Source organism: Aotus nancymaae, unplaced genomic scaffold (assembly GCF_030222135.1).
Source record: "Aotus nancymaae isolate 86718 unplaced genomic scaffold, 86718_ANA_hifiasm-v0.15.2.pri h1tg000059l, whole genome shotgun sequence".
Classification (NCBI taxonomy): Eukaryota; Metazoa; Chordata; class Mammalia; order Primates; family Aotidae; genus Aotus; species Aotus nancymaae.
The window spans coordinates 10,207,114-10,329,009 of NW_026988473.1; the positions used below are offsets into that span (position 1 = coordinate 10,207,114).

General features: G+C 36.8%; 5 protein-coding genes across 5 annotated transcripts; 3 read left to right on the top strand and 2 right to left on the bottom strand.

Moving 5' to 3' along the window:
* Nucleotides 1–3,290: 3,290 nt before the first annotated feature.
* Nucleotides 3,291–4,232, bottom strand: LOC135270169 (olfactory receptor 8K3-like). Its single transcript, XM_064365494.1, has one exon. The coding sequence runs from the start codon at nt 4,230–4,232 to the stop codon at nt 3,291–3,293; it is 942 nt and encodes a 313-aa protein (XP_064221564.1).
* A 13,981-nt stretch (nt 4,233–18,213) lies between these two features.
* LOC135270170 (olfactory receptor 8H1-like) lies at nt 18,214–19,152 on the top strand. The gene has a single exon (XM_064365495.1). The coding sequence runs from the start codon at nt 18,214–18,216 to the stop codon at nt 19,150–19,152; it is 939 nt and encodes a 312-aa protein (XP_064221565.1).
* A 12,210-nt stretch (nt 19,153–31,362) lies between these two features.
* On the bottom strand, nt 31,363–32,319 carry LOC135270171 (olfactory receptor 5T2). The gene has a single exon (XM_064365496.1). It carries the CDS (start codon nt 32,317–32,319, stop codon nt 31,363–31,365), a length of 957 nt encoding a protein of 318 aa, XP_064221566.1.
* A 28,715-nt stretch (nt 32,320–61,034) lies between these two features.
* Nucleotides 61,035–85,402, top strand: LOC105718592 (membrane-spanning 4-domains subfamily A member 4A-like). The gene is made up of 7 exons (XM_064364855.1): nt 61,035–61,221; nt 70,579–70,738; nt 75,285–75,413; nt 78,445–78,501; nt 79,646–79,804; nt 83,117–83,218; nt 85,048–85,402. The coding sequence occupies exons 2-7, from the start codon at nt 70,595–70,597 to the stop codon at nt 85,117–85,119; spliced, it is 663 nt and encodes a 220-aa protein (XP_064220925.1). The 5' UTR covers nt 61,035–61,221; nt 70,579–70,594; the 3' UTR covers nt 85,120–85,402.
* A 17,145-nt stretch (nt 85,403–102,547) lies between these two features.
* On the top strand, nt 102,548–116,690 carry LOC105718528 (membrane-spanning 4-domains subfamily A member 6A-like). The gene is given in 8 exon segments (XM_064364856.1): nt 102,548–103,073; nt 103,076–103,091; nt 104,481–104,641; nt 106,336–106,470; nt 109,055–109,111; nt 111,729–111,932; nt 114,229–114,330; nt 116,091–116,690. Coding segments are annotated over 8 exon segments (861 nt in total). The 5' UTR covers nt 102,548–102,983; the 3' UTR covers nt 116,187–116,690.
* Nucleotides 116,691–121,896: the final 5,206 nt, after the last annotated feature.

Consider the following 121,896-nt stretch of genomic DNA (forward strand, 5'->3'; position numbering starts at 1 on the left):
GCAGGAAACGAAGGATGTCCTAGCTTAAGCAGGGAGTGAACTCACCCTTTCTCTTTTTGTTCTATTGAAGGCCTCAATTGATTGCAGTGATACCCACCTATATTGGTGAGGATGATCATTACTCTGCCTACCTATTCTCCTTCTTCCAGGAGCGTCCTCACAGGGACACCCAGAAATAATGTTTACCAGCTATCAGGGCATCATATAGCCTAGTTAAGTCAACACCTTAACCATCAGTATTCCATCCTCTGTCAACTTAGCAAACATAAGCATGTACTTAAACCACACTTAGTCTCTAAACACAGACAATAACAAAGTCATAGTTGTGCTCTACATGACACAACTATCCTGCATATAAATAATAACTCACTAATCCCTTATTCCAAAGAGCAAATATATTCTTTAAGTGGTATTGACTCTTCTCCTGCTGTTCTTAGAGTAAAATTCTGTAATGTAAAATTAACAATATTTAAATATTGATATAAAGTTTACATATTTTATTTATATAATAAGGGAATAAAAGAGGGAATAAAGTATCTTTACTTAATAAATATGTACACATATTTATAATAAAATAAGGTTGGAATTCTCATTACAATTACAGACCTCATTTCTGTAACTGGCCACATGATTATAGCTGCTATTTATAACCGTCTTCTAGCCATACTGTGTTCCCTGTCTTTAGCAAGCATCTTAGCTGCTCATGGGTTTCTTCCTTGTGACGTGACCCAAACCCTTATTCCTGAAGAGTTTAGGCAATTAGCAGTTCTGGGTTTGGGCTATTACAGTTTTCCATTAATAAGAAATTCCCTAAGGGATGTCTCATATTCCAGACTTATTCTTCCTTGTATTAGGAAGTAATTGCCCAATTTTCCCTGGAAATTCAGGATCAATTATAATAACTTCCTGCTTTGTCTATTGATTCAGTAGCATGAGGAGCTCAAAATGGCTGGGTAAAAGTCTAAACTTCCAATTCTATAGAATTATTACTATGTCTCTAGTTGGAAGCATTCATTCCTCTGTAACTAAGACCTGTAGGCCAGCAAAGTTTAAAGTCAATGGAGCCAAAAGCAGAAATTTTGAGAGTGGGTCACTAGGGTTAACAGTGAGTGGTGTCACTCTCATTTCCGTCTCTTTATTCCTAGACTCCTAAATTCAGACTATGGCAAAAACACAACAATATACGGAGACTAATTCAAAGTATATGTACCTTTGTCGGGAACTTTTCCCAGCTCTTCAAGTTATTGCCATCTATTTGGATTGTAATTAAATTTTCAAAGCCAGTTTCTTAGGAATGATGGGCAGCATGGTAAGACTAGTGAATTCCATGATCATAAACGCATTGCTACACTTCTTTATCTGTGAAGTGAATTTCTTGATTATATGTAATGCTGTGTGGAATATCATGATGGCACATAAGGCGTTCTCTAACTTGGAAAGTAGTTATGGAAGAATTGCTTGCAGAGAATGACAATCTGTATACAGAATAAGTATATCTTGCAGTAAGAACAAAATGCCCCTCTCAAATGGTGGAAAGAGTCCAATGTAACCAAACACCTGCTAGGTAGCTGGCTGCTACCACTGGGTAATGGTGCCATATTAGTGGATATGTATTGTTCTCTGCTGCTGGCAGATTGGACACTCAGCAGTGACTATGGCCAGGTTGGCCCTCATGAGCAGAAGTCTATGTTGCTGTGAGACCACACATAACCTGTGTCCCTGCCACCATGTACATGTTTTTTGTGAGCCCATTGGGAGATGACAGGGTGCCTGAGGGAAAAGGTTGACCAGTATCCACAGAATGGGTCGTACTATTGACTTGACCTAAAATATAGTACTCAGTAAGTGTGAAATATTATTATTGCCTGGTAGTTTCTATGACTATCCTAAAGATTCATTTTTAGCACATCAACAACAGTAGTACTATTTTTCCTTATATGACAACGTTTAAAGTATTCCAATGAAATATATTCATTCAAGTTTCTTTGGCTGCACATGGGGGTTTACTTTATGATGGTGAACTAAGGAAATATTGTAGACTCTGATACTTTCAATAAAATCTTAGGTGTATTAAAAAGAATAAAGGAAATCAAAATACATAAGAAAGTTAAGGAAAGCAACGTGTTCAAAAGGCAAGGTAATGATATCATTGCATGCAGATCAGACCTCATTGCATGGTGAAGGTCTGTAACTGTCAAAGGACATCTGTAACTGCCAGCAGATAACTACAGTATAGTACAGTGTGTTTAATTACTGTTATTTGCTTTGTACAAGTAGAACAATCAACTGATGCGATCAAATAGTGAAATCAATGAAAATATACTGCATTCAATATAGTGTATATAGATAAAAATCATGAATTGTCAACTCAGTGAGAAACAGACTACAAAGTTAATTCATCATAGAGTAGTCTTCTTACTCAAAGATGTGAAAACAACCTGAAAACAAATTTTAACCACAGGTTGTTACTTTTTTAGATAAATAAGGGAAAATTCATGAAAATGGCATTTATTAAACAAGAGCAACTAGAGGAAAGGTATAAACCTGATAGTTTCTACCAATGTCTTCTAAACTTAATCATAATTTATATATCTACTTATGTAAAAAGAATGGACTGACAGAAACAAATTGAGGTGCTAATCAGAATTTACAGATTATTGAGCTACAAAGGATGTTCAACTAACAGACTTACATGTGTAAATAAAGGCACTGATAAAGAATGAGTGGGATCCTAATATTTGGAATAGTTATTATTCAAGCACATTCATAAGACTTAAAATCATCACATACATATCATGTAAAAAACCAGTATTAAATGCAATGTCAAAATATACAAGTAAAAATATGAAGGCTAAAACAGAAGGAAAGTGCCAACATACACAAACACACAAAACAGAAACATACAGAAACACACACTGCAAATGAATTACAATAGCTGATAAAAACACTAGTATCCTTGCCCCTCCCTCCTGTAATTGCCGCTGTTCCCTACTCAAACCAAGCATAATAGCTTTCCTTGTCTCCCTTTCTTCTTTGTCTATATCCATCTAGCACATTCTACTGTTATGTAAGATGGGCTTACTGTGAATATAATTCACCTATCATCAAGGAAGGCAAATATTTATACTGTTATGTTTATTAATCTACTTATAGCAATTAGAAGAGTCTATCATGTTTAATACATATGTAAATATATGTTGAATCAGTTACACTTACTATGTTTTCTAGAAGTATACAGAGCAAAAATTGATGCCGATAACCTAATTTATAGGCACCATATTGTACAAAGTTTAAATAATAATATTACATAAGTTATTCCATGTCCTTTGTAGGGCATATTTTACATCTTTGTTCCTTAAACTATAAATCAAGGGATTCAACATGGGGATAACCAGGGTGTAAAATATGGAAGCCACTTTATCAGTGTCGGAGGATTGACTAGACTTGGGCTGCACATACAGGAAAAGCAAAGTCCCATAGAACACTAGGACCACTGTCAGGTGAGCTCCACAGGTGGAAAATGCCTTGTGTCTGCCCTCAGCAGAATTCATCCTAAGAATGGCTACAAGGATGAGCAGGTAAGACACAAGGACTATCAGAAGAGATGAAATTAAATCAAAAGCTGCAAAGATCAGAATTATCAATTCAATTTCATGAGTATTTGAACAAAGTAAAGGTAATAAGGGGAGACCGTCACAGTAGAAATGACTAATGACATTGTAGCCACAGAAGGATAGAGTAAAAAGCTTTATGGTGACTAGAAGAGAAATGAATGTGCAGTAGAGATAGGGGATTACCACAAGCATCTGACATACCCTTTCTGACATGATTACCATGTATAGCAGAGGGTTACAGATGGCCACATAGCGGTCATAGGACATCACTGAGAGAATAAAAAGTTCACTACTAATGAACACAATAAAGAAAGCCAGCTGTGTTGCACAAAAATAATAGGATATTGTATTCTTATCCACAACAAAATTTACTAACATTTTGGGTCCCACGGTTGTTGAATAACCAAGATCCGTGACAGCCAGGTGTCTGAGAAAAAAGTACATAGGGGTTTGCAGCCTGGAGTCCAACTTGGTGAGGATGATCATGCCCAAATTGCCCATCACTGAGATCACATAGATCATGAGGAACAATGCAAATAATGGTGCCTGCAGCTCAGGAATATCCGTGATTCCCATGAGAATGAATTCATTCACCACTGTTAGATTGTGGTTTTCCATCCAGGTTCATCAGAAAACCTATTCTGGATAGAGACATCAACATAGTCAGCAGCTTTTCTCTATTATCACCTAAGAAATTTTTTAGTATGTAAAGCTAACGTAAGTAAGATATATCTAAATGTCACAATTTTCGACGTTTAAAAACAAACATATCTCTCACAAATAAAAACGTTTAAATATAATTCAAGATAGAGATGTCAGTAGTCTTCAGTTAGTTTCGATTTTACTCAACCAACAACATTTTCCAATGTGTAGAGACAATTTCTTTATCACAATTTGGAGGTGGGCTACTGTTGCATCTTACGGCTACAAGCCAGTATGCTGATAAACATTCTACTATAATCAATATTGAGCCCATCCCAATAACCAGCCCTAAATATCAGTAGTGTTAAGGTTGAGAAACTCTGATGAGATACATGAATAGATAGATGATAGAGATGGATAGATACATAGAAGATGGATAGATAGATAGATAATAACAGATAGATTCATATGAGAGAGATAAAGAGATATAGATAGATATTCTTACCTGTATAGATATATAAAGAAAATTTTTAAAGTTAAAAGTATTGTTAATATTGTGGATATTTGATATATGAACAATTATTGTACTATGTTGTTAGAGTTTGGTTATATTTATAGATTACAGTTACTATCATGACATAATACAATTTTAGTTATATAAAAATTTCTGTCACAAATTCCAAAAATGCATAAAACCACCTGCTTCAAAATATCATCCCATGAAAACCCTTATTCCTTTCAGTGGTTCAGCTGAGATTTTACCATAGTTGACAGATATTAGGCATATGAATAAGAGCAGCATACAGATGACAGTGGCAATATTTGTATTTACATAGCAAAAAAATCATGAAATATATGGATACAGATATATTCTACACTATATCTCAATTTATGTCATATTTGAAACTTTATTTTAGGCAAATAGTGTTAAGTTATCTAAAAATAGTTGTTCTTATATCCAAAACCAACATGTCATTGCAGAATTGTTGGGAAAGATGAATGAAGGTTAAATGATTCATTGTGTCTGTGCTGCCTAGAAGTCATTCTAAAATATCAAGTTCATTGTGAGATTTCTTCTTCTTGTTACTCGTTTTAATTGTGAGAGTGCCTTACTTGAAAAGAGCTTTTCTTTACATATGTACACGTAAATTATTCTGATTTAACTCCTTTGCTAGAACCATAATGATGCCTATATGATGCCCATAATGATGTGAGTTACAGGTCAAGTAGGATGTAATACTTGCAACTTAAGCCAGTTCCTCTCTCCCCCAATTCGGGACTAAACATGGGCAATCAGTATGCTATTGTTTTGGATTACTTATATAATTTTCACCACTATTTTAATAACATGTTAAATAAATGATTTTGACATAAACTTTATTAAAACATTAATCTTCCCATAGTTTTATTACCTTTATAATTGAGAAACACTCACATGAATGTGAATGTTAATTTTATCATACAAAATCTTAGGGGAGTTTGATGAAATCTGAACAAACTGGGAGAAAATGTTTTTCTTCATATTGGTTTCGTATAATTAAAGAAGATATTTTATTAGAGAAAATAAATGATTAAAGTAACTTGGTAACACAGTAACATAGAGACAACACGTTAAACAGGAGATATACATGGATTTCTGGTGTGTTTTAAAATCCTTCTGGGCTTGCAGGCCACAGAAACTTGGAAATTTGGTATAGCACATAATGTAAATAAGCATATGTATAATCAAATATATATGTATCTAAATATCACCAATAGCTCACAGATTTAAAATATACTACAGTAGGAGATAGAGGGCATGATAATATCAGATAATTATTATTGGTTAAAAAAACTGTAAGCCTCAATGTTTCTTGAAAAAAAATAAAGAAATAAAATAGTGTTTACAGTAAAGATTATGGTAACAGCAATCTCAGAGTGAGCTATGAAAAATAAAGACATGCAATTTTGTCACATTAAATATAAAGATGATTACATTTTATTTGAACTTAAATCATTTAATTTTTTAATAAAATTATGGCCTCCTCCTATCTTACCCTGACTCAATGAACACATCTTTCTTATATTAGATATTTGGTAATGTGTGCCAGTAGATAGAAATGTTAGAGAAATATCTTTAGTAAATACTATGATAAGCAACATAAATCTTGTATTTTGTTTGCTAGGTTTGTAAAGCTTGGCAATTTAGAAAGGCAAAAAAGAAATAATATCATCATTGATAAGTACCTATTTTCCTATTAGTCAAGAAAATATAAATGAGCTTATTCTCACCAGCTTTGGAGTTCTGTGGAAAGAACCAGATTGCTTTTTTCATATATTGCTATCTTTCTTGAATATCAGTTGTAATTTTCAAAGCTACAATCTTTGAGAAAATCATACCTGCTTTTTTAACTCAGTGGAAATTGAAGTACATTCTGAAAATTGTATTGTGCCATAAAACTGGTTACTTAAAAGCCTCCTAATTTTATTTTCTTATATTTTAAAATAATTTTTTCTGTGCCTTTACTTACCCAAAAAACCTCATACTAATTTTAATAATACTTTTCACATTTGAATGTAAGGTAGAAACCCCCTTTTTGTCGCATCAGTAAGTGAGAAAAGAATAATATTTACACATTTATTTAAATAATCATCAAGTGTTAAATTATTGTTAAGGGATCGAAGAGCCTACAGCATCTGAATAACAAGTATTTGGAAGGACATGAACATGAGTGACTAAATAGTTGCAGCTTCTTCATTCTTTGATTAAAAATATATTTATCTTCTTGTAGTTGTCCTTTACTTTCTCCAAGTTTTTACCTCAATTAGAGAAAAACAATTTATGTAAAATGAACAATTTAGAAACAATATGATGGTGCTTCAAAGATGCTTATGAACAGTCAGCCTGTTAAGCCATGTAAAATACTTACAAAATTATATGATAAAATGGAGCACTGTTATTTCAGCTCAGGCATTATTGAGTAAAAGAAATCCTAGAGAAATGAATCAGAGATTGTCACACTTTACTATTGTTATGTCATCAAATTAAAATGGCAGTTTGCCAATGTCACTGAAGCATTGTGGATATCTTTAACATAAACATTCTTACTTGTTTTTACCTGTAATTAAGCCTCTGTCTTGACTCTTTCACGTGTCTCTAACATGGGACAGTGAGAACAATTTATCCATTTTTTAATCTTTTGAGACTCTCTCTGAGGAGATGGAAGGCAATTTGTTGATAATCCCTAAAGCATATGAGAGCTTAACAAAATGTTTCCAGGCTGCCCATTAGTTGTAGAAGACAATTTGTATTCACTGGTGCATCAGAGTTCTCCAGAAAAACAGACAAGAGGAGATATTTAGATGACAGATAGATAGATAGATAGATAGATAGATAGATAGATAGATAGATACACAGACAGACAGATAGATAGATGATAGAGATTTATTATGAGAAATTGCTTTACACAGTTAAGTAGACAGGATTCCTGTGGTTTTCTGTCTGCAAGTTCCAAGAAAGCATGTGATATACATTCAGTTAGAACTTGAAATATTGGGGAGCCAAGGGTGTAGGTCATAGTCTGAATGCAAAGTCTCTAAAATCTTGGATGTTAATGTCTGATGGCAGGAAACAAAGGAGGTCCTAGCTTAAGCAGGGAGTGAACTCACTCTTGCTCTGTTTATTTTTTTCTATCCAAGGCCTCTGATCCCCACCTATATTGATGAGGATGATCATTACTCTGCCTACCAATTGTAGTCTCTTCCAGGAACATCCTCACAAGGACACCACATCCAGAAATAATGTTTACCAGCTATCAGGGCATCATACAGCCTAGTTAAGTCAACACCTTAACTATCATTTCTCCATCTCTTGTCAACTTGGCAAACATAAGCATGTACTTAAACCATACTTAGTCTCTAAACATAGACAATAACAAGGTCATAGTTGTGCTTTACGTGACACAACTATTCTGCATTTAAGTTAAAACTCACTAATCCCTTATTGCAAAAAAGAAATATATTCTTTGAGTTATATTGACTCTTCTCCTGATTTTCTCAGACTAAAATTCTATAATGTAAAACTAACAATATTTAAACATTGCTGTAAAGTCCATGTATCTTATTGATATAATAAGGGAATCAAAGAGGGAATAAAGGTTCTTCACTTAATAAATACACATATTTCTAATAAAATTAGGATGGAATTCTCATTACAATTACAGGCCTCATTTCTGTAACTGGCCACATGATTATAGATGGTATTTATAACTGTCTTCTATCCATAATGTATTCCCTTTGTCTTTAGCAAGCACCTTAGCTGACCATGATTTTGTTCCTTGTGAAGTGACCCAAACCTTGATTCCTGAAGAGTTTGGGCCATTAGTCGTTCTGGCTAGTTTGGGCTATTACATGCATAGCACTTAAGAGATGTCCCGTACTCCAGACTTATTCTTCCTTGAATTGTGAAGGAATAGCCCTATTTCCCCTGGAAAGTCAAGATCAGTTATGGTAACTTCCTGCCTTGTCTAATGATTCAGTAGCATTAGGAGCTGAAAATGGCTGGGTAAAAGTCTTAACTTCCAATTCAATAGAATTATTGTTGTATCTCTAGGTGGAAGCATTTATTCTTCTGTGACTAAGACCTATGGGCCAGTAAAGCTTAAAGTCAATGAAACAGGAAGAAGAAATTTTGAGAGTGGGTCACTAGAGTTAACAGTGTGTGGTATCACTCCCATTTCCATCTCTTCATTCCTAAACTCCTAAATCCAGACTTTGGCAAAAACAACACAATATACAGCAGACTAATCCAAAGTATATATCGCTTTCTTGGGAACTTTTCCCCAACTATTCAAGTCATTGCCATCTATTTGGATTGTAATTAAATTTTCAAAGCCAGCTTCTTTGAGGTGATGGGCAGCATGGTAAGACTAGTGAATTCCATGATCATGGACACATTGCTGCACTTCCTTATCTGTCAAGTGAGTTTCTTGATTATGTGTAATGCCGTGTGATATACCCTAATGGTGCATAAGGCATTCTATAACTTGGAAGGTAGTTTAGGCAGAATTGCTTGAAGAGAAGGATAATCTGTATCCAGAGTAAATATACATTGCAGTAAGAACAAAATACTACTCTTAGATGATGGAAACAGTCCAATATAAACAAACTCCTGACAAGTACCTGGTTACTCCCACTGGGTAATAGTTCTCTATTAGTGACTTCATGTTGTTCTCTGCTGCTGGCAGATTGGACACTCAGCAATGACTATGGCCAGGTTGGGCCTAGTTAATTGCATTCAATTTTCTTTCCTAAATGAACTTTATATTTTTTCTAAGAGTATCATATAGTTAATTTCATTAGCAAATTGCTGAGTATCATACAATTGATTTCATTGTATAATTTGCCAATTAATTTCATTAAATAAATTACTGTCTTCATTAGATAAAATTAATTTTGTTGGATAAGTTGGTATATTCATTAGATAAAATTAGTTTCATTAGATAAATTGCTATATTCATTAGATACAATTATTTTCATTAAATTACAAGACCTGATGATAGACTGGGGCAGAGAATGGTACAACTCAGGAGGAATGTTTCCTCCTAGGCATCCTTCCACACACATGTTTTTTAGTCCCCAAAATTGTTAACGTGAGTTTTTTTTTTATTAATGTCTGTCAGTTAGTAAAAAAAAAAATTATGCATAAATCCCCAACTAACTTGAAATCACTAAATTTTACTTCCCATTTGTAACCCTCTCATTGTTGGAGTCTGAGTCAACTCTGATTATAGGCCTTTAGATTTGAATCTGTCTCTCACTTTCATTATTATTATTCAGCAGGTAAGTCAAAGGCCTGAGTTGATATAAAAGGCTGGGAACAATTTCACTGAGGTGACTGTCTTCATTCTCTGGATTTACAAATCACCAAGAATTACAAGGCAGTCTTCTCTTGCTATTTCTCTTCATTTATCTATTTACTATTTTGGGAAACCTGGAACTGATCATGTTAATCAGAATTGATTCTCAGCTCCATACCCTAGGTACTTTTCCCGAGCAGTTTATTGACATATTTTTATAAATTCACTGACTTATTTTACTCCCCTACTGTATCCAATCAGAGATCCATCTCCTTTTGGCTGCTTTGTTCAAATGCACTTTTTTGTTGGGTTGGTGTGTAGTGAGTGTTTTCTTCTGGAATCAATGGCCTATGATCATTGTGTAGCAATCTACAATCCTTTGTTTCAGTAGTCACGTCTTAGAAAGCATGCAACTGGTAGGGAGTCGTGCGATATGTGACTGGCAGGTCACATATTCTCTGATATCTGCCTGTGTGATAAACAGTTTGGCATTCTGTGATTCCAGCATCAATAATTTTTTCTGTGACACACAGCTCTTTTGGCACTGGCCTGTAGAGTTCCAAATGGTGATCATTGTCTTAGACAAATGGTGATCTTAGAAATGGTGATCTTTGTCTTAGCTGGATTCACTCTTCTTAGCTCTTTCCTTGTCATCATGGTCACTTATATCACCATCACCTCAGCCATCCTGAGTATCCAGTTGGCAGCAGGCAGGCAGAAGGCCTTCTCCACCTGCGCATCCTACCTCATGGATGTAACTATCTTCTATGGGTCCCTGATTTTTCACCTAGTTGCATCCTAATAACACATCATCACTGATCCACACACAGTGGCATTTGTGTTCTATACAATTGTCATTTCCATGCTGAATCTACTCATCTACAATCTAAGAAACAAATGTGTGAAAAATGCTCTTCTTAGAGTCATGCATAGAAAACTTTTTCCATGAAAAATTTATGTACATTACAATTAAAACAAACCTGGATGGCTTCAGGAATTCAATTATGCCAATAACAAGGAAAATAGTAGAGTAACCTCAAAAAGCATAACACAAACTAAATGAGGACTGAGAGTGTTGAAGTTTGTGAATTGAGTCAGTATATTATTTGTTTATATGGAACACTGACTCACTAGATTTGGAGGTCAATTGAGCATATAAATTATTCAGACATAGACGTGTACAAGGAAATAAGAGGTCTCTAAACACCATATGTGACCATGCCATCACACTGAAACATGTTCAAAATTATTAAATTGAGAACATGCAGTTTTTGTCATTCTGTGCCTAGCTTATATCATGTAACTGGATTGTTTGTATTAGAATGGTACAAAAGTGATTGTGTTTTTCTCATTTTTTAAAAATGGCAAAAACCACAATTACTTTTGCATTAACAAATGGATAAGTGCTTAAGAAGAAGGATAAACCGTTCCCCACGATGTGCTTATTTCACATTGCATGCCTGTATCAGAACATCACATGTACCCCATAAATATACACATTTACAATAACTCCATAAAAATTAAAAATTAATTTAAAAAACTAAAAAAAATTAAATTGACAATATAATTTGGCATTGTGTTTTCTCAGCTATTAGCAACTTAAGAGTAAGAAAGCGGAAGATTAAGGCATAAGAACAGTTAGATTTTACTAAAAATATTAAAAGGTGATCATCTTAAAGCAAAGAGTACAGGACTAAATAAACAAACAAAACACAAAAATAACAAGGCAAATATTAGCCACAGGGAAAAATAAGAGATTGAAATAATTGCAGTGCAATCACTAATGGAACAACAAACATCAGGCGGTATAGACAAATCTCTTGATAATATGGAGGCATTTGAACCTCATGGTTAAGTTCTTGATCCTGTATCTATGAACACAATTTTAGATTACATAGAAAAATGCTCTGTTTATGGTGTATATTTTCTATTAAAAAGAGTTTAATTTCTCATTAACTATATAATGTCTCTTTAGTGGTAGCATAATTTCTAGAATACTTCGGGCATATACAGAGATTCTTGCATCTTCAAATCAAATGGAAATTCTTTATTAATTCTTCAGTATTAAAGGAAGAAAATGTGTGTGTATTGTTTGTGTGTGCGGGGTTGGAGAGGTGGTACTTTTCTTGAAAAGAGACTTAAAGCTGATTTTATAAACGCTTCCAGGTGTTGTTAGAAGATAACCATTGAAAAAGTTTTATCAGTACTGACTTAAATGTCTATGAATCAATGAATAATGATCAGAGTTGGGCTATGATATTTAAAATGTATGTTGAGGGAATTGAAGATTAATTTGATGAGGCTCCTTTAAAAGTAAATGTATGTGCTTATACTATTTCTCTCCAGCAAGATTGTAAAGTCTTTACTAGACCAGTTTGCCTATTTATATTTGCGCACTTCATAACAACTAGCAAATGTATCAGTATGAAATATTTAAGTAAATATTTTCTTTGGTTTTTCTTTGTGTGTGGAAGCACAGTTTTGAATTCATTAAGGCCAAGAGGACTGTCTTACTCAAATGTATATATTTCTTTGTTGTTTGGACAGTTTTGTATATAATCTCATTCAAATAATGTTAGTACAGTTAGAAATTCTATCTCTAGAATTCTTTCTCAAACATTTCTTATTTATATATTAAACATGGCATAGTGATTTGTATTTCTCCCAAAATGACTTTCCGAATGGCTAGAATATGGAACTAAGTATACACAAAGTTATGTGTTGTACATATAAATTTAAATAATAGAATACAATGATTATGAATTCTCAGTTCTCCATATATCACAAACCATCCTTCTGTAAAGAGAATGTCAGTGTTCAGTCTTGGGAGTCTCTAAGGATAGTTCATGTGAATGGATCTGAGTGTGTACATCCTTGGGTCTCCAAAAATGATATTGCAAAGAATGATGCTTTGGCATACTGATCACTTTGAAATAAGAGTTTACAAAACCTTAGAAGCTGCCTCAGAGCCAAAGAGTTGCCCACCCTCTCCCTTTCCCTCCCACCAAGCACAGAGAGGGACAGGCTCTGGAATTTTCTTATCTGTCTTTTCAGAAGAAGGAAATATCTTCTGAAAAGAAATGCAATTGTCTTAAACTCCTTCTCTAGGTATCTCATTGACTAGGAAAGATTAACCACTGAAGAAGAGACTAAAAGTTGCCACCATACCTACACATACTTTGCAGCTCCAAGAGATGATCAGAGAATTTTATCTGCATAATAGATGGCCTTTGTTCACTATGCAGTTCTATCCCTACCCTTAAACGGCTGGTTACATTCAGTTTCCTACTAGAATCATTTGCAAACACACTGTCTATGCTTTGGGCTCATTCATTTCTCCCCCATGAAAAGTGTATTTATGCCTCAAGCATCTAACACTTCTTTGAATCTCATATTTTGAGTGGCTCCTGTGCTTATGCAGACTAGTAAATTTGCATACATTTTCTCCTGTTTATCTACTGTCAGTTCATTTCAGCAGACTTGAAACTTCAGAGGGGAAAAGAAATTCACTTTAGCACTACACATTGATACATTCTAAATTAAATGATCATTTTTATAAGTGAATAAAACATCATAACTTTTCTATTATAGTACATTTTTCCTGATTCGAATGTATGTATTTTTACATTGTATTGAATACATATTTTCTGTAGATAATGGCATATTCTTATTTACTTAGCATTAATGAAATTATATGTCAAATTTCTCTTTTTACATTATTAATGTTTTATTGCTAGTGTTTCTAGGAACAAAACCATAGTCTACTTTTTTTGTAACACATAGTAATATGTTTTATGTGCCCCAAATTATGTCTAAATGTCCCTATATACTCTTCTCAATATGCTTCTCTCAATTTCCCCTGGCATATTATATCTCCCATCATTGTCTCTTCTAGCTGCTCTGTGTGCAACTTCCCTCTAGATCTTGTAACACAGGTCTTTCCAGAATAAGCCTTGCCTTTTCTCCACTCATTCCTTCTACCTCACTCTCCTAGCACTCTTGATCTTTCCCACATCAGATGATTAATTATAGTCTTTGAAACTGAGTTTCTGGCAGTAACCTACTGTGTGAAATAGCCCAGGTATCTTCGTCCTTTTTTAATGTGCTGAGCAAAGACACTCAATTTAAAATATGTTCACTGTATCAGGTTTCAAAATAAAGATACTGAGTTTTGGTTCTGTCTGTTTAATGAGTGGTAACTTTGTAATGTTTCTGTTAACCATTTGTATTCCTTGAGTTTATGTTCTATTTCACCAACTATAAGACAACTTTTTGCATTAAAAGTTATAAAAATATTATTTTATAAATGATTTATTTCAAAAATATTTCAACAAATTCTGAAGAAACAAATCAGTGAAAATAAATTCAATAAAATTGATTTTTGATATCATAGGGATTCTGACTCTCTCATAGCTATGTATTAAAAGTCCATTTAAAAAGCATTTAAAGTTTATCTGTTACTTGAAGTAACTAATTGTAGCATGGCTTGGATTTTGCACAGTTGTTTTTTAAAATAGGGGATGAGCAGGATGGGTAGAAAAGCTATCTAAAATAATAGCTAAAGACAACATATACAAAAGAAAAATGCATTTTAGGAAAGAATGTATAGAAATATTAATATTATAAAATATAAATATAATAGGTAACTGCATGACTAATTTTATATTTATTCATGGCAATAAATGCATCTAAAAAACCAAAGATTATCAGAGTGAATCAAAATACAAAATCCAGTATATTATTTTGCTTACATAATTTTTACTAAAATAAAGCGATATAAGACAGCAGGACAAAGTAACTAATTTTATAGAACATTGTTTTCACTCTTTCATTTCTCTGAATCTCATTTTCTCCTAGTATTTTTATGGCTCTCTATTTTACTTATTTCAGTATGGCCCTCTCACTGAAGACTTCCTTAAAAATTATTTTTTCGGAGAGAAAGCTCAAAAGTGTCCATGCACTATCTGTACTTTGTTTTTCTTCACAATGCTCTTACCACATAGTCATCCTTGTCATTCTTCCAACTTTCTGGACATCCTCTGCACAGGCCTTCACTCTGATATGCCCCCTGCCCTGGTGTGGAACACTTTCCTATGATGTACCTACATGACTAACTCTTCCCTTCGTCAAGTCTTGGCTTAGCTGTCACTTTTTATTGAGATCTACTTTGACCTCCCTTTTGGTTGCTTCCTCATGTCCCTGCTTCTGAATGATCCACCACTTCCATGTCCTACTCTGTCTTACATTTCCTTTGTTTTATTTATAGTGCATTTGAACTTCTAATATGTTGTATCATTGATTCTTGTATTTATTTCTGTTTCCACCTGTTGATAATTTAAAATCTATGAATACTGTAACAGAAAAAAACAGACTTAGATATTGACATTTGAATCTTTCTTTCCCAGAATCCATGAGAAATTTATACTAGTTGAATAAAAGTAATTCATAAATTTACAAAGCAAGCAGTCATGACCCCAGTGCAATGCAATTTAAAAATAAATACCGGGTGCGGTGGTTCATACCTGCAATCTCACACTTGGGAGGCCAAGGTAGGGAGATTACTTGAAGTCAGGAGTTTGAGACCAGCCTGGCTAACGTTGTGAAACCCCGTCTCTACCAAAAAGATATAAAACTTAGCCAGACGTGGTGGCACACACCTGTAGTCCTAGCTACTAGGGAGGCTGAGGGAGGAGAATCTCTTGAACCCAGGAGGCAGAGGCTGCAGTGAGCCAAGACCATGCCACTGCACTCCAGCCTGGGCAACAGAGTGACGCTCCATCTCTAAAAGTAAATAAATAAATAAACATCAATCAATTAATCAATCAAAATTTATAACATAAAAATAATTTTCACTAAAAATTTTTAAATGAGTTCTAGATTATGAGCATGCTTCCTTCTAGACTCACGTTTACATTTACATGAAAATTGATTTCATTTTAATGACAACACAAAATTCACATTAATATTTTACTCTGATTCACATTGCGTTTTATTGCAGACTCTTCCTTTGCTTCCTCAAATTGGGCAAATAGTACTCAGTACAATATTTCAGCTATATTTCTATATTTTAATTTTTAACTTATATTTAACAAAAAAATGACCTGATTATATATGGAGGAAGTAAGTTTTGAGCAACTAAATTAATTATAAAACATTTACTAGTCTCAGGGCTGATTTTGTCTTTCTGCCCTCACTTTTATTTCATAAAATTTTTTAAAATATATGAAAATAGCAAAAATTTGCACAAATATTGCATGTAGATGAATTAGTCGACACTGACAAATTACAATAATAATCTGTACTCTTTTTTTGTAATGCTTCAAAATGTCTATTTATCAGCTGGAGAACACTTAGTTAACTTAGTAAGTTATGAGGCATCAGCCAATAGATGAACCATAGAATTGTGGGGTTTATAAAAGTTTAACATAGTTCATGGTATAGCATAAAATTTTGGTTATTAAATGATGAAAATGCACTGAATATATAGTATAATTATTATACAACATATACATTCATGTACAAGTAAACATTGAGTACACAAAGGAAAAAAATAGAAAAAATTTTAATGTTGACAAAATGTTAACAACAGTTTTGACTTTATTCTCTTTTTTGGATTTTGTTATATTCTGATTCTTCTCTAATTAACATGCTTTATTTCTATAGTAGTATCATACTTTTAAATATACAAAATTTTAATTATAAAAACTGTATTATTCCATCTTTGGTGGTGTCAGTCATAGAGTAACTGTTTTTCTGGAAATGGCTTCTCCACCACCCCAGAAAAAATTGAGAACATCACAAGAAAAGGCCAATCCATAATTTTCTTCATTTATGTGGCTTCTAAGGTAAAAAGGGAAACCTTTGTGCAATATTTAACATGGCTGCATTTAGTCCTTGAACTTTTGTCCTTGGAAACATGCCAAGCAATCTTCCTTGGCAAATGATCCCCAGGTATTACCAAAAGGTTCATTACCATCAGCCTCTAATATATGAGGTCCTCTGGAATTATCAGAGTGAGGGAAAGAATAATCTCCTTACAGTCACAGTGGCTGCCAGGATGCCTTAACAGGTAACTTATTGGTAATCTTTCCATTTGACCAGGACCTAAACAAAGTTTATAGGTTGGTTTATCTTAGAATAAAATGTAATGAATGCACAAAAATGTAAAAACAACTTATCTCAAGGAAAACAAGTATTATAGAAAATGTCATCTCCTTAGTTTTCATATTTTATTTATAACAAAAATTTGAGGTTAACGAATTTTCAGACAGATAATATAAGAAAGCTTTTTCATCAATTTTGACTTACACACAGTAAGTATTATTCTCAAAATTGGAAGATTTGAGTAATGCCAGGGCTTGTGAAACAAATGTACAGTTGATAGAATCAGAGTCTAAGAGCAAAGTACATATGTTAAAAATAAAATTTTTGGAAGAAATTAGATTTTGATTAGTTAAGTCAAGAAAATGTCACATTTTTATAAATTAATACTTACACATCATCTATAATTTAAAGTAGTCTACTAAAATCCCCAAGGGTGAAATTTGTTGAAAATTAATATTAAATAATATTGGAAACAAAAGGGCAGTAAATAGTATAATAAAACTGTTTACTCTCATTTTTTATTACACGTCTCTCTCCTTTCTCAACTTCCTGAAATTATTTATAAACAAGAGTGTAGAATTATAAGCCTTATCACTGAAGTTAACATATCTTGGTAGATTCAGCATCAAAATGTAATTGATCTGACTTGGATACATTACTCAAAGCTTCTACACTCTTTTTTCCTCATCTAAAATTTGTGGATAATAATAGTATCTATGGTATGATATTTTCATATGGATAAAATGTGTTAATAAAAGAAGGCATTCAGAACAATGTCAGGTTCATTCGAATTATGCAGTATCTTACATTTTTCTTATATGCAAGTGTTAATTTCTACTTATATCTATATTGGCAATAAAATTAGTTTCTTTAGTCATATTCTGTAAATTTATTGTCAAATTATAGAACACTAAACTAATAATTAAATGCTAGGTCATTCCTATAGACAGAAACCCTTTAAAGTCATTCCTGTTAAGTATCAACTTTGGTTTCTCAGCAGTTTAAAACAGTTGAACATGATGAGTAGAAGGAATAACACGAATGTGCCTGACTTCATCCTAATGGGACTGACGGATTCTGAAGAGATCCAGCTGACTCTCTTTATAGTATTCCTCCTGATATATTTAATTACTTTGCTGGGGAATGTGGGGATGATATTGATAATCCACCTGGACCTCCAGCTTCACACTCCCATGTATTTCTTCCTCACTCACCTGTCATTTATTGACCTCAGTTACTCAACTGTCATCACACCTAAAACCTTAGCAAACTTACTGACTTCCAACTATATTTCCTTCAGGGACTGCTTTACCCAGATGTTCTTTTTTGTCTTCTTGGGAGCTGCAGAATGTTTTCTTCTCTCCTCAATGGCCTGTGATCGCTATGTAGCTATCTGCTGTCCTCTACACTACCCAGTTATTATGTCCAAAAGGCTCTGCCACGCTCTTGTCACTGGGCCCTATATGATTGGCTTTATCAACTCCTTTGTCAACGTGGTTTGCATGAGCAGACTGCATTTCTGTGAATCAAATGTAGTTCATCACTTTTTCTGCGACACGTCCCCAATTTTAGCTTTGTCCTGCACGGACACATACGACATTGAAATCATGATACACATTTTAGCTGGTTTCACCCTGATGGCATCCCTTATCACAATATCTGCATCCTATGTGTCCATTCTCTCTACTATCCTGAAATTTAATTCCACTTCAGGAAAACAGAAAGCTTTCTCTACTTGTGCCTCTCATCTCTTGGGAGTCACCATCTTTTATGGAACTATGATTTTTACTTATTTAAAACCAAGAAAGTCTTCTTCCTTGGGAAGAAATCAAGTGGCTTCTGTGTTTTATACTATTGTGATTCCCATGCTGAATCCACTCATTTATAGTCTTAGAAACAAAGAAGTGAAAAACGCTCTTATTAGAGTCGTGCAGAGAAGAGAGTACTCCAGGTAATTAAAATAGCAGGAATGCTGATCATTTAACTCATGTGTTCTTTCTTTCATATTCGGTATTTTCTTGGTCTGTCTAGCAACACAATTGAATCCTTTATTTTTTTTCATTTCTGTTATGCTACCCTTTGCTTGACTAAACATGAACATTTCAAGGCGTATGTTTTTAGAAATCAAAATTGTAATTAGAAATCATAATATGTGTGTCATATTCACAGTCTATATATATGTTTTTAAAAGCAACTGATGTAAGAAATAAGAAAATATGGTTGTCCTTTAAAATTATATAACACAAATTCCTATGCATACTTCAGTTGGAAGTAAACTTATTATGGAAAAGAACTATTTGGGGACAATAATAACAGTTCCAGAAGTTATTTCATTTATTATATGGGGAAGACTTCTAACAGAGGCTTTAAGAGTACTATTTTGAAATAAAGTTTTCCAAGAGTTAGATCCTAAGTATGCTACATTTTTAGCTACATAACCCAGAATATGTAACCAAAATTTAAGACTTCATTTACTTAAGCGAACAAGATAAATAAAAACTACAAATTTGATCGGAGGGTAGTTGTAAAGTATTTAAGGTGACAATAACCAATGCTGCCCATTATCATTAGAAGATTTACATTCCTGCCCAATGCCTTTTTCGAAGAATATTTGTTTGTGCCTTACACATTACTTTTGGTTAGTTTAATTGACAGACACACAAGCAACTAAAAAGGAAAACAATGTTAGCAGTTCACAATTTGGGATTTAGGAAGTAAAATATTTCAATAAAATTAAAACAGCATATATTATAGAAAAATAGCGTATATTATGTTAGAGAAAAGTTTAAAAATATTATAAAGAATTAAGTAAAATAGAAACCCTCAAAATATTGAGTTTTGGCTGTTCTTTTTATGGAATAGCCATTCTTTTGTTTCTTTATTTTTCTAATAAATTTTCAGTTTAAGGAAAACAAATATTGAGTGTTGTACAGGTTCTTCTAGATCAATAGTTTTGAATATGTGAATATATGAAATATATGTAAACAAAATTTCTTTAACTTTCTATGTACTGATTTTCAGCTTTCTGTATCCATTTACAAATTTAACACTGGATAACCTCTTTGTCATCAACAACACTGATATAAATCTTTTCTTGGCACATGAGCAAAATCAAGACCCATTTCACAATGTTTAGGACTTGAAATATAAACTCACCAAGTTCAAAATCTACATGCAATGATATCTCTTTTGCATGCTAAACATTTGAAAACTTGATTTTTTTTAATGTGTCAAAAGTTTCTTGTTAAACTTCTGTGTGTTTTTAAAAATCATTGACTCATGATTTCTACAGGTTTATTTTAGTTTTAAAAATAAATTCTTTAATTAAATGCTTTATTCATTTATTTTACATTTCTGAATACAGAAAAGTTGTAAAGCAAAGAATTGAGGTTGCATTCAGATGTTGTAACATCCCATAAACTTTAGTCAGGCACAGTACTAAAATATCTTTTATTTTTTAATTTTTTTTTACACATTCTGGAATCACAGTATTGTTTTGCTCTGCTATTTATTTATTTATCTTAATTTGTTTATTATACTTTAAGTTATGGGGTTCATGTGCAGAACGTGCAGGTTTGTTACATAGGTATATGCGTGCCATGGTGGTTTGCTGCATCCATCCCCCCATCATCTACATTAGGTATTTCTCCTAATGTTATCCCTCCTCAATCCCCCCACCCCCTGTTATCTTTCCCCTAGTCCCCCCACCCCCCGACAGGCCCCAGTGTGTGATGTTCCCCTCCCTGTGTCCATGTGTTCTCATTGTTCAACACCCCCTTATGATGAGAATATGTGTTGTTTGGTTTTTCTGTTCTTGTGTCAGTTTGTTGAGAATGATGGTTTCCAGCTTCATCCATGTCACTGCAAAGGACATGAACTCATCCTTTTTTATAGCTGTATAGTATTTGTGGTGTATATGTGCCATATTTTCTTTATCCAGTCTATAATTGATGGGCATTTAGGTTGGTTCCAAGTCTTTGCTATTGTGAACAGTGCCACAATAAACATACATGTGCATGTGTCTTTATAATAGAATAACTTATAATCCTTTGGGTATATACCCAGTAATAAGATTGTTGGGTCAAATGGTATTTCTATTTCTAGATCCTTGAGGAATCACCACACTGTCTTCCACAATAGTTGAACTAATTTGTACTATCACCAACAGTGTAAAAGTGTTCCTGTTTCTCCACATCCTCTCCAGCATCTGTTGTCTACTGACTTTTTAATGATCACCAGTCTAACTAGTGTGAGATGATATCTCAATGTGGTTTTGATTTGCATTTCTCTAATGACCAGTGATAATAAGCTTTTTAAAATGTTTGTTGGTTGCATTAATGTCTTCTTTTGAGAAGTGTCTGTTCACATTCTTTGCCCACTTTTTGATGGGTTTTTTTTTTCTTGTAAATTTTTTTAAGTTGTTTATAGATTCTATAATCTACAAAGAATCAACTCATCTGTCAGATGGGTAGATTGCAAACAATTTTTCCCATGCTGTTGGTTGCCTGTTCACTTTGATAGTTTCTTTTGCTGTGCAGAAGCTCTGGAGTTTAATCAGATTCCATTTGTCTATTTTGGCTTTTGTTGCCATTGCTTTGGTGTTTTAGTCATGAAGTCCTTCCCCATGCCTATCTCTTGAATGGTGTGGCCCAAGTTTTCTTCTAGGGTTTTTATGGTGTTAGGTCTTATATTATTTTAGAAGCTATTTTCCATTTTCCAAGTATTTGACTATTTTAATTTAAACTTTTGTAACAGTTACTAGACAGATTTTCATCCAAGCAATATTTTTTTATCTTTTGTAATTTGTTTTATTTATAAAATTGTATTTGATTTTTAAAGTGCTTTATTAATGTTAAAAATAGAGTGTAACCTCCATTTTAAGGGTTAATATTTTGATACTTTTTCACTCATTCAAACTGTCAACTAATTTATTCAGATCTTTTTTATATATATCATTTCCTCTACTTTCTTAATTTATTTCAAAACTACAACTTATCAAATATAATGCTAGGTAAAATTACTGTGATTTAACTTTTTATTTGAGATCCATATTGTCCAGAATATGTGTTTATAATTTCTCCTATTTGTTTTCATTTGCAATTAGAAATAAGTATTTAGTAGACATTTATTGTTTAATAATACTAAATGCATGATATAATTTCATATATTTACAGAATCTTTTTATTTTTCTAGTCATTTTTATAAGCTATGGTTTTATCTTGCTTTCCTTTAGGTCTGCTTCTATAATTTAGGAAATGGATTCTGTCAATTTGTGTTGCAAAGTTGGTCTACAGAATGCGTAACTTTGTAGACAACACTTATGCTGAGAAACTGCTTAAATTATAATTTAATTAGGACTACCCTATCTTCTTCATCATATAGGCTAAAATGTATTCACACAATATTATAGAAAAGTGTACAATAATCTATGTGCAATATGAAAGATTTAGACTGTTCATATTTGACCTATACTTTTCCAATTATATTGGTGTAAAGTATATTTTATGTAAGATACTATCTAAGATACAGTCCTCTGATTCATAGTGTCATGCCAAAATGCCATAAAACATAGATATGAAAAAACCCATAAATCACCATAGCAAAATAGGAACAGCTATTTTTGCTTCCAAATAATTATGACTAGATGAAAATACTAATAAAATATTTTTCTGAGCATTTATCATGTTCAGACAATATTCAATGGGCTTTACATATATAATTAACATACTTTGTCATTATAATTTAACTGCCAGGTCAGTACTAGGAATATGTAAATTTTAATCACACATTAATGGAAAACCCCCTTTACTTGTTCAAGCAAAGACTTAGGACTTATCTTGGGCTGATGTGATTATTATGTATTGTCTGCCTGTATCAAATTATCTCATATACTCTATAAATATGTCTTATGTACTTACACAAAATGACAAATTAAGAATTTTTTTAAAAATAAATAAACACAGAGGAGCTTCAGAACTGGGTAAACGTAGGCTCTAGCTTGAGCTGAAAGAAGCATTCAAGCCCGCAATGGGTGGGCCTGAGGCCTTTACTTGGCTTAATGTGAGGACAGTGCTCCCTCTCCTGAGGACTCATTTGTACACTCAGCTGATATTATTATGTAATGCTTGTCACCTTTCATTAACTTCTCTTGCAAGCTTAACCACCTAACTTTTTTTTCAACTCTACGTGGGCAGGAGAGGCTTTCTGGAACTATCTCAGATATAGACACACATCTTAGGGAGAACAATCTGTGAGTGACACCTTTCTCAGCCACAAGTCAGAGAAGTGGAGAAATCTTTTTGAATTCTGGGCATCCAATCACATATTCAGAAAAGGACACTTTTTCCTTTGAAAGTTGCACAGTAAATGGAAGTTCAGCCTGGGAAGCAAATTACTTCTGATTATTTAAACTGAAGTTCTAGAGAGGATGAGACTGTCAGTAGTTTCAACAACTTCAATGAGGGAATTTCAGACAAATGCAGAAAAGAAATGCAAAGTAATATCAAAGTATTATATAAAGTATTATATTTATAAAATACTTTATATTATATAAAGTATTATATTTATAAGAAGTATATATACTTTATATAATATAAAGTATATATAAAATATAAAGTATAATATAAAATATATTATATAAAGTAGTATATTATATAAAGTATAATATGAAGTATTTTATAAATATAATAAAATACTTTATATTATATAAAGTATATATAGCTGATAGATACATATCAGAATCTTATTAATGCATTACATCTTGGAAAGTGTTTCTCTCTACATAGATATATTATAATATTCTGCAATATTTTATCCACTAAATAAAATGTTGAAATATTTTATCCACTGATTGATTGATGGATATTTGGGATCCTTTTCTTAACAACAATAATCCTTACACCCTATTAAAGGCATTTACAAAATAACAGAGGTTATTAAAAGGTATATGCTGCTGACAGACATTCTCTAGGGCTGTTGATGAAGGACAGTGCAATTTTGGCAGTACTAGCTAAATCTCAAATGTATAGGTACAGCCCTATTTACAGAAAAAGCACTCAATAAAGGAAAGAATAGTTTATCAGATGATGGAATGATGCTGGGGAGAGAATTTGTGTTTAATCAGGATTCAGCCTTTTTTGATGTTAAAGGAAAAAAAAATAAAGAATTCAGAAATACAGTGGCCCAACAACAAGGTATTCTTAAATGTAACCTGCAGAGTTTTCTGTGTTTTATTCTTATTACTCTTGACCTGACTAGACTTTGTGGGGAGCTGTTTTTCACAAGGCAATCCTAGGACACAGATTCTTCTATGTTATTGCTCTATCATCTCCCTGATGTTTCCTTCTATGTGTTTGAAGAGGGTTAATCTAATACTTTGTTCACATTGCAGTCTGAGAGAAAGGCAAGATTTTTTGACACTAGGAAGATAATTCCAAAGTTTTTCTTCATATGGATGGTTTTTAGGAACATATTAATTTATTAAGTAGACATAAGACTACCCTGGTTACTCATTTCTTCTGATGTAAGCCTCTTTAGAGAATGGTACTTTTTATTTAATTATCAATTTTATTAACAAAATGTTGTTTATAATATTCTTATTTTCCTTTTCATATTTGTGGAGACCAGAGTAAAATATCTTATTTCATTCCTGATATTGGTTATATTTATCTTTTCTCTTCTTGGTGTTGACCCTGGATTATAAAACACGTTTTATATATTATAGTTTACCTAAAATAATCTATATCACAACTTTTCATGTAAGACCCTTAGGGTAGTGTAAAATCAGATCTCTCCCATTCATTTTGCTGTATTTGTCATAAATTTTACATTTATGTATAGTCTAAACCCCAAACACACCAGCATAATTTCACTTGATATTTATTTCTTAAAGCAACTAAACTGTCAAGTATTTGTCATTTTTTATTTTCAGTTATACATTTTTGGTGCTATTTCTTTATTTATGTGAAGCCATGTTTCTTTCTGTTAGAGTACAAGTCTGCTGATTATCAGTTATTTCAGCATAAGTGTGAACTGGGCATGTGTGTTTGTATGAGTATGTATGTTTATTTTCCTAAAAATAGGCTTCATTTAGTTTTACTTTTTGTGTCTATCCTTACTGGGATCCTCTGACATTTTTGGACCAGTAATTTGATGGATTCCTTACTTTTGCAAAATTATTCAACATTGTATCTTCAAATGCTTCTTAAGCTTCATTTCTTCTTCATTATTCTTTTGTATGTTATTAGACTACTTGACATTGCCATGCAGTTCTTGTGTACTTTTGTTCCAACTTTTTTCTTTAACTTTCTTTCTGTTTGATTAACTTCTATTGGTTAATCTCCCAGTTCACAAATTGTTTCCCGATCTTTATTAACAGACTGATAAGTCTGTTGAATAAATGCTTTGTCTCCAGTATTGTGCATATGTGGGGAGTTTGGGGATTTGGATGGGTGGTCCAACATTTCACTGGACACTTTCTGTAGAGTCTGTCTGAGGAAATTTCTGGCATATTTATGCATGTTCTTTACTCTCTCCACTATAACTTTTATTCCTTTAGTTTTCAGTGCTCTAAGTCAACACCAATCAAGAATACCTGTAATTTAAAAATTGATGTTATTAGTAAATCTCATAAACACTTGGTAGGGCAAGGAGAGAAAACTTTAATAGTGAATAGAAATCCTTCCAATCTAGAACTTTTTGATGTTCTCAATAGCACACACTTGGCTTTAAGTTTGTTTGTTTGTTTTTTAATTTAGCTGATTTATTCCTACTTGCCTATATGATGGCCACATTTTTCCCTCATCCTACGCCAAAAGTGAAACAGTTCGTGTGTCTTACTTCCTCTTGGAGGGGACTTATCTCTGCTTAGAGTTGATATTATTTAGATGAATGCAGCCTCAGCTCCAAGACAGATTCATACAAATTATGATTTTATAGATTAACTGGATTGTTTTAAATAGGGTGCAAGCAACATTCTTTGTAACTTTCTACATCCTATGTGGAAATAAAAGTTCTATATATCCTTTAAATCCTCTTCATTGCTATGCCTTAAATCCACTTACCCATGTAATATCTCATTCTGCACCTTGAAATTGTAATGGAATCTCATAATTGGTCCAGATATAACTGATCATATCTACTGTGTTCTTACATTGTTTATTTATTTGCCTCTGCTTTTTTCCCCTTTTTCCCCCTTTTTTCTCTCTCTCCTTCCTTTCTTCCCTTTTCTCTTTTTCTTATTGATCACTGAAACCCAAAACCACTTCACATCCCAATGAAAAGAATAAATTAGCAAGTTCAGTAAACCAGTCTCCAATATTTTTAAGTGCATTCTTTTTCTCTTATTTCTGTCATTGGCTGTATGAAAACTGTTAATGTTTCCTAATGTGTTGTCTAGAGGCAGAAAAATAAGTTGGTAAAGTGAAAAGATCAGTCAATTCTTTCAACGCATATATAACAAGCTTTAAAAAGCTGTAGCTAGGCAAATTAGGCTTGAGTCCTCACATCATTCTTAAGGGCCACATGGAATTGAGCAAATTATTTATAGTTTAGGTGCACTGTTTCTTCATCTGTGATAAAAGGTAATACTACAACAACTTGGAGTAGTTATGAGCATTACATGAGTTAATAATTGTAAAACATTTATATGAGTGTCCATTGCCTAATAAGCAGCACATAAGTATTACTGTTGAAAGGGAGGAAGCTTTCCTCTACTATTCTAGAGTCCCTGGCTAAGTCTGAAAATAAAACTGACAAAGACAGATTAACAGGAGAGAGAATACAAATTTATTTAATAAAATTTTATGTGAAAGGGAGCCTGCAGAAATGACAATCCAGAAATATAGGGAAAATTGTCTAGTTTTATACATAGATTCAGTGAAGAACAGACAGCTATGTAGAAATGGGACTGGATAAAAGGACATAATCTGATGGCAAAAGACTGTGGGAGGACAGTAACCTAGCAAGCCCTGTGTTCAGATTCTTCTTTGCTTATCTATGTAGCATTCCCTTTCCTTAGGTATAGGACAGGACCCTTCTGGAATGTGGGTCTATGACCAACTTTCAGATAACACAGATCAGATAATTTCTTTTCAATGAGCTCCTACACTGAAATCAAGATCAGAGTGATTTTTTTTTTTTTTTTTTTTTTTTTTTGGCTTACTTTGGAGACAGGAATTCTATTTTCTATGACTCACCTTGTGGAAGAGAAACTCCAGTTTTTAAGGCCTGTCTTGGGAGAAAAGGGGAAACAGAAGAAAGGAAGGTAGAAGAAAGTCAAAAAACCTAAATTCTGAAGCCTTTTCAGTCTTATTTGGTTCAAAGCACTCAGCATCCAAGGTACCATACTTCAAGGTATGGTGTTCTGAGCCCCAACATTTCCCCCATCTGAAACTTTATTGAAAATTTTAAAACTTCAGAGCTGAGCTAGTGGTTGTGGAGAAGAGAATCAAGTTGGAATATGAGTAGCAAAGCATCTGCAAAAAGGCAAAAGATATACACTGTAACGATAATAGACAGAAAAGAACAAATCTAAGAGCACTGAACACTCTAAGCACATAAGAACACATCTAACTCATTCTTTAACTCATCATTAAGTCAATAAATATTTTTTGTCAATAAACTACTTTTTCTAGGTGCTCTTTTATATTTTGGAGATATAATTCTGATGTCAAACAGACACAATACCTGTCTTTATAAAAGATAAAATATCAGCATAGTGGTAGATCTAAATACAAACCATTAAGTGGTAAGAAAAAGAGGCCCCATGGGAATAGAGTAAGTCAAAAGGATATTTTTTGAGAGAAAAGTAATTGAACTGAGGTATACCAAGTAAAGTTTTATTAAATTGAGAGTTAAATGTGCCACTCTACCATATTAGTCTAAACATATAGAAGATTGTGGGAGATTTTATTCCCACTATCAGGTTTCAGCAATACTAGGATAGCAACCAGACCTAATAGACATCTACAGAACTCTCCACCCTAAATCCACAGAATATACACTTTTCTCAGCACCACATTGCACTTACTCTAAAATTGACCACATAATTAGAAGTAAATCACTCCTCAGCAAATGCAAAAGAACAGAAATCATAACAACTAGTCTCTCAAACCACAGTGCAATCAAATTAGAAGTCAGGATTAAGAAACTCACTCAAAACCGCACAACAACATGGAAACTGAACAAACTGCTTCTGAATGGCCACTGGATAAATAATGAAACAGCAATAAAATTGTTCTTTGAAACCAATGAGATGAAGACGCAACTTACCAGAATCTCTGGGACAGATTTAAGGCAGTGTCTAGTGGGAAATTTATAGCAATAAATGCCCACGTGAGAAGTGAGGAAAGATGTAAAATCGACACCCTATCATCAAAATTAAAAGAGCTAGAGGAACAAGACTGAACAAATTCAAAAGCTAGCGGAAGACAAGAAATAACTAAAATCAGAGCAGAACTGAAGGAGATAGAGGGGCCCCAAAACCCTTCAAAAAATTAATAAATCCAGGAGCTGGTTTTTGAAAAGTTCAACAAAATAGATAGACCGCTAGCCAGACTAATAAAAAAGAAAAGAGAGAAGAATCAAATAGATGCAATAAAAAATAATGATGGTGATATCACCACCAATTCCACAGAAATACAAACTACCATCAAAGATTACTACAAACAACTTTATGCACATAAACCAGTAAATCTAGAAAAAATGAATAAATGCCTGGTCACTTACACCTTCCCAAGACTAAACCAGAAAGAAGTTGAATCTCTGAATAGACCAATAACAAGGTCTAAAGTAGAGGCAGCAATTAATTGCCTACCAACCAAAAAAATCCAGGTCCAGATGGATTCACAGCCGAATTCTACCAGACATACAAAGAGGAGCTGGTACCATTCCTTCTGAAATGATTCCAAACAATACAAAAAGAGGGAATCCTCCCTAACTCATTTTATGAAGCAAACATCATCCTGATACCAAAACCCGGTAGAGACACACTAAAAAAGAAAATTTCAAGCCAATATCCATGATGATCATTAATGCCAAAACCTTCAATAAAATACTGGCAAACCAAATCCAACAGCACATCAAAAAGCTTATCCATCACAATCAAGTTGGCTTCATCCCTGGGATGCAAGGCTGGTTCAACATACACAAATCTATAAACATAATCCATCACATAAATAGAACCAAAGACAAAAACCACATGATTATCTCAATAGATGCAGAGAAGGCCTTTGACAAAATTCAACAGCCCTTTATGCTAAAAACTCTTAATAAACTAGGTATCGATGGAACCTATCTCAAAATAATAAAAGCTATTTACAACAAACCCACAGCCAATATCATACTGAATGGGCAAAAACTAGAAGCATTCCCTTTGAAAACTGGCACTAGACAAAGGTGCCCTCTCTCACCATTCCAATTCAACATAATATTGGAAGTTCTAGCCAGAACAATCAGGCAAGAAAAAGAAATAAAGGGTATTCAAGTAAAAAAAGAGGAAGTCAAATTGTCTCTACAGATGACATGATTGTGTATTTAGAAGACCCCACTGTCTCAGCCCAAAATCTCCTTAAGATGATAAGCAACTTCAGCAAAGTCTCAGAATAAAAAAAACAATGTGCAAAAATTGCGAGCATTTCTATACACCAATAACAGACAGAGAACCAAATCATGAGTGAACTCCCATTCACAATTGCTACAAAAGGAATAAAATACCTAGGAATATAACTAACAAAGGACATGAAGGACCTCTTCAAGGAGAACTACAAACCACTGCTCAAGGACATAAAAGGGCACAAACAGATAGAAAAACATTTCATGCTCATGGTTAGGAAGAATCAATATACTGAAAATGGCCATACTGCCCAAAGTAATTTATAGATTCAATGCTATCCCCATCAAGCTACCATTGACCTCCATCACAGAACTGGAAAAAACCACCTCAAACTTCATATGGAACCAAAAAAGAGCCCGTATAGCCAAGACAATCCTAAGCAAAAAGAATAAAGCTGGAGGCATCACACTACCTGACTTCAAACAAGGATACAGTAATCAAAACAGCATGGTACTGGTACCAAAACAGAGACATAGACCAATGGAACAGAACAGAGGCCTCAGAAGCAACACCACACATAAACATAGTAAAAAGAAAACAGATGACACAGATTTTTCTGCATGTTAGAACAGCATAGGTATATGGCCAACTATGACCTTTATTTTAAAACATCCAAGAAAAACAGAATTACACTAATAAATTAGAATTATTGTCTAGGGATAACTCTTACTAACCAGGCTTTTCCTCAACTGTCATACCACAATAATCATCAACACAGAAGAATTCTGTGACCCAATGTGTGGGGATTTCTTCCTCCCACACCATGCAGCAGACATCAACTTGGTATCCTCTAATTCAGTTGCAACAGTGTCTACCCAGAGATAGTGTCAGATTCCATAGGTTGAGGATTCAGTTCCCCAAACCTAGCCCCCCAACAACACTTGAAGTAGAAGCTGATTTGTGTGAGTGTCAGAACGAGAAATAGCAAGGAAAGGAGGGGTATCAGAAGTCCGGATCTCTGAAATTTCTGGCCAACCAGCTTCAAGTTGGAGTTCCCATGACCACTCTTTGGGTTTCATTAAATTACTGAAGCAGCTCACAAAACTCAGGGAAACATATTACTGGCTTATGATAAAGGGTATTGCAAAGGATACAGGGGAAGGCATGTGTAGAGCAAGGTAGAAGGAAAGGGGTGCAAAGCTTCCATACCCTCCGTGACCTTGCCACCCTCTAGGAAGGAATTTCCACCTGTTCTGCTAACCAGAAGCTCAATGAAACCTTTCCTCCTAGGTTTTATGGAAGCTTCAAGGTATCAACATTCTTTCCGCCAGGGCGTAGGGTGTTACTCTCTCATGGGAGAGTCATAAGACTCACAATCAGTAAGGCAAACATTGGAATCCTGCCCTGGGGCAAGTGAATGGATGGCAGGAGAAGGTAAAAGGCCTGCCCCTGAGGTCTAAAACATCCAACATAATAACAAAAGACTGTAACAAAGGCTATGGGAGTTATTAGCCAGGAACCCTAGATGAAAACCAACATACATCATAACATCACAATGACACACTCTTGATATTGTGGTAAAGAGTTTCAATCACTCTTAACTTTTTAAAATCTATTTTTTAGTATGAAAATATACTTTATTGATAACCTGGTTTTTTCCAAACATTTGTTTCATTGCCTCTTTTACATCTTTGTTCCTCAAACTGTAGATGATGGGATTCAGCATAGGAATCACAATGGTATAAAATATCGACACTATCATGTCATGCTCCAAAACATAGCTGGAACTTGGTCTCACATACATGAAGAGGATTGTCCCATGATAAATTGACACTCCAGTTAGGTGAGCCCCACAGGTGGAGAAGACTTTTCTCCTCCCTTCAGCAGAATGCAACTTCAGAATGGCCAACAGAATGAAAAAATAGGAGATCAGGACAATCAGGATAGTGACTATCTCAATAGAGCCCACAAAGTAGACGAGTAGAAGCTGGTTTGTGTGCGTGTCAGAACAAGAAATAGCCAGGAGAGGAGGGATATCACAGAAAACATGCCGAATTTCATTGGATCCACAGAAGGACAGGCTAAATGTAGCCACCGTATGTATAGTAGCATGCAGAATGCCAGCAATGTAGGAAGCAGTGATGAGTGGCACGTAGACTCTGGGTGACATGTTCACTGAATACAGGAGCGGGTTGTAGATGGCTACATAGCGATCATAAGCCATTGCAGCCAAGAGAAAGCATTCTGTGGTTCCAAAAGCACAAACGAGAAACATCTGTGTTGCACATCCAAGGAATGAAATGACTTTATTCTTTGACATAAAATCTACTAACATATTTGGGATAATAAATGAGGAACAGCAGGCATCCACAGAAGACAATACACTTAGAAAATAATACATGGGTTTCTGGAGATGGGAATCCCCAATGACCAGTACAATCAGTCCTAAATTTCCCATGAGAGTTAAGAGGTAGATTGCTAGAAACAGGAAGAAGAAGATGATCTGTAGTTCAAGATTGTCTGTGAAGCCCTTCAGTACAAATATGTCAACTAGAGTGACATTCTTCATGTTGAAATCTAGAACATAGTTGAAGATATTAACAAAATTACAGTTCATATTATGACAAAAAGAATGAACAAAACCATAACTCAAAGGATAACTGTGCCCTTGTATATACTGTGCAATATATTTTCAGCAGTGCATAATTTTCTAGTAGTGAATCAAAGGAAAGTGACAGACTGGTCAGTCATATGTTCATGCCACTCACTGCAGAATCAAAGGGAAGAAATGGACGTTCATTAGTTGGCTGGACTTACTCTGTTTCTAAAATCATCAGGTCTACTGGTTAACATACCATTGAATTGCATTAGCTGTTTTCATATTAAATAATATTAAAATACACAAAAAAGAGTGGCTTAAAAATACTCCCAAAGGATTATAAATCATTCTATTATAAAGACACATGCAAGTGTATGTTCATTGTAGCACTGTTTATAACAGCAAAGACCTGGAATCAGATAGATTGGACAAAGAAAATGTGGCACATATACACCATGGAATACTATGCAGCCATAAAAAGGAATGAGTTCATGTGCTTTGCAGGGATATGGATGAAGCTGGAAACCATCATTCTCAGCAAACTGGCACAAGAACAGAAAGTCAAACATGGCATGTTCTCACTCATAGGCAGGTGTTGAACAATGAGAACACATGGACACAAGGAGGGGAGCATCACACACTGCAGGGGGAGGAACAGCAGGGGGTGGGGACGTTGGGGAGGGGTAACATGGGGAGAAATGTCAGATATAGGTGACAGGGGGATGGAGATAGCAAACCACCTTGCCATGTACGTACCTATGCAACAATCCTGCATGATCTGCACACATACCCCAGAGCCTAAAGTACAATAAAAAAAAATCCTCTGGCATCCAAACACACAAGATAGTGTATCAAGGGACAGAGCATTGCAATACAATGCCAGAATTTTAGAACTTTTAGTAATTGTGAAAAATGATTGCTATAGTCTATTTATGTATAGAATGAGAATATTAATAGTTATTTTACAAGACTGGAGTAAATGTTGAAGGAAAAGTACATTAATAAAATTGAATATGTAAAATAACTTTGATTATAGAATAGGCTGATTTAGGTTGGTTGTACAGAGTATTCTATCAAGATTTTAAATCCAATGAACAATTACGATTTCTTTCATCTGCTCACTCAAATATCTCTGAATTATTCTTTGGAGAATGAAGAAGTTTTGTGAATTATTTGATCATTTTATGTCAAAAATAAACATTCAAATTACCACGATCCCATTTCCTGCATTGCAGTTGTCTTAATTTTGCTTTGTTCAAATAAGATAACGTCAACTAACTTTCTCTTGAGACAGGTATTTCTACTAGATGTCAAAAGAAGTTATATTGGGTAAAAACTAAGTTAATATTAGCACAGAGTCAAAGATTCAGAGTTACAAAGAGAATATGACTATGATTCTTGAAGATTTAATAATATAGAATCAACTTTTAAAATTAATGTAAGTCTATTTCTATGAATCAAATTTTAATGGAAGGCAGAAAACTTCAAATATCATGAATGTAATGATGAAACACTAAGTTTGCTAAATAATAGTCATTTATTTAGCACTTGCTGCAAGAACAGAGTTTTTGTGCACATTACCTATTTCACCTTTATAGCAACTTTCATAGCTAATAATTTCCAGAGCCAAGATTCAATCCCACGTTTCTCTCATTACACATGAAAGTTTTACATTTTTTCATGGCCTCAAATTATACATGGCTTCATTCTGCAACTGGAACATTCTTCTTCCTACCCTTCTGCTGACCTCAGGGAAATAAAGATAAAGCAAAACATGATTCTCGATGTATTTGTATTTTTTAAACCATTAAATCTAGAGAAACATAAAATAAGTAATAATCTGAAATGACTTCTAGATGAAACTTCAGAAAACAAATTTAAAATAATTATTGATTGTTTTCCTTATTACCTCAAAATATAAGACCCCACATAAATGAATATGTCCAATGTTTTGTCCTTTATTGATATTTATTGATAAATTCATGATCTTACTTTGAACTATCTTTATCTATCAGAAAAATTAAAGCATACATTCTATTAGGAGCTCTGTTATTTACCTCTACAAGTACAAACTCAATATTTTCTATTTTTTCTTGTTTTCTAGTAAGTGTTGGTTTTTAATTCTTAGACATAAAAATTTTTAACAAATATGTTTTGAGGGATGTAAGTCAAAAAAGATGATTAGAATTATAAAATACTTGAATGAATCAACATTAACAAAAGCATGCTTTGTAAGAATCCTGGTACATTGACAACAATTGACCATATATTAATTCCAAATAAAACTTTACTAAATTAAAACAAAAAATCCAGGCCATGTTAACTATTCAATAAAACAAAAAATTTGTATTACTTACAATACAAATATTTTTACAATATAAAAATATTTTATAATACAAAAATATTTGTATTGTAAATGATACAAATATTTGTTACCAAAATAAGATTAATTTCAAGCCCAATGAATATATATAGGTTTTTAATTGTTAATAACCAGATTAAAAGCCTAAAGTGAATATATCTTGTTCATATTAAGACAAAAATATAAAGTATTCAGTAATTCACTTAAGTGGAAACATGAAGAATTTTATGAGAAAAGATACATGTTTTTATTTAGAAACATAGAGACTTGACTGTATTGACATATTTCTGGTTGTCAGCTATTCCAAATTTTTTTCAGATGTAATATAATATACTTTCAAATAAATCTCTTGTGGAAAAATGACTTAATGTTTTGATGTTCATATGGACTGAGTATGACGAGCCAAAAGTATTTTAATAAAGACCAATGTTGAAGTAAAGACAGTACCATCAGAAATAAAAATGGAGGGTACAATAACTAATACAACTGACATGTTACTTGTGTTGAAATAGACTGAATGGCAAGAAAATGAGAATAGAAAGCCCAGACAGTAATCATAGAAAAAATAAAAATGGATTAAGTGCATGACCAGACATTTTAACTAAAAAAAAAATAGACATGGCCACGCATTTATGCATGAAAAAATGGATTTGAAAGCAAATAATTTGTATAATGAAATAAACAAAAAGTGATGTGTCTTGAAATGAAAAAAAAAAAAAGTGGTTGGTGGAGAAAAGCTCTGAGATTACTGCTAGAGGAACAACTAAGATATGAAAGTTCCTGGGAAAGGGGAAGCTGGGACAGGACACACACTGCAGTTTTCAAGGATCAGCGTGAAGAGTATTAGAGTTCAAGTTCCCAGGGACATGAGTTCAGTAAGGCTCTGTGATAGCTGTTATGCAGTCTTTTAGGGGCTGGCGGTGAAATGCAAGCCCTGCTGTCTTCTGATTGTGTCCAGTCAGAGTGCACAACAATTATGGTGGTGGTGTGGCATTGGTATATTTCCTTCAGGGCTGGAGAGACAGTCAAGTGAGGAAGACTGAAGTTGAAGACTGAACATCAAAGTTGTATCTCTTGACATCCTTTGTCCTTACTTATGTTTTAAAAACCCAGGCCCAGATAACTCCAACACAAAGTTTCACCTGTACCTGGCATTTGGAATCTTGTATTATTGCTTCAAAGGAAGTACTGAGGAGGCCTAAGTGCATAGGTCTGGGACTGATCCTGTAACAAAGGTGATCAGATGACACTCAGGCCCAACTGGTCTCAGTCAGTGACTCAGGGTTGAAACTAAATATGGAAAACCAGAGAATCAGGACTATAGCTGCCTACCATGCCCTGAATAACTCAGTTAGATGGATTGTATCCGGTAGAAATCCTATGCAGTGAATGTTAATGTCATCCTATGTGGAGTCTCTTGATTTGATCTTTAATCACTTAATCTTTTCATCAAGAACTTAGTTGCTGATTCTATTTGCAAATGATCTAAAACCAAGATGCATAATTTATAAAATGAGAGTGTCAAGATGGAAAATACAACCCAAAAGTCTGGAACGTGAGCATTGAAATACAGATCAAATTTAATCGGATAAAATTAAAGTCCAAAACTTACATTTAAAAATAAAATCACCTGCACAAACCTGAGATGGAACTAGAACTTGCTTAACAGAAGTTAATGTGAGAAAGGCCTGGGCCTTTTAACTAGTTGGCTGAAAGGATGGAGACAGAAGCAAAAGGCTCATCCAGAAGTCTGCCTTTGCCTCTAGAGCAATGGATCTCAATCTTGTCTGAGCATTGGGATAACTGAGGAAACTTTAACACATACTAACACATGAGCCCCATGACCAGGTATTCTGATTTAATTAATATGGATTATGGCTGGAGAGACAAAATTTTTTATAGCTCTTCAGCTGATTCTACCATATAATAGAGTCAATATTGCCAATTAACTGCAGTAAGTCTGTAGATGTCAAACTTGAGTGTGTATCAAAATAATCTGGAGGGCTTGTTAAAACACATTGCACACCCAGAGTGCCTGATTCAATAGGTGTGGGGTTAGGGTATTTGCATCTCAATCACAGTGTCAAGTGATACTGATGCTACTAGTCTGGGAACCACACTTGAAGAACTACTGCTCCAGACAAACCTGGAGTTCTCCAGATGCAACCAAAGACTCTTTAATTCTACTGTTGGTATTGAGCCAGGAAGCATAGAACCTGGCTCTGTGCCTATCTTCTCTTCTGAGTTGTATTTATTCCATAAGCTCTGGCCTTCTCTTTACATCTTCACATTTGTGTCTGGTGGGCAGGGCCAAGTTGGACTTGGGGATACTAAACTGATACCTTTTATTGTAAGGACAGAGAGCAGAATGTGATGTCATGATGCTGCTTCAGGTTACTAGAGGAGACAATGACCTCAGTTCAGAACCAAGCTTAAAGTTATAAATCTCTCAGGGATTAATTGTCCCCGGAATGCAAGCTAGAATTTTCTTTGCAATCTTTCCCCAATTTCTTCCCCCAAAAGTAATGCATCTTCAGGAATCAATTAGGATAAATGAGCAACGGAAACCTCAAATTCTGGCATCAGAAACATTCTCCTAGCACTCGTGGCGTGGCCTGTTCACCATTGACCACAAAGACGTGTAGAACGTGGTGCACAGTTTCGAGGAGTCCAGAAATCCAAAGTTTCTCTTAATACTTGCTCTGTAATCCCAATTGTTGTCATCTCCTTCCCTCCTTCCATTATCCTCCCTACCCAAATGTCTTCCCACAAAACTCCTAGCCCTGGATTAGCTTTTTCCTATACCTTCAGAACCATCACCCCAAGTTCTCTCATCTTCAATGTGCTTGTGAATTCTGTTATTTTTGTTATTGTTGTTTTATTTCTTACACATGGCATTCTCCAGTCAGTTTCTTTTGGGTTGCCTTTCTGTACACTTGGAAATAATCATCATCTTTACGTTACTAAGAACCTTCTTAGGACACACACTAATCCTTACCATTCTGAAATTTAATTATTGTTAAGTCAATTACATACGACACAAAACAGTTTACATGATTCACATCCATGAAGTGTTTTAACATGAAACAAAGGCGGGGGGGGGTCAAATAAATGCCAGTGTTTTAAGTTATTTTTAATATGTGTCTATGCTACTGGTAAGGTGCTCTCTGTGGCACATTTCACTAGACAATCACAGCTCCTTTTGTGCCCTCTTCCTTCCTTTGGCATCTTCATTTCTAAGTTTATTCAATCTGCTGTAGATATGCGTGAAAGGAATATGCTTTATCTTGAAGCCAGGGAACTTAGGCTCTAATCCTGTATCCTGCACATCCTGGCCCTTTGACCAAGTGGCCTGAGGTTGAGCAGTGTCCTGAATCGCCCTGGGTTACCTTCCTGTGAGTGTGTGACTCATGGGATGAACTCAGCCCTGAAAACGCCACTTCGTTCTTTGTACTACAGCAGTGTTAAAGTCAATGAGACTCTCACTGAAAAGTTTCTCAAATAAAACAAACACACGTGTGCACGTGCACACATACAAGCACTTAGTTCTTACAATATAGGGATGCTGTGCTTGGACAGGGCTGTACCTAAGAGACTTGATTTACATCTTATAAAAATAGAACATCAGAGTTAGAAGAGACGTGGAAATCTTCCCACACTGAAATATGAGAAGACTGTGGCCCAGGGAAAGAAAGTGATTCACATGAGTCATGAAGGTAATGAAGGTATAACCCAGTTTTTCTGTTTTTCTTATTACCCCCTTCATTTTGACATTGAAGTGTCATATTTAATTGAACCACAAGAGGGAGGCAGTGGACAAGAAAATGTGCTCTGAATTCCTACCTAATCTGGTGTCTTCTGGGAGGACCTTACGAAAAGCCAACTCTCAGCTCCGGTCTTGTGTACTAGCTCTGGGTTGGGTCCTTTTTCTATCCCATATTCTCTGGGAATCTAGGGATACAGTAAGTCATCCCTCTGACTCTCAGCTTTTTCATCTGCTAAATGTAGATATTAATTAGATATTATCCTTATATTGAAAGGTGTTTGTAAGGATAGTTGAGAATGAACATTAAAAACATCACAAGTTGATTCTCAAGATAATGTTAAAGTGCTTTAATTTCAAATGGTGTTTTCTGTGCCATCCTAACTTTACACCACTTTTTTTATCCACCCCTACCCCATTCTCTGCACTCTGAGTGAACTGAAAGATATAGTTTAGATTTTGTCAAATTGTTATGTACTCTAGTTCTTCTCCCTTCTCCTGTCTTTCCCTACATTCTGGAAAATGTGAGCACATGCAGGATGGAGGAGGGTGTGGATAGAGCTGCAGGGAGAGGTGAGATGACACATCTCACCTGGTCTCATATTCTGAAAGATCTGGGTTAGGAACAGGACAACCAGAGACATTGCCATGTCCTCCTTTCTGTTTTTTGGAACATGGCTCTTATTGCAGAAGATGAGAGTTTGGGAAGGCTTCAGGTGGCACCATCTGTGCCTGGCTTCTTCTCATCTTGGCCTCTCATACAGGAAATAACCTGAACCAGACCGACCCTGTGAGCCTCTTGTATGGTGTTGAACGTATAGATCACAAATTAAGAAAACATGTCAATGAGAGATTTTAGAATGACTCATATGGTTTCATGGATCTGGAATTGACTTTGAAGGTGAATGAGAATGAGCTAACCTAGTCATTTCTAGTGAAGCTGACTGATGGGAATGAACCACGCATTTAGTTTCCAGTGCCAAAGAGTAGGTTAGTGAAAGCTGGGTGGAAAGAGAATTAAAAAAAAGCGGAGACCAGGCATGGTGGCTCACACCTATAATCCCAGCACTTTGGGAGGCTGAGGTGGGCAGATCACCTGATGTCAGGAGTTTGAGACTAGCCTGAATGACATGGAGAAACCTCATCTCTACTAAAAATGCAAAAATTAGCCAGAAGTGGTGGCATATGCCTGTAATTCCAGCTACTCGGGAGGCTGAGGCAGGAGAATTGCTTGAACCCGGGAAGCGGAGGTTGCGGTGAGCCAAGATCACCCCATTGCACTCCAGCCTGGGCAACAAGAGTGAAATTCTGTCTCAAAAAAACAAAAAGTGGAATAAAGTTAAGACTTCTGAACATTTCTCTAATACCCATTCTCATCATGGCTGGGCCATTACCATTTCTGGAGTGTTTATTTCTCTTTCCCTCTATTTTACACAGTATAGAACTTCACTGACTACTCCTTAGATTTTTCCTGTCCTGCCTCCCAGCGGAACTTTACTCACATTCCTTTTCATGCCAGTAACCCCCTGGTGTTGCTTGAGCACTTCCTAGTGTTCTCACTCTTTACTCAAAATGGATAATAGAGAAATTTTCTCAAAAGCAATTTAGGTGAAAAAATTTAACAATATGGGTGAACTATTATTCTGACCTCATAATGCTGAGATATTTAGTGGAACCTGTGGGGGTTCAGCCAGGATGGTGAGAGAAATTGTAAAGTCATAGGAAATAGTCACAAGCCTTCTTGGAAGGCCGGGGTCAGGGGTTGTATAGTTTCAGTAAAAGGTCTGGCTAAAGGCAGCCTAATCCTCTTTACCTTAATTATGTTTAGATGATTGTTTAGATCCTGTCTAAACAATTAGTTAATAGCAGAAAAGAAAATAACAAGGGAATGTAGAAGAGTTTATCCAAATAGCTTGTTTACTCATGTGGTCATAAAAGTAACCTTTAATCATTCACAGGCAGGATGGCTCTCTTGGGAGTGGGGTCAGCAATGTTAATGACCTTTGTCATTTAATCTGTACTAAATAAATATGAACTTCACTGGCTGATAGAGGCAATGCTACAGACTGAGGCAGCAGAGCCCCTATTCATCTGTCACGCAAGCCAGGGTCTATGGGATGGACCGTGGAAGGAACCAAGTATTTATTTTCTTGAACCTGAAAATACACATCCCTGGCAGTTATCTGGACCAACAACTGGTAAGAGAAGAGCTCTTGAGGTGAGCATGTTCCTGTGCTTCAGAGGAAGCTGTGTGTCTGGAGACACATTGAGACTGGGATAGGGAGAGGAGAAGGCAATGTTGTCTGAGGTTTGTGGGGGCCAGAATTATAAAAGGACTTGAGGCTTATTAAGGACATAAGGTTTATTCTGAGTGAGATAGGAGGCATTGGAAGATTAAGGAAGACAGGATATAACTTGCATCTTAACAGGATCACTCTGGCTGCCTGTCACAGTAAGAAGAGACTGAAGGGAGGTGAGAAAAGATGTGGGAAGAATAGTGAGGAGACTCTGGCAGTTGTCCAAGAAAGAGGATGGTGGGTTGGGTTGTTGGGACACAGAGTTGCTGCTCATTCAGATCCTGGGAGGTGGGTGCCTACAATTCTCTTTCTTTCGCTCCCCACAGTCCGTCATTTTGAAGGCTCATGTATCAGTAAAGGTCTCCCCAAGAAACATAATTTGTCCTATGTGGCCTATTTAAGGAATTTTTATGAAGACCTCACAGAATTTGGGCACAGTTAAGGAACAAAGAAGAAAAGGGAGGGCACTACAGACAAGAAAAGCAGGAAGGGTTTGAAAGAGCTCATAGTATCATGGGAGACCAATAAAGAGCAGAAGTCTTGTAAGAAGAGTTGCTTTGTGGTATAGTTGTGGAAGAAGTAGCTACTTTCAGAGGCTGTGTCAATGCAGAGAGAACAGGAGAAGCAATGCTTTGTCCTTTCTCTCCTTAGAGCCTGTAATTCTCCAAACAAGCCTGAATGGTTTCCTTTATTATCACAAATTTATAATGGATTTGAGGAGATTTTCCCAGAGTCACACAATTGGCAAATGGCTGAATTGTCTTGAGGTCAGACCTGCTGATTCTTAGCCCTGTGGTCTTTCCATTACACTACATGGTGTCCCTCTGGAGAGAAACAATTACATGAGACTTGGCTTTGACTCACAGAGATAACAAATAGGGAAAGTTGGAAGTATAACTGGGTGAGAATATATATTGTCTGCTCATTCCCGTTTTTCCCTCCCAAAGAGAAATAAGAGCCGGCAATGGATATAAATTTCAACCATGGATTAAAATGTTCTCTTTTGCTGATAGTTTTCCATTGCTCTTCCTGATGCTTTATGTAGTTTTCTTTAAAAAAAAAAAAAAAAAAAAAAAAAAAAAAAACAACTTTCATTTTACGTTCAAGGTACAAGGATAGTTTTAAAATAAATATCTGTACACCAAACCCCTGTGACATGCAATTTGAAAGACAAGTGTAGGCACCAACCTCCCAGGATTTCAGTGAGCAGCGATGCTGCATCTCAAAAACCCAACCCACCATCCTCTCTCTTGGACTACTGTCAGAGCCTCCTCACTATTCTCCCCTTGTCTTCCCTCATCTCCCTTCAGTCTGTTCTTATCATGGTAGGCAGCCAGAGCGACCCTGTTGAGACACAAGTCAGATCCTGTGTTCCTTTTGCTGAAAATCTTCCAGTGCCTCCTATTTTACTTAGAATAAATCTCAAGTCCTTTGTAAGACCTCAAGTTCCTTTATAATTCAGCCCCCAGGCACCTCAGACAACATTGCCTTCTCCTCTACATATCCTGGTCTCAATGTGTCTCCACACTCACAGCCTCCTCAGAAGCACACAAAATGCTCATCTCAAGAGATTTGCACTTGCCACTTCTTTGGTCCAAACAACTGCCAGTGAGCTCTAAGGATTTGTATTATGAGGTTCAAGAAGATAAATGCTTACATGTCACATAGTTTGGTGTACAAATTATTCTATTTCCCTGGTAATAAGCATACTACTCAATAGGTAGTTTTTTAATCCTTAGCCTCTTCTCACTCTCTACCCTCCAGTAGGAACCCATGTCTGTTTTTCCCTTCTTTGTGACCATGTGTACTCAATGTTTAGCTGTCACTTATAAGTGACATGGAATAGTTTTCTGTTTCTGCATGAGTGTGCTTAGGATAAAGGAATCCAGCTACAACCATGTTGCTACAAAGAACATGATCTCATTCTTTTTTATAGCTGTGTAGTTTTCCATAGTGTGTATGTACCAATTTTTTTCCAGTCTACCATTGATGGGCATTCAGTTTGATTTTATGTCTCTGCTATGAACATATGTGGACATGTGTCTTTATGATAGAATAATTTATATTCCTTTGGGTATTTACTTAATAATGGGATAGCTGGGTTGAATGGAACATCTGTTTTAAGTTCTTTGAGAAATTGCCACACTACTTTCCATAAGGCTGAACTAACTTACATTCTCACAAGCAGTGTTTGTGTTCTTTTTTCTCCACAACCTTATCAGTATCTGTTATTTTTTGACATCTTAACAATAGCCACTCTGAGTGACATGAGATGGTATCTCATTACAGTTTTGATTTACAATTCTCTAATGATTAGTGATGTTGGGTATTTTTTTTTTTAAATATACTTGTTGGCTGCATGTATGTCTCCTTTTAAAAAGTTTCTGTTCATGCCCTTTGCCCACTTTTTAGTGGGTTGTTTTTCATTTGTTAATTTCCTTACAGATTTTCGATAATAGACCTTTGCCAGATGCATAGTTTGCAAATACTTTCTCCCGTTCTGAGATTGTCTGTTCATTATGTTGATAGTTTATTTTTCTGTGCAGAAGCTCTTCATTTTAATTAGGTCCCACTTGTCAATTTTTTTTTTGTTTTGATATTTTGTGATCGCTTTTGACATCTTTGACATGAAATCTTTGATGTTTTTTGTAATTGCTTTTGACATCTTTGACATGAAATCTTTTCCAGGGCCTATGTCCAGAATGGTATTTCCTATGTTATCTTTCAGGGGTTTTGTAGGTTTAGGTTTTACATTTAAATCTTTAATCTATCATTAGTTGATTTTTGTATATGGTGTAAGGTAGGGATCCAGCTTCAATCTTCTGTATATGGCTAGTCAGTTATTCCTTTACCATTTATTAAATAGGGTTCCTTTCCACAATGCTTGTTTTTGCTGACTTTGTCAAGTATCAGATGATAGTAGGCATATCACTTTCTTTCTGGGCTCTATATTCTGTTCCATTGGTCAATGTGTCTGTTTTTGTACCCTTACCATGCTGTTTTAGTTACAGTAGCTTTGTAGTACAGTTTCAAGTCAGCTATCATGATGCCTCCAGCTTTGTTCTTTTTGCTTAGGATTTCTATGGCCATTCAGGCTCTTTTTTGGTTCCATATGAATTATAAAATAGTTTTTTTTTCCTAATTCTGTGAAGAATGTCATTGGTAGTTTGATAGGAATAGCATTAAATCTGTAGATTGCTTTCAGCTGTATGGCCATTTCAATAATATTGATTCTTCCTACCCATGAGCATGGAATTTTTTTATTTGTCTATGTCATCTTTAATTACTTTGAGCACTGTTTTCTAATCCTTGTTGTACAGATCTGTCACCTCTCTGGTTAACTGTATTCCTAGATATATTATCTTTTTATTTATTTAGCCTATTGTGAATGATTTGGCTCTCAGCTGGATGTTGTTGGTGTATACAAATGCTACTGATTTGCAGACATTAATTTTGTATACTGAAACTTTGCTGAAGTTATCTATCAGATGTAAGAGGTTTTGGGTAAAGACTATGGGGTTTTCCAGGTTTAGAATCATATCGTTTGCAATCAGAAAAAGTTTGACTTCTTTTTTTTTCTGTTTGGATGCATTTTATTTCTTTCTCTTGCCCAATTGTTTTGTTTATAACTTCCAGTACTATGAAAAGGAGTGGTAAGAGTGGGCATCCTTGTCTGTGCTGGCTGTTGGTTTGTTATAGATGGCTCTTATTATGTTATTATTTTGAGGTGTATTTCTTCAATGGATACTTTGTTGAGGGTTTTAACATGAAGACATGTATAAATTTATCAAAATCCCTTTCTGCATCTATTGAGATAATCATTGTTTTAGTTCTGTTTAAGTGGTTAATTACATTTATTGATTCACCTTATGTTAAACAACCTTGCATCCAAGAGATAAAGCCTACTTGATCATGGTGGATTAGATTTTTGATGTGCTGCTGGCTTTGGTTTGCTAGTTTTTTTTTTGAGAGTTTTTGAATCTCTGTTCATCAACGATACTGGCCTAAAGTTTTCTTTCTTTTTTTTTTTTTTTATTGCATTTTAGGTTTTGGGGTACATGTGAAAAACCTGCAAGGTTGTTTCATAGGTGCATACGTGGCAGTGTGATTTGCTGCCTCCCTCCCCTTCACCTATATCTGGCATTTCTCCCCATGCTATCTCTCCCCAACTCCCCACCCCCCCGCTGTCCCCCCTACTCCCCCCCTACTCCCCCCAACAGACCCCCGTGTATAGTGCTCCCCTCCCTGTGTCCATGTGTTCTCCTTGTTCAACACCCGCCTATGAGTGAGAACATGTGGTGTTTGATTTTGTGTTCTTGTGTCAGTTTGCTGAGAATGATGGTTTCCAGGTTCATCCATGTCCCTACAAAGGACGCGAACTACTCGTTTTTTATGGCTGCATAATATTCCATGGTGTATATGTGCCACATTTTTCCTGTCCAGTCTATCATCGATGGGCATTTGGGTTGGTTCCAGGTCTTTGCTATTATAAACTGTGCTGCAATGAACATTCGTGTGCATGTGTCCTTATAGTAGAACGATTTATAATCCTTTGGATATATGCCCAGTAATGGGATTGCTTGGTCAAATGGAATTTCTATTTCTAGGTCCTTGAGGAATCGCCACACTGTTTTCCACAGTGGTTGAACTAATTTACACTCCCACCAACAGTGTAAAAGTGTTCCTATTTCTCCACATCCTCTCCAGCATCTGTTGTCTCCAGTTTTTTTAATGATCACCATTCTAACTGGCGTGAGATGGTATCTCAATGTAGTTTTGATTTGCATTTCTCTAATGACCAGTGATGATGAGCATTTTTTCATATGTTTGTTGGCCTCATGTATGTCTTCTTTTGTAAAGTATCTGTTCATATCCTTTGCCCATTTTTGAATGGGCTTGTTTTTTTCTTGTATATCTTTTTTAGCTTGTTGTAAATTCTGGATATCAGCCCTTTGTCAGACGGGTAGGCTGCAAAAATTTTTTCCCATTCTGTTGGTTGCCGATTCACTCTATTGACTGTTTCTTTTGCCATGCAGAAGCTGTGGAGTTTGATTAGGTCCCATTTGTCTATTTTGGCTTTTGTTGCCAATGCTTTTGGTGCTTTGGTCATAAAGTCCTTGCCTACGCCTATGTCCTGAATGGTTTTGCCTAGGTTTCCTTCTAGTGTTTTTATGGTGTTAGGTCTTATGTTTAAGTCTTTAATCCATCTGGAGTCAATTTTAGTGTAAGGTGTCAGGAAGGGGTTGAACTTCTGCTTTCTGCATATGGCTAGCCAGTTTTCCCAACACCACTTATTAAACAGGGAATCCTTTCCCCATTGCTTGTTTTTTTCAGGTTTGTCAAAGATTGGATGGTTGTAGATATGAGTTCAGCTACTGCAGACTTAAAATTACCAAAATCAGAAAGACAGCAACTACAAAGTCGATAGGTGGATAAATCCAAAAAGATGGGAAGAAACCAGCGCAAAAAGAATGAAAACACCCAAAACTGGAACACTTCTCCTCCTACAAGGGAGCACAACTCCTCACCAGCAAGGGAACAAGACTGGATGGAGAATGAGTGTGATGAAATGACAGAATCAGCTTTCAGAAAGTGGATAATAAGAAACTTCTGTGAGCTAAAAGAACATGTTCTAACCCAATGCAAAGAAACTAAGAGCCTTGAAAAAAGACTTGACGAAATGTTAACGAGAATGGACAACTTAGAGAGGAATATGAGCGAATTGATGGAGCTGAAAAACACAACACGAGAACTTCATGAAGCATGCACAAGTTTCAACAGCCGAATTGACCAAGCAGAAGAAAGGATATCAGAGTTCGTAAGATCAACTCAATGAAATAAAACGAGAAGGCAAGATTAGAGAAAACAGGGTAAAAAGAAATGAACAGAGTCAACAAGAAATATGGGACTATGTGAAAAGACCTAATCTACGTTTGATAGGTGTACTTGAATGTGAAAAAGAGAATGAATCCAAGCTGGAAAATACTCTTCAGGATATTATCCAGGAAAACTTCCCCAACCTAGCAAGGCAGGCCAATATTCAAGTCCAGGAAATACAGAGAACACCACAAAGATATTCCTCTAGAAGAGCAACCCCAAGGCACATAATCGTCAGATTTGCCAGGGTTGAAATGAAGGAGAAAATACTAAGGGCAGCCAGAGAGAAAGGTCGGGTTACCCACAAAGGGAAGCCCATCAGACTCACAGCAGATCTCTCAGCAGAAACCCTACAGGCCAGAAGGGAGCAGGGGCCGATATTCAACATCCTTAAAGAAAAGAACTTTCAACCCAGAATTTCATATCCAGCCAAACTAAGCTTCATAAGGGAAGGAAAAATAAAATCCTTTGTGAACAAGCAAGTACTCAGAGATTTCATCACCACCAAACCGGCTTTACAAGAGCTCCTGACGGAGGCACTACACATAGAAAAGAACAACCAGTACCAGCCACTCCAAAAACGCATGAAATGGTAAAGAGCATCAACACAATGAAGAATCTGCATCAACCAATGGGAAAAACAGCCAGCTAGCATCAAAATGACAGGATCAAATTCACACATAACATTATTAACCCTAAATGTAAACGGACTAAATGTCCCAATCAAAAGACACAGATTGGCAAATTGGATAAAAAGCCAAAACCCATCAGTGTGCTGTATCCAGGAAACCCACCTCACATGCAAGGATACACAAAGGCTCAAAATAAAGGGATGGACGAAGATTTACCAAGCAAATGGAGAGCAAAAAAAAAGCAGGAGTTGCAATTCTCATCTCTGATAAAATAGACTTTAAAGCAACAAAGATCAAAAGAGACAAAGTTTTCTTTTGTATGTGTGTATTTCTGCCAGGTTTTGGTATCATAATGATCCTGGCCTCATAGAATGAGTTAGGAAGGATTCCTTCCTCCTCAATTTTTTGGAATAGTTTTAGTAGGATGCTATCAACTCTTCTTTATACATCTGGTAGAACTGAGCTATGAATCCTTCTGGTCCAGAGCATTTTTTCGTTGGTAGGCTTTTTGTTATAACTCAATTTCAGAACTTGTTATTGGTTTCAGTTTCAAGGTTTCAGTTTCTTTCTGGTTCACTCTTGGGAGGTTGTATGTTTCCAGGAATTTATCTATTTCTTCTAGGTTTTCTAGTTTGTGTTCATAGAGGTGTTCATAGTTGTCTCTGAACATTTTTTGCATTTCTGTGGGATTAGTGATAATGTTGCCTTTTTGCTTCTGATTGTGATTTGGATCTTCTCTCTTTTTTTCTTTGTTAGTCTAGCTACTGGTCTATCAATATTATTTCTTCTTTCAAGGAATGTCCTCCTAGATTTTTTAATGTTTTTTATGGTTTTTCACATTTCAATTTTGTTTACTTTAGCTCTGATACTGGTTATTTCTTGTCTCTGCTAGCTTTGGGCTTTGTTAGCTCTTGTTTCTCTAGTTTCTCTGTGTGTAGTGTTAGGCTATTAATTTGAGATCTTTCTAACTTTTTGATATGGGTATTTAGCACTGTACATTTTCTTCTTAATACTGCTTTAGCTAAGTCCCAGAGATTCTTGTATATTATATCTTTGTTATCATTAGTTTCAAAGAATTTCTTGATTTCTGGCTGAATTTCATTGTTTACCCAAAAGTCATTCAGGAACAGATTGTTTAATTTCCATTTAATTGTATAGTTTTGAAAGATCTTCTTGGTATTTATTTAAATTTTTATTGCACTGTGTTCTGGTAATATGTTTGGTATGTTTTTTTAATTGCTGAGGATTATTTTATGCCTGGTTGTGTGGTTGATTTTAGAGTACATACCATGTGCATACGAGAAGAATGTATATTCTGCTGTTTGGGGGTGGAGAGTTCTGTAGTAGTCTGTTAAACCCATTTGGTAAAATATTGAGTTCAGATCCTGAACATCTATTAGTTTTCTGCCTCCATGATCTGTCTAATACTGCCAGTGGGGTGTCAAAGTCTCCTGCTATTACTGTATGGTTATCTAAATCTCTTCATATGTATCTAAGAATTTCCTTTATGAATCTGGGTGCTCCAGGTTTTGAGGCATATATATTTAGGGAAGTTAGGTCTTCTTGTTGAATTGAACCTTTACCATTATATAATGCCCGTCTCTGTCTTTTAAAATCATTGTTAACATCCGTTTTGTTTGAAATTAGGATAGCAACTGTTTCATTTTTCTGTTTTCTTTTGCTTGGCAGATTTTTCTCCATCCCTTTACTTTGAGCCAATGGGTTTCATTTCATGTGAAATGGATCTCTTGTGGACAGTGTAGAGTTGGGTCTTGCTTCTTTATCCAATTTGCCACTCTGTGCCTTTTAATTGGTGCATTTAATCCATCCAATTCATAGTCAAGGTTAATATTGATGTGCGCAGGTTTGAGCTTGCCATCTTCTTGTCAGCTGGTTATTATGCAGACTTGATTTTTTGTCCCAAAATTTGTACATGCAGGCCTAAACAGAGTTTCCCAGCTTACCAGGAGCAGAAGCACAATAGGAACGCATCAATTATAACTGACCAACTGCTGGATGCTCAATGTGGACTAACTTGGGAGTTGAAAACTCCATGAGGCCCAGTCTTGGGGAAGAGCTCAAACACTTGCATGGCTTTTACCTCAAAGTGTCCTACCAGGTACTTAGTGTAAAGAATAGAGAAAAATCTTCTTGTGTTTCTGGTTGGGGAAGGTAATAGAACCATTTCTGAAATACTCCAGGGCATTCTGTTGTCTTTAACCAAAACATCTGCCTTCTAGGGAACCATTTTTTTTTCAGATTCTGATTGATTTGGATAATATCAAAACATAACCAGTCTTGGAAAAGGTAAATACACTACTACACCTCCTCTAGCCTTCCATGTGGGGTAATTGAATATTCAGCTACATCTCTCTCTAATATCCTGCCTGACCTAAGTTCAAGTGGGGGCTAAGGAGCACTTGTGAACTTGGTAGCTGAGGAGCACAAGTTGCTAAAGGGCTGAGATCTAATTGTGGCACTAGAGAATGTTTCCCCTCACTCCACTCTACCATTACATTAATCAGAATCCTGTATGATAACAGGAGATTACAGTGAATGAACTGTAAACTTCAGATCCTATTTAAGAAGTGGTGTCTAGGGATACCCCACAATAATAGGGGAGACCAAAACAAGGACACTAGAGTAAATTTCAGCCTTTGACACAAATAGCTACAGCAAACAGTAAATGCAGCCTAACCTCTAGCCAGTAAACATAATACCTTACATAAAAAGGCTTATTTACTTCAGTTTCTTTTATGTCCAGCTATCAAGAAAAAATTACAATGTATGTTATAAGGTAAAAGACAAAGTGTGAAGATACAAAGCAAACAACAAAACAAGATACAAATGTGGCAGAGATTTCATAATTATCAGATTAGAAATTCAAAATAACTATGATTAACATTATAAGGACTCTAACAGGAAAAGTGTACAACATGCAAGAATAAATGGATATGATAAGCAGAGAGAAGGAATTTCTAGGAAAGAATAAAAAGGTAATGCTAGAAATATAAAATAGTGTAATAGAAATTTTAAAAAGTCTTTGATTTTTCTCATCAGTATACCAGATGTGGCAGAGGAAAGAGTCAGTGAGCTTGAAGATATGTCAACATAAATTTCCCAAACTGAAGAGCAAAGGAAAAAAAAATTTAAAAAAAGAATAGAATATTCCCAAAGTGCAAGACAACTACAAAAGGCATGACATTCCACATAATGGAAATACCATAAAAAGAAGCAAGAGAGAAAGGAAGAGAATAAATATTCGAAGTTTAAATAATGACTGAGATTTTTCCAAAATTAGTAACCAATACCAAATCACAGATCCAGGAAGCTTAGCAAATACCATCCATAGTAAATAGTAAAACATCTATACATGAGTATATCATATTCAAACTGCAGAAAATCAATGACAAAGAGAAAATTTTGAAAGAAGCAATAAAGGAGAAAAGGAAATTTAACTAGAGAGGAACAAGGACGAGGATTACATTAAGCTTCTTTTCAGAAACTATGCAACAAGAAGGGAGTGAAATGAAGCATTTGAAATGTTGGAGAATAAAGGCTTAGGCACCATTCACCCTTCCTTGTTGCAGTAGACACTGGTTGAGATGTTAGGTCTTTCAGCCCTGGAGTTCTGCCTATATGTGCTGCTATGTTGTAGACAGGTCAACTCAAACTCTTCCATTTTAAGAGTGTCAGCATGTTCCGTAGAGCTCAGTATGCCTCAAGGCCTGAGATTTGTGAATTAATATCCTCATATTAGAATAAAAATAGTCATGAGATATGGTGGTGATGAGATACATATTGTAGGCAGTATTTATGGCAAGGGTGGTGCTCAAAAGAGCTGGTTCATAATGGCAATGAGGTAATCAGATAGGAAGAACTAACCAGGTGTAGAGTCACTGGAGATCAGGCCAGCTGGTCCTTAAAACTTACCTATTCTGGGCCGGGCGCGGTGGCTCAAGCCTGTAATCCCAGCACTTTGGGAGGCCGAGGCGGGTGGATCACGAGGTCAAGAGATCGAGACCATCCTGGTCAACATGGTGAAACCCCGTCTCTACTAATACAAAAAATTAGCTGGGCACGGTGGCGCGTGCCTGTAATCCCAGCTACTCAGGAGGCTGAGGCAGGAGAATTGCCTGAACCCAGGAGGCGGAGATTGCGGTGAGCCGAGATCGCGCCATTGCGCTCCAGCCTGGGTATCAAGAGCGAAACTCCGTCTCAAAAAAAAAAAAAAAAAAAAAAAAACTTACCTATTCTGACTCTTGAGGATGGATAAACAAAATATTACTCTACATCACATTGAGTTTAGTTTCCAAGTTGAGATTAAAATTTGGATAATCTCACTCCCAGCAATGTACCTCACTGTCTTCAGCCACTTTCTTTCCCAGACATTCTTCATAGCAAATATTTCTTGCAAATGTGAGGAGACTTCACAGATTCTCTGTGTCCTGGTTTTCCCTTAGTATCATCGATAATCTGTACTCCCTCTTAGCTCTTAATCTTATGGTTTTAATGCCTTTTCCTAGAAACCATAAGAAGAGCCATAATCTTGTTGAATCAAAGTCTGTTGGCCTATCAAAATGTTTATAACATAGTTTTAATTCATCCACTGTTTTATTAAAGCAAATTATAATGAGTTGCTGTTGGAGAATAGTGTTTGCTTTGCTTGGATTTCTGAACATAGTATAGGTAGCCTGGAATAGCTGAGTAATCTGTGTTCATAATTCAAAGGAGATACTGTAAAAAATATATCAAAACACTAAAGTTGGATTTGAATAACTACTGGCATTTTATTTAGCTTTTCGTGGATTTTTAAAAATCTGCCTCAAATTCACAAGATAAAATCCAGTGTATTAGAAACATGACTTTAGGAAACTTGATAAAATAAAAATGTTGGGGAAATTACTTGCCAAAGATAGTTGGTGATTATCAGCCTCTGTGAAACTCAATGTTGAAGAGAAGCAAGATTAGATATCTGTGTAATTGTAGGCCTTTAGAAGGCATGTGACAAAATAAAAAAAAAAAGAAAGCTTTTGTTTCCTTTGATAACTTACATATTTGTTCAATTTGAGTGACCTGATTGGCTTATAAATCGTTTTCTAAGAGTTTCAGATAAATACTTAATTTCTTTAGTTGGCAAAAATGGTTGCAGAACAGTAAATTGGTCAGAACTAAGAGGTCTCATAATGGTAAAGAAGATAAGAATGTGATGAGTATACATTACTTTGGTGTCAGCATAGACGAATTGGGTTAAACAGACCCTGTCATTAGGGGACACTGGCATTTATTTTGCATATTAACATACATAGGCACCAGTACCTGAGATTAAGCATTAAGAATTTTAAGTGTTTTCTTAAGAATAATACCTTTATTTGCTATATATGTACTATTCAAAGAACCATTTCTTAAGCACAAAGGAAACCCACATAGAAAAAAAATATTCTGTGCTTTTAATTTAGACTTATATAGGCATTGGAAAATATTTTTATTAAAAGAAAACCATAATTTTTTAGATTTAAAAGAAGGAAGTACAGTGCTTAGATCTAGCACCTCAACTTTATGTTTCTAATATATTTGTTTTCTAATATATTGCTACTTTCTAATATATTTGTTTTCACATTTTTTCTCTGTTCTAATCTTTTATTCCAGACATCTCTAAGGCTTTTACCATCTTTTTAGCTGAGATTGGAATATAATTTTCTCTGATACTGTATCTCAGCTCACTGCTGACTGATGTGCCACCTACATCCATTCTCTCCATATATTCTATTTTACCCACCCAATAGCATTCAAAAGAAATGTTCCTACCTGGTATCAGACATTGAGAAATGCTGAAATCAAAAAATAAATAAATAAGATACATTATCTGTCCTCAGAGATACAATGAGCTGGTAAGAAAAACACATAAAAAGTATAATTTTCAACTAATGGCTAATCTTGGTGGATTAAACACATTTATTTCCTCATGAAAGCCAACTAACCCAACTAAATGGCTATAAAAGGTAGGGAGAAAGTCATAAATCCAAAAATTCCCAAAGAATATGAGAGAAATGGCATCTCTTTTTTTAAATGTTAGGAAGCAGCTAGACAAGTAATAAGTGACTTAGCAGCCTCCAGAAAGTGAAAACCTGATTGATGGAGTTGGAAGCCTAGAAAAAAAAATTGATTCTCTTTGCAGAACCCGAGTAAGTCTCTAGAATTACAAATGCTTTCAGCTGGATATGTCTGGGTACAAAGGAATGAGTTGCAACTGTCTGAGAAGGTAGTTGTATTAGTCTGTTCTCACACTGCTATTAAAGAAATAACCAAGACTGGGTAATTTATGAAGAAAAAGAGGTTTAATGGACTCATAGTTCCACGTGGCTGGGGAGGCCTCACAATCATGGTGGAAGGCAAAATGCACATCTTACATGGTGGCAGGCAAGAGAGAATAAGAGTCAAGCAAAAGGGAAAACCACTTATAAAATCATCAGATCTAGTGAGACTTGCTACCGTGAGAAGAGTATGGGAGAAACCACCCCCATGATTCAATTATATCCCACTGGTGCCCTCCTACAACATGTGGGAATTATGGGAGCTATAATTCAAGATGCGATTTGGGTGGGGACACTGCCAAACCATGTCAATAGTGAATATTGAAGTAAGTGAACTCACTAAAAATAGTGAAGTAAAATCCCTGAAGTCCTAACTGAAATAGGAGAATATAATGCTTCGGGAAAGGAGAATGTCTCCAGAAAAATATGAATGAAACAGATCAATTACCCTGTTGGTCTGTGGACAGTGAGATTTACATTTATGGTGGAGTATTTAAAACAACTTATTTTTAGGTATGCAGAAAAAAGCATACAAAACATGAAGCAGTTATTAACTTCAGAGAAGAAAAACAGTCAAAAGGAAGCATAATCATAACATTCATAATTAATTAGCCATTAATGATTTAAATACTATAAATTGAGTTAACCAAAAATCATGATAAAACTATATTGGGAGAATAAGGGAAAAGGAAGTGCTATGGTGGGGAGGTGTGCTCAGGGTAAAAATGAAGGCTACAGGGCTTAGTTGATTGCCTTCAGTAATAGGAAGTTAGTAGATAATATATAAAACCAAAAATTAGAACAGTATTTAAAATCATTCACATAGAAATATGGAAGTCAACACAAAAATAAACAATTAAAAATAAGCAATTTATTTATATTATCTAATATAACCCTTTCAACAACACTATGCCATAATGGTGACATGGCCATATTGGTGAATCATATCTGTATTAAAAATACAAAAGTTAGCCAGGTGTGGTGGCACATACCTGTAGTCCCAGCTACTCAGGAGGCTGAGGCAGGAGAATTGCCCAAACCCAGGAGGCAGAGGTTGCAGTGAGCTGAGATCGCACCACTGCTCTCCAGCATGGGTGACAGAGCGAGACTCAGTCTCAAAAACAAAAACCCCAAAACCAAAACCAAAACCCAATTCAGTATGATTTCAGAGTCTGCACGCATGATTAGTATTTCTATTGGCCTTTCTCTTTCTTTGAAAATAATTTTACTTTCAAAACTGCAATGCGAATAAATTTCAAATATTATTTAAGAAATACCTCTAACCCAGTTTCTGTCTGTTTCATCTACTTGGTCCACACACATTGCATGCATCAGTGTAGTTCACTCCACTCCTCAGCTTTCTCTGTCATGGGCAACAGCTACAATAGGACCTCCCACCCTCAGACTTCTTCATGGAGAGTCAGGCAAGAGTCTCTAAGCCATCCCCAACACCAGGGATCACGTGCCAGCAAACACCAGAGACTTGCTTGGGTCTTGTGTTGGTGGCAGATTGGGGCTTGTTCTGGTTTTCTGGAGCTCAGTTAGTAAAATTCCAAACCCCCTGAGTTATCCTTTCTTGCATTGCTATAAAGAAATACCCAAGAATGGGTAATTTAGGAAGAAAAGAGGTTTAATTGACTCACAGTTCTGCAGGCTGTAGAGGAAGCATGGCACTGGCATGTGCTCAGCTCCTGGGGAGGCCTCAGGGAGTTTTTACTCATGGCAGAAGGCAAAAGCAGGAGCAGGGACATCACATGGCCAGAGCAGGAGCAAGGGAGATGGAGAGGTGCCACACTTTCCAACAACCAGATCCTGTGACAACTTACTATAGCAAGGATGGCACCAAGCAATGAGGAGTCGTCCCCTATGACCCAAACACCTCCCACCAGACCCCATCTCCAACACTGGAGATTACATTTTGACATGAGATTTGAGTGGGGACATATATCCAAATGATATTACCCCTGTTCTGACACCCGCCCCCTAAATTTCCAAAGAGTTCCTTTATTGCCCATGCACCTGTCTACGTGTGAAGGCCAATGTGGGAAATGCCAAAAAGGTCTCTACTACTAAAAATTCCCTTTAAATAAATCCCCCTTTTTGATGATTAGTCGCTTGGTTGTTCACAAACGACCTGTTGGGTATGATTAATTAATCAGTTTTGCTAATTATTTTATGAGTTTTTGAGAGACACATGTGACAGATCTCTAATTTGGGAGTACTTATTAGCTATTGTTTTCTGATTTGTGCTTTATATAAAATTCATAACTGATCAAAGGTGCTCCAGGTCATTTAAAGGATAAGATTAAAACCTAGTTCTGTCTGATCCTAGAATTTTCATTCATGAGACAAATGTATATTTGCTTTAGACTGATGAGTTTCTAGTGCCTCCTAAATTAATGGTCCATGAGAGCTACTCACTCCGTTTTTGCCCCTCAAAGCATCTAAGAGAACTAGGGTTCAACTGAAACACTTTGGGAAATAACAATATAACCCACTTTGGAAACAGGAGATAATAGTAGAGGTGATTTCTGGCATTTGGTCAGGCTTTGCCAGTGGCAGGAACTGGAGAGTAGGAGGAGAGAGAGGTCAGAGGATTTATATAGGCAGGGGTGATTCACCGTCCTATAGGATTTCCCTTTAGTGATTAAAAGAAGAAGTACATGTCCTATGCCCATTTTTAATGGGGTGGGTTGTTTGTTTTTTCCTGTTAATTTGTTTTAAGTTTCTTATAGATTCTGGATATTAGACTTATCAGATGAATAGCTTGTGTATATTTTCTCCCATTCTATAGGTTGTCTGTTTACTCGGTTGATAGTATCCTTTGCTGTAAAAAAGCCCTTTTGTTTAACTAGGTCCTGTTTGTAAAGTTTTTTTTTTTATTGCATTTTAGGTTTTGGGATACATGTGTAAAGCTTTGTTTTTGTTGCAGTTCTCAAAAGAGGACATACATGCAGCCAACAAGCATATGATAAAAATGCTCAACATCACCATCATTAGAGAAATACAAATCCACAATGAGATCCCATCGCATACCAGTCAGAATGACTCTTATTAAAAAGTGAAAAAATAACATGCTGGTCGGGTTTGCAGAAAAAAATAGACCACTTATACACTCCTGATGGGAATGTAAAATAGTTCAGCCACTGTGGAAAGTGGTTTCAAAATTTCTCAAAGATCTTAGAAAAGGAACTACCATTTGATGCAAGAATCCCATTACTGGGTATAAACCCTCCAAAATATAAATTGTTCTACCATAAAGATGCATACATGAATATGCTCATTGCAGAACTATTCACAATAGCAAATACATGGAATCAACCTAAATGCTCATCAACAGTGGGCTGGATAAAGAAAATGTGGTACATACACACCATGAAATGCCACAAAACCATAAAAAAGAATGAGATCATGTTCTTTGCAGCAACATGGATGAAGCTGAAAGCCATTATCCTAAGTGAACTAACACAGAAACAGAGAATAATATACCACTTGTTCTTACTTAGAAGTAGGAGCTATACAATGGGTACACATAGACAGAAATAAAAAACAATAGACATTAGGGCCTACTTGAGGGTGGAGGGTGAAAAAAGTGTGATGATAAAAAAACTACCTATTGTATATTATGCTTATTACTTGGGTGATGAAAAAATGTGTACATCAAACCTTCACAGCATTCAATTTACTCATATAACAAACCTGCACATGCACTTCCTGAACCGAAAATAAAAGTTGGAAAGAAAAATAAAACAATAAGTAAACTCAGAGAAGTGAATCCAGAATTCGTGATGCTTTTATTAAAGAGCATTTTCTGATTCTGGTAGATGTACCGTGGTATCTAATTGTGGTTTCAATTTTCATTTTCTTAATTACTATTAAGGTTAAATAAAAGATGTTTTCAAATATTCAAATATTTCAAAAATATGTATTAAAATATAATCTAAAACTCTGTGGGTAGTGAATTTTTACTTTATATATATAGAGGGTCTATCATTAGATATATATACACTTAAAATGATTATATCTTCCTAAAAATTGAACTATTTTTATAATTAAGAAATAATTCTTGTGTTGATCAGTAACATTTTTTGCTCTAACTTCAGCTTTGATAAGTTTTTTGGTTTGGGGTTTGCTTGATACATTGTTTCTCATCCTTTAACTTTATACTTTCTGTATGCATTAAAATATACTTCTTTCATAAAGTAGTTCAGTTTTGAGTTTTTAAGATTTTGTCTGAAATATTTGTACTTTATTACATATAGATATTCATATAGTTGGGATTAAATCTACCATCACACTATTGACTTTCCTGGAGGAAATAAAAGTTCTAATTCTTATTAAAAATTGATAAATCAAATGCACATGCTTTAATTTTAAGATTACAAGAAAACACATAGTAAAAGACTTTATAACTATTAAATTAATTGGAGGGAGAAATAATGCAATAAAGGGAAGATAAGGGTATAAAGAACCATTGACCAAAAAATAGATAACATTTTTTGTTTGTTCATTTGTTTGTTGTATTTGGTTTTTCTATTTTACGTTATTGGTTTCCTCAAAAATTCAGTGTCATTTTACACTTTCATTTGGTAATTTCTCTTATCATATCAGGGAATGTAGGTCCAGCTTCCATAGCCTACATCTGGTGACTGAGGGACAGGAGTGGGCATGAAGCCAGGTTATACATACAGACAATGACTGTGATGTAGGTGGGAGAAAGCCCCCTGCTTCTCCAGACTAAGGTGACCTCTCTGTCTCCATGATCAGAATCCCAGCTCCAGAGAGTGAACTTGGGACTTTCATTTAGGGATCAATTCCATAATAATCTTCTCTGCTTTTTTCTTTTTCTTTATACCCTGTTAATTGAAGTTTAGATGTTATTCTTTTCTCTTTCCTGTTTTTTTACACAGAGCTGGCACTCACATTCTGTATACTTATCTAGAGAAGAACCATAATTTTGCTCATAAAACAGTTCTCATATTTAGTTTTGGGAATAAACACTTTGTTATGTGATGCCATGTGAGAGAAAGAGGAACAATTGACCCAGCTTTTCCAATATAATTTTAAAAAGCAACTACCTTAACAACTGCTCTGGGCTCCAACCTATTCCCCTGCTTCTTGTAGTTTTGACACTGAACTTGAGCTCCTTCTGATTTGCTCTTATTTCTATAGTAGTTAGTTTTGTTAGATGTTTACTTAGAGGTAGGGTGATTCTATAAGATATATATTTCTCTGTCAAATTTCATGTTATTGTTCTCTTGAAATTGTTGTCTGCTAATAAGCTAATAATGTCCCATTTCACACCACACGGAGTGGGAGGAGACATTGATATTGTCCTTAGTGCAGAATTTCAAGCTCTCTTGTATCCTTGTCTTCTGCAACACCACATTTTCCGAGTTTGCCTGCTACCTTCCTTACTCTCTTTTTCATAATCCTCTGGGAACTCTTATTGCTGATTACACTGGTTCTATCCTCCAGCAAAAAAGGGTTTGACATTTTCTGCCTCCACCCACAAGCCTGGGTGACCTCATCCCTCTGGGTGAAGAGTGGTTGGGTTTACCTCTACAGCCATGATCTCATTCCCTAGCTCCCGCCAGTTATCCACTTCTTGTCAACTTTATTTGAAGGTCTCTACACAACTCTGATTAAATGTGTTCAAAATTTTACTCTTTGTTCCTGCAGTTCCGTCCCAGTCCATGTCTATTGCCTTACTGAATGGCTGTAGCACTCATTCAGTTTCCTAACCCAGAATCTGAGTGTCATCCTTTCCTGTTATCTCTCCTGATTTACACATTCATTCTACCAACAAATACTGTCATTTCTCATTCCTAAACCTCTTTCAAATTCATTCATTCTCTCCAACTTCACTAGCATCACAGGTAGTTCAGGTAACCATCATCCCTTCCCGAGAGAACTGCCCCTTCCTTGAGCCTAACTTTCTTATTTTATTATTATTTATTCCTGTTGTTTCTTTACATGAAATCAGGACAGTATTTCTGAAATATAATCTATTTTAATTCTGATAATTCTAATTTTAGATTATAGACCACATAGTTTTTGGAAAAGAGCAAAACTGGATTTCAATCTCTTCTATGCCAGCTATAGGACTATCTCTGATTTTTCAGTTTCTTCTTCTGAAAAATATAATGTTACCTTTCGTCATTCTCCATCCATTAATGTATCTTTTGCTCATTCATCAGGTCTCCAATTATATAACCCCTTGTCTAGGACATCTCCTCTGTCTACCCAATGTTGGGTTCATTGATTCTCCCATGAGCTCTCTTACGATACTCTACCGTACCTTGCAGATCACTGTTTATAATGGGTTGTAATGATTTATTTACTCATCTGTATTGCCACTTTACCTTGCAGATAACTGATTAAATGGGTTGTAGTGATTTATTTACTGATCTGTTTTTCCAAGTAGTCTATAAACTCCTTGAGTGAAAATTACTTTTTTACCATTTCAGAAGCACATGGCACACTGTTTGGCTTATAGTAGTTTTTCTTTTTTTGAGATGGAGTTTTACTCTTGTCCAGGCTGGAGTGCAGTGGCATGATCTCAGCTCCGCCTCCTGGGTTCAAGCAATTCTTCTGCCTCAGTCTTCCAAGTAATTTTGTATTTTTAGTAGAGACAGGGTTTCTCCATGTTGGTCAGGCTGGTATCGAATTCCCAGCCTCAGGTGATCTGCCTGCCTCGGCTTCCATAAGTGCTGGGATTACAGGCATGAGCCACCATGTCTTTAGTAGTTTTTCTAAAGAAAATGCTGAATGAATGAAAACTGCCCACCACTTTGCTTTCCTCCTCCATGTAAAGTAAGGATTATTTTATCTTACAAATGAATCTTAGGTTCAGGGTAGAAACAAGGTCATGCAATAAATGATTGCCATTGATTTTATCTTAATCAAAGACCAGCTCGTTTTATAATACCAGCTGCTTCCCTCACTTAGAAAGGTGTTGTTTTATTGCCATACAACCAGCTTGTTGCCATTTTATGGCTACTCATGATGAATCTCTAAAGGTGGGATTTCATGTAAACAAAACATTTAAGTTGTGTATATTAAGGTTGATGCAAAGGTAATTGTGATTTTGGTCATGAAATAATGGCGAAAACGACAATTACTTTTGCATCAGCCTAATAAAAGTAATAGTAGTTCTCCAGAAAGACAAGAGTACTGTGGAAATGTGTGAAACTGTGAAGGGGGGCATTTACAAAATACCATTTACTTAGCTCATGTATATAATGACCTTTGAGCAGAGGCTGGCATACAGTAGATCCTCCACCACTGATATCCACAGTAATTAGCACTATTATTTTCATAGGAAAGACTATATCAGGCAGTCACTGCTTTTTCAGCAAATTTCAAAATAGACATCCACACCCATATTGGGAACACAAAATCAGTTAATGCTTCCGATATAAAAGAGGAACTAGCTGTGCTTCTCAAAAATTCTCAACACAGCCTTTAAGTTTCCAAACATCTGCTAGAAGAGGAATGCAGATTTAAACTGAGTGAGGTGTGGAGTGGGGGAAGTTCACTGGGTCTAGACCAAAGAACTCTGTGGAACTTGCCCAGAGCACTGCACGCATCAGACCTACGGTGAATATTGCAGGCCTGAAGAAAGGTAGGTCCAGGGACTTGTCTTCCTAGACTTTTGGGCTGATGGTTTATTTCCTGGGTTTAGGCTTTTTGGGAGCAGAGTGAGAAAAAAATGAGTCCACTTCCCATGACGGAAGCTGGTATTCAGGATTGGGGTGGGCTGGGTGCACCTTTAAATGTGCATTTGGTGGGGGGATGAGGAACAGTCCTTGCTACAGTCTATGGGAGTTAGAAAAGTGTCCTAAACACTGAAGTTGGAGGCTGGATAAGGTTGTTTTAGTTACTTTTGTTCCCCAAGTCCTCAGAATATCAAAACACAGAAAGCAGTATTTTAAACTTTTGATTAATTACCTCATCTACTGTTAATGTCCTTCTTCCACTGTCTTTATTCTGTCCCTGACTGGTTATTTTTATAATTTAAGATTTAAGAAAATATATATCACGTGCAATGTCCTTCTTCCACTGTCTTTATTCTGTCCCTGACTGGTTATTTTTATAATTTAAGATTTAAGAAAATATCTATCACGTGCAGAATTTGGTGTACATGGAGCAGGGCACTGGCAGGGTCACCAGCCTTGTACATTGGGCTGTGACTTTATCTAGTTCTCCAGTGGTCTTTGGCACTATTCATGGGGCACCCAGGCAGTAAACTGACGCTGCTCATGAGAAAATTTGCTAATGAAAAACACCTTGCAGACTTTTAGCATTCTTGGGATAAGAAACAAGCTTGCATGTAGTCATAGCCATTGTAATCTTTCCCCAGATGAAGTAAATGAAACCCAGAAAAGGGAAATAATGGACCCAGAATCATACAAGTTAATAAAAGTGCTGGAAGCAAAAAACCCGGCATTCTTGTTTCCTAGTCCAGGCCTTTTCCCTCTCTGTGCCGGCATTTCTGCATCCCCATCATCCTCCCAAAAACCATCCAGGTTCAGGCCTCATTTTGAGTTTCTAGTCTATTTAATAACTTTGCCAAGATAAAAAAAAAAAAAAAAAAGAAAGAGGCCATTTGTTCCACTCTCCTCATGTTCTCTTTTTGCAATTGTGACCCATGAGGAGGGTGGTGACATAAAAATGCGAAAACAAGAGACTGGTGGTGCTGCTGATCCACAAGGAGATTGGAGCCAATAGAAGAGGGAATGTCTTCCCCCCACCTCTCTATCCAGTGGGGGTGGGGGGAAGACATTGTTATTGTCAAGAGCCTGACGCATACAGGTGGTGTGACAAAACCAAGGTTTAGATTCTTCTCATACCCAGAAGAAATGTCCCTCCTATGTATCCAATATTCTCAGCAGTTTAAAACAGTTTTTTGAATAGACAGATGTCAAGCCCTGGATGGTTAACACATGTTTTTGTCCTTGGGGACTTTATCTGCTATAAATAACTAACATATGGATTTGAATTTCTGTGGTGTAAAAATAGGAAGCAGTTATATGAGTTTATGGCCAGAGTTTCTTAGAATGAAAGGCACCAGCCTTGAATGACCAGAACCTGACCTATGTCACCAAAGAATCATGGAAAAGCTTAAGAGTCAGTTATAAGTTTTATTTTGATATAATGGCTCTGCCCTCGGGAAGCTTACAGTCTTAACAGAGAGACACTAAACACAGAGGGAGAACCACCAGTGTATTTGATAAGACAGACCCAACATTTTCTAAATTCTCAGTCTGAAGTTGTGTCTAAGAGATTGAGACAGAGGTTCCTTTACATTAAAGAAGAATAAAGTACACATTTAGATGGACGAAGAAGAATCATCTTTAGTTACTTTCCAAATAACTTTGACTTCTGTGATGTAAAAGGGAAATAACATAGATTGCTTAAACCCTTAGTTACCATCATAGGTTGATTAATCCACGTGTGGGCAATGGTGGGGAAGGGGGAGAGTAGTGTCTGAGAGAAGACAGAGACCATGCAATGATGTTAGTGTGTGAGAAGATTAGATGATGTGGTGGGTTTGTTTTTGTTCTTACAAGGTGGCCACGGGGAGGGGTGGAACATTTCTGCAAATGGGTTCAATATATGCAAATGTCTCAATATAGAAATAAAATTACCTCTTTGGAACAACTTAAATAAGTCAGATATACTTGGGACTTTAAAAATGAAAAAGAGAGACATTCGAGTTAAGTCTATGACAATAGATTTGTGCTGAAGTAGCAGAGTTTTTATCAACATTAAAAATTTTAACTTTATGCTAAGGGTGATGAAATGCAAAGCAAGGCTTTTAAAGGGCAGGGTGACCCGATTGTTTTTGTATTTGATCATTCTGGTTACAAAGTCAGTGGTGGATTGACTACCGAAAGCCACAAATGGACACAGGGAACATTCAGAGGCTATAACGAATACTTCTGACAAATATAGGATAATGGCTTGCCTTGAGAAGATGGGAGAAATACACAGAGAGAAATACACAGAAATAAATTTAAAAATGGTTCTGTAGGATTAGAATGAGATTGATTGAGCATAGAGGGTAGACAATAGAAGGCATCAATGACAAACTACCAGATATTTTGAAACAGAGTCTCACTGTGTTGCCCAGGCTGGAGTATACAGGTGCCATCATGGCTTACTGCAGCCTCCAGCCTCCACCTCAGCCTCCTGAGTGGCTGGGATTACAGGTGCCCATGATCACACCCAGCTCTTTTTGTATTTTGTGTAAAGATGGGGTTTTGCCATGTTCTGCAGTCTGATCTTGAACTTCTGGGCTCCAGAGATCCTCCCACCTTGGCCTCTCAAAGTGAGCCACAATGCCCAACTTTAAGCTTCCAGATCTTTAACATGGACAATGAAGTTAATTTCTGGGCCTTCCACCAAAAAAGGACATTTGCAGTCCCATACGTCTCTTAGGGTTCCTGTTACATTTAACTCTTGCCACTCTTGATTAGGGACTACTTGTAGGGCTCTGAAATCAACTCCACTTACTATTCCTTGCACCACCTTATTTTTTTGAAAGAGAAATTTTGAGGAAGACTGGATATCTTCTATTGAGGTCTTCTAAGCTTGAAATAAAAATTACCTCTTCTCTCTTCTAGAACAAGTAAGTAAATTGTCAATTTATGGGCTTTATTATAATGATTTTAAGTTAGCCCAGAGAGGGACAATTCCCCCAAGTGTAATAAAATTTGAGGATGTGGATTAAATGTAAGACAAAAAATAAGACCTCCTATTTTATTTTAGTCATTTACTCCAAATCTAAATTTTGTGTTCTGCCCAGGGGATGCTAAGGTGTACATATAGGTCTAAATATACCTACTCTATAGCATGTAAATGTACCCACCTCACAAATTCCATTATCATTGGAACAGAGACTGAAAGAGGAAAAGGAGGGCCTCTTGGCCCACCTCTGCATAGTCTTGTATCTAACTTATTCCAAATTGGGTGGTTTCCACCTTTTGGCTGTTATAGATGATACCGCTAAGAAAATTCACTGTACAAATTTTTGTGCAAACAAAAGAGATCTTCTATTCACCAGACTAGTGTAGTGGATCCTCTTAAGCAAAGGAGTTCTGGAATTCCATCACCTGGATTTAAATTTTGGCTCTGCCACTCTTTATTCAAGTTACTTAATCTTCTGTTTCTGTAATTCTGTCCTGTGAATAATAGAGTATATCTCTTAGGGGAAATTAATGATGAAATAACATACATAAAACATTTAAACCAGTACATATTATTTAATAAATGCTAAGTACATATTAAATACTTTTATTGGTGTTCCTACTATCACTTACTCATTTTTGGCTTGAAGTATAAAACATAAACTTCCTCTAACACTTCCTGCCACTCAATGAAATGCTGGAGAGGACTTTATTTCTAGCATGCCCCTGCTTCAACCTGCTCCGGTCTTGGGAGAAGTGGAAAAGCAGAGGAGAGGGGTCTATATAATTGGTGAGAGCATGTTATTCATGATACCGTGTTGTCAGAGGTTGGCTCTTCCTCTTTTTTGCAGTTTGTCTCAAAGATTGGTCAGAAGAGTCAGGATTGTCCTCTTTTTTTGCTCTCATGGAATAAGTTAGATACAAGACTATGCAGAGGTGGGGCAAGAGGCCCTCCTCTTCCTCTTGCAGTCTCTGTTCCAATGATAATGGAGTTTATGAGGTGGGTAACATTTACATGCTATTGAGTAGATATATTCAGACATACTTGCACACTTTAGCAACCCCTGAGCAGAACACAAAATTTAGATATGGAGCAAAGGGATAAAATAAAATAGCAGGACTTATGTTTGGTCTTAAATTTAATTCATACTCTCACATTTTGTTAAACTTGGGAGAATTGTCCCCCTCTGGGCTTAATGTCATTATAATAAAGCCCATAAATTGACAATTTACCAACTGTCCCAGAAGGGAGAAGAGGTGATTTTTATTTCAAACATTAGAAGATCTAAATAGAAGATATCCAGTATTCCTCAAAAGTTCTCTTTCAAAAAAGTAAGGTGGTGCAAGGATAGTATGTGGAAATTATTTCAGAACCTTACAAGCAGTCCCTAAATTTTTGATATTTTTTTCCTGCTACTGTAAAAGACCATTGAAGACTGGGAAACTTATTTTAAAATTTTATTTGGCTTATAGTTCTAGAGGCTGGGAAGTCTAAGGCAATGCATAGTGTGAACCTCTGGTGAGGGTAATCCCATGAAGGAAGGTGGAAGTGAGGGCACAAAGCAGAGAGAGAGATGTGACCAAATGTATCATTTTATCAGAAGTCCACTCCTGTGATAACTAACCATGTCCAATGATGAGGACATTCATCCATTCATGCGGGTAGAGGTCTCCTGATGTAATTACCTCTTGAAGGTCCCACCTCTTAATACTGTTACAATGGCAATTCGGTTTCCACATGAGTTTTAGAGGAGACATTGAAACCATAGCATTTCATCCACAACCCTCCCAAACTCAACTTCTTCTCACATATAAAATACAATAATTCTATCTCAATAGCCTCAAAATTTTTACCCATTCCAGCATCAACTCTAACATTCTAAGTCTAGAGTCACATCAGAAGCAGATAAGGATGAAACTCGAGGTATGATTTATCTGGAGGCAAATGTTTCCAGTTGTGAGACTGTGAAATCAAAACAAATGATTTGTTTTCAAAACATAATGGTGGGACAGGTACAGAATAGACTCTCTCAGTTCAAAAGAAAGAACTAGGCAAGAAAAAGGCCTAACTGGTTTCAAGTGAGTCCAAAACCCAGCCGAGAAAACAGCATTAAACTTTAAATCTGGAGAATAATTTCCTTTGACTCCATGTCCTGAATCCTGGGGACACTGATTGGGGACCCTCAGAGAGCCCTACACCCATGTCTCTGCTGGACTCAGTCTGTGCTTCAGCTCTGTTAGGTTGGAGTTGTGTGCTAGTGGTCCTGTAGTTCTGAGATCTCAAAGGTAGCCTCACTCCCATGGCTTCACTAGGCATATCCCTAACTGGGACTCTCTGTGTTGGCTCTGACCCCATATTCCCACTCAGCATTGCTCTGATAGAGGCTTTTTGAAATGGCTCCACTCCCAGAGCTATTTTGACATCCTTTGAAACTAGGTGGGGAAAGCCATGCCCCTGTAGCTCGTGCAGTCTGTGAGCCTGTAGAGTTAACACCACATGGTTGCCATCGAGGTTGACAGCTTGTACTTTTTAGGCACAAATATTATAGTGGCTCTGGAGCTGGGGTCCTAGGCTCAGGATCTTGTAAAACTACTGTGGCACAGGTTTACTCACCGAGACATGGCTGAATGCAGATTACCCACAACGATGAGGCTGTGTCTCTGAGGCATACCTCAGTAACTCAAGCCCATAGGGAAGGGATGGAATAGTTACTGATTCTGGGGTCAGTGTACAACATCAGCATGGCTCCAGGGAAAGAGGCGTGCTTTGGAGGCTTCAGCTCTGGGGAGCAAATTACAGTTGAAATTTGGGTTCCAGAGCCAATCGGACACAGCAGCAATTCCAACTCTGGGGGATGGAGTGCCACAGAGTGGTAACTCTAGACCCTGGGATAGGAGGGCATGGCAATATCCCAGGCTCTGTAAGGTTGAATGTAGCAACAGCAAGGCCTGAGGAATGACTAGGTCTGTCTGTGGCTTGGTCATCAGGTTTCTTAGAAATGACCCCCACCCCGGGGAGCCAGGGTTTCTCAGAAGCTTGGACTCCAAGGGACTAGTTAGTTCCAGGGAGGTGAGGGCACTGCAGCTATTTTGCCTGGATGTTTGGGTGACAGCTCAATCAAAGCTATGTGTCCCCAGAGAGTGGTACACAGTATCAGCTTGAGTTTGGAGGGCCAGGGTGCACCAGCGACTAAGATGGGGGCATGAAGCAGTTCCATGGCAGCCTGACCTCAGAAGGTAGAGAGTAGATGGCAGCAGTTTGACTCAGGCATGGCTACCAGGTATGCGTGTTATAGTGGTGGTTAAGCCTCAGAGATGGAGGAGTGCAGTGGCTACTCCTGAAGCAGAATGCACTCTAGCAGTGATCCAGTTCCAAGAAGGGGCAGCACAGTAGCAGCTCAGGAGTATGGAGGTCAGGGCACAGTGTCAGCACCTCCTCTGTGATAGGACAGACATGTGGACTTCAGGTAGCTCTGTCAGCAGAGCTCAGAGCCTGTGAATACTCTGAGTGTCTCCAGTAGTAAGACTGCAGGTGTCCATGGTGGTGATGGGAGCTGCTGGGTCCTCTCACTTACCTATTCCCTGCAGGAAGAAGGACCTGCTGAACCAGAGCTGGCTCTAATTGGGGGTAGGGGTGGTGTAAGAAACATGCTTTCTCTCCTTCTTCATGCAGCCATCCTGGGTTTCAGTGCTCCACAAGATTTCTGCTACTCCTTTGCTGTTTTCCGGTGCTCTTCTTCAGTTATTTTGGTTGGAATATAGTTTATTCATTTTTTGGTGTGTATGTGTGTGTGTGTGTGTGTGCGCGCGCGTGCATGCGCACGTGCGCGTTGATGGTGATGAGGGTCAGTAACTTGTAGTTGGCCATCTTGGTGATGTTCTCTAGAATTCTAATCAGACATATTCTAGACCTTTTAATTCTACACTTCTAATATTTTCAACTCTCTTCTATTATGACCATTTTCTTGTTTCTCTATAGAACTCTTGGTGATTTCTTGAAATTTTTCTTCCAGTTGACTAACTCTATTTATAGCTATTCCTTGTTATTTAATACATTGGCCATTTTTTTTTGGTCAACATTATATTATATTTGAAATTTGTTTGAGACCATGTTGCAAATATGTTGTGTCACTTTCTGCACTTTATCTTTGACTTTTCATTTTTGTGATTTCATTTTTATTTGAATAAGTTATCCGTACTCTTTACATATTCTATAGATATATACACACAGATGCTCCTAATCTGTGGGACTTCTTGGAGTGTTGTATCAAGAATATCTACTTTATAGAATCCAGTGTAAGACTTATTTGGAGACTGATTGCTTTCTAAACATGTGGCTTTTCAGTGTAATTTCTCCTTTACTGCTGACTTTGATGATTCTCAGAACTATACTTTTCCAGGGAAGTGATAGTTATCAACTTATGTATTTAATTCTCAGGATTATAGACAATAATTTATGTTGTATACCTCAGGGAGCCTCTCATCTTTGATAAGTATACTCTGAAATCTCTGGCCATGGTGTCCTGTTTCTTTCATACTCTCTCTACACTTCCCCCCAAATTTATCCTCATGTAATCTTTCTTTTTAACACTCATTTTGCCTGAGTTATAGAAATGTTAGTTGTTTCCCACTTTCATAACAAAATGGAGTTCTAATTCTGTTTGTCCAAGTTGTTTTCTGAACTTTTCTAAAAGTGTTAACATAAACTTTTTGGTTACATTCTTATACTTAATTCCTTAACTACTTCAGTCATATTTACATTTTTTATTTACTATATTTGTCTTTTTTTTATTATTGCATTTGGGCTCTAGGGTACATGTGCACGTCCTGCATCCTCCCCCACCCCCGTCGCCTACGTCAGGCATTTCTCCCAGTGTTATTCATCCCCATCCTCCCCCAACACTGTCCCTCCTCTCCCATCCCCTCCCCGCCTCCACCTAGCCCTGTGAGCATTGTTCCCTTCCCTGTGCCCAAGTGTTCTCATTATTCATCACCCGCCTATGAGTGAAAACATGCAGTGTTTGGTTTTCTGTTCTTGTGTGAGTTTGCTGAGAATGATGGTTTCTAGGTTCATCCATGTCCCTACAAAGGACACGAACTCATCGTTTTTGATGGCTGCATAATATTCCATGGTATATATGTGCCACATTTTTTTTTGTCCAGTCTATCATCGATGGGCATTTGGGTAGGTTCCAGGTCTTTGCTATTGTAAACTGTGCTGCAATGAACATTCGTGTGTATGTGTCTTTATAATACAATGATTTATGATCCTTTGGGTATATACTCAGTAATGGGATTGCTGGGTCAAATGGAATTTCTATTTCTAGATCCTTGAGGAATCGCCACACTGTCTTCCATAATGGTTGAACTCATTTACACTCCCACCAACAGTGTAAAAGTGTTCCTTTTTCTCCATATCCTCTCCAGCATCTGTTGTCTCATTTTAACTTTTCTATCTTTCTCTGAAATTCACCCTCTTCCTTCTGACTTTAATCAGTTTTATTGTTAGATAGCTAATAATTTATTTCCATTGATGTATCAAAAAAATACAGGATGATAATTTTTTTCAAATAAATCTTAATTTTTTCTCAACATAGCAAATTTGAAGTACAATAACACTTTTTTTTTTTCGTTTATGTTACCAATAAGAGGGCAGACATCTCCAAATGTGAGACTTTCATAGGGTTTCAGTGGAGCATAAATAGTATCAAAATTAACTATTACTTGAAGGACATTAGCAAGCTTCATTTCCCTAAGAATTTATGGAAGTGAGTCATGAAACACTTCAATAATATTTTCAGCCCTGTGAATTTAATTGTACTCTGATTAGAGAAGGGGGAACCATACAATACTATACAATAAATTGGAAGACAGATGATTTTGTGTAGCTTATTACTATTATAAAAGCAATCCTTCATGGGGAAGTGGCTATAACCAAGGGACTAGGCAGTAAGAGGGACAGAAATAAAATCTGAACAGATTTGGAATTTGAACTTAAAGAAATTTCTTTAATTTTGAAGGTCCAACATGTTTACCTCACTTCTGTCAACATGTCCCCCTCTTCAGGACTTTCTAACACCTTGATATCATAGGACATGCAGCTTCTCCCTCTCTCCCCCGACCCTTACTGTGTTGCCTAGTCCACTTCCCAGGCTCTAACAGCTATTATGATATAGGAGGGGAATGTAGACCCGATTTTGTCCTTAGGGAGGAACCTGCCCCAAAGTGTCATGTCCTTCCTTGGTCATTTCCAGGACCTCATCCTAAATCACATTTCTTTCTTATCGTAGCACCTTTTCTGCTGCCATGACAACCATGCAAGGAATGGAACAGGCCATGCCAGGGGCTGGCCCTGGTGTGCCCCAGCTGGGAAATGTGGCTGTCTTACATTCATATCTGTGGAAAGGGTTGCGAGAGAAGTTTTTGAAGGGGGAACCCAAAGTCCTTGGGGTAAGTCACTTGCAAATCTAGGAGAAGACCACTAGTGTTGTAAACTCATATTTCATAAGACCTAATGCCAAATACACCGTCCTACCAGCCTCAGAATACAACAGCCAGCCCTCCAAACATCAGTATTTACTTTTCAGGCCCTTCATCTGAAAAACTATATTCTATCACAACATGCTTCCCTTGAGTTATATTTGAAATATATTGGCTTCAGATCTATTCCAGGGTTGTGGGTCATCCATGATAATTGTATTTAAACTCAGCATGGAAGAGCAGCAAAAGAAAAGGCCACCTAGGCCCTCCTAGCTGACACTCCCTTCACAGGCCTTCCTGATAGCTGAAACTGAGCTCTCGTCACAGGCCTTCCTGATAGCTGAAACAGATACATATTGCTACTGTTTCTTTCTGGCACCTTTTCTTAACCTGCCTACTTCTCAGAGAATGAAAAAATCTATTTTCTGAGCATTTCTATCTGGAATCTCAGTTGAACATGCTTAAAAGAAATAAAGGATTTAAAAAATGACAGAATAGGGCAGGTGAAAGGATATTAAATATAGGTTTATCACTAGCCCAATCTTCAAACCACTGGGAAAATATCATTGTAAATATTTTGGATCCTTTTTTCATATTATTTATTTTTTTGGGGGGATATAGTTATTTTTCATAAAATATGTTACTTATGTTGGCACATACTAGGTTTATTTTTTAATGTATGAATAATTATTTTCAAATATACTCTATGTTTTAGAGCAATTTTAGCCTTAAAGAAAAATTGAGAGCAAAGTACAGGTGTATCCCATCTGCCCCTTGCCCTCACACATACATAGCTTTTTAATTATCAACCTCCCCACCGGAGTGGTACCTTTGTCCCAATTGATGAACCTGCACTGACAGATCATTCCTCAAAGTACATGAATCACAATGGGGTTCATTCTCTGTGTTGTGTGTTCTATGGGTTTTAACAAGGGTATAGTGATATATATCTACCTTTATAGTATCATACAAAGTAGTTTCACTGTCCTAAACACTCTCTGTGCCCTGCCTATTCATCCTTTCCTCCCACCAATCCCTGGCAACCTCTAATCTTTTATTGTCTTCATAGTTTGTTTGCCTTTTCCAGAAAGTCATACAGTTGGAATTGTACAATAGGTAGGTTTTTTTAGATTGTGTTCCATCACCTAATAACATGCATTTAAATTTCCTCCATGTTTTCTTATGGCTTGTAGCTCATTTATTTTTAGTACTGAATAATATTCCATTGTCTAGATATACCACAGTTTATGCATTCACCTACCGAAGGACATCTTGATGGCTTCCAAACTTTGGCAATTATGAGTAAGTTGCTATAAATATCCATGTGCACATTATGTGTGGACATAAGTTTTCAACTCATTTGGGTAAGTATGATTGTTATATTGTAGGTAAGAGTATGTTTAGTTTTGCAAGAAACCACCATACTGTCTTCCATGTGACTTTGTCATTTTGAAGAATTTCAACCAACAGTGAATCAGTTCCCGCTGTTTTACGTAATCTCCGGCAATTCGTAGTGTCAGTGTTCTAGATTTTTACCATTCTAACAGGTACTAGTGGACTCTCATCATTTTAATTTGCATTTCTCTTGAGACACAAGATGTGGAGCATCTTTTCATGCATTTCTTTACCATCTCTATATCTTCTTTTGTAAGATGTTTTCTTAAATTCTTTGGCACAGTTTTAAAAGAGGACGTTTATGTTCTTACTGTTGAGTTTTAAGTTTTTTGTGTATTTTGGATAACGATCCTTTGATATCTTCTCCCAGTCTGTGGTTTGTCTTTTCATCTCTTGACGATCTCTTCTGCAGAGCAGAATTTTTTAATTTTATGAAAATTAAGATGATTAATTCTGTAATTCATGGGTTGTGCCTTTGGTATTATATTGACAAATTCATCACCAAACCCAAGATCATCTAGATTTTGGCCTATGTTACCTGTTAGGAGTTTTATAGCTTTTAGTTTAACATTTGTGTCTGTGATTCATACTGAGTTAATTTTTGTGAAGGATATGAGGTATGTGTCTAAGTTTTATTTTTACTTATGGATATCAAGTTTTTTAAGTACTTTTTTTTTTTTGAGATAGAGTCTCACTCTTGTTGCTCTGGCTAAAGTGCAACGGCCTGATCTCGGCTCACCGCAACCACCGCCTCTCAGGTACAAGTGATTCTTTTGTCTCAATCTCCCAAGTAGCTCAGAATACAGATATGTGTCACCATGCCAAGTTATTTGTGTTACCATGCCAAGCTATTTTTTTAAATTTGTATTTAGTATAGACAGGTTTCACCATGTTAGTTAGGCTGGTCGTGAACTCCTGACCTCGTGATCCACCCGCCTCGGCCTCCCAAAGTGCTGGGATTACAGGCATGCCTTAATGCACCTGGCCTAGTGCTATTTTTAAAAAAGACTGTCTTTTTTTTCTTATTGTATTACCTTAGTTCACTACCAAAGATCACTTGACTATATTTGTGTGACTATCTCTAGGCTTTCTATTCTATTCCATTGATCTGTTTGTCTATTTCTTTGCTAATACCGCACAGTCCTGATTACTATTACTTTATAGTATGTCCTAAAATTGGGTAGTGTTGGTCCTACAACTCCTTCTTATTCTTCTTCAATATTGTGTTTGCTATTCTAAGTCTTTTCCCTTTCCCTATAAATTTTTGAGTCTGTTTATCAATATACACAAAATAACTTGCTGAGATTTTAATGGAGATTGCATTAAATCTACTAATCAAGTTGGGAAGAACTGACATCTTGACAATGTTTTGTCTTCCTATCCATGGACATGGAATATCTCTCCCTTTATTTAGTTGTTTAATTTATTTTATCAAAGCTAGTAGTTTCTTATAGATTTTGTACATTTTTTTTAGATTTATACCTAACAAATACCAAATACCAATACCTAAATATTTCACTTTTAGGGGTGCTAATTTAAATGGTATTATGTTTTTAATTCTAAATTTTACTTATTGATTATACGTACATAATAAAGTAATTGACTCGTGTATTAACCTTGTATCGTACAAACCTAATATAATTGTTGGTTAGTTCCAGGTTTCTCCACTAAGTATGAAGTTAGCTGTAGGTTTTTAATAAATATTCTTTATCAACCAGAAGAAGTTCTCCTCTATAATAGTTTTTCAAGAGTTTTTATAATAAACAGTCATTGGATTTTGTTCAATATTTTTTCTGCATCTGTTAATATAATCATTTGATTTTTCTTCTTTAGACTGTTGATTTCATGAATTGCATTAATCAATTTTTTAATGTCTAGTCAGTTTTGCATACCCGGGATAAATCCCATGTAGTCATGGTGCATAATTTTTTAAATACATTGTTAGATTTCATTTGCAAATATTTGTAGATGATTTTTGCACCTTTGTTCATCAGAGATGTTGATCTATAGTTTTCTTTTCTTGTAATGTTTTTTCATGGTTTTTGGTAGATGATTGTGCTAGCTCCATAGAATGTTGGGGGTATTTCCTCTGTTTCTATTTTCTGTTAATAATTGGCATAATTTCTTTCTTAAGTGTTTGGTAGAATTCACCACTGAGCCCTTCTAGGTCTGATGCTTTCTGTTTTGGAAATTTATTAATTATTGATTCAATTTATTTAATAATTAAAGGCATATTCAGAGTGTCTATTTCTTCTTGTGTGAGTTTTGACAAACTGTCTTTAAGGAGTTATCCATTTTATCAAGGCCATCAAACTGTGGGCATAGAATTGTTCATAGCATCATTTTATTGTCCTTTTAATTTCTATGGGAATTGTAGTGATGTTCCTTCTTTCATTTATATTAGTAATTTGTGTCCTCTCTCTTTTTCTTAGCGTGGCTAGAGGCTTTATTTTATTTATACATATATTTCTAAAAACTGCTTTGGATTTTATTGATTTTGTCTATTCATTCAATTTCATGATTTCTGCTCTAATTTCTATTATAGTTTTTCTTCTGCCTATTTGGAGTTTAATTTGCTCTTCTCTTCCTAGTTTCTTAAGGTAGACTCTCAGGTGATTGATTTTAGAACATTATTTTCTAATATATTCATTCAATGCTATAAATTTTCCTCTAAGCATTGCTTTCACTACATTCCACAAATTGTGATATGTTGTTTAAGTGTTTTTGAACCTTTTGAATGCCGTGGGATAACGGGACTCTTCCTCTGCTATTTTTAGTTCCCTGTGTACTCGTTCTCATGACCTCATACCCTAGACCTTAAGGAAATATATTTGCTCTTCTTTTTTTCTTACCCTGTATACACTCTCCTTTCTTCAGGTTACTTCCCCTTGCCACAATAACTGCTTTCTGATTCCTAGGCCACTTCTCTGAGCGAGCTGTGGTAGAAGCAGCACCATAGGTATCAGAAAAGCACCTCTGGGCTGGTTCTGGCATACTCTCTTAACCTTGAAATTATTGGTAATGGTAGACATCCTGAGAGGTAATATTGATATTACCTCTGGTGGTGGAAGCACCAATTTTGTGGTGGATAATCAGTTTTTACTTTCTTCATCATTTCTAGGTTGTGCAGATTCTGATTGCTCTGATGAACCTTAGCATGGGAATAACAATGATGTGTACTGCATTTAACACTTATGGACCTCGCCCTATTACTGTGTATATTGGGTACACAATTTGGGGGTCAGTGATGGTAAGTAGAGTATATTTTGATATAATTGAAGATAACATAAAGTATTTGTCAATACCCTGATCTTTGGAATCCTAGTCTAACTGTATCTTATAATTCTGTAAATTTGAGAGTGGTGTCTAACCATTTTTCATTCCATTTTATCATATTTAAAGTGGTAATAATAATATAGTATTATATTAAAGCTGGGAAGATTAAATATTTATATATGTCAGTTAGATATATTACAGCAGCACATTGCCAAAGACCCAAACCAGAATGGCTTAAACATTGAAAGCACTGATTATTTCACAACAAGATTAGTGGCTTGTCATTTCTAGGTCTGCTTCATTCAGTGGCACAAAGATCTTATACAGGACCACTAGCAGACCATATCAGAGGGAGATGGTTGACACATCCCACTTTTGGTAAATATTTTATAAACATATTCCCAAATCAAATATCAGTAAAAAGAACGAACTTGCCATTATTGGCTTGGACTAATCAAGCTCCTCTGTAGCTGGGAGGAGTCTACCCTACCTTTTAGCACATGAGAAACTGAACAAAATGATGGTTCGGTGAGCAGGAAAAAGAGGAGATATGGCTGGTACACAAGCAGTTTTTAACATCTAGTCTATTGACTATTGAAACTCAGGAAATTGTTACCTTAGAAAATGAAGTTGTATTTGATACATTTTGTTTCACAAGTTCAATAAAATGACTAGAATTATTATAATTAATATTAAATTAATTAAAACTATTAATAATATTAAATTAAAATTAGAATTGGAATTTAAATGTTAAAACCTTCTTACAAGAGAAAACACAAGACAGTTTTTATGCAAATTGAGAGTAAAATTCAGAATAAAATACCAAGTTTTATCCACTGATGAGAGAAAAATAAAATTTATAAGTTGGATTTATGTTAGAATCAGGGAATCTATTTTAGCATTACAGGGTTTCCATTTATTTCTGAAAGTGAGAATGAGATATTTTAGAGTTTTATATTAGAGCTTTCTTTTTGCTCCCTTTCACCTGTTTGCATCAGAAGTGCGAGATTGGAAGAACAGATACTTCAGGAAAGTTGTTCAATACTTTATATATCCCAAATTACTAATGCCAATAATAGCTCTTATTAAACTCTTACTATCATGTGGCACTCTACTAAGTGCTTTATATGTACGATTTCATTTCAAACAATTACCACGAACTTCTGATTGTTCATTATCATCATTTTATGGATAAAGAGAGGTTAAGTAACTTGCCCAAGATCACAACTATTTGGCACAGAAATGAAGGTTCAAATAGTGTCAGTGTATTTTCAGAATTGCATGCATCTAACCACCTAGTTTTCTCCTTTTATTCCATTTCCAAGATTACATTGAAAACCAGCTTATGTGGTGCAAATCTTCCATACATGTTCAGTAGATTACCAGGAACTGCAGGAGCCATTTTCCACTGAGACATCACGCAGACTCTTGTAGGCATTGCATGAAATGAGGCTTTACTTAATTTAAACCTTTTCTGCGGCCACCTTCCATTATTGTTTCAACCTTTCTTTCCAAAACTTATCTGTAAAGTGCCTCCTTTTTCTCCCTAATACAGTATAAGTATCAATACCAAGAACCAGTCACAACTTTCTCTTGTTTTTGGGCTCTTCGGTTCTATTCAGTTCTATTCCTGTATGTTGCACATTCCTTGTTAATTTTTTTCCTCTGAGATACTATATACGCATTTTTTCCTGTGGTAAAGGAAGTCCTCTTATTCAATCTTATTCTCAAATACACAAACATAAATATACATTTACAATATGTATAAATAATTTCTGTATAAAATGTTTTTCTAAGGTGACTTACTGAATTTTTAAAATAGTTTATGGTACTTTTTAGTTCATATTTTTGGATGTTTGCAATATATATTGTTCATACTTTAATAAGAATAGTTTTAACCATTTGTTTCAACTATTTTTCTTATATAATGATTTTGGTTAATTTACCCAGAATAGTATTTATTATATAATAATCTTTATCTTTATCTTGATTTTGACTTTAATGAAATGGTCCTACTTTTCTCTTATCATTGAACACAATAAAGACTTTTAGATTGAAACAGATTTCTATTATGTTACAGAAAGTATAATTCTTTATATTTTACCAGTAATGTTGAAGTTGCTAATAATGTTGAATTGTATTAAATGTCCTATTCTATCAACACTGCAAACATGAATAGCAATTAGCATGTAATTTTTTCTTAAATTCATTAATTGCATAAATTAGAATATTTCAATATTAAAAATGTTTATAGAGTTGAAGGAGCATCCCAAATATTCATGATGTATTTTATATGATATGATGGGTGATTCCCTCTAGTGTTTTTATTCTAGTAGTGATTTAGATAACATGAATCATCACTATGTCTGGGTATTTGGAAGTTAGTTAAATAATGTATTGAGCTTTTTTGTTAGTTTAATATTTTTTATATTAAGATATAATTTTTGAATCATCAGAAATCAAATTTGAAAAGCAAATAAAAAAGAATTGAATATTTTAAGGTAGAGAGGCCAACCAACTTGACTAGCTGTTTTAGTTAAATGAAAAATAATTGCCCTACTGCTGGAATTAAATGAACTAGTGTATTCTAGTCATCATCTAATTGTGAATTTACACTTTTTTTTGCTACTGTTTTACTTATAACTTTAAAAAATATTCTAAATAAGAATAATTTTGGAGTACTTTTCATTTAAATATCATCATCACTTTTGGTACCATGTAAGAATTACTTTGTATCAGGAGTTTGGAAACTATCTTTTAGTGTCCTCAAACAGTTTTAATATTTCAGTTAGGTGTTATTTGAAAAGCTTGATATATTCTCCCATGGATTTATCTGGTATAATTTCCCTGTTCTTTCCGGGAAAGGAGAAAATAATATGCAAACTTTTGTGTTTTTTTTCGAAGAATATTGGTCTGATTTAACCTATCTATCTAATTTCAAAGTAAGTTATGAGTTCCAACACTTGTTTTAAGTTTTTTACCTTCAGTTTTTCTCTCGTTCCTAGTTTATTATTTCAGGATCCTTGTCAGTTGCAGCAGGAATTAGAACTACAAAAGGCCTGGTGAGTAATATTTTCTTTTTTTGGTATCAAAAAAAAGAAAGATTAATAAAAAATATATTCTGCTAGGGTATAAAACAGGTTTTGTTTCTTTGTAAAAAACCAGAAGCAATTGTGCATTTTACCTGCTAGCATCTATCTTTCAAAAATTGCAATCAGGCTAGTAATATAATTACTGCCATAAGACTGGATATTTTGGCAAGGAAGGGAATCTTGCCCTTGCTGAGGGAATCTGTTTTCAGATATAGAGAATTATTGAGAAGAACTATCAAGTGGGACTACTCAACAAAACCCTGCAGCATGAGAGTCGGCCCATGGCAGTGACACCAAGCATTGATGTGGCATAATATTTACTGACTGATTGATTAAAATGTAGATTCCAACTGTATTTGAGTTTTCAATAAAAGAAATTCACAATAAGGTTATTACATAAGAATAAGCAAATTTAAAATGTAACTCTCATGCCAAGATACCTTTCATAAAGCCAATAAAATGCAAAAGCCCATATCTCAATAAATGGTTTTTCTAGTTCAAATTCACATTTGAGTTTTGTTTGTTCAAAAGATAAATATCAAACTCTGGAGCATGATAAATATGGGCTTTCCAAATCTGACCTCGTGTCTCCTCCAGCTGCAGCCACACTAGGCTCCTCACACTTTGCTGTGCAATTTTAGCTCTTATCGAAAGCCTCCTAACATTTACCCGTGAGAAGAGAATGTACAGAAAACAATACACTGCTGAGAGAGATAATATACAAAAGATAGAGAGGCATGACAGGCAAACAGCATTTAGAAAAATGATAAGAAATCAGGCATCAGACGCAAGGAATGGCAGGGAAGGACACAGACAGGGCAGTCCCGCTAATGTGCATAAGACATTGGAAACACCGCTGAAGAGATCTGGAGGTCATCTCATGTACCCATAGGAATCATCTGAAGAATTTAAGCTGGGGAATAATAGGATCGTATTTATTTTTTTGGCAAGAGATTAGAGTTGAAACCACTCTAAGGAGATAAGTTAGAAGACTATTGAAACAATCAAGATAAAGATAGATGGCAGTAAGAAATAAATGGTGGGTGTAAAGTGATTCATGTAGATATATCTGAGGATGCTGTTGGTTGTTTAATTGATTTTCATTCCTTTCTAGGTCCGAGGTAGTCTAGGAATGAATATCACCAGCTCTGTATTGGCTGCATCAGGGACCTTAATCAACGCATTTAGCTTGGATATTTATTCATTCCGTCGCCCTTACTGTGACTTCTATGAAGAGTCAAATGATTGTCACGGGACTGTGTCCATTTTGATGGTTAGTGCTGCCTCTTTTCACAGGATATCATCGTAGGAGCAAGTTTGGGGAGTGCTGGCTCTGGCAACAACAATAATTAATCCCTAACTGCTAAATGACCTTGGGAAGTTGGAGTGATTGAGAAATAGAATAATCTTTTAATTAGGAGTTAGGTAGGTGTCTCATCTTTGTCTTTGTTCTTCTTCTATATATAATGAGGCACAATGGGAAGAAAGCTTACAGTTACAGAATACCTACTCATTAATAGTTACTGTGCTGGGTATTTTATATAAATTTTTCAATTTAAATTTTAAAACATTGATTCAGTATGTACTATTATCCTCACTAAAAATGGGGCCCAGATATCAGTCCCTATTCTCTAATAATGAAGCAAAATTGTCTTGAACAGTATTTTACAAGTGGTGAGTAACTCAGTACCCTTTTCAATATCTTTGGGTGTTCTTGCAAGGTTAACCATTTTTATCCTCAACATCTAGCTCCTGGAACATTCTCAACCTTCATTCTGAATTTTACTATTTTTTGTACCAATTGTTCTTATCTCAATGCTATCCTAATTGCTTTATTCTGAAAATACCACTTATACAATATTTTCTAGGTAGTAAAACTTCCTGACATTTTAGGCCATTGGGTAGGTGTGAGGAGGAAGAGTTCTTGCAGCACATCACAGCAGACTAAAATGCACAAATAAATCTTTATTATTAAAAGGTGTTGCCAGGTGTAGTGACTCATGCCTGTAATCCCAGCACTTTGGGAGGCCAAGGCGGGCAGACCGCCCAATGTCAGGAGTTCAAGACCATCCTGGTAAACATGGTGAAACCTGTCTCCACTAAAAATACAAAACTTAGCTGGGTGTGGTGGTGCACACCTGTAATCCCAGCCACTCAGGAGGCTAAGGCAGGAGAATTGCTTGAACCTGGGAGGCAGAGATTGCAGTGAGCTCAGATCGCATCATTGCACTCCAGCCTGGGCAACAGAGAGAGACTCTGTCAAAAAGAAAGAAAAAGAGAGAGGAAGAGAGAGAGAGGGAGAAAGGGAGGAAGGAAGGGAGGAAAGGAGGAAGGAATAAAGGGAGGAAGGGAAGGAGGGAGAAAGAGAGGGAGGAAGGAAAAGCCTATTGGTCATTTTCAACACCAGCAAATTTTCTGTTACTTTCCCTATATATGAACTTTCAGCCTTTCGCTTTGCTGCTTAGTTCTGTTCCTCACTGTGTCCTTCCCTCGTGTAAACGTGGAAACTCAACATTGTTCCTAACTTACTAGGCAGAATCAATTGCATTCTGTTTACTTCATTCCTAGCTAATTCTACATAGTTTTGTGGGCTATATAGTCACACCAAAATAACCCCTTGAGGTGTCTTTGCTAAACTAATTCACTTCCCTTGAGATTCCTAAAGTTCTTTATAGTAAGCAGTTTTATTTCTTGCCACTCACTCAAAATAAGAAAAATCTTCTTCAGAGAATTTGACAAATTCTTCCAAGGTCACTCAGAAATTGGCAAAAGCAAGATTAGATTGTACAACTTCTTGTTTCTAATTCCCTTCTTATTTGCTACTGTTATCCTGAAGAATAACTTTACTTTTCGTTTATGAAGATCTCTTCATTTGTAGATTTTAAGGGCACAATGATAGAGACAAAATCTGGAACTGGCCTGCTTCATAGGGCTGATTTCCTGGACATGAGACCTGTGCAGTTACTCAGGTCTTCACAGTTATAAGAGCCCTGTGCTTGATCTAATGCTCTGCTGTTGCTATCTTGAAATTATTTTTAAAAATTTTAAACAAGAGACTACATGACATGTGACTTTTTTTGGAGGCCCAACCCTGTACCTGTTTTTGTAAATAAAGTTTCATAAAGTTTAACTGAAATATAAAGAAGCCCATCTGTTTACATACTGTGCAGTGCTGCTTTTGTGATAACAGCAGGTTTGAATGTGTGTGAGAGAGACCTTCCAGTCTGCAAAACTTAAAATGTACATGATCTGGCCTTCATAGAAAGCTTGCCATCTTCTAGTCTACCCTTCTAGATGTTAAATCTATGAAGACAGGAGAAGTGTCTGTTTTGTTTGCTGCTCTATCTTCTGTGCCTACAACAGTGTTTGAAACCGAGAGGCCACTACGTCTGTGGAAGGTACCAGAAAATAAATAAGCAATGAATGCATATATTCTCAAGGTCTTAAGTCTGCATCACTCATATCCTGAGCTCTTGGTCTATTGATTCTTCCACAACAGAGGGACTATCCCTAACCATGGAGAGAAAAAGAGAGAATATTTAAACCAGATAATCCCTGTGTCAATGCAGGGTAAAATTAATAGAAATCAGTGTACTGCCCAATGTTCTACAAATTTTGACCATCTTTCTTAGCTGAGGACTACACCTAAAGTCAGTGCTCTCGGGAGATGGAATAAAGACTGACCTACTTGGAGTTCACTGTTGTATTAGCTTCTTATTGTTACTATAACAAATTACTATGAATTTAGTGTCTCAAGACAACACGGTTTGGTTATATTTCTGGAGGTCAGAAGTTCAAAACAGGTCTCACTAGGCTAAAATCAGGGCATTGGCAAGGCTGTACTCCTCTCTGAAGATTAGGCTATGGTAAGTTTTATTGCCTTTTCTGGCTTCTGTAGGCTGCCTATGTTTCTTGGTTTGTCATCCCATCCTCTACCTTCAAATCAAGCAATGCAGCATCTTCAGATCTCTCTTGAACTCTATTCTGCCTCTTGCTTCCACTTATAGGGATTCTGTCATTATTTTGAATCCACCTGAATAATCAAGGAAAATTCTCTTACCTCAGCTAATAAGCAATCTTACTTTCATCTGCAAATTTAATGCTTTTTTGCTATACAGAAAGAACAATGGTCCCCCAGGGGGGTCTGCATTCTAATCCCCAGAACCTGAGGATTAGATTAGGATTAGCAGACCTCCCTGGGGGACCATTACTCTGCTTACAAGCACTAAGATATGAAATCAAAATATGTTGTCAATGATATGAACTTCTAGTACTCAGTAGGACTAGGATGACAATTGTCTTTATACTGCTTTCCTGACTTTTTAAAGCACTTTCATCTTCCATGCCCACAATAGAACTGGGAAGTACTGAACTAGGGAATAAATGTCTGTGATTATTTTGTCAGTGAAAAAAGTGAGAGGTTACTTCAGCAGATCAAGAACTGGTCAAGGGTATGGCTGTGATTGGGAGACAGGTTTCCTGACTCCGGGCCAATGCTTTTCCTCTTGTGAATTGTGGTTACTGGTAAATGTTTTCACTTGTCATCTCCGTTTCTCACATTTCCTTGGTATGAGTTTTCTCCTAGGGTATGGATGGCTTGGTGCTCCTCTTAAGTGTGCTGGAATTCTGCATTGCTGTGTCCCTCTCTGCCTTTGGATGTAAAGTGATGTGTTGTAGCCCTGGTGGGGTGAGTATTGGCCTTCATTTGAAGATGTCTGCATTAGTTTTTATTGCTGCATAATCAATTACACAAACTTAGAGTCTTAACACAGAACACATTCATTATCTCTCAGTTTCCATGGGTCAAGAGTCTGGGCCAGCTGAAGTGGGTCCTCGACTCAGGATCTTATAAGGCTGTTATCAGGAAGTTGGCTGGGGCTGTGGCCTTGTCTCAAGCTTCTGATTCTCTTCCGTGCTAATGTGGCAGAATTCATTTCCTCTCAGTTGAAGAACTCATGACAATGCACTTTTTGTTTGAGACCAACAGGAGAGTCAGTTGCTAATGCTTTAACCCTCTCATAAAGGGTTCACATGAACAGGGGAGGTCCATCCAGAATAATGCCTTTTTTGATCAACTGAAAGTCAACTAGTCAGTACCTACACACAGTATCCCTTCTTATACACAAGTTCCATCCACACTGGAGGGGAGGGAATCATCAGGGTTCAGTGAGTGTCACCTTAGAACTCTGCCTACCACAATAGCTACATAAAAGCTCTTTTTCCCCTTCCTTTCTCCCTCAAAGAACATAACCTCTGAATCCAGATAAGAAGGTATTTCACAATGAAGAGGTCCCCAAAAAAGTACTTGATTTGATTTCATTATCCTATTACAATACTTTTCCTGGAATGCCAAAGAAATGTCAGGATCTCAGACTTCTCTATCAGTCTGTTCCCACCTGCTCACTCTCTTGCCCTGAGACCTGCAGCAGATGCTCCTGGCAGCTAAGCCAAAGGAACATCACACAAAGAGGAAAGTGGAGAATGGAAGGAGAGAAGAGACCAAGAAAGAGGCTCTAGGAAGAATGGGGAGGGATATCCCCCAAGAACTGAAGGTTCCAGAATGAGGACATGGATAGTAAAACCCCAGCAGCTACTCATTAGTTTCATTACCCAAAGGTTGACAGGCAGACAAAACCAACAGCAAAAAAATAAAGTAATCTTAGTTTGATGAGATTGCTCCTCTGGTGTCCTTTTCCATCATTTTGTAGCACTCTGTCTTCTTTTGGGATTCCCAGATAACACCACATCCCACTCCCCCACAGCTCTTCCTCACAGAAGAGAGATTGACTATAGCACATTAACTGTAGTAGTGGAGTTTTGCGTTGTAAAACCCTAGAAGTGAGAGATTCTCAGCAATTTCATCAAGTGAAGTAACTTTCATGTCATAATATTTAAGCCTGTTTTCCCTTTGGCTCTTAGCATAGAAGCTGGGGAATGTTGTTTCTCTAATCTGGTGTGAGTCCAGAGAAGCAGTGGCTTTGGGGCATATCTTAGCTAAATCTCTATTTCTTCCTGGTTCCCCCACCATGCCCTACCAACCCAATGTTGCACTGAGTTTGTGGAAGAATAACTGAACTTTTCTTAGTTTCATGATGATCCCTGCTATTCTGGGCCAGTGTGGTTTTTGCAAATGCTTTATTCATAACCAGCAAATCATGATTTGGGTATGTTGATAACATCAGCATGAACAACTTGGTTTGGAAGAAGAGCCCCATATTTTTCATGACACCTTGGTTTACCAAATGTATTTTGCACTATCATCTACGTGTAAGATTGATTCACTTGCAAGGCCAGGGCAGTGGTCATCAGCAGCTCAGGTCAAGAGCTATCACTGAATGTTATATCCTAAATCTGGCCTGATCTAGAGAATGACTGAGAAGCCCCACATGCTTGATCTTGAGAATGAATCAGAGAAGAAAAGAGTAAACTCTGGTAATGATGAATTTATGTGGGCAGTAAATGGGCACCCTGAGGTTATTTGGGTGACTCACGTATGGCATTCTGATTGTTTCACAGGTTGTGTTAATTCTGCCATCAAATTCTCACATGGCAGAAACAGCATCTCCTGAACTACTTAAGACAGTTTGATGCCACCGAAAGATCAACAGAAGAATGCTCCAGAAATCTATGCTGACTGTAACACAAGAACTCCACGAGAGAAAGTACCAGAATCCAACTCTGATACTGATAGATATATTGATATCATTATATGTAATCCAATTATGAACTCTGTGTGTATGCATATATGTATATCAATTCAAAATCATGTTCTCATTTTTTCTCCTGGTAGTCAACAACTCATTTCACTGACTGTTTGTTGAGAGTACTAGAACTAAAATAAATAAATAATGCATTTAATGAGGCAACAGTATTTGAAAGTTTTCATTCATCATCAGGACTTTCTATAAAGGCATTAAATTGGCAAATAAGATTTGGAAGCACAAGGGCAAAAAGGTATTGCTAAAATGAGGCCTCCATGCAAAACATATACTTCCGCTCCCCTGTATAATAGTCCTCCCACTTATTTAACTTTTTTTTCTGTCATATTTGGGGACCAAGGTGCTTTTTCCTTCATTAAGTCGAGATTCATGGCCTTCTTCCCATCCCCTTTTCCTTCTGCTTTCCTTCACCCATAGAAAGTACCTTGCAATGGCATAGTCAGTCCTTGCATGTGTGCAAGCTATCATTTGAGTAAAAGTATACATGGAGTAAAAATCATATTAAGGATTAGATTCAATTTATATTTTCTATTTCTTCTTCTTCCTCTCCTTTCTCCCACCTTCTACTGGGCAGCATTGTATCTCGATCAAATTTGTATCCTGTGCCATATATGGAAATATGCAACATATGGTATTTCTTAAATGTTTGTTAATTACATTTGCTTTTTTACTGCAGGACATAAAATTAGAAGGAATGCTTTCATATGCTACCTCCTTTCTATTCAGATGCAATATGGTGGAAAGAGACTAAATGTTGATGTTGACAACACCACATTGTGGTGAATAAAGTGGACTTTCCAATCAGACAACCCTGGGTTTTCATCTTGCTATCCCTTACACAGGTTTACTATCTCTGTAGCTATGAGCATGCCACAAAATTTCTCTGTGCTTCACATTTCTCTTCAGGAAAATAGTAACAATATTGTCTGGCCCATAAACCTATGATAATTTATTGATTTAATAAAGGTAGAGAAATTAGTACTCTGACTGGCACATATGGAGCCTCAAAAGTTTTAATTAATACATATATATATACATATATAGGTATTATACATATTTGTCAGTTCATTTAAGGCAGCATATATTTGTAAAGTATCTATAATGAGGCAGACATTGTTTTAAGCATATAAGAAAATAGTGGTGAATAAGAGAGATAATATCCTTCCTCTTGTTAAATTTTTATGCGACAGGACATAGATTAACATATAAACAAGTAATCAAAACATTTTTATATGTTGTTAGAAGCTAACTGGAAGAATTAATGTGCTAGAGAGTGGTTGTTGGTGGTGGTGGTGAGATATATAACTCTTTAGAGAGTAATCAGGAAAGTTCTTTTTGAGGAAGTAATATTTTCATTGTATGATAAAAATTATCATTGCATTTTCATGGATATTCATATTTTCCAACTCAGTATATAGTATTTCTATATTTCTCATTCTGTCCTACACTCCCATATCTATTGTATATCCACCCTTTCTCCATGCATGCTTTTCATGAGAATGTGAGTCTCTCCTTCTATCAGTGCTAACCTGTCTACTTTCTCCAGCTCCACAGATAGACAATATCTGGAAAAAGTCAGTTATGACATTCTATCTTCTTGGTTGAGGATTGAAAGGAAATCTAGCTATAACCACCAAATAGAACCTTAATACTATTGCTTTATGTCAATACAGATGTTCTGTGTCTCTTATTAGACATCAGTAAGAATACATGTAGCCTGCTTTATTACTGGCATGTGTGTATGTCTATAAAGCAAGTAGGTTTAAGAGAAAGTCAAATAAGCAGAAATAACAATAAATGGAAATAAAGTAAGTCTTTGATTTCATGGTTGAGAAGCTAGGTCCTGAAACTTGTTCTAACTCTGATTTTTAATAAATATTAGGGTCTAAACAATTTTAGTTGAGTTCATTATTAATTAAAGCACGTGGTTTTCCCATTTTTCTTCTTCTGTGAGTTTTTTGGTTGTTCCTCTTGTTTGGGTATTTTGTATTCTTTTATCCCTCACCCCTCTGTCCCTCTTTCTCCCAAGTCCCCAAAGTCCATTGTTTGATTCTTATGCCTTTGGGTCCTCATAGCGTAGCTTCCGTGTATCAGTGAGAACATACTATGTTTGGTTTTCAGTTTCTGAGTTACTTCACTTAGAATAATCATCTCTAATCTCAAGGTCACTGTGAATACCGTTAATTCAGTCCTTTTTATGGCTGAGTAGTATTTCATCATAGATATGATGAAATATATATATATATTTCATATATATGTAGTATATATACTTCATATATACTACTATAGTATATATATATATCGTGTGTGTGTGCATATATATATATGTAGTATATATGTAGTCATAACCAGCAAATCATAATTTGGGTATGTTGATATTATCAGCATCAACAACCTGGTTTGGAAGAAGAGTCCCATATTTTTCATGACACCTTGGTTTAGATAAAGACACTGTAGTGTGTGTGTGTATATATATATATAGTAACTGTAAATATATACACACACACTATAGTGTACTATATATATACACACACACACACACTACAGTTTCTTTAAACCAAGGTGTCATGAAAAATATGGGACTATATATACGTGTATATATATATAGTATATATACGTATATATAGTATATACATACATATATAGTATATATAGTGTATATATATATTTGTATTTCTGGATACAAAATTAATGTATATACTATATCTATATATATATATATATATATACACACACACTAATAATTTTGTATTTCTGGATACAAAATTATATATATATAATACACATTAATTTTGTATCCAGAAATACTCTCTCTATATATATATATGTGTGTGTGTGTATATATATGTGTATATGTGTGTGTGTGTGTGTGTATATATATATACACATACATATACACTACGGTTTTTTTTTTCAAGGAGAAAGGTTTTTATTTTTTATTTTTATGGGAACATAGTAGGTATGTATGTTTATTGGGTATAGGAGATACTTTGATACAAGCATACAATACATAATAATCACATCAAAATAATTGGGATATCCATCACCTCATATATTTATCCTTTGTGTTACAAACAATCCAGTTTTATTATTTTGGTTATTTTAAAATGTAGAGTAAATTATTGTTTACTGCAGCCACCATGTTATGCTATCAAATACTAGATTTAGATTTTATTTATCCTATCTAACTATATTGTTGTACTCATTAAACATCCCTACTACCCCTCACTATTTTTTTTCTTGTACTTTAGGTTCTGGGGTACATGTGCAGATCAGGCAGGATTGTTGCATACACACATGGCAATGTGGTTTGCTGCCTCCATCCCCCCGTCACCTACATTTGGCATTTCTCCCCATGTTATCCCTCCCCGATCTCCCCACCCCACCGCTGTCTCTCCCTTGGCCACCTCCAACAGACCCCAGTGTGTGATGCTCCCCTCCCTGTGTCCATGTGTTCTCATTGTTCAACACCCACCTATGAGTGAGAACATGTGGTGTTTGATTTTCTGTTCTTGTGTCAGTTTGCTGAGAATGATGGTTTTCAGATTCAGCCATGTCCCTACAAAGGACACGAACTCATCATTTTTTATGGCTGCATAGTATTCCATGGTGTACATGTGCCACATTTTCCTTTTCCAGTCTATCGTCGATGGGCATTTGGGTTGGTTCCAGGTCTTTGCTATTGTAAACAGTGCTGCTGTGAACATACATGTGCATGTGTCTTTATAATAGAATGATTTATAATCCTTTGGGTATCCACTCATTGATTCATGAGCATTTGTGTTGGTTCCACAAATTTGCAATTGAGAACTGTGCTGCTATAAACATGCGTGTGCAGCCAGGCATAGTGGCTCATGCCTGTTATCCCAGCACCTTGGGAGGCTGAGGCAGGCAGATCACAAGGTCAGGAAATCAGACTAACATGCTGAAACCCCATCTCTACTAAAAATACAAAAAATTAGCTAGGCGTGGTGGCATGCACCTGTTATCCCTGCTACTTGGGAGACTGAGGCAGAAGAATCACTTGAAGCTGGGAGGTGGAGGTTGCAGTGAGCTGAGATCATGCAACTGCACTCCATCCTGGGCTACATAGAGAGACTCTGCCTCAAATAATAAACAAATAAATAAATAAAAATAAACTAAACATGCGTGTGCAAGTAGCTTTCTCGTATAATGACTCCTTTTCTTCTGGATAGATACACAGTAGTAGTTCTATTTTCATTTTTTTAAGGAATCTCTACACTCTTTTCCATAGTGGTTGTACTGGTTTACATTCCCACCAGTAGTGTCAAAGTGTTGCCTGATCACCGCATCCATGTTAACATCTGCTTTTTGATATTTTGATTATGGCCATTCTTGATGGAGTAAGGTGGTATTGCATTGTGGTTTTGATTTGCATTTTTCTGATCATTAGTTGAGAAATATGCCACTTGCTTGCCCAGACCCATGGAATGGACTCAGAGACATGGGAACAGCAGAAAAGAGACATTTAATGGCGGTCTTGCAGAACCAGGCGTCTGGTAAGCAGGCACACCTGGGGCAGTTGCAGCAGGCAATTTATTTCCTAGCATGAAAGTTCTGCCCCCAGTTCCTCATTGGTTGACTATTATGGGGTTACAATCTTCCTGGACATACCTAAGTTTTATTATCCCCCTTATAAAGTTATACCCCAATCCCTTTCTTGCTTAAGTATTGGTTTCCCAGTAATGACACTTTATTCCCTTTTATGGGCGGACCCCTCCTCTACATCCTGTTTGCTTATCATCACTTTCTAGGTGCATGAGTCATGTGGTTTGTCACATGTGCAGGCTGGCTGCCAGTACCTATATCTATCATGCCCTGAAAACGGACCATTAAAATGTTCTCTCACATTAGTGATGGTAAGCATTTTTTCATATAAATCAATTTTGTGTTTAGGAAAAACTCAGTGATGGTCACTTAGTGGCTTTGATGTATATTTGGAAACCAGGACTGTTTTCAGTTTTGGTGATAGCTCTCCGATGGCTATCTGAGAGGAATTTTAGAATGGAAGAAATACAGTAGGGAACAAGAAAAAAAACTATAATCTAAGCCAATGTAGTGTAACACAAGTGCATGCAATCAGATAATTTTAGAATGCTACTGACCAGATTGAATGGCAAGCTCCCATGCATTCTATATACAAAGCATCAAGAAGTTATTTAAAAATGCACCACTCTGTCATTAATCTTCATTGTAAACACATTCATAGCACCAAAAGATAACTTTGTTTTAAAAATATAGCAACAATTTACCAACAGCACACACCATAAATATTGTCCTTCAAGTCTTCAGTTTAAGTCCTTATCTACACCAATTCCTTTCCTTTAGATCATCTCAACTTGTATTAATGAGACATAGAGACAATTTGATTCTATTTGCTTAATGATTGCAAGTGGCTGCTTTGTTGGGTTGAAGTAGGCCAAGAATTGCCTTTGTAGTGGCTGGTATGTACATGTCTGAGTTCGAGGGCTCTGGCAATTAACAACAGTGGTTAACCATCGATTTGCCCTGTGAATAGCAAGAATAAAAACAAATTATAAGGTCTTGAGTATACATGGTGATATTATTGATAACTTCTAACTATAAGTGGTCCAAGCTCTTCAGGTAGGTACAACATATTTGGAACTAAAAATGATTTGCTTTTTAAAGACGTATTGATCCAGTATTTTTTTCCTTAGACTCACTGAAGCAACGTGAAGGCTTCACACTAAGTTAAATTTGTGTTATCATATATTTCTGTCCCCTTCCTCCTCTAAAATCTAATTTCTCTTCACTCATCCTATATATCAAAGATTATAAGAAAAGTAATAATAATTAAAGATTAAAGAATATTCAGACTTGTGATTCTCTCAATGATAAAGAAACGGGTAATCAATAATAAGCAATTTGTAAGTGTACTATAATCAGCATTGCTGCAAAAACTATCTATTGAGAAAACATGCATTCAACTATTATAAGTAATTTATATTTATAAAATCAAATTAAACCCACTTATAAATGTAAGACAGACCTCAAAGGGCTTCAAAGGGCTTCAATCACTGTTATAACAGTATAATAGGTATTTCTATATTTTAGGTTGTAAAATGATAATATTGAATACGATATGCAAAGTTGGGGCAAATCAAGAGTTCTAACAGTGATGCATAACCCTTACATTATGCAGTAAATTGGATCATGGAGCATGAAACAGATTCAGGAAGAATCATCTTGGGTGTTCACAGTGACCATTAAAAATCTACAGTTTACCTTAGTTTAACCGTTTTTAAAATTTGCCATTTTCCACAACTCGTTTTTCCTGATTCTTAGTCTTGATCCTGTAAACTTGCAATACTCTGTGGAAAGGATTTCAAGAGAGATATACTTTTATCTTTTAAAAAAATGAACTATCGTGGTCACTGGGGTCTGTAGGGGGGACATAGGGGAGGGACAGCGGGGGGTGGGGAGCTGGGGAGAGATAGCATGGGGAGAAATGCCAGATATAGGTGATTGGGAGGAAGGCAGCACATCATACTGCCATGTGTGTACCTATGCAACAAGCTTGCATGTTCTTCACACGTACCCCAAAACCTAAAATGAAATAAAAAAATAAAAAAAAATTGAAAAAAAAACTAACATTTTCTTCTGATTTTAAAAATTGAAAAAAAAATTAATTAATTAAACCAGGAAGAAGGAAATAAAGAGTTGAAAGCCACCGCTATGGCTACTGAAATAATTGGTGCATTTTATCTTAATACTTGACTGGAAATTTCCTGTTTCTTCAGTTTGTATCTTGCTATTAATTTTCTTCATTTTTAAAATATATAATAGCTTTATGGTAGCATATGTCTCATATTATTTTTCTTCATTACTAAAATTGATTTGGCCCTTCTAAGTCTTTATTTCATGTAAATTTTAGAATTGGCTTGTCAACATATCAAATCAAAAAGGACTTTCTTGAATTTTGGTTAGGAGGGTATTGAATCTGTAAATCTACAAGGGAAAAATTGCCAGCTTAACAATACTGAGTATTCTAATCCATTAACAGAACATACCTTCGGTCTTCATTAATACGTCTTAGCAAGGTTTTGTGATTTTCTGTTAACCTGTAGAATTTCCTTTGACGTTCATTGTATTGATTTTTTTATGGTACTAAATCTTCTCAGATCTTTTGGTCTGTTGTCTGAATATATCTCTATTTTACCTTAAGTTTCGATTAATATTTTCAAAGGATATGGATCCCATGTTTACAGTTTTTGCCTTCAAGTACTCTAATGATGTCTTATGACTGTCTTCTGGCTTACATAATGTCTTATGAGAAGTCTGAAATTATTCTTATTTTTGTGATAATGTATCTTTTTTCCCCTCTGCTATTAAAATGTTCTCTTTCTTACTCAGTTTTAGCAATTGAATTAAGTTATGCTTTGGTGTAGTTCAGTTTTTCTTTATCCAGCTTGTGGTTAGCTGGGCTGTTTAGATGTGTGGGTTTATACTTTTATCAAATTTGGAAATTCCAATAATTTATACAAATAAGTTTTTAATTCATGCTCTCTTCCTCTTCTGGGACTTAGATTACATGTTAGATCACTTCATGCTGTCCCATCGATGCTTTGTTAATCTTCCCATACTTTTTTCCTTCTCTTTGCTTCAGATTATAGAGATTCTATTTCCATCTTCCAGTTCACTAACATTTTCTTCTGGAAAACGTAATGGGTTGTTACTCATAGGCAGTGATTTTTTCATTTCATATATTGTAGCTTTTATCTCTAGAAGTTCTATTTGGTTCTTTTTATTTTTATACTCTTTATGTCCATGTATTTCCTGAAATTCTTATGCCCATTTATAATGCATATTCTAAATCATTTATCTTTTGTGGTAATCTCTGTAAATTACAGGTCTGCTTTTATTGATTAATTTTTCTCCTGGCTATTTGTTATTGTGATTTTTTTTTTTTGCTTATTGGCATATATAATAATTTTGGATTAGATGCTGGATATTATGATTTTTATTTGATTGATTGCTCAAATTTTTATTTTTTCACAAGGTATTACACTTTATTTCTTGCAGGAAATTAAACGTGAAGACCAATTTGATTCTTATGAGGCTTTTTAAAAGCCATGATAGGGAGGGTGTATTAGTGTTTTCACATTGCTATAAAGAACTACCTGACACTGGGTAGTTTATAAAGAAAAGAGGTTTAATTGACTCAGTTTCACAGACTCTACTAAAAGCACAGTTGGGGAAGCCTGAGGAAACTTACAATCATGGCAGAAGGTGAAGGGGAGGAATCCAGCATGTCTTATGTAGTGGAAAGAGGAGGAAGAGAGAGTCAAGGGGAAGTGCTACATACTTTCAAACAACCAGATCTCATAAGAACTCACTATTATGTGAACAGCGAAGGGAGAGTTCACTCCCACGATCCAATTACCTCCTACGAGGTCCTTCCCCCAACATTAGGGATTACAATTCAACATGAGATTTGAGTGGGGCACAGAGCCAAATGTTATCAGAAGAATTATAGTTGTTATTAATTGGAAGTATTCTTTACTAATAATTGGCTTTTTATTAACAGATTTAATTATTAAATGATTAATAATAATTGACTTATTATTAATGTATAACATTTCTGGAGGTCTCTATTCTATCCCCCAAGTATTCATGGAAGTCCCTGCATTCTAGCTGATTGGAACTTGAATATCTCTCAGCATCGTGTGAGCCCTGGTAATCAGGCAGCTTACAATTACCTGGCTAGTCTTTGACTTTACTTTAAAATTTTTAACCTATAAAAGTACAGCTTAGTATTGGACAACAAGTTTAGGATACTTCCTTGTAGATTTCTGGAACTCTGTCTCTGTAGAGCTATCCCTTTTATGATTCTCTTCTCACTAATTCTCGCTGTCTCAGTGCCCTCAAACTCTGGTTTTTGTCTTCTGAATTCAGCAATATCAGGATAAATCTCTCTCCCTAATCATGGTCTGGAAAGTTTCTTCATGCAGAAAACCAGAGAAATTATTATTTTCACTTTCTTTTTTCTTTTTTTGGCCTTAGAAGAAGAGAAAAAAAAATTATTGTAATAAACCACCAGGAAACTATCTGTCAAAAGTCCTGCACTAACTTTGATCAATGTCTGGAAATAGTTGCACTTATATTTTTTTCCAGTTTTCTTTATGATTTAAAAAACTTCATTGAGACAAGGTCTAACTCTGTCACCCAGGATTGAGCGCAGTGGTGCAGTCATAGGTCACTGCAGCCTTGAAATCGTGGGCTCAAGGGATCCTCCCACTTCAGCCTCCCAAGGTGCTGAGATTAGAGGCATGAGCCACTGTGCCCAACCCAGTTTTTTAACTGTACAGAGTGGAAGATTAAGCCTGGGTCTATCTTAATTGGAAGACCTGAGCTTCAGCTTTAAAAAGATGCTCATGAATATAAACATTAGCATTTTTATTTCTTTCTTTATATTTAAAATTTACTTAAGCATGTCAACATATTTCACTTAATTAAATTCATACTTCTAATTTAAAATATCCAAACAGAATATTGAAGTATTGTCATTTTTATATGCTGTTGTTTTTAGTCACCTTATTTAAGTTTCCTGACACTAGCACATTCCAGTTATTTTATATTTAAATTAATTTGTGATATTTTCTGATGTTTTATGCAGTAATATCCAGTTTTAATACATGCTCAAAGGTCTTTGTCTTCACACAACAAAAAATACAAGAAATATAATAAGACAAAATTATACAAATTCCAGGGAAAATATTTAAATATTTTAATTAATTAAAATATGTCCCTTGGTTTAAAGTTTGAGTTTACTGTATGAAAAACACAAAAAAGATGTATAAAGCAACATCCTTTTGATTGCCTGGTGGATAGACAAAGGAAAAAAACAACTACATTTGAGATGCAGTTTGAACAAAGCTGATGAGGCTTTTGCCTTCCTATCTGAATCTCTTCAAGGTCAGCAGTTTATTTTTTTACTGACTAAGGTTTGCTGGAATTGCTAGTGCTCATGTGATTCCCAGGAACTTAACTTCTTGTGAATAACTGTGTGAAGCTGATAATAGTAGATTAAGAAAAAAATTCGTCTTCAATAAGTACACTCTTTCTAGCAGAAGAAGCAGTTCAGAAAGTTCCTTGTGGTTCCGCCTCTGGATCTTTTGATCATCAATTTTAGCAAAGGGTGGTATTTCTGCCTCCTGAAGGATAACTGTAGAGTGAAACCAGACTGTCCGCTCCATGAGGTCATAGAGGGCTCAGTTGGGTCACTCTATATTCCCAGTAGTGCCTGGAATGTAGTAGATGCTCAATACATATTTGTTGAGCATCTACTACAGTAAAAGATCAAGAAACTTGTTTTAATCCTTCTCAGACTCTAGGTACAGCTTCACCAGATACAGTAGGCAACTTGCTCCCATCTCTTAAAAGGGTGCTTTCAGTTTGGCCAGGAGGGGCTGGACATTAAGAGGAGGAAACCCACAATCTGAATGGGGCTCAAGAACTTCATACTGCTGTATTAGCTATCATCTAAGGTGGTTCTTTTCCCCTTACACCAGCAGCAAAGTGCTTCAACCCTTGCTGATTACTTCCAGTAATTTATTTTTTATCTTAAATTTTTTTTCTACCTATTATTCCCTCATATTTGAAACAAAATGAAAACATTTCCATTTTACCTCCAGCACTGAAGCCACAGACGCTGTGCCCCTAACAGGATCGCCAAATGGCCTAAATTACATACATGTGTGTATATATATATTCACATACATATATATGGAATATATACAAATTTGTAAGTTATTTGAAAATATATTTAAATACATAAATAATTTGTATATTACATACAAAAGGATGTTATTTGAAATTACATTTAAATATATAATTTGTATATTACATATAAATGTATGTTATTTGAAAATATATCTAAGTATATATATAACTTGTATATTACTTAACAAACTTATCTATTTTCCATATACATATATGCATACATTGTTTTTTCTTGTTATAAAAAGTTGGCAACATCTCATGTAAGATAAGATTCCTTATTTCCTTGTGGAGAAAGATCATCTTTTCCAGAATCAGGATTAGAAAATTTGGTTATTTAGCACTTGGTTGTATTGTTTCAAAATTTTAATTTAATTTATTCTGGAACTAGAAATGATCCTGCAAATTCTGCAAAAATCTTCCTTATAAATATATCATATGCATATATTTGTTTTAGCTGACCTAGAAAGAGGCAGTTTCATATTTCAGTCACTTTTTATTTTTATATCTAAAAGATATTTGATTCAAGAAGAAAATCTGTTCAAAGTCTTTGTAGATATGATATATTCTCTACTTCCAATTATATTGCCCAAGTCAGAGTCTATTATTTTCCCCAGGCAGATATTTGAAAGGACTCAACAAACACCACAGAATGTATTCACAGAAGGCTTTTATCTAAAGGCAGGCGATACAATGCAGCATGAGAAAGAGCAGGCAAGCACTGGAGACATTCCATAGTATAAGCTCCCCACAGGCCTAACCAGACACGTGAACCAGACTAGTTTCTGACTTGAACTGCCCAGATCTATGCAGGAAACTCTCTGTATCTCATTGAATAGTAGTCAAGACAGGCTTGTCACACCCATTAGGCTGGTTGCAAGTCATTTGCAAAGAAACTGACCTTGGGGCTTGCCAAGAGAGTTTAAATGATTCTAAACTTCACATTATAAATGCCAATGTTCTTAACTTGATAAAGAGTCAAAATCAGTACATTCAGGCATCTTCAGGAATGAAGACAGAGCTCTTAAATACGTCTGTAAATTAACTCTATCTCAAAATATCTTTATTCAACAAATATTTATTGAGCATCTACTACATTCCAGGCGCTACTGGGAATATAGAGTGACCCAACTGAGCCCTCTATGACCTCATGGAGCGGACAGTCTGGTTTCACTCTACAGTTGTCTTTCAGGAAGCAGTTTTAGCACATTCAGTGCATGTTCTTAGTTAAAAGTGAAAACAAAAACTTGGCATAATTTCTAAACTTTAATTTTTTCTTATAATTAGCCTCTTTTGATCATACTGAAACGTTACTGACCTACAAACTTGGGAGGAAAAAGTACAGATTTAATTCAATCCCAGAGTTTTTGGTTGGGATTTTACCCAGCAAAATAACACAATAAAACTGAAGATAAGTCAAACTTCCAAAAAATACGTGCCATATGATTTTATTAAGTAAAAGACCAAAAGCAATAAAACTAATCACGGGTATTAGAGGTTGAGATGGTGGTTACTCCTAGGGTACAGTGGCTGGAAGGGAGCAAAAGGGCTCTATACCTTCTTAGTACTAGGTATATTCTGATTTTTAATCGGGAGGCAGTAACACACATGTCTTTACTTTTTGATAATTCATTGAGCTGTACATTTATGATTTACACACTTTATGTGCTCTTCCAACTAAAACATTGTCATTAAATCCCTGTCTTAGGCTCTGTTTTCTAGTGAACCCAGTGCTTGAGCTGACACAGTGCACACTTCCTGGGAAATAAAATCTTGGTTGATTCAAGCAGTCCTATCTCCCAGAGCCTGAGCTAATGCAATGTCCCATTTCACTGCTATTAGAGTCTTGGCTCAACCAAACAGTCATGCCTCCTCACGCCTGAGCTAATGCAGTGCCCTGACTTCTGAAGAAATAGAATATTGGTCAAGTCAAACAGCCATGCCTGCAAGGGCCTGAGCTGACATGGTGCCTCACCTCCTGGGGAACCAAAGTCTTTAATGAGCTTTGCCACCCCACACTAAGGACTAAATGTCTAGAGCTCTCTGCCTCCTTAGAATGAGACTAGCCACCTGGAATCTGAGCTGCTGAGGCATGCTATCTCTTAGAGAATGGAATCATTGCTGCACTACCTCCTGCCTCCCAGGGCCCAAGCCACAGTTGCATCTCACCATTCTTGTATCTTTGCTGCCACTGCACTTCCCTTTTCAGAGCCTGGGCTGCTGCCATGTTCCATCAATCCAAGGAACAGAGTCATAATTAAATGGTGCCTCATCCCTTGAGGTCTGAGTTGCCACTGTGCCTGTTGACTCTAGGACCTGAATTGCAGATACACCCAGTTTCCCAGGGCCTGAGCATCTAAACCACCTATTTTTTCTCCAGAACTATGGTGATACTTCACTCTACCTAGTCAGAATCACAGCTCCAACCCTGCCTCTTGGGCCTGAGCTGCTAGGGTACCTTAGAATCACAGACCCTAGCTTTGTGATTAGTCTACATTCACCATGACCTGGAGAGTGAAACAGTGCACTAAGAGTGAAACAGTGCACCAAGTCTTAGGTGGAAGTTGTTTCATAGACTGTGGGTTCAGAATCCTGGCTCCACAGCTACCCTAAGAGGCTGTATCTTCTATTTCAATACTGTTGTGGCTGCCTGTGGGCTGTTAGACCAAATATCAAAAGGGATTCCCTCAGATAATACTCTCTAGTGTGGGGAAAATGATTAAAAATGGAAACCAAAAGCCCTGTCATTGAGGACCCAAATAACCAATGGTGTCACCACAGCCACCACAAACTTTTAAAGCCGAAGACACTTTGACACCTGCAGTCATCACTGATGTGGATTACAGATGAAGAAGCTGCTTCCCTCTGCACAACTGGAACCAGAGCCACCACACCCCACCCAACTGGCACCCTTGGACCCATTTGCAAGTGAGGGTCTCCTATAGAAATTCACTCTGTAAAGTTTGAAAGAGGTGTCTGCTCCATCAGATGTATCAACATTACCATAGACATCCAAGAAATGTAAAAAAGCAAGAAAATATAAACCCACTAAAGGAACACAATAATGCTCAAGCACTGGCCTCAAATAAGTGGAAATATATACATTGCCTGAAAATAAATTCAAAATAATAATCTGAAGAAAGCTCAGTAACATATGAGAATACATTTAGACAATTTAACAAAATCAGAAAAAAATTATTATTTGAATGAGATTGAAAAATAGAAATCATTGAATCATTGAAAATAATTAAACAGAAATCATGAAGCTAAAGAATTCAATGAATTAAAAAATATGTTAGAACTTTGACAGAAGACTAGATCAAACAGAAAAAAAGATACTCCATATCTTGGGCATTTTATCTTGTTTTTCCATGAGCTCACATTAACTATTTTAATAAGAACACAACATACAAGATGTGGCTTACTTACCACCCTTGCATCACACAAGGAGTCACATGATAACAGTTTATTCCAATTTTGGAGATGATTTCTTTGATCAATTAATTAAGGTGGCGTTACCTACTGAATGTTTATGTTTTCCCCAAATTCATATGTTAAAATTCTAACCCCTAAAGTGATGGTATTAAAAAGTGGGGCCTTTGGGAGGTGATTAGGTAACAAAGATGGAGTCCTGATGAGTGGAATTGGTGCTCTTATTAAAAAGACCCCCACCCTAGGTGCAGTAGCTCATCACGTCTGTAATCCCAGCACTTTGGGAGGCTGAGTTGGGTGGATCACCTGAGATCAGGAGTTCGGGACCAGCCTAGTCAACATGAACCCTGTTTCTACTAAAAATACAAAAAATTAGCCAGGTGCTGTGGTGAGTGACTGGAATCTCAGCTACTCAGTAGCCTGAGGCAGGAGAATTGCTTGAACCTGGAGGCAGAGGTTGCAGTGAGCCGAGATCACACCATTGCACTCCAGCCTGGACAACAAGAGTGAAACTCCGTCTCAAAAAACAAACAAACAAAACAAAACCCAAAAAAAACCCAGAGAGCTCTCTCATTCTTTTCTACCATGTGAGGACATAGCGAGAATACAGCCATCCTTGAATCAGAAAGTCGGCCCTCATCAGACATGAGGATATGCCAGTACTTAGATGTCAGATGCCTCTGCCTGCAGAATAGTGAGAAATAAATATTTGTTGTTTCAGCTACCTAGTTGATGGTATTTTGTTATAACAGTCTGAATGAAGATAGGTGGTATTCACATGCTATCTTCATCTTAAAGGTATATGTTTAACTTCATAACTAAAAAGTAATCAGTAGGCTGATACTTTTAAGACAATGTGAATATTATGTTTCCAAATGTGTTTTCACTTGATGGTTTTCACATGCATTAAATTTGTCATCTCATCCTCTCCTCTCAGCCTAAATGTGTCAGTCTATTTTATTACTCAAGTTACAACTGAAGGACAGAAACTCAGATATCAAGCTATAAATGTTCTGCATTTCCTGGGAACACATAATTGTAGCAAACTCTTAGATAAATCTATCCTAATTATGTGTCAATGTTCATTATTCATGAGGAAGTCAGCCTTGATCTTATGTCAGTTCATGACATAATTTGAGCCATCTATATAGCCTAGGTAAGTCAGTGTTTCCCCATGTAGCTGAGGCGCCAAGTGAAGGTATTAACTTATTCAGAGCACCATAAACCTTGTCAAAACCATAAACCTACCCTCTCTTTATTAGTTGACCCAAAATAACAATTTGGACAGAGATGTTTCAAGACATTTTCAGATATAAACCATTAAACAAATATACCAACTAATGTATGAGACACAAATAGAAGCAATGGATCTGAGGCTATTCTTCATATAACAAATAAGGTTTTGTCTTGTTAGAAACACGGACATGCCCGCAGAGATCAGTCAGAGCCAGAGGACTCTTTCTAGCTGTTGATTCCTCCTCCTCACAAAGAACCCACACACTTCACTCTGCTTAATTGTCAGTCTGAGGACAGCATTTCCTCCTTTCTTTCTTTCATACTTCCTTCTTTTCCTCCATTATAGGAAGACACTTCTCATGTATGTATGAGAAGTTACAGTCACTTTCATGAAATAGCTTATGCTGAACACTAGTCCTTCCTTCTCCGAATCCCTTAAATGGTGGAATAGTTGCCAAGCTGTGTTTTCAACTGAAGACTCCTGTTGCCCAGTACTAATTTATTCACTGGAGATTACAAGAAAAATTAAAATTCTTACAAGCACATAATTTTTTCCTCTCAATTCCAACCATTTAGGACTTTCTTAGTTCTTTTCTTAGGATAATATATGCAAAGGGAGAGATTAGTGAAGTAGATAGAGTAATATACTAATGGAGAAGGGAAAAGGAGATGTTATTTACTAACTTCTAGTTTTTGTTTTCTAGCAATCCAAAGAATAACATCTCACTAGAGATTTTATGGTAAGTGCTTCAGAAAGATGTATCAAAAGAGAAGAGTTCCTAGTGTATGGGGTATGAGTGGTGTCATGGAATGGAGGAGATAACATGATAATTAAGAGAAGCACAGATGTCCTTAGGGAATAGAAGATGCCCCTGGTCCTGAGGGAGAGAGCTGGAGAGTGCGAAATGAAAACTGAGATGCAGATGGGACCTGGGAAACAGGGCTAGCTAGGAAACAAAAGCCCAAATAATTGTTTTGGGTCCAAAGAGTTACGGCCTTCTTATTCTCTAAGGAGAGATCCTTGGAACTAGAAAGGCCAGAGAGACAGATTTGCCCACAGACCTGCAGGAACAAGAGCTATTTTGTAGAGAATGTGCACAGAGAGTTGTATGTATACTTAGAGGAACACCAAAATTTCTCTACAATGCCCTTGTTGTCAAACATGAACATCTGTTTTTGAGCTCTGCCATGGGAACTTGGGATAATTAGATGACCTTTCAGCACAATAGGATCTAGTAATAGGAAATTAACTTGAGTGTCATCAGCAAGTGGTGGAATAGGAAGCCTCACGCCCTCATTTCCCCATGGAGAGACTGACTTGACAACAATGAATGAACTACATTGCCTTTGTGAGAACTCCAGAAACTAGTTAGGAAGTTGCAGCACCTCAGGTGAGTGCAAAGCCGGGAAAAGATGCGTCAAAATGAGTAGAAAATGTTGTTGCAGTTTACTCATCCCAGCCACTCTCTCACCTTGGCACAAGGCGACTTGATCTATAGAAAACATTAAAGTCCCAGATTCTCCCTTAGAGAGGCAAGAGGAGTTCAGGATTCTGGGTTTTTTTTTGGCGGCGGGGGTGGTGGGGGTGAGGCAGGGGTGTTGCCCAAGGCACTGGTTTCTGTCTTGCTGAGTGCAGAGTTGAATGCCATGTTGTGAGACTCTGAGAACACAAAACCAGCCCACATATGAGTTTGCTGAATTCATTTAGGTCCTGCTGAGTCTTTCCCATTTGTTTTTCTCGGTTTCAAAACATCCCTAGAAGGGCCCACCCTTTCCAGAGGGCAAAGATCTGTTGTTAGAGAAAGAGAGTTGCCAGAGGAGGAAGGTGACTTTAGGGTAGGCAGCAGTTGGGCAATGAGGGTGGAAAGGCTGCTTTCAGCCTGCCAAGAGCTTGAGGAATTAGAAAAAAACAAACTACATATATATGCATATATATAAATTTTTTGAAGATTTTTTATGTTCTATATTATCATTATTGGTTATATATTATTGAATGTTCCTTAAAAGCAGTATAGTCATTATTGCTGTTATTATTATGGTTAGTTGTATACAATGGAATATTGTTGTTTGTGTTTATTATGATTACTAGCAATATTACCATTACTAGTTACATATTATTGAATGCCTCAAAGCAGCAGAGGCTTTTTATAAATATTTTTGCTCATCTTTGTGACAATTCTCCAGTGTTGGTGTTGCTCCTCTATTTAACAGATTAGATAAATGAGGCTCTAAGAACAGACTGGCCTAATAACAGGTAACTTGAACGTCTCAAAGTGGCAATTCACACATAAAGCTCCGTGACTCATGAATTCTCACAGTCATAAGTTGTTTCTTTTAATGATTTTTCTGAAGTTGCTAGAAGTTTACAGAAAAGGAAGTGCAGGCACATTTCATTTCGCAAATCTACAATCTGTAAGTATCACATCCTGTAGAACTGCAAACACTGGAATAAGGAAGGGCGGATGACTTTCAGAAGATGAAGGTAAGCAGAAACCATTGATGGGACTGTCTGAGAACCCAGAGTTAAAACCTCTTGGGAGCTTCTGAAGACTCAGCTGGAACCAAGGGGCACAGGTAGGTAATGCTGAAAGACTTTTCTCATCTCACCATTTCCTTCCTGTGACCTCATTAGAGGAGTAATTTGACTTGAAACTCCTTGACAGCAGTTAAGAGACACTAGAGCATTTTGAAAATGGAGTGGGCAAATGGAAGGAGTATCTGTTTTTAACTCTGTTTCTGCTGTATTCTTATTGCATGAACTCAGTGAGTCACTTACGTAAGGTTGTGTAATTAACGGGAGAAGAGCTCTGATCTCTTCAGATGTTTTTGGACCATTTGTAAACCAGGCAGTCTTTGGACTGAGAATGGTGCAATGAAAAGAGATCCAAGCTGAGCTCAGTAACAAATATCACAGCCTACTTGGCCTTTATGCTAAAAAGTGGGGAGGATCCCGGACGTGAGCCCATGTGTTATGACTCCAAGACTTGTTTTCATACCACTGCATGCAGCGGCTTCTCCAGCCTGAGTAAACTTAGGCACAGGCTGGCATTGCCAGGTGGAAAAGTAGAAAGAGGTAGAATGATGTAGAGATTTATGCAAAGGCTTCACACTCAAGGAAAGCTGAGACCCAAGACTGGCTTTAGAGCTTCCCGGCTGTGTGAACAGGGTTGAACAGTAAGAGTAACTGCAAATATTTCTTCATCATTAATTTTAGGCCATGCATTTATACAACATGTATACTATTTGTGTTCATAACTTAAACTTTATTTGAATTTTCTTATTTATTACACATTTTTAGTAACTTAGATGCAGAGCTGTTGTAAGGAATAAAAGAACCTCAGGATAAACTAAAAATATGTCTAGTAAAATATGATAAACATATCTAAGATGAATGCTAATAAATAGTATTATTAGACAAAAAATAAATAAGCAGAGTTGATTTATTAGTCTGAAAATTCATCAAATATATGGCAATACAGTTGTCAGTAGGACTGGGGAAAGGGAAATCGTTGCATTTTGCAAAGTTTGTGTAACCATTTGCCTCTGGACATTGGACCTCTCAAAATTGATGTTGCTGCCACCCTGTGATGTGTTTATTATCTATAATGGACTGTGTCAAACATTATGGAAAAATCCTCATGAAACCAAGGTTGTGTGGTTTTCACTGCTCCATACTATCAGTTTCTTTCTCTAATGGACAGGCTAAGCCTGGACTAATTGGCAGACTGACTTAGAGTTTTTGGAGCCAGAACCAGGGAGCTCTGTACTTTTTAAGAGCTAAATCTATTTTTTCTTCCACAGTTGGCAGCACCATCATGACGTCACAACCTGTTCCCAATGAGACCATGATAGTGCTCCCGTCAAATGTCATCAACTTCTCCCAAGCAGAGAAACCCGCAGCCACCGACCAGGGGCAGGATAGCCTGAAGAAACGTCTACAGGCAGAAGTCAAAGTTATTGGGGTAAAGTTAATTCAGGACGTGTTGGAGGTGGGTTGGGGAAAGTTCCAAGAGATGACGTGTATCCTGGGACTGGATAGCTGTTGTGAGTGTGGAGACTCTTAGACCCTTCATTTTTGCCAGAGCGAGTCCAGGGTAGAAACCACTTGGAGAAAACTGTCGCAGAATTTTCCACAAGAGGTTGTCTTAGAATGTTTTTTCCCCTTATTCTGAATATGAGGAATCGATTTTCTGTTGTTGTTTTTGTATTTTTACAATACAGTACTTCTCTAATTTTCTTTTACAAAAGTAATGGTGGTAAATAATTACATATTTTATATATGTGTGTGTGTGTATATATATACACATAAATATATACATATCTATAATATGTAATTATATAATATACATACATATATATATATATCTGTATTTCACAATTGCATGCTTAATAATTCACACTGATTTTTGCAAAGAATTTTCCCCTCACTGCAAATTACAGAAAAAATACACCTCCTTTTCCTCTTTTCTCCTTACCTTTTTGAGAATGGAAATGATATTCACCTTCAGTTTGTCTGTCTTTCCTCTCATCCAGAATTTATGAAAGAAGCTGTATTGCATGAAGGAAGGAGAGAAAGAAGGGATCTGGATAGGATTGGGAGGGAGACACAGAGTTTTGGTTTCTAGAATTGCCTCTGCACTTATATGATCCGAGGTGAGGCCCTCTGTCTGACTGGGTTTCAGGGCCTGGTGGGACTGGTTTCTTTGCCTCATGTACAATTGTGGGTTTCTATGAGGCTCATGTTACATAAGGTCTAGAAAACTTCTTGGTAAATGATAATAGAGCTGTAATCTCTGAGGTGGATGTCAGGAAGGAAATTACCTCCTAAGACAGAGCTTCAGTTATACATGAGAACATGCAGTATTTGGTTTCTGTTCCTGTGTTAGTTTGCTAAGGGTGATGGCCTCTAAATGATAAGAACACATGGACACATAGAAGGGAACAATGCACATTGGGGCCTTTTGGAGGGTGGAGGGTGGGAGAAGGGAGAGGATCAGGAAAAGCAACTAGTGGCTACTAGGCTTAATACCTGGGTGATTAAATAATCTGTACAACAAACCCTCATGATGCAAGTTTACCTATATAAAGACCCGCACTTGTACCCTTGAACTTAAAATTAAAAAAAAAAAAAAGAGCTTCCAGAACTTCAGTTACAGGGTTGTGGACTGCAGTTTCCAAGGAGGTGACCAGAGAGGGCCAAGCTCCATGTCCAGTGGAGTCTGGGGGATGAGGGGAAGGACTTCTGCACTGCCAATACTGCAGAGAATGTGGGGCTTTCAGGTGCCCCTGTTTCCAAAGAGGTAGAAAGACAATCCACTAGTCATGGACTCAGAGGTCCTGAGAGCTGGGAAAGCAGATCCCAGCAGCTGCTGTGAGCTGGAAGCAGGGGTCATGAGCAGACCAGGGCCTGAGAGGCAGAAATACCAGAAGCCTTGCTGAGCACCTGCCAGACACCCGAGACCGTGGCTTCTGTGGCAGAGCAGCACACCCTCCAGGATGTCTTTTTATATTTCTCACTCCAGAGTTTCCACAGGGTTTGTATCCTCACTGGGATCTTGCAGAAGGTGATAATATATTAGCACTGTGGGAGAGGCGAAAAGGCCCTGTCTTTACAAATGCTGGTTTTAATCCTCAATTTCCCTTTCTCTTCCCACAGACTATCCAGATCTTGTGTGGCATGAAGGTGTTGGGCTTGGGGATTATTTTGGCATCTGCGTCTTTCTCTCCAAATTTTAGCCAAGTGATTTCTACGCTGCTGAAGTCCGCTTACCCATTCATAGGACCCTTGTGTGTGAGTAGAGTTTCTGAGGAGGGCAGGATGGAACGAAGACGGGAGGAAGATGCCAGTAGCTTAGACTTTCCACCTGCCATATTGCTATGTTTGATCTGCCAGGACCAAGGAGTCGATGGTGAAACTTGTTCTCCTGTGTGTGTAGTTCCGGGAGGATTGAGTAGGGTAGAATGACAGGAGTTGCCTGATTTTAGATCAATTTCTTGTCAGACTCAAATAAGCATTTCTCTTGAAAATCATCTTATTTGTCGTCTTATCTTGAGTTATGATGAAGCTAGTGACTTCTCTCCAGATTTAGGCAAAAAAAAAAAAAAAATCCACGAATTAGGATAAAGTTGGGAAATAATATTTTATACAAAAAAAAAAATGAGTGTCAATGGAAGACATCATACACTCACAGGGAAACCACACTGTGATCCCCCCATGCTTGCGGGGATCATGGAGGAAGGAGAACTTACATTGCTGAGCATTTTGAAAATACTTTTACTGCATTGACTGATTCCCAGGGAAGGCCGAGTAGATATCTACACCCCAGTGATGGACTGGAAATTCCTCTGAAATAGCTGCAGGTCTGGGGTTTCAAAAAGACTTAATAGTCCTTTTCTCAGAGAACTGCTTTCTCTTAGATTGAGGCTTTCTCATAATTAAGCTTCTCGTTCATAGATGTTTTTTCCTTCAATTCAGTAGCTATTTGTTTTTCTTACATTTGCTTATTTGATGCACCAAGAAGTCCACCTTTTGTGTGTCTTGTCCATTTTTCTTCTCTCATTAACTAAACTTACACTTGGATTTGGATTTCACCAGTTTTCCCCAAATGACCTTTTTTGGTTCCAAGATCCATGCAAGGCTACTACATTACACTATGTTACATTTCACCATGATGACTTCTCGGGCTCCTCTAGGCTTTCTCGGATTGTCCTTTTCCTTGAGGACTTTGATAGTTTTGGGTAGTGCCGGCTGAGATTTTTATAGAATGTTCCTAAATTTGGGTTTGTCTGATTTTTTTGATGTTTGGACTAGGTAAAGCACCATTTCATCAAGTCGTAGCAAGGGTCATGCTACCAGCATGATGTCACTGACACAATTAACCTTCATCATGTGGTTAGGGTCGTATTTTCCAGGTTTCTCCTCTGTAAAATTACTACCTTTTTTCTCCTCTTTCTGTACTCTTTCAAAGCAAGTTACTAAGCACAGTCCACTGCTGGAGAGGCATCTAGTCCATTTTTTTAAAGACTTGCCATTTGTTTATATAGACACATAACTAAATGCCTGGGTCACAGGAATCAAAACTTTTCTTTGGATTTTGCCCCCCGTTTTTTTAACTGTCAAAGAATTTTCTGTTTCTTAATGGCTCTAAATTCATTAGGTCATGAATACTTTAAAGGATGAAAACAATGTCTCTGATTTTTTAAACACAGCCTTGAAGGACTTCTGCCATTCATTCTTGTCTTTCCTTCTCTTCTCATTGACCATTTTACCTTAAGCTGGGGAGCCAGCAATGTAAGATCCATGTCTCTGACCTCCCATATCTGTTAACTTCTCCCATCTTTTACTTTCTTTTAAAGAACCCAATAACAACACTTCTCTATCTCTTTCAAAAAATTGAAGAGGAAGGAATACTTTCAAACTCACTTTATAAGGCCAGCATTATCCTGATACCAAAGCCAGACAAGAACATTACAAGAAAACTATAGGTCAATATCCCTAATGACCATTGATGCAAAAATATTCAACAAAATACCAGCAAACTGAATTCAACCGCATATTAGAAGGATCATTCACCATGATAAAGTGAGATTTATTCCAGGGGTGCGAGAACGGTTCAACCTACATGCCGAGTACCAGCTTAGTTAGGAGACCCCACCCAGGCGGCACTGAAGGTAATGAGAAGCAGACACTCACATAGAACGACACAGTGGATCTACCGGGGGGGCCAGCAGCCTCTCAAGCTGAGAGCCTCAGGGACTGATAGCATTCCAGGCTGAAGGCCCTGAGCAGATCCTCATTCGTGTATTTATTCTCTTAGAACAGGTGATTCTTATTAATAAACAGGTGTTCTGAATTTACTCATAACTCAAAAATATACCAAGTAGGCAGCTGTTACCCACCTCTCACTAATTGCAAACTAAAAGGTATTCTCCACAAGGGAGCTATGGGGGCAGGGTAAACTTAATGTTTCTCAACACCTATATAAATCAATAAATGTGACATATCACATCAATGTAATGAAGGACAAAAACCACATGATTCTCCCAATTCTTTTCTCTTTTAATACTATTGCTTTCATGTTCTTTTCTAGAGAACATCTTACACCAAAATTGCCTGATTTTTATTAATCAAAAATTATTTCCTGGCTTTTAAGGTCTTCCTTTTGTTTATTGGGATATATTTCTGCTATCTTTTTTTTCTGATACTATCTGAATGTTATATGGGAAAAAGGGACAAATCTATGTCTTTAAATGGATCTTACCTCATGGACTCACGATAGTCTTTCCCACGACAGTTTTCTATGAACATTGTGATAGTGACATCACAGTTACTCTGCACATAAAAACTGACCTGATTATTTTCTCTTTTATCTTAGTTTGTCATCGCTGGCTCTCTATCAATCACCACAGAGAAACGGTTAACCACGTCTTTGGTGAGTTTGAGAACTATAATCCACAATCGAACGGATCAAAATAAAACTTAGACAGGACTCATTAAGGCCAGTCTTTCTACTTTCAAAAGCTGAAAACTCAGTTCCAGAGCAGTTTGTTGTTAGAATTAGGAGCTGGGCCTGGATCCTCCGTATCCTTGTTCAGAGCACATTTCCCCAGTTATTGTACCCTACATCAAAGTCTGCATTCAGAGGATTACAATATTCCCTCTGCCCATGCTGAAGAATGTGTCACAGAAAAATTGTGCTTGTTTATGATGTCCTTTTGTGATAATTGGGCTTCAAATTCAGGTTTTCAATGGCAAGGAAGCTGACAGTGTTATAAAGAGGTCTGTTTGTTGGGTTTCACTGTTTAAGCCCAGGTGTTACAACCTTTGAAAAAAATTAGTTGAAGTGTTGTTCCTGTGAAGTATCCAAAGTAGGCTACCACATTATACACAGAGGTGTACACAGAGGCTGCTACATTACACTACATTACATTTAGTCGTGATGTCTCATCAGGCTCCTCTAGACTTTCTCAGATTTTCCTTTTCCTTGAGGACTTCAATAATTTTGGGTAGTGCTGGCTGAGTGTATTCTTTCATCTATCTCACCAGAAGTATTATTTTGTTTGCGTATAAATTCTAGCATCCTAAAAAGTAGTCCTTAGTCATTTGTATTGGCTAAGAAATCAAAAAAGCTTTACCTGTTTTTAATCCCTTATTCCAGCAAAAACTAGAGTTGGAAGTGGCAGAGAGAGAGTCTGGATTATGGGGAGCATTTCTTGTCTTTAAAGTTTCATTAAGTCTTCAATCAATCTGTTATCCCTCAAGGGGTTGATATTGGAGATTATGTGAGAGAATGTCATATAATGCAATTGCACAGAAACTCAATTTGAAATCTCTGGCTATAAAAATCTCCCAAAGGAAGCAGGGAAGTGAGAGAGAGTACTCAGAAAAAATTGCCAAATCTTTCTTTTTCTCATCAGTATTTAGATATCATTATTTGGAATCCTCAGTTAGACTCCACACTACTAACTAGATCTGTGCTGTTCAATGTAACTTTCTATGATGATGGAAATGAGATGTAACTTTCTATAATGATGAAAATGCACTACAGTTGTACTGTACAATATTGCCATCACATGTGGCTATCAATGGTGTGAAATCTAGATAGTGCAACTGAATAAAAATTTCACTTAATTTTACCTTAACTATAAATAGTCAGTGTGGCTATTGGAATCACACTGAGTATAGCCTGGCACAAGGGTAGTGTTTTCAAACTTCTAGGAGGAAATATCTGGGTCTCTTACACCAGAGAACAATCCCACAGTGAACATGCAGGAAGCTCCAGGATGCAGGATGTGGTCTCAGGGTGGGCTCAGACTCACCAGAGACATCCAGGCTTTAGTGAGTTCTCCTCTTGTCACACATTGTACCAGGCCTTTCTGAGATTGCAGAAGAGTACCGTCTCAAGGCAAATCTAGCTTATTCTAAGAAATATATACTCTGGGCATCAGGACTACTACTGGCTACTAGGAGCCCCAGGAGTATACACTTTAGTCATTATGTTGGGAAATCGGGGTCCCAAAGCATCAGCTGGTGAGTTCCTAAAAGAAGAGCCCATGTGGGATTAACTAGCACTCTACTGTACAGCTGTGGGGTGTGCCCTGGAGGCTGCCTACCTGTAACTGTAGCTTTCAGAATGCTCTTAGCTCAGTTCTCTTTTCTGTGTGAGTTTTAGTAGAAAGAAAGTCACTTCTGAGATGTTTATTTATTCCCTTCACTTCACCAATGTAGGAGTGAGAACCAGAGTAAGAAATAAAACCAAGGAACTGAGTATCCAAGGGAATAAGCTGAGACAAGTCTAGTACTGTGACCTCAATATTCTGACCTGCAGTCCGGACGTCTTTTTTCTACTTCCCGCTGCCTCCCACACGTTAACACCATCCTTGAGCCTGCACCTAGTCCTCTGTCTACAGCCGTCCATGTTGCCCTCTATGTGGCCAATCATATGCCCACCCAGGTTCCAGGGCCTGCCTGAGACTCAGAACCACCCCCTCACTCATCTTTGAGAGGTGTGCTTTTGAGAGAGGCAATGGGCACGCAAGCGTGAACTATTAGGTTGATGCAAACATAATTGCGGTTTTTCACATATGGCAAAACCACAATTACTTTTGCACCATGCTAATACATTATCTACTTTTTCCGTGTGGCTGATGCTTTCACCAGGGGTTTCTGAGTTGAGCAAGAGAGAAACTGCATCTGGTACATTGCCACCTTTGCTTTGGGTCATGCTCTTATGGTAATGTTGCAAGCAAAGCCTCATGCAGGCCCTGCTATCTGTCCCAGAGAAAGAATTTAGAAGAGTAACATTCTCAACCACATCACCAAGGTCCCACTTAAAAGGAACCAGTTCATATATTCATTCATTCAGCCAAGATTTACCTTGGAGAATCCGAGATTTTTGCTGGACACTGGAGAGGCATATAGCAATAAATGATCAATCCCAGACCTCCTGAGGAGACACATAAGGGAATAACTTACAATTTAATGGCAAAGATGTAGAAGAGAGATTCTGGCTCATTAGGAATGATCCTTACCCAGCATTTCTCTTTTAGGTGCACAGCAGCCTGGCTGGAAGCATTCTGAGCGCTCTGTCAGCTCTGGTGGGTTTCATTCTCCTGTCTGTCAACCTGGCTGCCTTAAATCCTGCCTTATTGCAGTGTGAGTTGGACAAAAATAATATGCCAACAAGAAGTCATTCTTACCATTATTATACAATTGATACCATGGACTGCTATAGAGCCAAAGTCAGTCTGACTGTAAGTATTTTTAGATGGGACGTTCTAATTTCATGAGGTATTCAAAAGCCTTGATTTCTTGTTACTCCTTCTTTTGAAAATCTCTCTGTTTGTTCTGGTTTGGGCATATAGGGGGAAGGCCAGGGTTATATTAATCTAAGGGGATTACATGGATGAGATTAAGGGGATTACATACTAATAGAGTAGAATTGAAAATGTTAAATAAAGTTGATGATGAAAAACTTTTAACTTATTGTTTGTAGAGTTTCTTAATTATCAAACTAATCCAATTTTGGAGGCATAAAATATGAGTTTGTCAAATTAAGAATCTTGGTAAGTGGAACGGTGGATTAAGAATGGAAACAGAGCAAATAGACCTAGATGATCAGAATATGCCAACAAGGAAACCTAGTATGTGTGTGTGGTAAGGAGTTTATTTGGTCTGAGAAGACACCAGATTCAGTACTAAGAAAAAGAGAATAGGAAATATGGGGTTAGAAGGTAAGGGCTTCTCCTAATGATCACAATAATAAATAATACTGATCAGGTGAGAATGCAACATTATTATTGCTTTTCGTTATAGCTGAAAGAAGTATGATATATTAAATCAGGAGATAAGAAATAGAGGGAGACAGAGAGTGTAACTGAACGATTGCAGGAGAATTCGATCTCTTTGGAAGAAGAAAAATAATAAAATTTGGCTAACAGAAATAATATGTCTGAAGTTGAAAAATTAAGGAGCACGTGCATGGTCAGCAACACGTTGTGAGGAAAACAGGCAACATAAGGTTGCAGAATATTTATTGTCCTGTAATCATATAAATGACATAAGCCAAGAACTCAGCAGGAAGATGGATGGATAGAAAGGTCTGGTCACAGTCATGCTGGTACAGCACTTATTATAAAGTGGACCTTGCTCTCAAGGTAATGGTATAATGAGAAAACGTACAAGTAAATGAGGCTGACAGTACAAATTAACACCTGGCACAGCCAATTCCACCTTGGGAAAAAGTCTGAAGAGAAATTTCGGAGAAATTTGGGAGTGATATAGTATAAATTCATAATGAGACCATTTTACATTGGAAATAAGAGAGATTCTATTGATCTTGCTTGCTGGAACTATTTCTTTCTTTCTTTCTTTCTTTCTTTTTTTTTTTGAGACGGAGTTTCACTCTTGTCACCCAGGCTGGAGTGCAATGGCATGATCTCGGCTCACTGCAACCTCTGCCTCCTAGGTTCAGGCAATTCTCCTGCCTCAGCCTCCTGAGTAGCTGGGATTACAGGTACGCGCCACCATGCCCAGCTAATTTTTTGTATTTTAAGTAGAGACGGGGTTTTCCCATGTTGACCAGGATGGTCTCGATCTCTTGACCTTGTGATCCACCCGCCTCGGCCTCCCAAAGTGCTGGGGTTACAGGCGTGAGCCACCGCTTGCTGAAACTATTTCTAAGGAATGGAAACAAGTTGTGTCTTCTCTTTAACTATGTATAAATATCACAAAACAAACGTTCATGTGGTCAAATTATTTCCTTTTATTATCAGATGGCCAGTTCTGCACAAAGATTATCTCAGGATGGAAATGAGAGAACCCATCCTTTTGAGTTGGTGTTGATGATTAGCAACTCTGATAGTTTACTACCTTCAATGTTTTTTCTAAGGCTTCCAGCCACCAAAAAAAAAAAAAAAAAGAAAAGAAAGAAAAAAGAAAAAACAAAACAAAACAACAAAAATCAAGTACAAATCCAAAGGGGTTCAGATACCTAGACACATAGACACATAGATGGGGATGTCAATACTGAATTTTATGAAGGACTTGCACAGTCAAAACCTCCTTGATCCTCACAAATCTCTGAGAAAGAAATGTTAGTCTGCATATTTGATACACGAGGAAACAGGAGCTAGAGAAAGAGAGAGACTCGTCCAGGCTTACACAGCTACTAAGCAGTAAAGGTGAAGCTAGAATGGAGCTGCTGACTCTCAGTCCTGGGAGTTATTGCACCACATGGCTTTCTCACTGAGTGAATAAAGTCATCAGAACTATCGATGTCTCAAAGAAGTAAGAAAGAAGTGTATGAAGTGGATTAGTTGATTTAGTTACTACTTATCTCCCTTTCTCCTCTCAAGGAAGTGAATGAGTGAAGGGGTTGAATTTAGACAATTGTGAGGTGTGGGAGGAGCAGTTTTGTTTTCCTGATGGTGTCCATACTTCATTCTCTAACGGTTGAGGTGGTCTTCATCTCTATGGTCACCTCGCAACTAGGCATGAAGGCTTTGGCTGACCCAAGCACCACCAATTTTTTTATTTCTTGACTTTCAGGGAACTCTGTCTCTGATGCTGATTTGCACTGTGCTAGAATTCTGCCTAGCTGTGCTCACTTCTGTGCTGCGGTGGATACAGGCTCACTCTGACATCTCTGGGGTGAGTGTGCTGACTGGCCTCACGTAATCTTGTCTAGGTGTATCTTATCTCTACACTGTGTTTATCTAGCTATGTCACCAAGAGTAGTGGAAGCATTGTTTGACAAAGGGCTTATATCCAAAATCTACAAAGAACTAAAACAGATTTACAAGAAAAAAACAAACAAACCCATTCAAAAGTGGACAAAGGATATGAACAGACATTTTTCAAAAGAAGACATAGAAAAGGCCAACAAACGTGAAAAAAATCTCATCATCACTGGTCATTAGAGAAATGCAAATCAAAATTACATTGAGATACCATCTCACACCAGTTAGAATGGCGATCATTAAAAAATCTGATGCTACAGAGGATGTGGAGAAATAGGAACACTTTTACACTGTTGATGGGAGTGTAAATTAGTTCAACCATTGTGGAAGACAGTGTGGCAATTCCTCAAGAACCTAGAAATAGAAATTCCATTTGACCCAGCAATCCCATTACTGGGTATATATCCAAAGGATTATAAATCATTCTATTATAAGGATATATGCACATGTATGTTCATTGCAGCACTGTTTACAATAGCAAAGACTTGGAACCAACCCAAATGTCCATCGACGATAGACTGGACAGGGAAAATGTGGCACATATACACCATGAAATACTATGCAGCCATAAAAAATGATGAGTTCATGTCCTTTGTAGGGACATGGATGAACCTGGAAACCATCATTCTCAGCAAACTGACACAAGAACAGAAAATCAAACACTGCATGTTCTCACTCACAGGCGGGTGTTGAACAATGAGAACACATGGAAACAGGGAGGGGAGCATCACACACTGGGGTCTGTCCTGGGGAGGACTAGGGGAGGGACAGTGGGGGACAGGGAGTTGGGGAGAGAGAACATGGGGAGAAATGTCAGATACAGGTGATGGGGATGGAGACAGCAAATCACACTGCCATGTGTGTACTTATGCAACAATCCTGCATGTTCTTCACATGCCCAGAATCTAAAATGCAATTGTATATATATATATATATAAAATAAAAAAAAGAGTAGTAGAAGGAATATCAGCCAGCCATGAAATACACATGGAAGGTCATTTTCCTGGTAATGGAAGGCAGAGAAGGAAAGCAGATGGCAGTTGAGTAACTGACAAGCTGAGAGTTCACTGGATATGAAAATAGTTAAACATGAGAAATCAACTGGTTCAACCTTCCCACTTTGTCAGTGGAGGGAATGAGACTCTGGGAAGTCAAATGACTTGCCTGGCTTGCCTGGCATTGTGCTATGAGTTCGTGCCTGTGCTGAGGACCCTAGAACCCAGCTTGCCTCCCTCCTAAGCAGAAACAATTTCTGCCACAACCACTAGTCTCTTGATTAGTATTGACTCAGTAAAGGGCATTTACACATGTGACTAGATCCAGTGAATGTCTTATGCTCTGCTTTCCCTCCTGGTGTTCTTAAAATTCTTCTTCCTCTTAAAAGATATATTAAACATGTATTGTTGAATCAAATTCCATAGGATACCACCCCTATGGACTCATGGCTTTATTTAACTGAATTAAAAAGCTTGATTTCTCCAAAATTTTATTAGAGAGAATAGAATGAATACCAGGGTGACAAATTGCAATTATTTGAAGAACCTAGTGATCTGCTCTACTAACCTTGGATTAGCTAAGAATTCTATGTATGCAGTTGGAAAAAATGGTATATGTACATCTGTCTTGAACCTGAATGAAGTCTGAAGACCTAACATACTTTGTCTCTTCCAGAGTGTGCATTTCCAACCTCACAGTTACATCAAAAATTCTGGCATGTCCTCAAAGATGACTCATGACCCTGGATATGAAGAACTATTGACGTCTTAGGAAAAAAGGATAAATATTCATTGGAAAGTTGATTTTTATGATAACACAGAAAACCTAACCATTATCAAAAAGCAAACTTAAGTTTCCTAAATGTAAGCTTTTAAAGTAATGAACATTTAAAAAAAAAAAAACATTATTTCACTATCATTTAAGGTATGTGTTCATTGGAGAGCTCTTGATTTGCCTGACATTGACCCAGCAAAGGCACAGGCCTGTAAATTACCATTTACTAGACTAGCCAAATAGTCATAGACATTTCCCAGAAAACTAGGCAGGATGATGATTCCAAAAACACAGTGAAGCAAATGATACGACTTTTTTTTTTTTACCCCTGAATTGTCAACAGGAGTTAACTGATTCGTTGTGGTGTTTAGACTCCTTTGTCATGGGTGCTAGTGTTTTATCTCATGTATTTTACTCATTAGTGTATAAAGACAAGACCCATATGATGAAGCCTCATGGTGTATGGAAGTAGCTAGCTTCAAAATAAAATCTTTGAGTGCATATTTCGTTTTAATTCTTATTTTTTTGTTTTTTTCTTTAAATACAGAATAAGTCAATTATGACAGACGTAAACCCAAATTTGAACTCCATTTTCTCCCCGTCAAATATTCAAACAAAAGCTAACCAGGAATATTTATCTGTTATGAAGCAACAACCAGTTCATTCTTATTTTCTTATTTCAGAAAAGACCAATTGTTTGTGTATAAATGTTAAGTCTTAGCATATGTGCGTGTGCACACACACACACACACACACACAAAGAAAAGTATTTCAATTTTATGTGAGCTCCATTTCTTTGAAAGATCTGGTCATGTTTCTCTGCTCTGAACCACTATAGTGGAGATCATACTCACTGTATCAGATATTTTGATAACCAGACCATTTCTCTGCTGTTTTTTTCCAGTCTATAACTGGACTGTCTGATTCTTTGATTTTAGCTTTATCTTCAAAATCTGTTTCATTATGGCTTCTCCCTGTCCTTTGCACCTGCCCCCCCACCCCCCACTGCCACACACCATTTCTTTTATTTATTTACCTATTGTGAACATTCAACTTTTATTGATACTTATTGGATACCAGACACTATGTCAAATAAAGGAAAGCGAGATGACAATGAAATTAGGGATGTATACAGGGCATTAACTATTTGAACACGGAGTAAAGCATACCTTCATCTGACTAAAAGAATGTAGGGGATAAACACGTGTTTGTGTGCATGTGTGAGGTGGGGAGAGAGAGCAAATGAGAGTGAGACAGAGAAAGAGAGAGAGAGAGAGAGAGAGAGAGAGTCCTTTCTTTGAAAATCCACCTCCCCCCATCAATCATATGGTGCCACCTTCTGCCACAGGAGAGGACTGTGACCGAGAATCCACAATTGGTGTATTCATCTACTGTACTCACACTCCAGCTTTGTTCCTCATCCCTGCCACCACATCTTCACCACTACCACAGCACTCTGGATACCAGAAGTTTTACTGATTATCCAGTCACACTTCTGGTCTTCGAAGTTCCCCTGGGTATCTCTTCAGCTTTGACTTGTTTATCAGAGAAGGCATCCAGCCCTTTAGGCAGCACTCAAAGCCACTCTTTATCCTAGGTTCAACCTCACTGCCACGTCAGTCGTTGATATCTCTTCTTTCAAGTAGCAATGCCTCTCCAGCCCAAGTCAAATGAGAATGACACCTACCTTAAGATAGAAGTTGTATTGAGATAACCTTTACAAAGCAGTTACCATTATATCTGGCACATGAAAGATGCTCAGTGAACTTGAGTTTTATTGTCTGTTTACTTCCCTTTGGTTTCACTTCCATAGTCCAACTTTCCTTCCCCTTTCACTTCCATACTCTATGTCTAAAATTAATGTCAACCCCAATACATCACTGGGATTTGGAACCTGATTATACTCATCAAATCTTTCATTTCTTCAAGAAAGTCTTGGCCAGGCACAGTGGCTTATGCCTGTAACCCCAGCACTTTGGGAGGCTGAGGTGAGCAGATAGTTTGAGTCCAGGAGTTTGGGACGAACCTGGGGAACATGACGAAACCCTACAGCTACAAAAAAAATTTTTTTTAAAGTTAGCCAGATGTGGTGACACATGCCTGTAGTCCCAGCTACTCAGGAGGGTGAGGTGGGAAAATCACCTGAGACTGGGTGGTTGAGGCTTAGTGAGTCATGATCCTGCCACTGCACTCTAGCCTGGTGGACAGAGTGAGATCCTGAAAAAAGAAAGGAAGGAAGAGAGAAAGAAAGAAGAAAGAAAAGAAAGAAAGAAGAAGAAAGAAAGAAAGGAAGGAAGGAAGGAAGGAAGGAAGGAAGGAAGGAAGGGGAAGGAAGGAAGAAAAAGAAAGAAAGAAGAAAGAGAAGAAAGAAAAGAAAAGAGGAAAGAAAGAAAAAAGAAGGAAGGAAGGGAGGGAAGAGAAGAAAATAAAAGAAAAAAGAGGGAGAGAAAGAAACTTTGTAGAACGCTTTAAATAGGGTGTCTCAGACTGTAGGAAATGTGTTTTCTCTTCCCTTTGCAGGAGAAAGATTTTAGAACAATTGGCCTTTTCTAATTTCTGCCCAATTGACTCTACTGACACCTTGTGGTGATTATGAGGAACAAATTTCCACCCAAGAGAAATAGAAAAAGGCAAACCAAGGCACTAATTGTGCCTCCAGGAGAATTCCCTGGAGGTAGCTAACTTGACCATAGGAAATTGCACTTGCCACCTCTGTCCTTTACAGTGTCTCCACATGTCATCAGTGAGGGAAAACAATGCATTTTTCAAAAATTATTTATTATTGTAAGGAAAATGGCTGTGCTTCAGTCAGGAGTAGGTTGAGGCAGATATCCCGTATGGTATGACACAGCAGGTTTGAAGTGCAGGTGCACAATCCCAGGCATTATGTAGCCACATAATGTAACCTATTTGTGTGAGCTCACCCCTGGCTTTGAGCCAGTATGTCTGTGAGTAATATAACTGCACTGCTGACTCTGTAGGACAGGAGATAGAATAAAGCCATGTCCCAACTGCCTACAATCCCTCCAGTCTTCTTTCAGCCACCCACCACCTGTCCACCAGCTCCCCTCAGAACCCAGCTCAGGTTGGAACCTAACAACTGGTATAGTCAGTAGGATCCCAAGGTGAGCAAGCCCTCCCCTGAGTGATCCCAGGTCAGCTATGTGGCCCCAGCATGGGTTGTGGTATCTGGTGGCAGTCATGCTGCTAGGATGGGCCCCAGTGGAAACATGGGTGGTGGTGGACAGGTCCCTGTGATCATGGAGAAGGCACTGAAGCACCTGGAAGCACAGAGCACTGAGAAGGAGTGTGCCTGTGCCAGCAGAGTTGGATGGGCATTTTTGTTTGTTTGTTTGTTTGTTGAGATGGAGTTTCGCTTTTGTTACCCAGGCTGGAGTGCAATGGCATGATCTCGGCTCACCGCAACCTCCGCCTCCTGGGTTCAGGCAATTCTCCTGCCTCAACCTCCTGAGTAGCTGGGATTACAGGCACACGCCACCGTGCCCAGCTAATTTTTTGTATTTTTAGTAGAGACGGGGTTTCACCATGTTGACCAGGATGGTCTCGATCTCTTGACCTCGTGATCCACCCGCCTCGGCCTCCCAAAGTGCTGGGATTACAGGCGTGAGCCACCGCGCCCGGCGGGCATTTTTTACTGTACTACAGGAGGTGCACATTCAGTCCCTGTGGGATGCAGCACAGGTAGGGGACCTCCAGGCACAAGCAGCGCATCTGGAGGCCCAGATACATGGCTTGTAATGAGAATTAGAGGCTGCCATTAGTGTGGGTTTGGGCCCACCATCTCAGTCAGAGACCCCTGCTTAGTCTGATACCAAGGAGGAAGAACATCCATTGTGGGTTTGCCCAATAGTCCATCAGAAAATAGAGCAGGAACAGCCACTGGAGCCACAGGGCTGGGCTCGGAGAGCCCCTACCATGACAGAGCACATGTCATACAGTGCCTATACTCCAGCTGAGCTGTGGGAATTAAACAGTGTTAGCAGCACTCAGGGAAACCCCTACCTGCCTGGATGCCTTGCCTTTGGGATGAGGGAGCCAACAGTATCGCCCGCTCTGTCTCTGAAATGGAAAAGTTGGCCTCCGTTACGACTCATCCCTCCTCCATCAGTAATTGCCAGTGAGCAGACGGTTATTAGCACAGGGCAAGGTGACTAAACCATAATTGAATGGCTGATGGTGGCCATTTGAATGGTATGAAACGATGCCAGAGAAATACCAGAAACCGTTGAGTAATGGCAGCTGTATCCAGATTTGGTGTAAGTAATCTGGGAGATGTGCATGCAGCAGGCTGTGTTCAATCTGACTACCTGAGGGCCAGATGATGAAGCTTTACCTCCCACATAAGCGACCTTGTGTTGGGCTCTGTGCTCCTGAGTGCCTTCAGCTCCCTGGCCACTGTCCTCATTCTGTATGTGAGGTGACTACTTCCATGGTGGCTCTCAGGGAAGCAGAGGGCTGTAGGCGGGACCAGGGAGTCTGTGCCATTAAAAAGGGGAAGGTTTCCCTTCTACAGGGGACCATCTCTTGGAACAAAATGCAGCCCCAGTGGATGACCTGCACACAGATGTAGTTTATGGGATACAGCTAATGTAGGACCTAGGTGGAAATATATTACTTTAAAGCTGTAAGTTGGCTATATTGGAAATAAAAATGGTCTCAAATTAATAACCTAAGCCACCTCCCTCAAAAAGTAAAACAGGAAGAGCAAACTGAATCCAAAGTAAGCAGAAATATACAAGTAATTAGGATTCTAGTGGAAACCAAAGACATGAATAACAGGAAAATAATGTAGAAAAATAAATAAAACCAAAAGTTGGTTGTTTGAAAAGATCAACAAAATTGATAAACTTTAGTTGGATTGACCAAGCAAATGCAAGAGAGAAGACACACATTGTCAGAATGAGTTATGGAAGAGGAGGCATCACTATCAACTTTACAGAAATTACAATCATTATTATTATTATTGTTATTATTATTTGAGATGGAGTTTCACTCTTGTTGCCCAGGCTGGAGTGCAATGGCGTGATCTCAGCTTACCACAGCCTCTGCCTCCCGGGTTCAAGCAATTCTCCTGCCTCAATTTCCCAAGTTGCTGGGGTTACAAGCATGCACCACCACGTCCAGCTACATATTTTTTGTATTTTTTTTTTTCAGTAGAGACAAGATTTCTCCATGTTGGTCAGACTGGGCTCAAACTCCCAACCTCAGGTGATCTGCCTGACTCAGCCTCCCAAAGTGCTGGGATTACAGGCATGAGCCACCATGCCCAGCCAAGAAATTAAAATTATTATAGAGAAATATAATGGAAAACCTTTTGCCAATAATTCACACAATTAGATGAATTTTCTTAAAAGATAGAAAGACATGCACCAAAAATGACCCAAGAAGAATTAGAAAATAAAAGTAGTTCTATAACAAGTAAAAAATTTAAAAGAGTATTCAAAAACCTTCCCAACAAGTAAAGCTCAGGCCTAGATAGTTACACTGGTGAATTTTATTAAATATTTAATGAAAACAATTCTAATTATTTACAAAATTGTTCAAAAAGGAGAGGAGGAAATGCTCTAGAGGCTAATATTCTCATATCAGAGAAAAAGACATTAGAAAAAAGAAAGTTACACAAAATATATGACTCATAGTTGGCATTCTACATTCTCCTGAGGTCACAACAGTGATGCTCATTCTG

What these genes read in the sequence shown, in the direction of transcription:
- LOC135270170 (XM_064365495.1), top strand. Translation starts at nt 18,214, where the DNA reads ATGATGAGTAGAAGGAATAACACGAATGTGCCTGACTTCATCCTAATG.
- LOC135270169 (XM_064365494.1), bottom strand. Translation starts at nt 4,232, where the DNA reads ATGGAAAACCACAATCTAACAGTGGTGAATGAATTCATTCTCATGGGA.
- LOC135270171 (XM_064365496.1), bottom strand. Translation starts at nt 32,319, where the DNA reads ATGAAGAATGTCACTCTAGTTGACATATTTGTACTGAAGGGCTTCACA.
- LOC105718592 (XM_064364855.1), top strand. Translation starts at nt 70,595, where the DNA reads ATGACAACCATGCAAGGAATGGAACAGGCCATGCCAGGGGCTGGCCCT. An exon ending in CAATTTGGGGGTCAGTGATG is followed by an intron (nt 75,414 to 78,444) that starts GTAAGTAGAGTA and finishes TCTCGTTCCTAG; the next exon opens with TTTATTATTTCAGGATCCTT. An exon ending in TTAGAACTACAAAAGGCCTG is followed by an intron (nt 78,502 to 79,645) that starts GTGAGTAATATT and finishes ATTCCTTTCTAG; the next exon opens with GTCCGAGGTAGTCTAGGAAT.